This window comes from Eutrigla gurnardus (assembly GCF_963514095.1).
Source record: "Eutrigla gurnardus genome assembly, chromosome: 8".
Classification (NCBI taxonomy): domain Eukaryota; kingdom Metazoa; phylum Chordata; class Actinopteri; order Perciformes; family Triglidae; genus Eutrigla; species Eutrigla gurnardus.
The window spans coordinates 9891584-10010335 of record NC_139922.1 but is presented as its reverse complement, the minus strand read 5'-3'; the positions used below and the strand labels follow the sequence as shown (position 1 = coordinate 10010335).

At 41.6% G+C, this 118752-nt stretch overlaps 2 protein-coding genes across 3 annotated transcripts; both read left to right on the top strand.

Annotated features, from left to right (window-relative positions):
• Positions 1-2108: 2108 nt before the first annotated feature.
• On the top strand, positions 2109-7829 carry LOC311017420 (E3 ubiquitin/ISG15 ligase TRIM25). Its single transcript, XM_084015739.1, has 4 exons — positions 2109-2882; positions 3880-4019; positions 4820-4987; positions 5207-7829. Exons 1-4 carry the CDS (start codon positions 2265-2267, stop codon positions 5913-5915), a joined length of 1635 nt encoding a protein of 544 aa, XP_083871865.1. The 5' UTR covers positions 2109-2264; the 3' UTR covers positions 5916-7829.
• Positions 7830-8135: 306 nt separating this feature from the next.
• LOC311016839 (MICOS complex subunit mic25a-like) lies at positions 8136-84539 on the top strand. 2 transcript variants are annotated; one of them, XM_084014808.1, is made up of 9 exons: positions 8136-8328; positions 10476-10569; positions 13940-14054; positions 14519-14663; positions 34059-34082; positions 36131-36214; positions 50369-50439; positions 63838-63973; positions 83883-84539. In XM_084014808.1, the coding sequence occupies exons 1-9, from the start codon at positions 8245-8247 to the stop codon at positions 83904-83906; spliced, it is 777 nt and encodes a 258-aa protein (XP_083870934.1). In that variant the 5' UTR covers positions 8136-8244; the 3' UTR covers positions 83907-84539. The 2 variants fall into 2 exon arrangements, with proteins under 2 accessions (XP_083870934.1, XP_083870935.1); XM_084014809.1 differs by lacking the exon at positions 34059-34082.
• Positions 84540-118752: the final 34213 nt, after the last annotated feature.

Below are 118752 nucleotides of genomic sequence, written 5' to 3'. Positions count from 1 at the left end.
GAAAATAATCATGAATCAAGGTTCACTTACATGCTTTTTTCTGGAGCTGTCGCCCAGAACTACAGAAGCAAGCGCTTAATTACACCAATATGGATCCAACATGCTCAGAATCATGGGAAGCTGGAGAAAATTTTACAAACTCAACCTGCTGATGAGGTCAAAAACTCCACCAACAAGCAAGTGAGTGGACTTTGAGCTGGGATTGATCTCTTTCCACAGTCAAGACTGTCCGTCAAGCTCAATCAATAATTTAAATGTGTTTTTCTTCCATACTGTTCAACACTGGCTTCCTGTTCTGCAGGCCGCATCTAGATGGTCATCTCCAACGGGGAGATGCATCTCTGACTGACTTGAGGTTAACACTTTACTTTCATTGGTTAAGGTTAAGATAAGTCATCAACCCTTGATGGTTGAATGATTACGTTTTTGTTAAAAAACATCTGGACGTGACGTGAGCCTCTGTGCCCACCAGATGTCTTCCCTTTCGTTCTTGTGTCAAAGTCTCACACCAGTGTCACCGATGTGCTGGAAAGGTGAGACACATCCAAAATAACATTTTACAACTGTATGATAGCGGAAACATGGGATGTATAAAATCTATGCAAATGTGCATTTTAATGTACGTACATGTTTGACATTTGCTATTAAAAGGGGAGTTTTTGCATGTTTATTTCTGCCCAGTCAATGATTAAACCATGTCTCTGTGTTTGAGGTACCACATTCTATGCTTACGAGTTCCTATATGTTGTTTGTTAAACAAGGAGTTAGGACACAGTACCTGCAGTCGTCACTTATTTTGGAAACGGCCGAATACACCACTTTCAAACACCTGGGTGCCTAATTATAGAAAACACTCTTTACTCCCGTTGACATGCTTTAGATTTTTTTTTTTCTCCCTGCACTTGACTTTGTGTCGACAGGTGACCTTGACGCATGAACTGGGAGGTCTCCTCACGGCAACCGAAGACCGCGGTGCGGGTTTCCCCCTGCAGTGTTTACAGGCAACAGGAGACATCAGAGCATGTGATATTACTGTGTGTACGATACCGGGCTCCTCATCCAAACACATGCGGAAACACACACACTTACATGCACACAGTGGACCGAACGGTGCTGTCAGTCATGCGTTGCTCATGTTTTATAAACAGTCTGTATACCTTACATGTTGGCATGTGTTTTCGAGGTAAAGTCAAAGTGAAGTGTAAGGACACGAATGAAAAGCGACATAACCGTCTTCAGGCCTGGTTTTGATGAAGTGAGAGTTGCAGCTGACCTGCATTTTTCTGGGAGTTTGTTCCAAATATTGGGAGCATCAAAACTGAAAGCTTCATCTCTGTGTTTAGTTTTGGACTCCGGGGACAGAAAGTAAAACTGTCCCAGTGGAGCTGAGAGGTCATGATGGTTCATGATGCAGCAGAGATGTATTGTGACCCTAAACCATTCAGTGCTTTATAACCCAACAGTAGTATTTAGAAATACATTCTTGAGGTAAAGACCTCAGACCTGGACTGATGTGATCCACTTTCTTGGGCAGCAGCTGCATTCTAATCCTGCAGACACAAGTCCTTTAATCCTTCATTCTTAAAGTGATAGTAGTCTGACTTAGTCTTCTGTCTTAATGTGGCTGTGGAAGTTCAGTGACCATATCAAGATATCTGGCTTAGGCTGTAACTTTTAATCCTTCCTCCTTGGCTCCAAAACAAACAACCAAATACCTCAGTTGAAGTTCAAAGTGTTTCCTGTGTGCTTCTATTGGACTATACTCCCCTGGTGATGTAAATATGTCTGTGTTATGCATATAAATGATTGTCATTTATTTTGTTGTTTTCAATAAGAAATAAGAAAACAATCACAATTGTAAGATGCATAGATAGATAGATGTGTGCTCTGTGGTCCTGATGCATGACTTACTTTCTATTTTCCAAGATGTGCTCTGAGGGCACATGCAGCATATTTTTACCATCAACAGCCGCCCCTATGGTGGGAATTTCTAGCACACTGCCTCTCGGACAGGAATGCTGTCCTGAAAACATTTGTGGACACACGTCATAAAAGTCTGATCAACTGTCACGGGCTTATGACTTCCTTGTTTGCTCTATATACTGCCTGTATTACCTGTTGTCGTTGCACACTCTGTGGCCTCGCCGTGTGGGAAGAAGAGGCGAGAGTGGGTTGGAGGACAGAAGGTAAGACTGGTTGGAGGTTTTGACGGCACTAAAGACAAGCGAAGAGAAGCACTCATCAGAGGCGATCGACCTCCCGCCATGTCCTTGTCCAAGCAAGAGGAGCAGCTGGCCTACGAGCTGAGCTGCCCCATCTGCCTCCAGCTCTTCTCTGATCCGTTGGTTCTCCCCTGTGGCCACAACTACTGTCGAGCCTGCATCTGCAAGACCAATGACAACAGGGACAACACCCCTCCACGTTGCCCAGAGTGCCGCGAGGAGTATCAGGGTGTGGATTCCCTGCAGAAGAACTTCAAACTCTGCAGCATCATCGAGGGTTACCGAGCGGCCGCGCCGCAGCTGCAGAGGCAACCCGAGGCCGAGGCCGAGAGAGTGGAGGTTTTCTGCGACCACTGCATAGACGAGCAGTCGCTGGCGGTGAAGACCTGCCTGAAGTGCGAGGTGTCGCTGTGCTCCCGGCACCTTCAGAGGCACCAGGAGAAGGAGTCGTTCAAGGCACACACCGTGGTGGACCCCATGACTGAGCTGGGGGTGAAGGGCTGCGTCACCCACCGGCGCCCCCTCGAGTATTTTTGCTCCAATGACATGACCTTGATGTGCAGCACGTGCTTCATTGAAGGCCAACACCAGAACCACGATGTTCTCACCTTCAGCGTCGCCGAGGAGGAGATGAGGCGAGCGCTGCAGAGCCGCAGCAAGGTACTTCTGTTGGCTTTCTTTCACACTTCTTACAACGCTGATACTCGGCATCAGGTTTGCATCTACAATATGGGCAATTGGTGATAAAGGAAAACACAGGGACAGCCTTATTTCTGATTAATTTCCTGAAAATAACTTCTTATACAAAAAGATTGAAACAAATTGGTAATCCACAGATGTATTTAGTCAGTGCAGAGGCGGCTCAGGTGCATGCAAACCTGAAATTTAACGAAGGGTAAGGACACAATTTGACAGACATGATTTCTAGTAATACATGAATGATGAGTGTACAGTAGGCTACTGTTTACTTGGGCTTAAATCCAACTCTTTTCTAATGACATTTGTATTTCCCCTTTAACCGCCAGTAAATTAAACGGATGTTTCCCGGAAATGTATTGACATAAATCACACAATGCTGTCCATTGTTAACCAGCAATTAAAATTGGACATTCGGGTTTTGAACAAAGTGGCTGTGTGGCTCACTGCCACTGTGCTATAGAACTCGGTGAGTGATAAGAATGCAAAAATGGTCTTGACTTGAGCGAACAGCGTAATGACTTCTGACAAGGTAGAATGCGTCCTCAGTTCCTGATTGAATCAGTGACTGATTGCAGGTGACTGAGTGGAAGTAAGTCAAAAAGTGACAGGAAACTTTAAGAAAAATGAATATGCCGGAGGCCTCTTCTCTCCTTTCACTTGCAATATGAAATATGAAATATGAAATACGTGTCTTTACCTTGTTAGCAACCAGTTACAAGAAGAGTGCACATTTTAAATCATAGACTGTATGTAAGAACTATGATACTGACCTGACAGGGGAGATATAAGGTAGTTCACCCAGGGCGAGACTCAGGCGTTGCACTCTGGTTTTGCTGAACAAATTCCCCAAATGTGGGAATTTCTACTGCATCATTTCATGCAGGATTTTTTTGGGGGTGGCGGCTGTGGGAAGAGGAGGTTGTCCCCAATCTCTAATGTGTCACATCTGTGTTTTCAGGTGGTTTCTTCAAGGCTGCAGATAACCGAGACACTCCTTCAGAGGACAGCAGAGGAGCAAGGAGCCTCCGAAGCTATCAGGGACAAAGTGGTCAACAAGGCTTTCACAGTCATGGAGAGCATGGCTGCACTAGTGGACAGGTGATATAGTGCTCATGTGCTGGTATTGATGCTGCCTTTAAAAGTAACACGTGGTGCCCTAAAGAAGAGTCTTACTCTGAACAATGTCAGTTGTGAAAACACAATTTTCTGTTTATTTTGGTTCTTTCACATGAGATGTGTGTCCTGTTTTTTCCTATGCTGACTGGTTGCAAGTGGGCAGGGTTTAGCTAGACACATGTGATGTCACAGACTTCCATGCCCCAATTAGGATTTAATCAGAATCTCATGTTGTGCTGTAGTTTTGATTCAAGGCTGCTTTTAAACAATAAAATGGTGACAACACCACTAACTTCCACCCTTTCTGAGTAAGAATGCGCATCAGATAAGCAGAAGCAGTTCGTCATTCAGGCTTGAAGAGCCGGATCAGGCAGTGACCTATGGCAGATAAAAATGCATACCAGACATAACGTGCCATGGCGATGAATCCTGTTAATCAGCATTTTTAGACTGCCGTTAAACTTTTCAACCGAAGCAATAGTCTTCAAATGTCACGTAGTGTTCAAGAACAGCTCTGAAACTGGACTAGATGGTAGTTGATGTTATTATTCAGTGTTGTAAAGTTTGGTTTCCTTACAGGTGAAAGAGGGGAAGAAAACTGAAATTGTATCGACATACTGTTGAGAAAGGCCTCAGGGTTGGAGCAATATACAAGCAGTGCTCGTTATAATGATAGGAGTAAAGAAAAATTCCAACAACAGTACAGAACATTTCTCAGTGAAAAATCCTTTCTGCTGACCGGAGCTCCCAGTTTACCCTTGACGCACCGTTGTTGTGTTCAGGTATCGGGAGCGTCTGCATGTGCTGCTGGAGGAGGAGAGATTAATGCGCAGAAACAGCTGGCAGATGGGACGGGAAGCACTGGAGGAGCAGCAGCAGCAGTTAGCGGAGGCCCAGCAGAGCGCCACGCAGGTCCTCAGTGAGACAGACACATACATCTTCATACACAGGTATTTCTAGAATGCTTTCACCAACCAAATATATAACCCCAAATCTCAGTGAAAGAGTTAGTACCTCAACTCAACATACTGGAAAAGTATCTTCACTGATACGTTCATAGCAGTCCCAACTGGCATTGTCCCATATGGATTCATGAAAACAAAAATAAAGTGGACTATTAAATAAATGAGCTTTACAGGGACATGTGAGGAAATCCTTTTGCTCTCCAGGTTCATGCTGATTGAACAAAAGCTGAGAGAAGTCATCACGGGCAGCCTTCCCTCCGCAGTCCCCTCCAAGGCTCCACTCAACACCAAGCGTCTCCAGGCAGGCCTCAAAACCCAAGACTTCCGCTCCGAAATGAGCCGCCTCCTGGATACCCTCCACGTCCTCCTGAACCCCCTGGACCTCAACTTCAACCTCTGCACCGCCCACCCCAGCCTGGTCATCTCCAAAGATCTGCGCACAGTGAAGTACAGCCCCACCAAGCAGCCGTACGCAGAGCACCCCGAGCGCTTCACAAGCGCACCCCAAGTTCTCTGCAGCCAGGGCTTCTCGAGTGGGGAGCACATGTGGGTGGTGGAGGTGGGGCCCAACAGCATGTGGTCGCTGGGTGTGTGCTACAAGAGCGTCCCTCGCCGTGGAGACCACAGTCGTTTAGGTCACAACTCCGTGTCCTGGCGGCTGCAGTGGAAAAACGGCAAGCTGACAGTGTGCCAGTCCTCCTGCAACGTGGCTCTGGGGGAAGTGCCCAATCATCCGCTGAGGATCGAAGTAGCTCTGGACTACGAGGCGGGGACATTGATGTTCCACAGCACCAAGGGCCGCAGGGAGCACCTCCACACGTTCAGGGCTGTGTTTAAGGAGCCAGTTTATCCGGCGTTCAGCATCCATTCAAACACACCAGAGTCCTGGATCACACTGCAAAGTGACATATGATTCAGTCAGAGATTCAATTTTACTTCACGAAACCGCTTTAAGCACTTAAAAAACATTGATTTTCTATCCTATAAGATGATATGAAAACATATTCATGCTTTTATTTCAAATACATATTGCAGTGCTCTTTTTTCAGAAGACCGGTAAAAAGAGCACTGCAATATGTATTGCCTTCTGAAGCAGAAAATACAAATGTCATTGTATTCAGAACTGTGCTGCTACCAAAACAATTGAAATGGAGCATATTACCCAGGTTTTAGCTTCACTACTTCGCCTCCCAGTTACATTTACTACATACTGTCACTTGTTCTTTTTCAGCGGCTCTGGTTTGGGAACAGAGTCTTTGTCGTTCTGTAATCCTTCATGAGGTCTCAGATCTCCAACTGCTGGAGTTTTAAATATACACAATTATATGCACTTAAAAAGAAAACAACAGCTGTATTTGACTTCTAAATAATATAATTATTATTTTTACTAATTCTCTCTCATTTTATTTATTCTTAATGGTTTTTTTAATGTTCACTCATATATTTGATTAAATACTTATTTTTATTGTCTATTTTGTTATCAATCCAGGCTGACATCATGTGTTTAAGAGGCTACAATAGGCTCAGTCTTTATGCTAGAGTGATGAAACTAGAAAACATACTTAATGTACGTTTATGCTAGCTTGTCGGGAAGGGGGCTCACTAACACTCCATAGTTACACAAAAATTTGCAGAGGGAAAACTGACATTGCAATTTTCAAAGGGTTCTCTAGACCTCTCACCAAGATGTGAATGAAAATGGGTGATATGGATAGACAAAGTCTTTCACATAAAGTGTGCTCGTCTATAAAGGGGAGACACTCTTGGTTATCACAGAACCCATTTTCATCTTGCTATTGTATGAGTTGGGTCTGTCTGGAAAGCTGGGACTTGTGGATCCAATGAGCCTGAGATTCTTGTGTGATGATGTTAATCCCCATACACCATTTAAACTTTTCACATGAGACTATTTTAAGAAATAAATCTGCCATCACTGTATAAAATGACCTCTAGTGACCTCTATAAATCATCGCAGCCTCATGAAACGTTACAACCACAAACGAGAGGCTGAGGGCGTTGAGGAGATGGCAATTCTTGAAGAAATCTCTTCAAGAATTCTCTTTTATGAATGTTTTCCACTGTGGAAACATAGATTAATTAAGCATTAAATCTGTGTAATAAATGGTATCAACCGTAATAAATTGCTGCAACAACTGAGACACAAAGAATTGGGGTGGCCACCATATCAATCATAATGCTCTAGCCCTTTTACACTTTCACAATTTATAGGAATTAATTAATTTATCCATTTCTATTTCTGACTGTCTACTGTTCAATATTTTCCATTCAAAGAATGTATTTGTATTTTTCTTTGTACTTTTGTATTTGCTCCTTTTTTTCAAACTGCTGCACGGATATACATTTTTAAACGTGCAGATCAGTTAAGAGTTCTGCTAAAACAGATGAATTTATGTTTATGTATCGTGGGGAAATTAGTTCTGAACTAAGAAATTTGCTTTTTTTTTATGAATCTGTTAAACCCCTTCAGATCTTCACAGATAAATCACTTCAGTCACTGTGAAACAATGCTTAAAAATGCCTGCAATTTTATAAATAAATAAATACAAACAATAAAAAAAAACATGTGTAAACTGTAGCATTTTAATCACGAGATCATTTGTTTACAAAAACATTTTTATTTTTATTCATGATTACGGTGATTTTATAGTATATAGATCAATACAGGCGTTCCATATATATTTTTTTCAAAGGTAATTGATGTCTCGTGAATGTTGTTCTTTTCCTTTCATGTTCTTATTATGCAGTAAATATTGATGCGCGTGAATCCTGATATTTTGGCCGAATATGAGACATGCTTGTGTTTATGCTACAAATAAACACTGATGACAATGTTCAATGACAATTCGTGTGCGATTTATGATTGGCTGGCTCGAGCGTTCAGCGATTCAAAGGCGCTGTAGTTTATTACATTGGGGTTGCCAGGTTGGGCGCTAAACAGGTATTTAGCAGTGATTCAGACGTTTTTATTTGACGAAAATGCGCCTGTAAAACGCTTGCAGATACATTGACGTTAGCTATAAATAATAAAATGTACTTGCTCCATCTTATTACTACATTACTTGGAAAATCTCTGTGAGAGAGGGATGGTTTGCTACAAATCTGGCAACCCAGATCCCATCTGTCACAAATTCTGTCATTGGTAGGACACTAATGTCAATTCATGTTAGTAACTTTATTATACGCAAGGTCAGTAGCAAGACTTTAACTCATCACCAGACGGCATGGGCTCGGGAGAGAGTACGACAAGAAAAGTGTCTTTTGGGGTCGACGATGAGGACAGAGTCAGGATTCTTCGTGGAGTCAAGGTAATGCTAATCAAGCTAGCACTTGATAAGCCATGCTAACATTACTTTAGTGTTAGCGCTAACTAGCCGTTAGCGTGTTGCAGCATAGCAAGAGAAGTTAACGCTACCGGCGTATTCCGAGGCAACATAACGTTAGGTCGGCAACCCGTAAAGCGACTGCTGCTGAGGAGAGGGGATGTAAAGGGATGCAGGAGCTGGGGCAGGTTGATGTACGACCCTAAAGCATGACTATTTCGTTACGCCAGTCTTCAGTCGTAATACGATGCAGGTAGAAGTGTGCCTTGCCCATCTGTAAAAGAACACATCTGGCAGATGATCAACGTCATGTAGAAACCTTCAGGCTCTTCTGGTAAATTCGGCGTATAAATGATCCACTCAGCAGTCCTAAATTAATTAGAAATCCCACGTTTTTTACAATTCAGTAGCTCAGTCTAGTGTATACCATTAAAGATATTCCTATCAGATAAGAGGCGAACGAATCGTTAACACTCGCTGGTATTTTGTTGGAACATTTCAGTTGCACTGTGGACGCATTGCTAAATCAAGTAGAGGTTCAAATGTTGTTGTAGCCGTGAGTATGTGTTCATAACTATGGTAGCTTAAAATAGGTTAATTTCGCATGGAGTTTGGCGTGCCGTTCTCTGCCTCTTGTTACGTGCTGCCTTCAAGTTCTATTGTGGATGTCGGAATTTTTGTCTAGTACTTAGCAGGTGTACATGTGGCCAAAAATACTAAACTATTACTACTCAGTGCAGTTAATAGTGATGCAGGCTGCGCAATTAATCACATTTAAACAGATAATTTGATTAACATGCAATAACACAACATTGAGTTTGGTGCATTAGCAGAAAGGTTAATCTAGTCAATTTATTGTATAATATCAAGTGCTCCTAATCCTAAAATGTACTAATAAAAGAAAGGACTTCATGTAACCATATGGAGAGCTGTGCACAGACAGGGGGAGAAGAAATAAACAATATGAATGTGTGTTACACTGTGAAAGAAAGACTATTTTGACAGCAGCAGCTACCTTTGCAGAATGTTACTCACAATTATCTGCCCCGTCCTCATCTACACAACATGGATATGATAATGGAATGTAATTTCTAACGTTCCCAGACAGACTTTTTTTGATGGGGGCTTGATTAACATATAATGTGCAGCTTTATGCTTACAGAACATTTAATATACTTTCCTTTTTTGCTGACCTCTGGTGTTTGAGGTTCTCACCTGGCTGAAGTGATGTTCAATTTTACTCAGTGGCACCCTGTCCTTCACAGCCTGTTGGGTGTAGTTACAGGTACATGTGTAGTACTCAGCTGACCACACCCAACAGTAATGCTGGGTGTGGTCACAGGTAGAATAGATCAGAAACTTTCAAATAAAGGAAGTCAGCTCTAGTGTGTGCACACACAAAATGCACAGTAGTGTGACTGCAGGCAAAGCAAATTCTTATTTTCTACGATGTATGAACTTGTTGGCTGTTATAACCAAATTTCCCATAGGATATGAAGGCACCTTCAGTCCTAGCTAGACTCGAATGCAAGTTAATCTTTCATACAAGTTTTATACTTGTTTAAAAGATAAACCGATGACATTCAAGCAAGTTAAGAGTTAATGAGCTAGTTTTGGTATTTCCAAGCATCATGATGATTGTGTTTGTAAAATGTCTGTAAAGAAGGAAAACGATCCGTTTTACAGATGATCCTATTTTCCAGCCCCGCCTGCACATTCAAATCTTGTGAGTCATGGGAACAGTGAGTCAGTGGCTGCTGCTGCCTGCTGTGGTTTTTGGAGTCACTATTTTACCATTTCCCTGGACACACACACACACACACATACACACACACACACACACACACACACACACACACACACACACACACACACACACACACACACACACACACACACACACACACACACACACACAGTGTGTCCTTTCCAGAGCATTACAAAAAAGATAAAAGGCAGATTCTAATGTGTAACATGCATGCTGAACATTTATTAAGTTTGTAAAAACATGTAGAAAGTCTTCTTATAGTTTTAAAGAAAATAAAGCGAAGAACAAACCAAATATCAATGCTGTGTTGATTCTGTTCCTCCAACCTACCCATCTTTCTAAATGAGCTCTTTATCCTTCCTAGCTGTCGGAAGACGTTCTCCAGAGGATGAGAGGAGTAGCCAACATTGCTCCAGAGCGAACATCCTCATCACCCTCGAGCCCTCAGAAAGACACAGGTATCATCACCCAGTGTTTCCCTCAACACAACACCAAATGTTGCTTGCTGTCTAGCTAATGTGCTGTTTACATGTTGTCAAGAGCTCAGAGTTACTGTACATGTGCACGCAGTGTGTGTCCTGAAGGAAATAAAAAATGTTTTTAACTTGTAGCCTTATAATTCCACATTTAGACATGAAAGGGGAACTCTGCAGACATAAAGGATTATAAGCTGGGAATGGAGGTTGAAAGGTTCATTCCTACTGTAGGCAGGATGCGGAGGAAGATAAACATGGCATCGAGTTTCATTATGGAAATATGCAGAATAATTTTTTGGAACCTCAAAGTGATGGTTCAGAGTGAAATGCACCCTAGGTAATTTCCACCATGACATCCAGCCAAACACTCCCTCGGAAGCATTTTTAGCGATGGTCAGCATTGGTCAAGATCGGGTGATCAGCCGAATGGCTTAGTACTAGCGCTATGGTACAGAGGGTATATCTCGTAAATTACCCCACTAATAATGCATGGAATGTTACCAAACTTCTGCAGTAGTACACATAGGGTCTGTACTCACAAAACGAGGCATTTTAAAGTTTGTAAGTACATCAGGAGTTTATTTAAAAGAACACTTGCCTGATAGCTTCTACTGCTAAAGCTACTGCTGTTGCATAGACGGCACTTCCGTGTTCACCCAGCTTCTTCTTCTTCTTCGTTGGTGTTTAATGAAAAAGTTTCACTGATTTTTTATAAATGCTTGAATTATCATGTCAACACTTGTCGATCTGATAATAGAAGCATTTATAAAAAAAATTAAGCAAAACTTTTTCACCGACTGCCATTAAACACCAACGAAGAATAAGAAGAAGCTGGGTAAACACGGAAGTGCCGTCTACGCAACAGCGGTAGCTTTAGCAGATATTCTCAGATTAATCCTGAGATTCTGTCTGGATAAGATAGCCCTCCTCTCTGACGCCTTATTTTCTTGTAAAATCTGACATTTAGCTTGTCTGCACTGTCCTGCCAGGCTCTTGAAGCAGTCAGGTTAATTTTCTCTTGAAGGTTAACAGTTTTCAGACACAGGGCTCCTCAGTATGACCACAGATATAAAAGAGTAGATGTGTGATATGTTCTTCTGACTTTCCGTTCAGGGATGGGTCCGTATGTTGGTTGCTTGGGAGATTGTTCTGTGTTTTCAGGTTTCAGTTTGTGTCGATATAATTGCATGGCATTCACTTTTTATGTACTGTCTGCAACTAGGGATGGGATGATATAAGTTTTAAAGGTCCCATATTATGAAAAACAGGTTTTCTCTGGTCTCTACACCTATAAACTGGTCCTCCCTGAGGCTGTCAACTCCCAGAATGAGGAAAACAAGCGACTCCTGCATGGTCTCTGCAGCCCCCCCCCACTGGTACAATGATGCTCCTATGGGCTGTTCAGATTCAGCTCCCGTCGTTATGTAACGAAGGGAGTCATTTGCATAGGCTGACCTCCTCTGTGCGATGATAGGAGATATCAGAGAGGAGGCGTTCATCACGAGGTGAAGTTTGGTGTGTCCTGCGGTGAGACTGCAGTGAGATAGCAGTGTTTCACAATGTCGTCGCTCAGAGCTGGACACGCAAATTGCTCTGTTGTTGGTTGTACAAATCAACAGAAGTGCTTATATTCGGTCCCAGCTACAGAACAGAAGCTGGCTTTGCCACTGACCCTCGTAAAAAGGATCTGTCCCAACCATATGGGACCCAGCAACTTCACCTGAGCCACATAGGTGAGCCATAGCGATACATCCACCGTAAACATTGGCGCATGCTACCGCTAGCGTAAGCGGCATCATCTCCGTCTCTTTCCAAGTAGGCGATGACAGACGGAGCTCATTAGCATTTAAAGGTACAGGCACAGAAACAGCCTGTTCTCAGGAGAGCTCATTTGAGAAACTTTTAGACAGCTGAAATTCAGGACCATGGATGGGTTTTGGGCAATGCATGTTGAAAACAGTGTTGTTTAACTTCTGACAGCTGTGTGGAATTGATGAAAATCAGTTTAATAGGGGACCTTTAATGGCAGATTGTGATACAAAACACTAGTGAAGAAATTAATCGTGTTAAATTTTCATGATAGAGATAATTGTGAATATCGTCACGAGTGACTTGATAAATGGTAGAGAAGTGAAAAATAGTTTGATTTAAAAAAATACAGGAAGTATAATTTATTTAAAAAACAGACTTACACAATTTTACCATTAATTAAAGGAACTTAGGGCAGGATTTGTGAAAAAATAAACATTCACTTTAAGTCTTTTAATGCTAATGGGTGATGAAGCGTTCAAAACCAAAAAGAATGAGACCACACACATCTCCCCATTGCCTTGAACAGGCTGTGTGCTGCATGATGTACTGCAATTCGTGGTCCGAATTTCCCGCGCAGTCCGGCGGACGTGACGTCAAATGACGCTGAATGCGCGTACTCGACGGCTTGGAGACCGGAAGAAGACAAGCACGGTGGACTCAAGTACTGTATGTGTAGTAATGGACTCTGCTTCGGCCGGAAAACGACCCACCACCACACAAAGTCCACTAAAAAGTAATACCAAGAAGAAAACAAAGGTTTTATCAGCGGCAAGTCGTCATCCTAAAGTTACACTAAAATAAACACTTGTTTACTTACTTCGTCGCTTGACATGATGCTGTTCGCAGATGTATGCTACCAACGTAGTTCCGCGGAGGTCTTGTAGTAAACAGTCACGTGAACAGCGAGTAAATAAATAACCGTGTCACAGCATCAGCTGCACTGAAGAGTTCATGCGCGCTCCCGCGCCGGCTTGGCAGATGGCTGCAGTTACCCTAACGGCCGTCGTGTCACTGTTGAGTCTTATTTCTTGATCCTGCCCTAAGTTCCTTTAAATAAATAATAATAATAAAATGTTTATTTATGCAGTGATATTCATGATTACCTTCTGATTATTTGTTTTTCACTAAAAAGGATGTTAACTGAAAAATTGTAAAGTGATAGCAGTATGTTTTAGTGCACTAGGTCACTAACTTTTCATATTTTAGTTTACCCATGTGTAAAAACTGATGTATGGTTGGTGATTCCAGCCTCTCAGGTTTCTTGGGTGCGGATCAGCTGGAGATTGTAAACACGGTGGACGGTTATCCCGTCATCATGACGTTGTGTTGCATCTACTGTTTTCTGTCTGTGATTATGGTATTCTGTGACGTGTTGTTATTCTGCAGCTTCACAGATAATGTGATCCCCCATTTATACATACCATCAGAAGCTAACACTTTTAGCAGACTCTAACAGACGCACTATAAAAGTGAACGTGAATATGTAGGCCTGATTGCTTAGTCCTTGAATATCATTCATGTCTGATCTGCCTCTATCCAGGTGCCTCTCACAGTGCAAGCTCTCCACCCCAGCAGAGTCCACAGCCCCGGGCCCAACCCCGTACCCAGTCCAGCACCAGCGAACCGGCCTCCCCTGCTAAGGAAGAGCAGAGACGGTGGGTTTCAAATACCGATTCTGAGTGGTTGAAAAACAATGAAGCTGATTCATGTGGGGATAACAAAAGTAACCTTAAATGTCAATGTACAAAAATATAATTAGTCCATTCATAGTTTTAAATCTTTAAATGTGAAACTAATGTCTGTATCACTGCCGGACATAAAACTGAACGCTTACTGATTCAAGCCATCTGTAAATGACTTATTCCTCAGTCTCTCAGTATTCTTCACATTACAAGAGAGGGAATGTTGTCTCTTAAGTATGTATTATGTACAAACCAGTCATGTTTTTGACTGGTTTGTTGAAATTTGGTAAATGCTGCCCCCTTGTGACAATAATGTTTAAAGTAAGTCTGACGGTAATCAAAGGACTTGGAAAGCAGGAAGTGATGGTAGTATGAAATTAATGTGTGTGTGTGTGTGTGTGTGTGTGTGTGTGTCTTTGTGTCTTTGTGTTTTTCAGGTTTGAGCGCCAGCAGAAAATACTGAAGGAGGAAATGGCCAAAGTGGCACAAAGAGAGAGGGAGGCAGCAAAGGAGGAGATGACTAAAGCCATGAACCAGGAGAGACAACAGAAACGCCAGGAAGCCGAGAACACCAAACAAGTGGTACGCATGCACACACACATGCACACACACACACACACACACACACACACACACACACACACACACACACACACACACACACACACACACTCACGCATGCACAAACCCTTTTAACACCAACCCTCAGTGCTCCTGACTTCAGATATCTGAAAGATTAACCATCAATTTGAAAGGACAACTTTGTTGGTAAAACAAACAAAATGACTTTACTTCACAATGTGGGTTGACTTTGGTCAAACCAAGCTCTGTTTGATGTCATAATCTAATGTGAAATATATAAATAAGTAGAGCACTGTTTTGATAAATACCAGCAATGCTTTCCAAGGATAATCAACAAAGTAACTGTCCTCTTACATTACATAACAGTCACATAAACGTTTAGCAGCTGGTCAGCATAATTGAATGAAATAGTAGCCATGGTGATATTTAACTCGTCATTTGAATCGTTGTTGAACATCAAAACACTTGCTGTTAACTGTACACAAAAAAAGGATCCAAACCATTGGCAGGGTCCAAGCCCATATCGCTCTCTAGGAAAGGACTTGGGGAAAAAGGTTTAAAAATAAAACACACAAAGAAAACAGGACTCCTCAAACATCTGTTTGAACCTTTTTTATTTTTATAAAATAGGCCGTTTTTAATTGATTTCATCTTGTTTTCTTTTTCTTGAAGTATAGGCCTGAAGTTGTTATTATTCAATTTAATTGGATACCCCAGGTCTAAAACATGATCCCAACATAAACCCACATCGGTGCCAAGTTTTAAACCCAATGAGTGAAATGCGTCACTGGATAGTCACTGAAAATACACAGTGCTTTGTAATGTGACCAGATTGTAACGTTATGGTGATGGAGACGTTGTTCTGTTCATCACAGGTCACCAAAAAATGTTTTAACATTACATTACATAACCTAAAACCCATTAATATTAAAGTCCCAGCCGGCAAGTCCGGCGGATCGAGGCCACTCTGTCAGATTTTGAATGTTTACAACTCTCACGCTCCTCCCCCACTACCACCGAGCTCCTTCCCCTCGACTCCGTGCCCTTTGAAATCCCTTAGATCACGCCACCTTTGAAAGGTGGGTCCGATGTTGACTCTGGTTTTATCACGGGCCCCGTCGCAATATTTCTTTTTTTCTTTATTTTCCCCCGGTGTTTTCTTTTCCTTGGTTGTTTTGGACCTCCTCGTTTCGGTTTTTAATCGAGGAATTGGAAGATTGTTGTTACTTCCCTCCGCCTCCCCCCTGTGATAGTGGAACGACCCGAGGGAAGAGGGGTTCTATGTGCACGAACACAGCCCTGCGTGCTGATTGGACAGGATGACCCGGGCGCTGTTGATATTTTGCAAAACAAACAACAGGCTCTACGTGCATGTAGAGCCACGCTTTTTTTTCTAAAACCAGATGAGTTATGCTGTTCTATCGGAGCATAGTGTCAGCTTCCGAGAATATGATAAAAAAAATGTTGCCGACTGGGACTTTAACACCAACCAAGAAAAAAAAATGTGTGTAACAACACACTTCTAACACAATGACAGGCTCCTAGACCTCCACAGTGGGTCAGACAATATGCTAATAGAACAAAATCTCTGTCTAATGAATTATTAATTTGTGCAATCCATGGAGATTGGAACCGGATTACATGACTTTTTAAGGAGGACAGAGAGTCCTCACAGCTACAACAAGTAAACATGAACTGCAATACAAATGGCAGAAATATGGATCAAAACATTTAAAATGTATACATTTCTATGAACTAATATTAAACACACTTAAGGTTTGAGAACGCATAACAAAACACAACATGATACAGATTAGTCTGGTAGCTCCATCCACTTTCTATGTGCTTTGCTACCTTCTATGCCATGTTCATTGTGTCCTTTTAATTAAAATGGTGGATGATTTGAAATATCCCATATACCTGTTGGCGGAGCTGTTGTATTCTATCAGTAATGACGGCGTACTTTTCGGGGTTGGAGTCGGCACTCATTCCAGCGCTTTTGAATGAACAATTTGTGATTTGCATGCCGAGAGTTGGGTGATGAAGCTGTGTAAATGCAGATTAATTTGAGTGTCTCTCAGCAGCCGGAGATAAGTTTGTTTAGAGTCGAGTCATGATTCAGTCCGCTGAGCTTTTCTCTCCTTTAATCGCATGTTGGAGCCTTTCGACACAAATTGGGCCTTGGGATTGCATTTGTAATTTCCATGGCGATACGGCTTCAGCCTCCTCCTCCTTTTACCTATTACATCCTTGTTGTCTTTCTATCTCCCCTTTCTCTCTCCTCTCTCTGTCTGTCTTCTCTCCCACCCTCACCCTCTATCTCCCTCTGTCCCTCTCTCTTTTCTACCCCAGCCCATTACTCTCTCCTTCCTGCCCTGGAGACAGTATTATCAGTGCAGCGCGAGCGGTAAATTGCACCCTGAGAGTTTCCTGGAGCTGTAGATAGGAGTGCTGCGGCATTGGAGGCATAGTCGTAGGGAGGGGAGAGCTTGTTTTACACACCAACCGCCGCCTGATTCACGTGACTGTTCTCCCCCCACCTGCCCCCCCCCCCCCCCCCCCTTGCGTCGAGACATGCTGTAGTGCCTGTCTTATCTCCACTCCAACACACTCCCAGCGCTAATAGAAAGCCGCTGGAGGGACGTCGTCAACAGAATGACCGGTCGAGCAGGACCTCCTGATGCCGAGGGCTCTTTGTAATTACTGTTTCTTGTGCTATGAATACATATACACACATACACATGAAGTGTTGGCACATTTGCTCACATTCTTCACTCAAATTAGATATTTTTTTCCCTTCCCCCCCCCCATCATTCACACATTCACAGCTCTCTGCCCTGCAAGTAAAACAGCTGCTTTGTCTGTTGAGAATTTGATGTTTTACAACTCGGTGGCACTAACACAACCAGGGCCAGCGTGTGTAATACATTTCATCAAATTCTTGGAACGGAGACCCTCTTTGTAATTGAAGGCTCAGTCAAAGCCAGCCCTCGCTAAATAACCAACACCCTCTGGGCTCAAGAAAGAACTGGAGAGGCTTTTAGGTAACTCTTTCTTTGTCCTTCTGCCTTAACGGACTTAGTGTTCTAGTGTCGCTTCACGCAGTACCTTGCAGATAAATGTCCGTGAAAACCTTCTGACTGTTAACATTTACCGTTGATTTTAAAGCCATTTTTTAACTAATTTCACCCTCAAATTAAGTAGCAACACATATTTGTATTCTCTATCACAGGCACGACTACACTCTGTTTCTATGTGATGAATGTTTATTTTAAATAAGATAACCATAAAATGAAGGAGGAACAGGTGGTTTTGCATTTTGTAGCCGTGATTCATTGTTAATAGAGAGGCAAATTCCCTCCCCTGCTGGTGTCTGAGGGACATTATTTTGGAAAAAATATGTAGCGGAGTCAACTGCAAGAGACTAATATCTTTTCAACTGACAAACCTCATATGAGAAATTCATGGGACGATTCAAGGAGAATCCAAAAATTATTTGTCACTTGATGGGATATCTTGGGGGCAAAGGCTGCGTAATGTGTGTGTGTGTGGGGGGGGGGTCAGTGCCAATTTGTGCCTTTTGGTCCAATTTGGTGTTGCAGCAGTTATGATCCCATTGCGAAATGGTATCAAGATTTCATATTTACATATAATGTAGTTTATTATTTATAAAGTAAAATAGTCTTGCTTTAAAGCAGCACTCATCTTTTAGTTTTTGCTCACTTCCAATAGTCATTCTCCTTTTTTAGCCCAGTTTTGGTGGAGAAACGCAGCTTGGTTTAGCGGCGCTGACTTCACTTTATTCACCTGCCTTCAGCCTACTTTGTCCGTTCGGTGCTGAGCAGATAGCAAAGAGGATACACGGTTGGACGAAGGACACAAACGCTCCGTGGCGCTGATGAAGCATCAGGTTAAAGGCATGGAGCGCGTCATGACATTCATTACAAACGCATCTGTTGTTGCTTTAAAATGCCTATCATAAATAAGGCTAATTAACACTTAAAAGCGACTGTGAATTGGTACCCGGGTGTGTCATTATAAACCCTTACAACATCAGGCAGCAAAGTGAACGTCCCTGCCAGCACGGGCGGTACCTCCACAAAGTTAGTGTGCTGCCAGTGATGTCACATTTCCTGGGGGGAAAGGATTACTAAGACTGAACATATGAGAAGACGAGAACATTTACTCTGTAATTGGGAGTGAGAAGGATGTCAGGATGAAAAAGAAGTGGCTGAACATTTTGTGAAGAGGTTAGGACGAAGAATGAAAAGGAGCCGCGAATGAATGGGAACTAAAAAGAGACGATGACGCGGGTTTCCGGTAGAATTGAGCTAAAGAGGAGGGAACGAACCGGAGGGTGAGGAAGAAGTCACTGGGAGGATGAGGAGGAAGGAGTGACTATTACAAATGTCTCTTCTGTGCATTGAGGAGAGAAATACGCGTTTGAAAAGAAGGTCACTAGAAGACTAAACACTTTGCACAATTAAGAGAATTAGAAAAGGATGTGGGGGAAGAAGAGGGGTTGACAGAAAGTGAGGACACAAAAGACGGACTCAGAGGAAGAGAAAAGGAAATGATGGCGGAGGACCTAGCCTTCACCTGGAGGTGGGAACAAAAGGAGTGTGAGCAATAGATGGTGTTGGATAGATGAGTTAACTTTTCCTGTAGCATTAATGTTAGAAACAAACGGCAAAGAGAATGAACGTGTATTAGCCATGGGAGGAAATTATAACTTAATATAATGGCCAAAATAATTGCGATTCACAATATAATCCCGATAATCAAGAATATATGCTTAAGGCTCCTTAAAATGGCATGTGGACATACTGGTATCGCTTTAGATTTAGTTAAGAAACAAATCATTCTATTATGTCACAGATAAGACACACTTTTGTTTATTATCATCCTTTTTTAAAAATAATTTATTTAAATAAGAAGATCGTTCTCCCTGCATACATACAGGCTAAAATGTTTTTAACTTATTTACCACGATAGCGAGCTAGTCAGCCCATCCCATCCCTACATGCTCAAATTCAGATTTAAATATTTCATTTAGAATCGCTGCAGTGGAAAAGGCGGACGAGGATGAGAGAGAAAGATGCAACAGATGAAGTGATTAGCTGGAGGAGTAGTGGGAGGTGCAGCAGAGGAGGAGAGCTTCCAGTGTTGTTGCGTGGTAGAGAACGAGCAGCGGACTGAAACAAGTCACAGAATTTAGCCTTGAGTGTGGAACAAAGGTGTGAGGACGGAAGGTGCTACAGGTGACTAAGCGCTTCCTGCCCTGCGTGTGCGTGGGAGCAGCGCTGAGTCACAAGTCGGACAGAACAATGATGTGCGGCGTCTGCTGTTTTGCCGCGTCTTTGTTTTCGCCGCCCTTTCACCCCCTCAGTCATTTCCTCCTGTCTTTTGTCCTCTTCTCAGTGAAGTGCCTGATCCCGCCATTCCGCTCTCTTCTTTCTTCATCTTTCAGTCCTCACCCACTGTGCTGCGCTCTGTGAATAGTCTTTGTTAATAGCAAATCTTCCGCAGATTAATTTCAGAATGAGAGAGGGGAACGGGAGAAAGGAAGCAAGTCGAACTAAAGGGCTAAAAGGGATTTTCAGTCTGTCTCTCTCTTCCTCTCTTTTTTTTAATGCGTTAATGGCTTTTTGGTGCCTGTTGAAAGCGAAAAAAATGTCATAAGCCACATTAGCATATGGTAAATTTCTCTTTCTCAGCCGAACAATTAGGAAGCCTATTTTATGAGCTGCCTTTAACTTCTTCAGTTAATGCAGAAATGCCATCCACTCCTTTCTGATTCTTTGAAGATGCCTGTAAAACACTGGTGAATCAGTTGCATCGTATGTGATGTAATTGGACAGGGAGACATGTACGCTGGTTAAAGGTGCATTAAGTAATTTTTCACATTATTCTTAAAGTTTTTGTTTAGAGATTAATGAAACATTGTCCTGAACCAAACACCCAACTCCTGTCCAGTCAAAGTCTTTAGTCCCCACACATCAGAACTAAAGGGACAGTCCACCAATGTTGCAAATTATGTTTGTTTTTGTAATAGAAACAATTTGTTATAACAAATTGACACAACATAACCTTTTTAGGTTGATATGGCAACCAGGCTGCGATTTTGCGGGCCAAAATAATTGCAATGCTATCGTGAAATTGTCCATCTCAAATCTCTTAATATGGCACTAAAACATACTGGAATCACTTTACCTTATATCTTGTTATGAAGTAAATATTTATATTGCATCACAAATGTAGGTATTTTTTTTAGTAAAGAAACATCAAACAAATATCAAACAATATTAAATTAGATAATCATGAATCATACATTCCCTCTGCTAAATTAAAGCATAATACATTTTAAAATAGCAACATTGTGTGAGTCTGTTCTTACTTACGTGATAATTCATGTATTTTTAAATCGTGTTCTTTCTTCTTTCATCCATTTCTTGAGCAAATTTGTATAAAACAAGTATAATTTTAACCTTAAAATCGTCGAAAAATAGTAATGAGCTTCTCAATGATTTTCAATGATTTGATTAATTTGATTTAATACATTTTCTGTATTTGGATACAAAGCACATTTAAACGAATAAACATAAAACACATTAATTTAATAAAATGATTAATAAAGAGTATTTTCCTCTGAGTACAATTAGTCTTGGTTATTATGTGAAAGGCGACACAAGACGTGCTTTTATTCTGTGTTGTAATGAAGACAAAATAAGAGTTTTCTTGGACAAAAGTTTGTGTGTCCATTTTCGGTAGATGTTGAGAAAACTGGATTATGCAGTTCCTCCAAGTGACACTAGATGGCAACAGAAGCCTATTCTTCTCACTGATGAAACAGAAAGCTGGAAGCATTTCTCTCTTTATTTCTCTGTGTTGCTTTGTCTCTGCACCCATTATGCACTATATTCGATTTCAAGTGTGAAATGCTCGTATTGGAAAGCCAATCACAAGTGTTATTGCACAGGTTCCCTGTGTTAATCTAATCTATGCTCGTACAGCAACCTTTCATCTCTCTAATTATTTTTATTACTTCAGAATTGACTGCAGAGTGGCACAGTGATGGGAAACATTGTATTGTAATGTTAGAATTACTTTTGTCTTCGAGGAAGGCATCGCAGCCGCTGACATTCTTTGTCTCACCTGCTTTTATAGGGTTTGTAAGAATATCAATAAATCTATTCACTTGTTTTGTGTATATTTCTGGTGGCTGAATAACACGCCTTCTGTATATTTCTCTCGTTTTAATATTTCTAACAGAAGTGTTTAATTTATTTGGCTGGAGAGGCCGTAACGGCTGGAGAGCTGTCTCCCCCAAAGGCCGTAAATATGAAATGATTGAAACATGATCGTTCTCTTGTGTTGCTCCGCCCCGTCAAATGTGTTGGTCAAGATTGCAATTCCAACACGATTACACACACACAGTGAAAGATTGATGCTGTGGCTAAGCAGGAGGCATAACATGAGCAGCAGCAGAGCGGCGGCAGCAGCGGCTCAGCCAGTGTCCACGCAGGATGCGTTCAGGCACAGGTTTGAGTGGAGGTCACTTATGTTTTGGCAGCGCTTGGAGCCCGATGCACAATCACTGTAGTCGTGAGTGTAAAACAGAAGAAAATAGACATGAAGTGTAAGAATATGCTTCTTGTATTTCTGTCTGTTCATCAGTGAAATACAGTTACAGTTTTGTTGTTTTTTGCCAAATGGGTGCACAGAGGACACTCAAAAAACAAAAAAAGAACGATTAAATCAGCAGAGAATATATAAAGGTTGTAACTGGATGCAGAAACGCCACGCTATGTCAATCCTAACGCAAGTATTTGTGTAGCTGTTCACACCAGAAGGCATTTCTCCGTACCATTCAACTATCAATTCTGCTGTTTTCAGTAAAGATGATCTCTGTCTGACTGTTTGTCTGACTGTCTGCTGGTGTGGTGCTCCTTTTCTCTTTTTAGACACAACTGACAAGTACGTGGGATATGTACATCATTAAAAACCTGAATCACAAAGGCAGCAGTCACACGAGGCTCTATCAAAAATATGGTGGATGGATGGATGTGTGTGTGTGTGTGTGTGTGTGTGTGTGTGTGTGTGTGTGTGTGTGTGTGTGTGTGTGTGTGTGTGTGTGTGTGTGTGTGTGTGTGTGTGTGTGTGTGTGTGTGTGTGTGTGTGTGTGTGTGTGTGTGTGTGTGTGTGTGTGTGTGTGTGTGTGTGTGTGTGTGTGTGTGTGAGAGACCAGGTTTTTAGTCACGGTTCGGTACGTTTTCAGTACAATAGGGAAAATAAAGAACATAACTTTTTGTTAATTTATTTTGAAAATGGTTAACATTCAACAGTTGCTCATCGGCCAACATTGAATGGGAGCTGAATTGTATTGAATCGTTACGTAGTTATATAATTAGAATTGTATTGAAGTACGTCAAACGTGTAAAAGCACAGAATGCCCATCTGAAGAATACAACACCACAACTACTTCATAGCAGAGCCCACCGGTCCGAACGTTACGCTGAATTGCGAGCGTTTTCATTCCCAGATGGCGCTGTGAGGCGGCAGCACCACTCCAGAGCAACGTGGCGCTGGGATCCCTCTTGTCTGTCTTATCCGTCCCTGCTGGAATGAGCCAGATGTTGCCTCTGATTGGACAAACCTGCTTCACTTGTTTATACCTAAACCCGCGTAATCAGCGGAGATTCTCTGCTGATGGAGGGACAGTGTTGTCTCTCTTACACACTCAGGAAACTCATTCAGCCTTTGGTTACGGGTGTGAGAGAAACAGCTGTGTTCATGCGCACACTTGACGCAATACAGACACACACACACACACACACACACACACACACACACACACACACACACACACACACACACACGTACGGGAGAGAAGCAGCTGGGGACATGCTTCATTATAGCAGTACACGCTGGTGAATAGCCTGGTGTTTTATCATGTACTACTGACTGCTTATTTAGTCAGACATATGGTAACACGTTGCTATTATGCCATTTAGAGTGGAAAACAGGTTAAATGAATTGCTTAGCTTTGCACAGGTTTGTCTTTTTAAATTTCAGTGGATTTTCCATCCTTCAAGCAATTTAAAGTTTCTTACTCGGTGAAGACAAAACAATTTCCGCTTTAATTTGGTGTGGATGCATGTGTTTAAATGCAGTTAATCAGAAAGCTTCTCCCAGTGTTTAGAAAAGAAAACAACAAGGACTAAAGTGTAACAACAGTAAAGGCGTAGCGGGTAAGAGTGAAGAGAACAAGACCGTAATGAAATGGAGGGGTGGAAAGGAAAGGAAGGTCGGTGACAGTGAGAAGGAGGAGAATGTTCTGCAGGAGTGGCATTGAAGGAAATGGAGGGAAAGAGGTGAGGGAAGGATTTAGTGAGGTGCAGATAAGCCCATAGTTATATATCAGTAATTGTCATCTGCAGGAGCTGACATGGTTCTGCATGAAAAGCTATTTGGCTGACCGTGTTCTCAAAAGCCAGCTTCCCTCTCTACTCAGTCAGATAGTCAGGTATAGGCCCCCGGGGCAATTCTTCGACGTCATCGGTAACAGAAATACGATTTACAAAGGTGCATCGCAAGAACGGCTGCATGCGATCAAAGCATGCGTGCCCCAAGAGAACAAGCTGCAGCTAAAGAGAACTTTTCACTCCAAAGAGTGAAAGAGAGACCCAACGACGTCGTGCTCTGTAAACTCTGCAAATTGGAAACAGCTTATTGCAACTGTTTTGCACAAACGCTTCAGACTCCAGAAGCATCACGGAACAGAAAGATTTAGTCCCCCAGAAAAACACCATTTATTAGGATCCACACATGGAACATGTTTTGGTTAGTATTAGTCACTTTAAATAGGTTTTATAAATGTTTCTTCATCGTCCCCATCTTAAACTAAGACACTGCATTATATCATCACTGGCTCCAGTGATGATATAAATCTGTGTTATAACCATTTAAGGTTTTGGGTCAAGTACTTTAGTAAAATGACTGATTCTCCCATTCAGGGAAAGGGTTGCTATCACATACAGTGATTCAATTAGTCTATATGTCACATCAATCCCTTTGAATTTGAGGACCAGTATTTTTTTGAGGGATGAGTATCTTATGTTTCCAGAGAAGATAATTGCATAAAATACTGAAACATTAACAGGACAAAATTGTATCTTTTTTTAATAAATTATTTGCTATATTAAAAACACGGCGCAGCCTGTAAAAGAGTGGTCATCAGAGTTGATGGCTTTTATCGGCATTAAGAAGCAACGGGAAAAAAAGTCATATTTTCACATATGAGTTGAATGTTGCAGCTCAGTGAAGCGGTTAAATGCTTACTATAGTTTTTAAATTGTTATTGCGTAATACAGCTTGGTAAATAGAAAGGTGGCACTGGACTGGGAAGCTCATATTATTTTTCCAAAAACAATATTCTCAACTCTTCCTGACTAACTGGAAGGACCATGTCTAAATGTCATGATGGTGGCATCTTATTTTGGGAGTCAACATCCAGTCATCATGCATGGTGAAGTAAAAATATCAAATCCGGTTGAATGGTCAATTGCAGCTGACTAGAGCTTTTTACAGGGTCCTGGTATCATTTCTTCTGGTTCAGAGTCACTGTAATGACTCACTAGGAAACCTCTATTCTGCTGCTTACTTTGACAAGTCCAAATGTCTGCTGAGAAAAAGGCCTTTCATAATGCAGGCTGGATGCATTCAGGCTAGCAGGCCGTTGCACTAACATCACACATTAGGCTCGTTGGAGGTGAATTGCATATCATCATGCCGGCAATGTAGATGAGATCCGGTGACAGCAGCAGGAGGCGGAGAAAAGCTGCGTTCCAATTATACGGTTCCCAGCATACTTCAAAGAAATTTACAGGAAGTCACAGAAATGGTTACATCCTGTTAGATGCAAACTGTAGTCTGTCGAACACACTCAGATTAATTTATATTTGTTTGCAAATATCTTTGGAAATGTGTGCGTATCTGTCATTGTATTCTATCCTTTGTTCTTTTCATGTCACGTTGTAATAGCTCATTTTAATATGCTTTATAAATAACCTTTATTATTGTTAAAATCATTACTACTATCAACCTGGTATGCTTGTAAGCAAATTCATCCTTCTTTGCGCAACATGAGACTAATAGCCTACAATCTAATGCTAAATATAAGATTCACACTGAAAATGTACATTTTCAAAACTAATAGCCAACCAGCGCTTTGATCAGGCGACAGCCAAGCGTTTCCCATCATGCAGTGGGTCGTGCAGTCGGTGGAGAGCAACTGTGTTGCCTGGCTCTAAAAATTGCATAGTGTGCATGCTTTAAGCAGTACACGGGCATGCACATTTAATACACTCACCTCTTTATTTATGATCGACCCCACTGAACTATAGTAGACCACATCTCATAATTATGTAGAAACAAATTAAAGCATAAGGGAGGGAGTGTCACATAGAGGAAGCAAAGTAAGTAATAGATGGAGGAGGAGAGGAGGAGGAGAAGGGCCAGTGGCCCTTATTGTTCTACTCCTTCCTCTGCGTAGCTGCCTTGCTTTAATTATCAGTCAGATTATTATTGAGTGCTAATTTATTGCCTCACTGGGAGCTGTGTGTTAACTAAACGCAGCAGAGTAAATAGAGAGAGGGGGAGAAAGAGGGAGAACAGACTGCTGTTGCTGCTGCTGCTGCTATCAGATGGCAACACAGCACACACATTGCCCACAGGGGAAGAGCGAGCTGTGCATTTATACGTGTCTATCTCAGGCATACAAACACTGGTGTTCGATGCCCATGTGTTGTGTTGCTGGTCCATTGGGCTGTGCTGCCCTCGGATGCTCTCTTCACATGCTCCTCCTGTAGTAGATCAGGGTGTCGGCCCTCCGTAGCTGATATCACCGTGGCTTCTACCCGGCAGACACGCTGACTAACAGCTCAGCCAGCCGCCATCTGTTGTCCCCACAGCCCAACCTCCAAACCTGCCATGTACTGTAAAAGAAACAAAAAAAAACAAGATTTGATGACTGAGTTCTACGACGGCGTATTAGGGCCACTGTAGGAAAAAAAACGCAGCCAAGAGAGGTGGGCATTATCCGAGAAGAAAAGTCCCAAATTTGCTACTTTTAAAACTAGCAAATTTGCTACTTTATAAAGTCGCAGATTTGCTACTTTATTACAATGCTAACTACCGGCATTTATGCCAGCTAAAATCCCATGAATGTTGCATATATCTTTCTAATTGATACATAAAAACTAGCAAATGTGCTACTTTTTGATACAATAAAAAATCTTACCACCCTCTCTCACCTCCGTTTCCTTTTGGCATGTATTAACATGTACATATAGCTGATATAAACAAGCTTGGATCCGCTAACACCGGATGTTTGCCGTTGCTATGACACACTGCTAACATTTACCTCAATTGCCCGACCAATAAACACCCATAAGATGACAATTTGGTCCGTATAAAATTAACCAACAATAACCATCAACAGCCATCAACCTAAAGACGTTAGCAAGGTGTTGTCAGACTTTGTGATGTATTAATTAGAAAAAATATGCAACATTAATCAGATTTTAGCTAGCATAAATGCCGGTAGAGCATTGTAATAAAGTCGCAAGTTTGCTAGTTTCTCAGAATATTGCCCATCTCTCTTTGCTCTGTTTTTTTTCTGCCCCCTACAGTGGCCCTTATATGCCGTTGTAGAGTTCAGACATTAATTGATACAATTTGAGGACTTGTCATGCGTGTCTATGATACCTGAGTTTTTGTACCAATTTGAAAACATATAAATATTTCTCTGAGGAAAAAGACAAGCTTTTCTACAAACCCCATCTTTTTAACAAAAGAAACACAAACTCTCATCCTAACGCAACAGCCATATGACAAGCTTTGCCAGAATTTGTCTTAAATTGGCTAATTTACATTTTAAATAAGAACTATCTGACCAAAGAAGACAAAAACAAAATGATTTAACAGAGCAGATCATGTTTAGACCAGACTAATTGGACTTAACGGGTAATTCAGTCAGTGTAGCACATCAATGATCACCCCGTGTCTTCAGTACTACTGGGACATTTCATTCATCTGGCTCAACAGCAGGTTATGCTGCAGTTCCAAAAGAAGACTTTTCATTGAAACCTTACACTCTTCAGACGATGTCGAGAGCGACCTGCTGCTCTGTTAAATAAATACCTGCTGGCAGAGGATGGCAATACCCAAAGCGATTTTCAGTGATTTGGGAGCATTTTGTGATGTCGAAAATAATGAAATTCACCTTTTAATATGTGTTTTTTTTTTAATGGAGTCGGCGAAAGATTTTTGACAGTTGAGTTAGCTTCAGACATTACATTGGAGCTCCTTTTTACAATATGTGTTCCAGCGCTGAAAGTATGAGGAGTTTTTTGGCCACCAATTACGTCTATCTCAACAGGAGACCTCTTTTCTAAAAGCTGTGAAAATATTTAAAGGTCCCCTATTATACAGATTTTCATCAATTTCACACAGCTGTCAGAGGTCCAACAACACTTGATTCGATATGGATTGCCCAAAACCCATCCGTGGTCCTGAATTTCAGCTGTCTAAAAGTTGCTCAAATGAGCTCTGCTGAGAACAGGCTGGTTCTGTGTCTGCACCAGCTTCTTACTGACCCTCGTTACTGAAGCAGTCCGATGTGAAGTAGCTATCACACATATACAAGCTAACACGAACCATAGGCGGCACATTGTCATTAAAAATGAAACACAACCACTGTCTCTTCTGTTCTTCTGTAGCTGGGACAGAATATAAGCACTTATGTTGATTTGTACAACCAACAACAGAGCAATTTGCATGTCCAGCTCTGAGCGACGACATCGTGAAACACCGCTATCTCACTGCTGTCTCACCGCAGGACACACCGCACTTCACCTCGGTGATGAACGCCTCCTCTTGGATATGAAAAATCACGTCGGTTACTTTGCTGAGTAACTAATTACTTTAACAATGTGCTAACTGGGTTACTAACTCAATTACTTTTTAGGAGAAGTCATTTGTAACTGTAACTGTTACTTTTGAAAGTAAGATGACCAACACTGTTGGTCAACCGCTTAATATGTTTGTGAGAAATGTCACGCCCCTACCTGATACCAGGAGTTGTACTGCTGAGGAATAGTGATACAAATTCATTTGAAGCACTTGTTCTTCATCCCTTCTTCCTAAAGCTTACTAGCTTTGTTTGAGGGCATGTCCAACAAGCTGCTGGTCAGATATTCTTCAAATATGCTAAGTGACATTAACCCTTTACAGAAAAAAAGGCAAGATTTGAATGAGACGTCTGAAGCGGTTCATTGAGCAGAGATTCTGTGGGGGAGAGTAACTCCCTTTGAACATGGACTTCAGGCTTTGACACATTGGAGTGCTTTTACATGCACAAAAAAACGATATAACACATTAAAAGAAAGACAAAATGTAGAAAAGCATAATAGGTCCACTTTAAATGTGAATATTAAAGTTATCTTCATACATAGTTTGCTTAAGAAACTATATTTCTGGTGTTGGAGCTTTGATCATTTCATAAACAAATAACCTGACATTGTATTATTCAACTTCATGCAATGTCTTCTCTCAAGTCATATCAGCAACCGCATTACCTATCTTAATGTTATTCAGATTTCTGATTACTTTGACATGCATGTCCTGAATCCTCAACATCCCAGACACGTAGCTGAACCAATATTTATGTGAATTCTATTTTTGGTAAGTGTAAAACTTTTAGATATGCTTTACAGCGGCATTACAAATCCATAACCTGCATCACAGCTTTCCTGATGGGTCTTTTGTAAACGTGTCCTTTTTATATTGTCATAATTTCATAATGCGTTGAGGCCAGGAGGTTTGGACAGGAGTGGTAGCGTATGTTACATATCAGCCATCATGGAACTGCTATTAGAGCTTTTAGATTGGTATCCTATTGTCACTCATTGAAAAAAAAAACTGCCTAAACCTTTCTGCTAGATTTCAGTTTTGCTATGAAATGCATCTTGTGTTCTTACTTGCTCACTCAGTCTTCCTGTGTTTTAGTTTTGTCTCACTTTGTCATCTTTTGTTCTCATAGTTGTCTCTCCTCGGCTCATCTCAGCCCCCCCTCTTTTACTCTTGCACACTTGCTTTTTCTGTCCTTTTTCTGCACATGTTTTTCCTCCCTGTCTGTAGCTTCTAAATAGATGCTTCACACCTCTAGCTGTGTACTGAATTGATTCATATGCAGAAGGCGCCCGGAGCAGGAAGACGGTGTGATAATATGTTTGTAAGCTAATCTCCTGTATAGCTCGTGGCTAGCAGCTGCCTTATTCAATTATGCGCCTTCTTAATAACTGAAGATTTTTTTTCTGCACTTGTTTACATTTGTTACATGTTTGCTCTTCGTCTTGTCTCTCCCATTTTATGTCTTTCCTTCTCATTTCTTCTTCCCAGCCAGATCATTTATCTCTCTTTATTGTTTTCATTTTAGTCATTTAGGACATTTTTAAGAGCAATTTAAAACAGCTGGATGGATTTTAATATCCTGCATGACAAATGGAAAATGTTTAAGCATGAAAGAAAGTAAAGAACATTAGTATGGATGTGACATCTGAACAAGATACTATTCCAATTGTTTATTTATTATGATCATAAATGTGCCTTTAAAGCTACATTTATTTATTTACTTACCTTTTTATTCTTTGTATAAAACATCCATCTTTAATCAAGTTCAGCATACAATTAAACACCTTTTTGGTGGCAATAGTGCCTATATTTTATGTATGTCTGAAAGCACAGTGCTTAAAATATCACTAATTTTACACTCCTTTGTGATGAAGCATCCCATCAAATTGAATTTGTTTTGAATGCCGGCTCATTTGGCCAATAAGCTGATGGCAATAATGGGGAATCCTGAGAGGACTGGGGTGTTTTTTTTTTTTTTAAAGGCTTGTTCTGGAAGCAATGAACATTTTCTTGTTCTAACTAATGCTACTAATGCCATCCCATTAGCAGGTGGAAATACAAAAGTCTCATCAAGAGAGCTCTGCTTTTGAATTCAGGATCAGATTAAGCATTTAGCATCAGTACTTTTTCCTCACCACCCTGACGAGAATGTGATCGTCGTGTATCAAAAACCATCAAGGACCAAAAGTTGGAAATGAATGCTTGCAGGGATTGATAGTTTTTATTTACTTCTTGCTTTCTATCATAATCATTTTATTCTGAAATATTTGAGAGGATTGGCTTCTTTTATTATATGAAACAAGGATAAGAGTCTACAGCCTTGCTAGCAGCTCTGTGAAGCTCTGTGAGGCTCTGCTTTAGCTGGTGGTGCTTTGAAAAACGCTAACATCATTATGCTAACATGCTCACATGTGTGCACAGACAATTAAAAGGTTTATATAGAACTTGCTTACAAAGAATCCTGGCTTTGCTGAACAAGAGTGACGTCACACGCCCAGACGAGAGCGGCCCATGTGATGTATTACATGTCTGAAATCCAATTAGCTCGAGTGCATACAAACAACAATGAAAGGTGAGCTTTTGCTCATCTTGCATATTTACAATGGCGTCCTTGCCAGCAGTTACCGGCTTTTTATCTCCTTCGGATCTACGCTTTGAGCTCGTTAAATCCACTGTGGCGCGTCGCCCTGGTAACACGACTTCACCACGTCACGGCTTCTCGACCTCACTGGCTCGCCTCGTCTCGCCTATGATGTGGCTCTGCGACTACCACCGTTGCCGTGTCAGAGGCGTGACATTCTGTCACCCCTTTCCGTCTAGCGTTAACACTGACAACGGGGCAGGAAAAAGGCTCATGATAACGCAGAGTTGCTGATGCTAACCACATACCATGCTTGCTATCTTAGTTTAGCGCGTTAGCATTCTAACATTTGACAATTAGCACTCAACCCAAAGTACTGCAGAGCCTGAAGGTCTGATTTTTGGTCGTTACCAAAGTAAAGCAAGTTAAAACTTTAACTCGATGATGGGTGCGAGAGGAAAAGTTTCATTCATTCATTCTCTGGGGACCATTGATGTGATGACAGCAGAACCATGATCATCTTATTAAGGATTATTGGATTGTTTTTCACTAAAAAATATGCTCACTGTCTTATGTTATTTGTCTGTTTTCATGCTATTTCAAGAGATGTCAGCACATTTTGATGATTATCTGGATAGTATCTATTGACCAGGATGATCGTGACATTAAACTTTCATATCGTCCCAGGCCTAGTTGGAACCTTGGTCTATTCAGCATCTGGCAGCTAAAGCGAGCTGCAGTCAGTGAGCCGCAGCCTGTAAAGGCCCACGTTGCGAAGACAAGTCCATGAAGCCCTGAAGCTCCGCCCTCGCTGCTCCACAGAGCCCTGTTTGCTAATTTATTCAAAATGTATTAATATTGAATGTGGTGCGTGTCCAAATTGCACCAAATTTGATAAAGCGCTGCATCTGGTCCCCAGCAGAACCCCCACCAAGTGTGACGTAGACAGACAGAGAGACAGACTGACAGAAGGACAGACCGAGTGAGCTTGAGGACTGCATTTGTCTCACATTTTTCTTCTTGCAGTGCTAATGGAAAGCAGAATTACAGTTGGACTCACTGACATTACATCACACATTAGTACAGACAGAAAAGACTGACTACATGAATAACCAAAGTTTTCTGACAGAGACGGACCAAACACACATCGGAGTTTGGGCTTGTGAGCCTCTGCTGTGCGCTGCTTGTGTGTGGTGTGTAAAGCCACGCCTGGCTGCTTGTTATCTACCATGGACTCACTGGAGGGACACCAGACGAGTCATCTGATTCACTCGCCGTTTCATCTCTGACTGCAAATTAAAACGGGACTAACGCAGATAGGAAGGAGAGTTCTGTTTTTAAAATTAAAACCATTTTCGGTTCCTGCTTAATCCCTGCCGGACGGATTCTCGTCTAACGTACAACACGGACACATGATACATTTCGGCGGCTCTTCCTCACCTGCATTAACATGCACCAGCTGCAGCTTTCACCTGGCAGTGGGAGTATCTCTCACATCAGAAGCCATCTCGCTCTTTGTATCTCCTTAGTTAAGGTCTGTTTATGAAACACAGACGATCGGCTCTGATTTGATTTGGCGTTCTTATAATTATGATGAATCCCCCCCCCCTCTCTCTCTCTCTCTATCTCTCTGTGTGTGTGTAGTTTCTCTGTAATCTTCTGCTTTTCAGTGCCGCAATGCTAGTTAGTCGGGCACAAAAGTGCTTTAAAAACATTGACTGGCATTAATTTGCAGGATGCAGCAGATGTGTGAGATTTACTACATTAGGGTCGTTCACATAGTCTGACAGACTGTCAATCTCAGATATACTTTGCAGTTATTATTAAAACTTTCTACATGTTGACTTTCCCAACATGAAAAACGCACCCATCTGGTGTCAGTTGTGTCTGTAGTTACATGGATGCATTTTGATGCGCTGGCACAATTTAACGAGGTTCTGGTTTGAGGAAAGCACTCCTGATGTGCTACGATGCTGCTGTTTGTGCTGCCATAGTAACAAGAGGAGTTCTGTTTGTGCAGCCTAAATGCCATGCCATTCAGTTTTATAATGCAGAATGGCTGCACTTTCATGTTTTGCTTATTCCAATTAGCTGTTGACAGTCAATCAACAGCCATGTTTGACCAGAGAGGAGCGAGTCAGAACAGCTATTAACCTATGATCTTATTACATATCGACAGTGCAGAAGAAAAGTGCGAGTATGTTTGAAATGAAGCAAAGCAAAGCAATCATTGCAGTTGTTTATCTCATTGTATTGTGTTGGAAAAGGCTGAAGTTGAGTGCAAATGGTATGGAGACAAATGTCTCTGTTGCTTCCTGCCTCACAGTCACGATTTGACGTTCATAAAAATGTTAGTTTAATCATGCCCACCCAGCTCTAGCCCACTATGGTAGATGACTGAAAAGTAGAGCCCTATTTCTAACCCTTTATTTATGCAGGGAGATATGGTTTATCTTCTAATTTGTTTTTCACTAAAAAAAGATCTTCACTGAATAAAGATGTCTTATCCATGATGCAATAAAAATAATTATTTCTTGACTAAAGATAAAGTGATACCAGTGTTTTAAGCCTATTTTTTATCTCAGTAAGATACAATAATTTACTGTAATGCCACCTTTTACATGAAGAAAAGACAATACTTTTGCCACATTACAATATCCCATATCTAGGACAATATCTAGTTTTCTTTATCGATATATCTATAAAGCCCTAACCCAAACTGTGCCTGGTGTTTTCTTACTGTTTGTGCTTCTGTCTCCTTTCTCCTTGGTCTTTCTTTTTTTCTCCTTCTTTGTGTCTCTTCCTTTTCTTCCCTTTCTACTATTTCCCAACCTCGCTAGTCTTCAGATGAGATACCTGTGATGGTAAGCTTTGTCATAACCTTCAAACTTCCTGCTCTTTTGTCAATTAAATCCATCTATCCATCCTGCTGCTCTTTTCTTCACCACTCTCCGTTTGCTTATAGGTCACTTAATAGAAGTTGGAACACAATACAATACAATTATTATGAATTATTTAAAAAATTAAATCCCCAAATTCTTTCTTTCCACTCCTCTTCATCTTCATTCCTCCTGGTTTAATGCCCTTTTCTGCCCCGTCGTCATTCCATATCCCTGAATCACTCTTTCTTATTCTTTCCTCAATCGGTCTTCATCCTGCATGTGTATTTCCAGTGTTTCCGTTTTGGGTCGCCGCTGCAAAATGATTGCAGCTGCTGCTTCGGGATTTTATGAAATGTCATAAAGTCGCAATTACTGTACATGACTCTGTGAGGGCTTTTAATTTGACATGATAGTGAAGACACATCAGCAGAGGACAGGCAGGGAGAGAGACGAGTAAGGAAGAAGACGAGTGTTTACCTGCCCATGCTGCTGAAATAAAAATTTGAGGAAACACTGCGTTTCCCTACATTACTGTTCAACCTTATGTATTGAGCCAGTAGTTTTTAAATCACTGCAATGTTCAGCATTTTAAGTTGCACAAGCTTCCAAAAGAAATCAGAATACTGAAAGCTGTGGGGCAAGGAGGGGCTGAACAAATCAATTCACACATGCAGCTCTACTGCAAATCCCAATCTTACCGTTTTAATTGTTCTAGGCGAGGCAACTTTATTTGTATAGCACATTTCATACACAAGGCAGACTCAAAGTGCTTCACATCATAAAACAAAGTGAAAAAAAAATAGAAGAATTGAAAGAAAATAAAGGCAAAATTAAAAATGCATTACAGAGAGAAAGGGAGAATATATACATTCTAGAGGGTAGAGTGAGGAGAGATTGTCACTGAATAATCATATATGTATCTCTCTTACTACCAGACACCCCAAATGTACCTCAAGAAATGTAACAGCTACCTCATTAAGGCTGAAAACATAAACCAGCACAAAAATGAACATGACCAACATAAACCATGATGTTGTGATCAGACACACAAAAAATATTTTGCATTATTGAACATAAAATGTCACACTTTACACAACACTCAGTCTAGCACTGCATGGTAGCAAATGGTCCGTTGCCACATATATGCTGGCTACAGCGGTGCTATGTTTCAAGACGAGCACATCCAGTGAGCTCAGCTGGTTGAGTATCGATCTTTTGAGACTGCAGCCAAACACTAAGCTAAATTACACAGTAAAGACCCTCACATTGTATACATCAACATGCTGTATATGATGCAGATAAAACCTTTAATCGCAAAGCTCTTTTCTTCATTTAAAATGAAACAATAAGAGCTAGCAGGGATATGTTTTGCCAACCTGTTCAAACAAAAGACCACAAACTAGATTTGTTTATTTCACAAAGGTTCTTGAGTGGCACTCTTTTACTCGCCTAAATCAAACTGGCAATCCTCTTTGGATGGTTTTAGTATTTAGAGCCATCTACCAGGCCAACAGGAAAAAAAACAGGGATGAAGTTCAAACAACTAAAGCTGGTCATAACATACCGTTGTAGCGTAAACCGGTGCAATTATTGCATAATCGGTGAGCATCCAGTGTTTCTGTGAGGAGTCACATTGAAGTTATTGTTTAAAGAAAACCTTTCAATCTGAATATGGAATATGAAAACCACCTTTGGGATTAGCTGCCCCTCACACTTCGCAACCACGTTTTCATCCTCGGGCGACTTATGAACAGCCATGACCACTAATGGGGGCCTCGACCCCCAGATTGGGAATCACTTTCATATTGCAGAATTTTATAACAAATCCTGACGTGAATCTAATATTTGAAAAACAAACAACAAAAAGCTTTCAGCATTACTACTGTACACTTCATCAGACTACTTTACAGTAAGAAAAAGTAGTACAGTGTTTAATCCCTCTCTTTCTCGCTCTCTGTGTGTGTGTGTGTGTGTGTGTGTGTGTGTGTGTGTGTGTGTGTGTGTGTGTGTGTGTGCGCGCTCTCTTGCAGGCTCAGGAGCTACAGAAGAAAGATTTACAGCTGAAAGCACTGGATGCCTTCTACAAGGAGCAGCTGGCACAGCTGGAGAAGAGGGTACAACATTTACACACACACACACACACACACACACACACACACACACACACACACACATGCTTGCAAAGACTTCATTAGAAGCTTTCACAGATTACCAAAGTTGCACATACTACATACACAAAAATAGAGATGCATACACACATACACAATGTCTATAGACTGGGACAGACTTAACTTTGCGACACCCAAATATCTTAACAGCCTCAAACACACACACACACACACAGTAAACATGCAACACTCATCCACATGATTTGTGCATGTTCACTCAGCTGCAGCGCTATGACACAAAGTGGTCGGGCATAAATGGTCTGTGTTTTAACTGTCATCGGGAATTTTGCAACATGAATCGCAGCGGTCTTGAGTTTGGTCCAACACACCTGCTGGAAAACGCAGCTATTCACAAGAATCACTGTGTGACGGTGAAAATCACATTTAAAGGGATAGTTTGGATTTGGGAAGTGGGGTTGTATGAGGTACGTATCCGTAGTCAAGGTATTACCGACAGTAGATGCAGGTCTGTTTCTCCAAACCGGGGAAACAGACGGGGTACCAGCACAGCAATGTAATGCTGTGACCGGGGGAAACGGTAAATCATATTTACACACAAAAACTCAATATCAGTTTAAGTGTCTGCTATTTTAGAATATATTCATGGAATCCAGTAATCTTTGATTTTGGCCGTCGCCATCTGGGATTTTTGCTACAAGTGAATGGAAGTGACCATATTTGGATTGCCGAGGGTGAATCTGATGAACACAAGTGGCAGAGTGGCTTCTGTTTAACGTTAGCTTCCATAATTGGAGTAGTAAATGAACCAGGGTAGTGTTGCCGTAGCAGCGACGCCGTGGTAGCGAGAGCCACGGTAACGAAGCTGTGGTACTAGCGACACATGCCCTAAGCATTCCCTGCTTTATGGTCTATTTGACTCTAACTGGACCAACACTTACTAAATGAATATCATGCTGTATTTGAAGAAGACTTGAAACTAGAGATTGAGACCATAAACTCATGTTTACTTTGTTTACTGAGATAACAAATCAAGTGAGAAGTAGGGTCATTTTCTTATAGACTTCCATGCAATCAGACTTCTTTTTGCAACCAGAGGAGTCGCCCCCTGATGGCCAGCAGAGAGAATGAAAGTTTAAGGCACTTCAGCTCGGCTTCATGTTTCAGACCCGGAGGTTGCCGCTGCTCAGAACACGGGAGTTGCTGGTCTACTGCTGCCTTGCTCAGTTAACATGGGGGATGATTACCAGGCTTGTGTCCTCTTTTTGGTTTTCTTCATGCACTCTTTGTGTATAACAGAGTTACAGCTGCCACAGCTGTATGGATAGAAAGTACCCTGCACACAAACATCTGCCAGAAGAACAGTGTACAAGGTGTGTCTGTAAATGTGATTCAAAAGGGAACACAGGTTTTAGCCTGCCTGAGCATCTCCACAGAGCCCTTACAAGCCCTTTCATCCCCTTTCATCTGTCCATCTGTCTGACATTTACCAGGCAGAGAAGGTGTAGAAGCTGCTGGTCTCGAGTTAAGTCTCAGCCTCACCAGGGGCCACACAAGATGGGCCTTTACATGGGCTCCTTGGGGTAACGGTCCCCTCGTTCTCAGAAGGAGAAGACCTTTACGGCACATTATGTGTAAAATATCAGTTTTATGTTGTGTTTACCGTGGCTAATTGAAGTCTGTCCTGCAAAGGGATTGGTGGGAGCGGATGGAGTCACACAGAGTCCCGGTCGCCTCCTGTGGTTCATCCATTTGCGCTGAGGGAGACTTTATACTCAGGAGCTGACATTCTCAACTAGTTCCACAGCATGGTCGCTTCTCCGGTGTCGGTAAACCGAATGCAGCCAAGTGAGGAAGGGATGTCTCAACTCTCTCATCGCTCACTCAACCTTTAATCATTGGTTTATTCCTGATTGCTTTGAAAAACTGACAGAATAATTTGTGTGCATATGTGTGTGTTTGTGCATTCCAGTATGCATAGTGTCTGCCATAAGCTAACATAAGTGGATAGAGTTCTTGGTGGCCAGTGACTCAAGCAATAGTTTTTCCTCTTTGTGGTCAATTGTGAAGTTGGAGCTTTTTAAACTCAGCATGTGTGTGCTGCTAAAGAAAAGAACAGAAATTGGTCTGGATTTTTTTTCCTCTGTACTTCCTTTCTTTCGTCCTTCCTCCCGACATAATTATGTGGCTCTCTATATTAAATGACAGACAAACGCACACGGGCTTACATCACCATAACACAGAGTCTGTATTCTAATTATCACGCAGTCGGCATAAATAAGCATGCATTTCCTTGATGCGTAGTCTCCACACACATTTCACACACACACACACACACACACACACACACACACACACACACACACACACACACACACACACACACACACACACACACACACACACACACACACACACACACACAGGTCTTGGTGTCAGATGCCTTGCTATTTGTGTTAGTCTCATTAGTAACAGGTTGGGTTTGCAGAGGGAGTAGAAGACTGGCAGGCTGACATACGGGTGGCACAAGCTGTGTTTGCTGTTGGACTTAGGATGTTTGTAGACAGACCTCCATGTGCTGGGGTGTGTGTGTGTGTGTGTGTGTGTGTGTGTGTGTGTGTGTGTGTGTGTGTGTGTGTGTGTGTGTGTGTGTGTGTGTGTGTGTGTGTGTGTGTGAGACAGACAGAGAGATGTGCGTTTTGCATGTGAGTACTGTATATTCAGGTGCACGTATACTGTATATGTAAATGGGGGGGATTTATGTGTCTATCTGCAGGCTCAGTGTGTTTGCGGATGCCACACGATGCCTTGATTTTAGTCTGACTGCTCCAAGTGTTCCCGAAGCTTGAGGTTTAGCTTTCTCAAACTGCTCAGCTGAACTGAGCCAAAGTCAAACTGAGCCAGGCTTACTGCATTAACGTATGTGCTGGTTTGGGGCATAACAATAACTCATTACAAATTTGATTGCATTGGGGGAAAAAGAAAGGTTTATAATTTTAGGTGACGTCGAGGGCTGCATAATATATTGTTTCAGCATCGACATTGAGATGTGCAGTATCACATTGCAGGATGTGTCATGTCAAATAAAGAAAATTAACATGCACGTCATGTAGTTTTCACATTGATAACCGTGGTGTAGTGTGCATTCCCTCCATGGCGGCACGCAACACCTTTAAGGCAGGGTGATCATTGAATGTGATTACTTATTCTGTTTATATTTCAGTGGAATCGTAAAGTAATTAAATCCTATGGAGCCGAGCACAGCTGACATTGGGCGAATGGTTGTTTTACTTGTTGTGTGGAACAATGGAACATCTAAGTAGATAAATGGATAAATAGTACAAAACAAAGTTGTTTAAAAGGCAGCATGTGAGACATAACAACAATAAAACAGTGAAAAATTAGTTTGAGTGTGGATGGCTGTTGATTTGCCTGGGGAGTGATTTGAGGACCACATACAGTACAGTCCTGAGATCAGTCAGTCACTATTTCCAGTACTTACAAGATGTCAAAACAGGAGAAGCAATAGTAAAATTTATTTGATGTGGGCCTACTTTTCTTAATTTCATATGCACCTTTTTACTATCTCCCTAATTCTTCCTTTGTCTTTCCCTCGCAGACAGAGAGCGAGCAAGACAGACAGTCTCTCATAGTAAGGAATAGTTTTAAGTTGGTGGAAAAAGAGCGTATAGAAGGAGATAATAATACTCCTGCAAGTCTGACAGGTCGCTTGATACGCTGTCAGCAGGGGCCCATGTAGTGCACCAAAATATCTGCACACTAAACACACACACACACACACACACACACTGATGTTGCTTTACTCAAATAGCAGTAGCGTTTTTTTTTTTTTTCAGGCAGAGCACTTATTTAAGAGCATGCACGTACACACATTTACTATATACTCAAATGAGCAGGCATATACACATAAATTAACATGTACACACACAATGACCACAAACCGTAAGTGTATGTGTGTTCCTGACATGATTGAACCAGGTTGGCTGTCCGATCAGAACTCACTTTTTTTTTTAAATACCCCATTGAAAACTACTTTTCTGCTGTGTTGCACTTTCTTATGGAAATGGATGAATACACCCTGGGCCCTATGTAGACCGAGTGGAAGTTTAACGCTTTCATCCTGTGAAAAGCTATCTGCTCAATATGCTGCAGCAAGTTCTTCGAATCTGCTTATTAGTTTAGCTTGTTAGCAATATTTCCACTGAGGCTGCACCCATCTGGAGGAGAAGATATGAGTTTCATAATAACTTAACAGGACTAAACATTGCAGAGCTTTGGCCTCCATTCCAGGTGCTTCATTATTTTTGCCTTAGGAACAAAAAAGTGCTTGTTTACCTGCCTCAAGGCGGTAAACACTCATTGCGATCATTTAAATACACTTGATTGGACTTCTAAAGTTGTGGATGTGTTGTTGATATACTTTCAATTTGCCGTTAACACACATTACGTTTTGGCTGCATAATTTATTCTGCATTGTAGCTGTCTAACTTTTACGTGTTGAGAAGTTTCAGGTGGGTAGGCTTTACCACATATGGGCACATTCTGGGTGAAGGTGCTTAATACTAGATTGAGAGTATTTCTACTGCCTCTCAACATGGTGATGGCAGAGCTGGTGGTTCACAGCTAACAGTGCAAAAAGCACCTACAGTAAAAACTACAACAAAAGAACTGACAATGGAGAGTGAGTGCTATCCTTTCGCTCTGCACAGTTACAGTTGAAGCGAAAGGATAGCACTCACTCTCCATTCTGTCAGTTCTTTTGTTGTAGTTTTTACTGTTGGTGCTTTTGGCCAGACTAGCCATTATCCCTCATCAGTTCTTTGGACTAAGGTAAGCATCTCCTGGCTGTAGCTTTATGTTGAGCATAAAGATATGAGATCGGTATCCAATAACAATAATAAAAGCTCGCCAGTGCACGCTCACATGCAATAACTAGCATGCGTGGCCAGCCCGGCTATGTAAACAAAGACTAGATCTAGAGAAGCTCTGTTTATAACACACAGAGAGAGACATACTTCATTCTCTGCTCACGTAGAAATTACGCCAATAAATCTTTAAACAGCAAACCGTTGTTTGTTGCTACATTAACGCTCTAAATCTGCTTAATTGCACCTTTTTATTGGGCTGCCATGCACCAAACCTTTCAAATACTTCAACTAAACGTAAACTAAAATCAAACTCATGATGTGTCACTTAAACTTACATCTAAGGAAACAAATTGGATTTGTTAGCTGTGGTGTTGATGAATGAATAACACATAATTTAATCCAAAGAAATTTGCAGGGCCGTTTCATATGATGCCAGTGTCTTCACTCTAGCTTTAACACTGAGCCTGCTTCAGCATCTCAAAGATGTTAATACTAGCAGGAATTGCTGGCAATCCTGCAGATCTCAGATGGTTAAAGGGTCATGTAACCTCTGGTGGATGTGGTAACCTGTTCAACAAGCCATGGTACAACACAGAGGGAAGAAGGAGCTATTGTCTAGAAACCTTAATTTGCATTTCAAACAGTGTACGTAAATATGCCAGTAAACTAAGTGTCATTTGATAATCAGGTGTTAAGATATTTGGGTGCCGCAATACATAAGTCCTGCTTTTTCCAACACAGACATCTTACGAGGATCGGATCATTCCTTTCTTCTGCAGTCACCAATGCTTTTATCTCCTCCAGACTTTGTTCTGGTATCGGCAGGAGAAACGTTGAAGCCAGGTACAAAGAGAAGCAACCACATAACACCAATCATCGCTGCCCTTTACTGGTTAGCTATGAGTTTAAAAATGTAAGATCTTACTGCTTGTTTTATTATTGTTATTGGATACCGATCTCATATCTTTATGCTCAACATAAAGCTACAGCCAGGAGATGCTTACCTTAGTCCAAAGAACTGATGAGGGATAATGGCCAGTCTGGCCAAAAGCAAAAACTTCTGCAAATGTAAAACCTGGCTGTATAGTGTCTGAATTCACGTCATCACCTTGTAAAGAGATTCCAACAAAGATGCGACTACAAGTAGTCATTTATGCGTCCATGGGTGCTCTATGTCCCAGCTAATGTTAACAGAGTTCTAAGTCAGAATGATAAGCTGACTTAATGTTCCATTAGTGACTTCTGTGACCCCTCGGGGGATACAGTACATGGAAAACTATGCAGCGAGTAAGACACCAAAGAACAATGCTTAAATAAATGGAAATATGTACATTTAAGCACATAGGACTCTGACATATAGACCAGTCTCTCAATGCTCACACACTTAATAGTGTGACACCATCGGAAATTCTCTAGCATTGTCAAGTGAATGCTGCTGCCACTTTCAGGTCAGACCAAAAGGTTAGATGAGGTGGGAGTGTGAGTGGGTTTAAAATACTGCTCTGTATACAGTTGGATCACAGAGTGCCCCTGTCTGTCTGCCTGCCTGCCTGTCTTTCTCTATATCCTGATTTGTAGCTGGCAAGTTGTGTTTCCAGTTCAGCATTAGCTTTAACGCAATTACATTGCTGTAATGAGCCAACAGCAATAGAAATAAACGGGCAAAAATAAATCTCCCTAATTACTTCCGAGCTTGCCATCAACTCCAAGCAACAGATTTAAGAAATGTAATCCCATAGTTGCAGGGTAGTTGTTAACATGTGTAGACAGCTGGGGAGAATGACTGCAATCATCATCAGCACGGGGGAGCAGGAATCTCTTCGGCTGTTGATGGCTGATGACTGTGAAGTGCAGCTGCGTCTACCTTTTCACAGCCATGCAGGCTTGTTGCAGTTCTGTTCATATGTAGTCCATGTCCATGTTTAGAAATAATGAGCAGTGGTTTCTATATCATAGAGATTTGCATCATTGCTTTTACCTTTCCCCTATACCTTGGGTATGAGTTTTTCTGCTCTTAGGCATCCAGAGAGTGAGACAAGTCTACAGGATGGAGAGTGAGTGAACATAATGGGCAGTAGGAGGCAGTAGGAAATAGGGAAGTGGCATTTAAAGAGACTGCAGGTGGCCTAATATTTGGAGTCAAAGCCTCTACAAGTAGAAGTAGTAGTAGTATTTGTTGATTTGGATGTCCACATTCGAAATCCTGACCTGCAGCATCTACTGGAAAAAAATTCCAGTTCCCTTTTTTGGGGGGTTTTTGTCAAATTTAAGAACAGAAAAAATATTATTAAAACAAATGTCTTCAGTAATTCCCCCTGTGAGGTGTGGGTCTTAAAATAAATGTGGATAAAACTAAGGAAACGAGAGTTAAGACATCAGATCAGTTCCGTTACCTTGGGAGTATAGTTTCAAGTCTGGAGGAACAGAAGAAGATGTGATGGCCCGGAAGAGAAATGCACAACAAATGGTTTCCAGCCTAAACAAAGTCTGGAGCTCTAGAACCATTTCCTTGAAGACAAAGCTAAGGATTTTTAACTCCAGCATCAAAACTGTCCTTCTCTACGGATATGAAACGTGGAAAATAAACAAGGGTGTCCTGACCAAACTTCAACCGTTCATCAAGAATTGGAAAATTACCAACGAGGAGCTGTGGAGAAGAACAGAGCAGGAAGGACTGGAAACAACCATCAAAAGAAGAAAATGGAAGTGGATTGGACATAAACTGAGAATGTCGGTGTCAAACAGCACAAGACATGCACTTGACTGGAACCCCCAAGGTGCGAGACGCAGAGGAAGGCCCACAGACTCATGGTGAAGAACCACCCATGACGAACTTCAGAAAATCAACACCACCTGGAGAGAAGCCAAGATGAAAAGCCAATATCGTGTTGTCTGGAGAAATTCCCCCTGTGCTTTCAGCTGAAAGAATTGTGTCCCTTCAGGGAAGATTAGTGTTTTTTGTTTCAGATTAATTCCAAAATATCTTTTTCTGCATTATATGGAGATAAAAAAAAAGATTCCACTAATCTCAGTTCTTGAATAATTGTGTTCCTCAAGCCTTTAAAAATCAATATTTCTGTATGTCTTCTAGATCAAATTGCTTTCCTTAGTGATGAATCTCAAATTGTTGTCCACACGTTTTCATTAAATCAGCCTTGATTACTTTCATTTTTTCTCTGAATCCTTACAGTAAATCTTTCCCTTACAGTCAATTCTAAAAATACATTCTTTCAAATCAAAGCTTTCAAATAAAACGGTTTATCGTCCAGCCGCCCCTGTAACTGCCAGCCAACCAGAATAAAGAACTCCCCATTGTGTGAGTGCAGCTATGGGATATATGGACAGGTAGGAATGTGGACAATCCTGTGCTAAGAAGCAAAACGTATATGAACCTATTCATCCATAAAATCATAGCATTTACAGGATGTTCTCGGCAAGCAACATTTCCCTTCCTCGTTCACTGTCACTCATTTTCCATTTTTTATCTCTTCATGGCTTTTTTTTTGGCAGGATGTTCACAAATACACCAGGGGATGGATGTTTTACAGCACATAAACGGTTATTTAAGAAGACAGGACGTGTGATCAGTGAAATGCTTGTCAAAAGCAGAAAAAAATACTTGTCATTTTGATAAATTACTTTCATTGCAATCCATTTTTTATTCACATCGGCGTTATCGTTTTTTTTTTTCAGAGCGCGTGTTAAATGGGTATTTGATCTGTTTCGACGCGAGCACTATAAACTAAATCATTGATTACCTTTCTCGCATGTAATGATGGTGAATAAGGTATCACCGGCGCAGGTAGACACGCTGAATTAATGATGACACAGACATTGTAACGCCACAGCGTAGCCGCAGATGCGTGTAAGGGTTACTCTTAATGACAGCTTCTCCGGCATTATAGTAGAACCTTGATGATGCAAAACATCAACAGGGAGGGGGGGGCGACAACTTTCTGCCGTACTCTTCACCGGTAGTTCTGACATGTCTAATAAGCGGTAGAGCAAGTAGATGTGTTGATATGCAAATGTGTGATTACGGGCACATCTATGTTCATTTATCAAAAGCACTAATGAGGGTCGACTTGGGCACCGTCTCAAAAGTCTTCCCGCCTTCCTTCCTTCAGGCCTAGGAATGGTGGTGATATAATAGTGCCATATTTTTTCCAACAACCAGCACAAGCAGTGCTGCGATTGTTGTTTCTTTCCCGACCTTGGCCTCGGCTTTGTGGTAGTTTAAATAGTAGTGGAGTTTCTTTCAAACGCCCTGAGAATAGAGTCTGCTTCTTGAGTACGGTTAGTCTGTTGCCACCTCGCCAACCTTCGAGTGCACATGCGGAGAAATAACACAATCATGTTTACAATGTAAATGAGCTGTTCTGATTATGTTAATTTGAATTAAAGACCTTCCAACCAGGAGATACGTTTCAGCCAGAGGAATGAAAAAATGCTGTTGGGTTTAAACTTGGAACATTGGTAAATCGGTCTGCATTTGTCTGTTATCCTCAGATCGAAGCTGCGTCTACTGTATGAAAAGCTTCTCTATCAGTTCATTTCATCTCTCCAGCCATCTGAAGGCAGCAGCACCGATACGTCCAATGAATCTGCAGATAGAATGGAACAATTTGCAAGATGAAATACAGCAGTATTATGACCGAAATAGCATCACCAATTTATTGGGAACCGACACCATCTGCCCTCCTAGCTACGGATGTATGGTGCTGTGTGTTAACATTGGGCCACCCTGCACCATCAAGGCAACCATGATTTCCCGGAGGAGCCGATTCTTCATCTGTTGAGCTGTTATCATCATGCATCACTTTGATTGGCAGTTATTTCACAATGATGAGACCAGTTATAGCGTATTTGTTAATTACTACAGCCTCGGATCTATATTCACCTGACCCTTTGGCTGCTGCACCTATGTGAACTAAAATGGCAGGTGCTATTGAAGATGCCCACGCTCAAGACCTGTCATTACGTGCACTCTTTTTAAATGCTCACTGATTTATTTGTTCTCCTTTAGTGATATTCTCATTGAAGCCTTTTCTTTTACAAACTTCCAGGATTAAGACTGAATGCGTCATCTGTCATAATTCATCTACATTGGTTGTCAACCCATTTTTATCATTAACGACATAGTTACAAACCATACTGTGGTTCAAAGTTGACACAGTGTTAATGTGTGTGTGCAACATATTCTCATGAATTTTCGTATGGAAACGTACGGAAAGTTACGTACAATTTTTTTTTCTTGTTTTATCCTATGCGCGATTCCCTGCAGTGAAAAATGGCTTCCATTCCTTTCATTCATAATGGAAAATGCAGCATAATGCAGCATTTTAAAGCTGTTTCGGCATTAAAGTATGTTTTGATGACATTCCTAGCGAAAAATATGCATTTTGTTCTCATATTAATCCTTCAGTGAATGTATACGATCTTTCGTTTGTTGGTTAGGGTTAGGGTAAAAGCTAAGGTTAGGGCTAGAATTGGAGGAGCCTGGTATCGAACCGGCAATCTTGCGGTCGCCGGCTAAGCCCCTCTACCTCCTGGGCTAAACCCCCCGAAGGTTATGGTCAGGTTTAGGTCTGATGGTCTCTAACTCCCAGCATAAAGCGCATCGTTTACGTGACTACGGCTCTGTGTAATACGTAGGAAATCATACGAAATTATCGTGCTTTACTTTTCATACTTTTTACTACGAAAGCTGAGTGAGAGCAGCCTGGTGTGTGTGTGTGTGTGTGTGTGTGTGTGTGTGTGTGTATATATATATATATATTTTTTTTTTTACATAATTCTCTAACACAGAGCCAATCCTACATAGTACTCAAACCTCTCTGTTCTGCCTCTTACCTTCATGTCTTCTGCTGCTTCTCTTTCTATTCTTCTCTTACCTCCCTTCTAGCCTTTTCTTTCTTCCCTCCCCAGCTGGTACAGTCTGCTGGTTAAATATTTGGGATGCGGGGGGACTTGGGTACTGGGTGCTGGAAGGCCTAATCTAGGAGGATCAGCAGAGGAAAGGCTGCAGTTGTTGTGGATTAGCTGCTTGTTTTGTCATAATACCACTGCCTGCTTGCTTGGTGTTTGGGGCTCACCAGGCAAGCTGCAAAGTCGGAAATCACAATTTCTTGAAAAAATTATGAGTAATGCTACTCATTACTGTTGAGCCTCCGTCTCTCTAGAAGAAGCTGGTATCGTAAAGCTTCACTATGAATGAAAATAGCTCCAGAACTTTTCCTTCATGCTGCAAGTTTTTGGTGTTAAAAGATTGTTAATGACTTTTGCCCAAGGTCTTCTGTGTGGTAAGCAAGTAAGTAATGTTGTTTTAAAAGGAATTACAGGTGGGATTCGGAGTGCAGCTTATAACTCACAAATAGGTTTATCCTTTTAGGTCTAGAAGGCACAAAATGGAAAGTGGAAAGACGAGGGAGAAAAGGAAGCTGCTACAGAGGAAGGAATGCGAAAGATGAAGAAATTAGTACAGGAAAAAAATATTTGTGGACATTTTGAAGAGTAAACTGAAGGAATATAATATTAGGAAAGAAGGGGTTGAGACAGAGCATTACTTTAAAACTGTGATTTATATATATATTTATTTATTTATTTATTTATTTGTTTATTTCGGGCATGTCCGTTAAAACATCATCACACATCTTTGTTCTCACAGTAAAAAAGAAAATACACATGGCCGAAAGGGAAAGCGGGAGAAGCCGAGGCTTATCTAGTCCCGCCCCCATTACCCACAGGGGGGAAAAAGAAAAAGAAAATAATAAAAATAAAAAATCAAGATCATAGTCATTTCTTGTCTTTTGCATTTTTCGCTTGACATAACATTTTCTTTTACTTGTGACATTTGACATAACATGTTACAGCAGTAGGTGGTACAGAGAGCTGAAGTCCAGTGCATACAGATTACGTGTCTGTCCGATTGGTCACTATTTCCTCCCGGTTAGTGGCCACTACAACTGACATCATATCATACAAGCTTCTCAGGTCCAGCTTATTGTTTGGGTACAGAATGTTCATTTGTTATGCTCCCATCCCGTCACAACACCATGTCTGCTGATTCGTGCCTCAGACCCTTATCAACTCTCATGCAATAATCTGTACTGGTCAAGTGTTGAATATACATACTTCTTCTTAAAGCCACTTAGTGTTGCTGTTTTTTTTACTTCTTCTTCTAACACATTCCATTGTCTAACGCCTGTGACCGATAAGGAAAAGGATTTTAACGTAGTTCGTACCTTCCTTTGCCTGAAAATCAAGTCCCCTCTAAGATTGTGTCTCTCTCTGTGTATGAATAATTTTTGCAGGTTCTGGGGGAGAGTTCTGTTTGATGCTTGGTACATCATTTGTGCTGTGCGATAGTTTATTAAATCATATAGTTTGAGTATTCTCGATTTGATAAATAAGTGATTGGTGTGTGCCCTGTAGTTGGCGTAGTGTAAGATTCTCAAGGCTCTTTTTTGGAGAATTAACAAGGGCTGTGTGGAGCCTTTATATGTGTGTCCCCACACCTCTGCACAGTTTTGCAGGTGCGGAGAGACTAGTGCGCAATATAACAGATGAAGTGCTTTTTGGTTTAGTATTTTTTGTACTTTCCAAAGTATGGACACACTCCTGGCCAACTTCCTTTTTAATTGTCTTATGTGTGGCTTCCAACTTAACATGTCATCGATAATAACTCCCAGTACTTTATTCTCACGGACTCTGTCAATATTAACTCTGTTTACTTGAATGTTGGGACTGTTGTTGCAGCCTCTTTTACCATATAGCATGTATTTCGTTTTTCCAAGATTTAATGAAAATTAATTTATGTTAAACCACACTTGAAGTTTGGCCATTTCCTGATTTACTGTTTCCACAAGTTGGTTCAAGTCACTCCCCAAGCAGAAAGTATTTGTGTCATCCGCGAATACTATTAATTTCAGAGTATCTGACACTTTACATATATAATTTATGTATAATATAAACAGCTTTGGACCCAGAACTGACCCTTGTGGGACCCCACAGACTATGTCCAAGCTAGTCGATTTTAACATATTGGGATCTCTTGTGTAGATAGCTCTTGATCCACTGCAGTGCTACACCTCTAAGGCCATATCTCTCCAGTTTAGCTATTAAAATATCATAATTAACAGTGTCAAATGTTTTTTTCATGTCTATGAAAATTCCTATGGAATATTGTTTTTGGTCAATAGCGTCGGTAATGATTTCCACAGCCTCTGCTAAAGCTCGAGCAGTTGAATGGTGCCTTCTGAAGCCGTATCGGCTGTCATATAACAATTTATGTTTGTTGATGAAGTTGTCGAGCCTATTGTTGAATAGCTTCTATATGTTCATAGTGCAAGATAAAGTCCTAAAATTCCAATCGTACATCTGAATCTACTGCCAGCAGCCACTTAGCTTCGCTTATCTTAGCGTAAAGACTAGAAACGGGTGGAAACCGTTAACCTGGCTCTCTCTTTTTCTTTTCTTTTTTTCAACCCATACAGTTTGACAGAAATTCCTCACAAGTGACTCTGAATTCCAGCACTTGGCCTCATATTTGTTACCAATGTTATTTAAAATGTATCTTTGCCTGATAACTCCTAAATATTACCTTCTTCAATATTAATAATTTCAGCAGTGATTATAACTTTTTTTTTTATCTATCTCTTTAAGAGACGCACTTATTACAATTTTCTTGGCTTCGAAGAACTCTAATTGACAGCAAATACAAAAATCTTGACAATTAAATAACTTAAATTTTCTCGTTCTCACTTGAGCAAATCTCAACATCCAAATATTTGATGAGGGTTTTTCCTCCACTTTTTATTTTGGACTTGCAAGTGTTAGAAATTGTGAGCTTTATGTCTTCTTCTGCCACATTGAAGAACTTCCATATTGACAACGTATGTGCGGCTGTTACATTACTGCTGTGTCACTGTCGGTGCAACATAATCATGCAGCTTTTTCATAAATTTCACCCCCAAAAGAACGGATATATGAGAATGATAGGCCGGTCATCTGTCACAGACGATCGACTGATTGTATTTGTTCTGTTTTCTCAACCAAAATATATCATTTGTGGTTGGTGTAAGAAGCTGCTACCCAATATCTGGTTGTGTCTGTGCTGTGAATATACAAAACTGTGAGGAAAATAAATGTATCAGTTTAGTTTCATATAATAAAAAAAAGAAAAGAGAAAGTCCAAAATAATTTTCAGCCCATTCTTTCTGTTTATGCCCTCGTCCTGTGTGTTTTCCTTCAGAATTTGGAACGATACGAACAAAGCAAGGACGAATTCCACCAAGCTGCCTCCAAGACAGAAGCAAGTGTGAGGTGAGAGAGAGACACACACACACACACACACACACACACACACAAACTAATTTGCAGTTTCAAAAGTAAGGAGATATTGTTCCCTGGAGCCTCTGACACACACCCACCAACTCACACGCACATGCATGAACATGCCCACAGCAGCCTAATAAGCAACGATAGATAGTAATCAGCTTTTTTCACCTCCATTTTTAACCAGTTGTGCATAAATTCTCTGAAGCACACCTGACTAATGTGATAAGTGTTTTAATTGGCTGCTTTAATTAAGCCGAATTTAACAATACCCTATTTCCCCATCCTCGCTTCTCACTGTGGACTTGTAATGAGCCGAAGCCGGGGAAAAGGCAGGTAATTATTGCCAGTGCAGTCTGTAAAACAGCCAGGTCTCACAATGCTGTTAAAGTTTGTCACACCGGTAACAGGGCTTTCCAATAACAGGAGACACGTGAGTATTAATGAACAAGGGCAGAATAACATAAACATTTGTTTAAATATGTCTCTCGTTGTGTCCTCATCCCTGGCATCAGGTTTTCCTTTGTGACCATGCGTCCTCTATCAGTTCTCTATGTTGGCACAAACACATTTTTAAATATCACATGATTCATTCATTTAAAACTCTTGTTTTACTGCAACTTGAATAAAAAAAAAATAAAAAAAAACATCAGACAAAAACGTAGAAGATGTAGAAAATCATCCGTGTTTAAATCAAACCCCCAAGTGATCCAATGTAATTTGGAAGCGACAATGAATTTGAATGGTAAAATGATGAAACTGTAAAGTTGACAAGCCGACTTCTTGGTGACGCTTTGCATCAGGATCTCTTCTCACTGTCCAAAGCTTTCAGGTTAGGCTTGGAGCTTAGATCCACCAGTAAACCCAGAGCCAGTATGTTAGATGTCCAGGTTACTGCTTACCCCCCTTATTTACCCTCATTCATGAAGAAAACCACAAAATACTTGAACTCCTTCATTCTTCTCACCAAATGGATCAGATTATCTGCTTAAACTATTGGCTTGTGAACAACCCGTTTAATCATCTGACAGTTTGTGTTTCTTGGCTTGTCCGACTTGTTTGTAGCGTTTTGTCATGCTCCCAGATCTCAGCAAATACTGTGGTGAGTACAGTTTGTGTTTTAAATGAATGCCAAAACTTCAAAACCCAACATGTCAAAAACCAGAACTATTCTTAAATAATTTAGTCTCATGTGTTTGGGTTAAGACAATGAATAATCCTTGTACCTTCTCCAGCCTGTAATACTCTCATGAGTGAATCCTACCCGCTCCTTTTAAGAAGTCCTGGAGCTACATGTAGAGAACTTGTCTGGGAGTGTACTGGGCTGCTCCCAGTAGCTGACAGCAACCTGCAGGTGAATTGGAAGCAATAGGAAGAAGACTTGGGAGTTTGAAACACAGTGGTTAGTCAATTTGACCTATATGACTCTAAAATCGACTGAAAAACCTATCCTCAGCAGAATAGAGGATCACACCAAAGCCCTGCACTTCAGTTTTAAGCCTGACAATACCAATACGTTTTTGGGCCTGCCTTCCACTCTCACACATACATACACAACTCATTGTATGCCAGTCCTGTCGTTAAAACACACTTCCCATTGTAACTCGACCTGACTGACTGAATGCAGTCATCATCAGTTTAGGAAAATGAGACTCCCATTACTCTCTGATTTAAAGCAACACCAACGCAGTTTGGATCTGTGCTGATGCTGAAGACCAGGTGATCCTACCTATGGGGAATACTCTACAGTAATACCGCTAATCCTCATCTCCTTGGGAGGTAGAGCATGTGTTCGAGTGTGTGTGGAGGGAGATGGGGGGTATTCTAAACCCGCAAGTGTTTTATCAAAGAAGATAAAACGATCCGAGCCTCCTGCATGTTATTACCTTTATGGACAATTATATCCTGCTTTAACAGGGTTTTTAGCATGGATTAGGCTTTCATTCCTTCTGTAATCTAGTCTAACCCGAACCTCCGGGGAATTCAGTAGGGTTACTTTAATGAGTGGTGTGAGGATAAGAGCATGTCTGTGTGTATGCTGTTAGATTATACAAAATAATCTACACAGTGGACCTGTATACGTGGCTACAACACGGTTCGCTTCTTAGAGCCGTATTTATTGTTACACCAAAATGTCTGCTGAGAAAAAGGCTGGTACCATTGAACATGAGCTATATATGATCTACCTCTCTAAGAGGACCTATTCTGCTCCTTTTATGGTGCATACTTGTATTTCAGATTACTACTAGAAATTGTTTTGTGCTTTAATGTTCACAAAAATGCTTAACTTTCCCATCCTGGCTGTGCTGCTGCAGCCCGTCTCACTCGCTTTATGAAACGTTTGGTTTGAGCTCCTGCCCCTCCCTCCCAAAAAGCCCAGTGTCTATGAATATATGAACAGATTGTCTGGAAAATAACTATTAAGAAGCCTTTTAATGGGAGTTTATGTAGCACTACCCAAAGTGTAATTATCTTCATTTGCTGTAGTGTCCAGTTTATACTTCCTGTCAGTCGCATAGGTTATGATTAAAATGAACACAGTGCCTGTCAGTGACATCATGTCCTCAGATTGTTGGACTGACTGCTTTACTGTCTCTTTTCACCTCAGCTGTGTAAACCCTTATTGCTAGCTCTGACTCTATTCATTTTATTGGCAGTTAATAGCCTTAAGCCATCCGTCTTCATCTGCCCAAAGCCATAGGAGAAAAGTCCATAAAAAGTTTTTATGCAGTACAGGGTTTCTCCTAGGAAACATTAGCCACCTCGAGGCATCTCGTCTCGTGATTGATCAATTTATTTAGTAGAGAATGGCTTAAACATTGCTTTCTATTATAATATATGATGTTGAGAGATGGTCCCTGTTTTAGGTGAAGTTGTCAGCCACTGCTACAGGACCCTGGGTGTGAGCCTCGAACCTTATTAACTTTGGTCCCGGCACTCCGACCAATCCTTCAAAATACTTCTAGTCAGTGAATCAGACTAGATGAGTTGAAGCAGGTATCTTTATTTAAATCTGACATCTAAAGTGCCTTAAAACGAGAGGAAACTCATACAAATTGGGTTAGCTTCTGTGGCATGGCTCTTTGATCAGTGTGATTCATCTTGAATTAATTACATTTTAGTATGCAGACAGCCTGCAGTAGTGTTAGTAATAGAGAGAAACAGACTGGACATTGAAAATCACTTTGAATCATTCCTCGATATTATTATTATCATGTTGAGGAATCCCAAAATCACAGGACGAAAAGGAATATAGTGATATTAATAAATGTATAGAAATATTATTTTTAACTCTTTATATATATATAAAATTGAAACATGGGTCAATATCATATTTCCGGTCCACTCCAGTACACTGACACTGATACAATATGTTGCCTTGCAATGTTTACAGCTTGTGCAGGAGGGAAGTAAGAAAACAAAAGTGTTGTACATACAAAACATACCTGCAAGTAAAAGAAGTACAAATAGAATAGTGATAGACTGGTAACCTGTCTGTCTCTACATGTCAGCCCTGTGTTAGACTGGTTACCTGTCTGTCTCTACATGTCAGCCCTGTGATATACTGGTTACCTGTCTGTCTCTACATGTCAGCCCTGTGATATACTGGTTACCTGTCTGTCTCTACATGTTGGCCCTGTGATAGACTGGTTACCTGTCTGTCTCTACATGTCGGCCCTGTGATAGACTGGTTACCTGTCTGTCTCTACATGTCAGCCCTGTGATAGACTGGTTACCTGTCTGTCTCTACATGTCAGCCCTGTGATAGACTGGTTACCTGTCTGTCTCTTCATGTCAGCCCTGTGATAGACTGTTTACCTGTCTGTCTCTACATGTCAGCCCTGTGATATACTGGTTACCTGTCTGTCTCTACATGTTGGCCCTGTGATAGACTGGTTACCTGTCTGTCTCTACATGTCAGCCCTGTGATAGACTGGTTACCTGTCTGTCTCTACATGTCGGCCCTGTGATAGACTGGTTACCTGTCTGTCTCTACATGTCAGCCCTGTGATAGACTGGTTACCTGTCTGTCTCTACATGTCAGCCCTGTGATAGACTGGTTACCTGTCTGTCTCTACATGTCAGCCCTGTGATAGACTGGTTACCTGTCTGTCTCTACATGTCAGCCCTGTGATAGACTGGTTACCTGTCTGTCTCTACATGTCGGCCCTGCGATAGACTGGTTACCTGTCTGTCTCTACATGTCAGCCCTGTGATAGACTGGTTACCTGTCTGTCTCTACATGTCGGCCCTGTGATAGACTGGTTACCTGTCTGTCTCTACATGTCAGCCCTGTGATAGACTGGTTACCTGTCTGTCTCTACATGTCAGCCCTGTGATAGACTGGTTACCTGTCTGTCTCTACATGTCAGCCCTGTGATAGACTGGTTACCTGTCTGTCTCTACATGTCAGCCCTGTGATAGACTGGTTACCTGTCTGTCTCTACATGTCGGCCCTGCGATAGACTGGTTACCTGTCTGTCTCTACATGTCGGCCCTGCGATAGACTGGTTACCTGTCTGTCTCTACATGTCAGCCCTGTGATAGACTGGTTACCTGTCTGTCTCTACATGTCAGCCCTGTGATAGACTGGTTACCTGTCTGTCTCTACATGTCGGCCCATGCGATAGACTGGTTACCTGTCTGTCTCTACATGTCGGCCCTGTGATAGACTGGTTACCTGTCTGTCTCTACATGTCAGCCCTGTGATAGACTGGTTACCTGTCTGTCTCTACATGTCAGCCCTGTGATAGACTGGTTACCTGTCTGTCTCTACATGTCAGCCCTGTGATAAACTGGCGACCTGTCCAGGGTGAACTCTGCCTTCGCCCAAACTAATTCGCTTTTGATTCCTTTTAGCTATTTGGTCACTGGGTCCTCATTTAATTCCCCCAAATTCTAAACAAGGTCAGAGAAGGGAGGCCACAGCAGATTGATGCGCATCACGGCACTCTTGGTGCACGTTCGCCCATTTTAAACAATAGGTGTACTTTAAACATCAGATGCGTCAGACACGTCAGATGCTTTCAGTGTGTTTGAGACTTTTATCACCCTCTCATCTGACAGGTATCCTTTAGGGACCAGAGGGATTGCCAGGTTAGTGATTGATTGGAAATGTGACTTCAGTCAGACTCGGGAGGATTGCATCCGTGAAACTCGATTGAGCATACTGCTGCAATCTTCATCACGGAACCTGAGATGACTCCAAGTCTACATCAGTAGATTGTTACTGTTACACCCTAAAGCTCCAGTAGTGGCTGATGATTATTTGCTGTACCTGGGTGGACAGGGACTACAAGTCAAGCTGAGATGAAATCTTGTCGTGAGAATCAGTCAGTAATTCTGGATCAAACTAAAACGAGATTTCTGCAATAGTCATTGAGATGTCATTTTGCTGCAAATAACTAACCGACATTTTGCATTTGCTAAATTGACAGGCTTTACCTAACTGTGGCATTACATACAGAATGAAAGAGACATGAGGATGGAAACATTTGACTTCCTTGTCTAGATGCTTTTTATGTGTGAGAGGGCGAGGGAGACAGCTTCCTCTTCAGAGTGGAAAGGAACAGAAACCCACGCCAGACCACTCAGGCCGGTTTCAGCAAGAGCAGCTGTCTGTTACAGTAGTAGTCGAGCTAGCCTTAATAGCCGGCCTTTGTCAGATCCCAAACGCCTTTGTCAGATGATACCAGCCTTCGGTGGTCACTCAGTGATAAGCCTGGAAACAAAAGTTAAAAGGCAGACTGTATGGCCATTGTTGTTGTGCTGCACGAGAAGAGCCAACCAGCCAACCAAACGTGCGTGTTTGTGTGTGTGTGTGTGTGTGTGTGTATGGCTCACTGAAGTGAGAACCAGGTACATTTCAAATAGGGATGGGTAAAAATATCGATTCAGCAATGCATTGCGATTCTTTTCCCCGCAATTCAATATCGATTCAGCCATCTTCTGAATCGATTCAAGCCCCTGGCCAGTGGGGGCGCTGTGACCGACACCTTCGTGTGATTCGCGCTGTACGGACGGGGGCCGCACTAGACCAAACCATTACAATATGGCGACCGGAGTGAGTACAGCGTTCACACCGGCCGCGGAAGCGCCGCGAATAGGCACGTAGCGGAGCCCGCTTCCTTTCGGCGCCCTTGTTAAGCGATAGTGTCGTTCACACCAGACACGGAGCGCCGCGAATAAGCGCGGCCGTCCCGCGCCATGAAGCGATGGTTTCGGTGTCTACTCTATTTTTTGCGCGTGCCGCGAGCGAACGCATCAATTCTGGCAGGAAATCACACAAAGAGACACGAGACAATCCGGTCAATTTTCAAAATAAAAACAATTTTCAAAATAAAATACCGCGATTGACAAATGCGATCATATTTGTGTATCTCAACTCGCACTGGGAAACGGGAAGAGACAATACATTTAATAAATGTGAAGAGTAGATAAACAAATATGTGCATTTCAACGGTGTATCTGCACTACTACTGTCTACTACCATAGCTTCCGTGGCCGGTGTGAACCCGTTACATGCACTGTAGTTCAGTGTTTAAGCAGTGTCCTGTTTTATCATGCTATGAGTTATACCACGGCTGTTCATAAGGCATGAATCTAAATACATTATTTGAAAAAATGATCTGGTACTCTTACTTGTGTATTTCTACTTGATACTGAATCGATATCGAAGCATTTCAATCAATATCGAATCGAATCGATATTGAATCGAATCGTGACCCAACGAATCGAAATCGAATCGAATCGTGAGATTCTAAACAATACCCAGCCCTAATTTCAAATGTGTTTATTTCATGTTGTTGAATTTTTAACTGTGTGTTTGAGAAGAGCAGTTATAAAGCAGCCTGATTTGGATGGAAGGGGAAAGGGAGAGTGTTGAAGCTTCACTAGGTATACCATGAAGTTATCCAATGCGCTCAAATGGTGAATGGAATTATGACAAGGCATTCATCATGTAAACACAGATCATTTAGGACATGCTATCACTATTTAAATCATTTCTTAAATCAAACATGCTCAACTTCTACAAGCTTCTGTCACTGAATAAATACACTCAGCATCAATGAAAACTTAACACTGGTATTTTTTTATGTGTGGTCGGATCCTTTTGATGTAGGTACTTGAACTTTTATATTCGGTTAGTATGGATATTTTACTGATGAGTTTTGAAAGAAAGCAACAAAAAGTACACTATTTCATAATTTTATTGACATTTAACAATGACATGCCCAATTTCCAAATTCCTGAAATTTCAATATCTCGTGTTACCGCCATTAGCATCAAGACAGGCCACACAACGTCTACGCATTGACCGTATAAGACATCCAACATTGTCCTGGAGTATGTTTGCCCATTCCTGGTGCAACGCAGCCACCAGTTCCTGGCGATTCCTGGGTGGAGGCACACGTCGAGAGACACGTCGTCCCAGCTGGTCCCAGAGGTGCTCAATGGGTGAGAGATCCGGCGAGTATGGTGGCCAGTCCAGCACATCGATGTTCTGTTGCTCAAGATACGCTGTGGTGACACGTGCAGCATGCGGGCGGGCGTTATCCTGCTGCAGAATGCTGATCTCAGGATGATTCCTGATGAACGGCACACACGTTGTCTCCAGCACCTCGTCAATGTAAAGTCTGGCAGTGAGGTTGCCATTAATGATGACCAGTGGGGTTTTATGGTTGGCAGAGATGCCAGCCCACACCATAACACCCACACCACCCCATCGATCGCGCTGACGCACGCAGCACTGTGCATACCTCTCCCCAGGGCGGCGCCACACCCGCTGACGTCCGTCGCTCCTGTACTGACAGAATCTGGACTCATCAGAGAAGAGGACTCCACGCCAGTGTGCCTGAGTCCAGGGTAGGTGGCGCCGAGCCCATTCCACACGATTCTGGCGACGTTCATTGGTCAAGACAGGTCCAATATTGGGTCTTCTGGCCGCTAAGTTGGCAGAATGCAGGCGCCGACGTACAGTACTGGTACTGATGCGTGGTTGGTGCCTGCCTGGAGTCTCTGCAGCCGTCTGGGCAGCTGTCTGGAACCTGTCCTGCAGGTGCTGCATCACAATGTAACGGTCGTCGGCCTCAGTCGTCACTCTTTCGCGTCCAGGACGTGCTCTATCCCTCAGACTGGGTTTCGTTGAACCGGCGTCTCAAGTTCATTATTGTGGGTGGAGAACAACCCATTCTATGGGCCACCTGTTGAATCGACAGTCCACCCTCCAACAGACCCAAAGCTCGATGTCGGTCGTTCTCTGATAGGCGAGGCATAATGGCATCCAGGACAATGAAAAGTCATTTTTTCAACATGGCTTTTTATAGAGAACAAGAACCAATCCCAAAAACTCACAGGATTGGCAGCAAACACAACGAGCACAACGACATTGCTCTAATTACAAAGCAAGTGCAGTCAGGTGTGACCGTAGGTCAATGGCAAAACAACCACCCAGATTTCACTTGTTTGGCTCATTACTACTCAAGTATGAGTAGTAAATACAAATACTAAACTCTGAGCTAAAACTAGAGTGGTATTGTAAGTGTTAAGTTTTCATTGATGCTGAGTGTACATTTTACATGAGCCCGATAGGATGGAAACCCAGGGTTACTTTATAGTATTTGTTCCACAGTGTGTCAGACTGTATTTGAAAGCAGGCTGTTTAGCCTTTTACAACATTTCCGAGCAGCAAAACAACAAAGACAAACTCTTAACAAAACCCTTTTTCATGTAATGGATATGTTTCTTCTTGTAGGAGCTGTGCATATTCATTACAGTTACATAAACCATAAGAAGCATTCAGTTGCAAAAGTGAGAGACATTGGGAGAAATGAAGTACTCTACCTCCACCTCAGTGTTTTCCAGGGACACGGTGAAGTCGGAGTACCAGCATATAGAGTACCCTCTGGTTGTGATAGGAATGGAGAGATAGGGAGAGGATGAGTGAAGGAGTGTGGAGATACAAGATAGAGGAGAACAGGATGTGTGCCTTCAGTCAATTGAAAAGCTGTCTGGGTGCAGGTACATACAAGCTACAAGCAAGTGATAAGAGGCAACGCTGTCTCTCTAGCTGTTTTCCTCTTCACCTCTCTAGCCCTCTTTCTCCCTGCTTATCATCTCTCTTTTTCTCTTCACTTCACCAACGCACCAATATTAATCAAGACTGTAATGGTAAAGCGGTTTGTTCAGGGATTCTGACCCTCTGACATGTCAAATGTCATTTCTTGCCTCAGTGGACAAGGATGGACCTGTTTACCTCAGAGTCTCTCGTTCTCCCTTCAGAGCATCAAGGTTCTTTAGGGGCGATGGGAATCCTTCACCGCGTCTTTCTCTCGACACCAGGGATTAAACATTTTTTTCATCATATGGGACCTATCCAAGCTAATTTGTCGTCCGCAGTGGACCGTCAGGCCACGGCTCATTGAATGCAGCTCACTTTTGATGCTGCATATACCATGTTGATACCAAACTCTTCTTCACTTCCCTGGAGTGAATCAACGGTTTCGGGAGCAGAGCTATCAGCCTTACTTCAGCATACTTACTTCCAGACAGCCACACCCTGTATGGACACAGCAGTAAAGTGTAATGTTTGTTATTATATTTGTCATGATAATTTTGCGAAAATGTTAAATTGGCCCAATAAGGATATTTGTTTTTTGCATAGCGCACCAATGAGGATATGTTTTCATTGGATTGGATCATCAGATTTCATGTGTCATAAGACAAAACAAACCATGAGAGTTAAAATCAATAACCTTTTGGACTGCCCTCTCTCCCAGGCTGCAAACTCTGACTCTGAAAAGTGAAGCCAAAGCTGAAATGCTTTTAACTTGCATTCACTCTATTGGCCACCAGGGGGCAACTCATCTGGTTGCAAAAACAATGCACAGAAGTCGATGAGAAAATGACCGTCTCACTTGATTTATTGTCTCTGTAAACATGAGTATATGTTTTCGGTCTCTAGCCTTCTCCAATACAGCATGATGTTCATTGTTTGTGATTGACAGGTCCCTACCACGGCGGTGGCGTCTCTACTGTGGCATCGGAATGCAATTACATTCGGAGATGACTTTAATACTTAGCTACCATAATTCAAGGAAAATGTTACAGCTATCCTTAACAAGGGGCCAGATGCAGCAAGGTTGCAGCTCTGCCATTCGTCTTCGTCAGATCTACCTGTCGTTCCTCCAGCTCTCCTCCACTGGTTGCAAAACCCCGAGGTGGTGACGACCAAATGCCCAACTCTTAAAAACCGTAGTCCACAAACAAATGGGTGACATCGCGATGACTACGTCCACTTCTTTTATACAGTCTATGCTCCATCCCCACAGAATGTGACTTAACTACTGTATAGAAAGATGTCACAATGATGTCGGTAATCGGCTATTTGTCTGCCACTTTGGGAAGCGCGTGTATTGCAATACGTTTTGTGTGACAATTTGTTTTTTTCAATCCTTAATCTTTAAATAAATATTGAAAGACGCAGTTGTTTTAGTTGTTGACATTGGAATACACAGTCGGAGCCAAGCACGATAAAAAAAATAGTATCAAGGACACACTACATTCATAACATGTCAAAACTAATACAGAATATGCACGGTGTGTTGGCACATGAGCAAGATGTGCACTGAACTTGTTTTGTAGCCCTCAAGTCAGTCAAAATATTGTTTTATTTTTCTTCCTTGGGCGCTTCTCCCTGTGAGATGTTAACACAATATACTAATTGGTTGCCTGAAACACAGTGCAGATACCAATACTTTGTAGTTGACAGGATAGAAATAAAATGGCATGTTGGACAAACAATGCTTCACATGTGTAGCCAAAGCTATTAAGAAAAACACAAAAAAACATCACTCCAACTCTGAGAGATGCATGGTTTAGAAGCGATAAATGCATCTTCCTTATCAGACTCGTAGCTTTGCCAGAGGCTTTTGTAGTCGGTAGTGTGTTTTTGTGTATTTTCCATTTTCCAATTTCTCCCCTTTCATGTCCCTCCCTCTCTTTGTCTCGGTAAGCCGGTCTGCGTGGTCCAGAAGTCTGAGGCCTCTGTTCTGTCCGCCTCCGCTGCCGGAGATTAAAAATAATGGGCAGCGCCATTAATTAAGCAACTAATCTTACTGTTTGTGTTTTGTCATATTTACCGCTCACAGATGCGTGGAGAACTCTCCCAAAAAATGACTGCCCCCACACACATTAAATGCTTTCACAGCGCATGCACACATTAACGACGGCGACAAACCGTACATGGCTGGACAAGCTGTCGCTGCTTTACTGCTTGTTCCAGCCCCCCCCCCAAAAAAGAAAAAGCTGCCCCGCTCTTTCTCTATTTATTTTTCTAAGCGGCTCAGTTAATATTGTTGATTTAAGACCTCACCTTCAATTTGGTGTAGCATGTGGACAGAGCTTTAGCTTTTGCTGCGGCTGAGCCAATTTTCTGCTTCAAGCATCTTTAATAAACCACGCAGCGCTATCAGGAGGCTTTGGCTTCCCTGATGAAGGCCATTTATTTCAAATTAAAGGAGAGTTCCTTATCTTTGGCAGCCTGAAATGGCGAGAGAGATAAAGATGGCACGCTTTGGTGTCGTCCTCTCTATGTTCTTAATGCGATGAGAGAAATAGAGGGGGGAGGGGGAGGGACGACGACACAAAAAAGTGGAAAAAGACAGATTAAACAGACGAGATATAAATCATTGGAGGTGGTGTTGGGACGGGGGGTAATCTGATAGGTCAGAGAACACAGAATGCTTCATTCCTTCACTCTCTATCATTGTATCTGACTTCCTTCATTCTCTATGTTTTTCTATCAGTCTCATTTTCCTCTTTAACCTCTGTCACCCACGCTGAGATAAACTCACTCATTTCATCCATGATACTATAGCTGATGATAAAGTGCGTGTGTGCCTGTGTGGATACCGATATGCTGTAATTGAAACATGGTGTGGGGGGGGGGGGGTCAGCTCTCCTTCATGAATCAAAGCCAAAAAATACCCCTTTAATTTGGCTTTCAATTAAATCTGTTATTAAATGCTCCTCACAGTGAAAGTGTGTATAGGGGCCAAGCGTAGAGGAGATCGAGGTGTAGGGAGGTGTGTGTGTGTGTGTTTGTCTGTGTGTGTGTGTGTGTGTGTGTGTGTGTGTGTGTGTGTTGTGCATGTCCCTTTCTTTACCTGCGTGGGAGTACATAATGCGCTTGTCTCTGCTTCAATCAGTCAGAATCCATTACAGCGCGGCACCCAGCCAGCAAGCCTGTCATAGTTAACAATCGCACAGATAGACAGGCAAAGACCAATTATAATACAGCCCACATATCAAATTAAGCACGACTGATTCCGTCTCTCAAAGCACACTTTTTCTGCTGTACTTGATCAGAATGATCCTACCCACTCAATTAAATGTGATTGAGCACTAATTGCATGATTTGCAATGAGGCACGTACTATACACACCATAGGTTGTTAAACAGGTTGCAGTGAAAGAGGTTGTTAATTGTTTTTCATTTTTCTCTTGCCTCATTTAATCAGACCTGTTTTGTTGTTTTTTTTTCTTCTTTCTTCTTCTTAGTTTTGTCTTCTAGTTTTTTTTATTTAGTTCTGCTGTGGCAAAGACGTGCATGCAGTTGGAGTTAGCTGTGACCTGTAGCAGTACAGATCTATCAAAGTCATATAATAATGCACATCACAGTGACCATTTAAGTTCTGTAAGGACTGAGCGAAACAAGACTGTTTTAGTGGATTTGGATTGGTGGATTGGGTAGAGCGGCAACCGTACTGCATCTGCTCCATCTTGCTTCTGGTGCTACCCCGTTAGCAAAGTTAGCTTCCACCTGGCAGAAACCAGATACATACATGCTAACTTTTCCTGACAGTGTATAAACAGTCAATAAACAACAGTCAATGAACAATCAAATCACTGAAACTCCTTGTAATCAAACATACTACAGTTTTTATGATTGACACTTTAAATTAGCTAAGCTTGTGTTTTAATTTTTATAATTTATTCCGTTAAATTTTTTTTTTAGCCACTTGAGTGCAGTTGAAACGAGCTGTCAACACAACACTGACATCATCACCTTTAAGTTTATATGCAGACTTGTTTGCAAACAGTTGCTCATCTACACAGCCAACAGTTACGGACGACATTATCATCCGTTTCATTTCAGTTTTTTCTGCTGCAACCTGATGAATTTACATTTTCGCCTCCACCAACTGCTGAGGGCAAAACGTGTCTCTCTAGCTTCTAAATGCTCCAGTGTGTTCACCGGCTGAAAATGCTGTCTGAGTTTTATATGTACATGATGTGATGATTGATTTTGTTGGTTGTATTTTTAGAACGACCAATAAAAATCCATAATTCCATCTTTTTGTATCTCTGTGTTTGTCTTTTGCAGATCTCGCAATACAGACGCGGTGTGTCTCGGCCTGCAGGCTCAGATTTTATCTTGCTACAGGGACAACAAAGACCAGACCCTAAGTTGTTCAGACCTGGCCAAACAATACATGCGGTGCATTAATGCTGCAAAGAAGGTGAGAGATATTTTCTGATGGATTGGAATATTAATATTAGGGATGATCCAAAAGGTTAATATAACGAATGTTTGTATTGTGTCAATCCTAGATCAGACGATTGTTTTTCTTAACCCATGTCAATAGCAATGTTTAAAAGGAAAAAGTATATTATTATTATTATTATTATTGGGACATAACAATCCTGTCTGGGTTGTGCCTTTTTTTAAAGTTTGCCATGGAGAGAGAGATGATATTTTTAGGGCTCAGTCTGATGTAAAAGAAAGAAATTCATTTTTTTCCCTCGTGTTCTCGAGATTATTCTGGGGGAGTTAAGGATCCAAAAGGAATCAGATTGAAGTGATTTTGAATGCCGTCACTTTAGGCTTGTACGCAGAGAAAAGTCTTGTCATTAGAAGCAGAACGAATGTCTGATGTAAAAGTATGAAATCCAAGTTGTTCAGTGCTACCGAACTTGTTTTCCGACCAGCGCTCAAAAATGACACAATTTCAGAGGCAAACACAGATTGACTTGCTATGACATAAGTCACAGCCGCAGTTCAGCTTGTCAACCTTGTGGTTCTAATTTGAGGTGCTTTCCAGACTCACAATTATGACAAGTAAGTGAGAAAGAACAGCAGCTTGCCACGCGAAAACAAGCAGTAAAAACCATACATTTTCCCAGACAGCATGAATTAGATTTTTTTTTCATTTTTAGAGTATGACTGAACATTGTCAGGATTGAACAAAATAAGAATTCTTGCGAGCGGTTCACTTGATGTCAAGCTAACCCGACAGGGTCATCCAGTCAGATGCAGCAATACATTAAGTCACATCATTAGTATTCCAGCAGAGTATCGGAGCCCCAATCTTCCACTGAAGCCTGTAAATATGATGATACAATCTCAAGGCTTCTTTTCCGGGGGGTTTTTGCGTTTGATTTTTGAAATCTCTCCCTTTGACCCATGTCCCTCATCAAAGCAAAGACGTGCTCTATATGAAGCTGATCATATCAGCCATATTTTTCTTTATTGCATCTCTGGTGTCGTTTTAAATGTGAGGTTTCAATTCAAGGCTCCATAGAAATAATAAACAGAAAAAAAACAGCAATCATTAATCAGTGATGTGAAACTGAACATTTCAAGGCGGACCTAATTATAAATTACTCTGTTTCCTTACATTAAGCTTTGAGTTGGTAGAGCCTGATGAATATAAACAGATGCTGTCAAACACGGAGCCTCACAAAAGGTAGTAAGAGAGTATGTTGAAGATATAACTGCATGAATCAAGAAATAATATAGTTAAATCATTTAAAAGTATTGTGGAAAGAAACGCTTTTCATTTAACCTCCAGTAAGTTTGGAAGAATTCTTTTTTTGTACTCTGTGTTCATCTTCCAGCTCATTTTGCTTTCCATCTTTTTAGTTTTCCTGTCTTGCATTTGTCGCAGCACACATTAAATGTGAAAAAAAAGGTTAAATGAAATCGTAAAAAATAAATAAATGAACCATCTTTTTAACAAACCTCTAGATTTTGTTTTTCCAATCCATTTTCCAATTATTCTGTTCTGTTATTCTATATTATTTACTTTTTCGGATTGTCTGATCATATTTTACTGCATGGTGTCACCATAAATGAGGCCGAAAACTGCGTGATATTTTATTGAGGTGATCGAGGTTTCATGCCGTTTTCTGACGTAATGTTAATTTAGTTTATGTTTGTGTCTTATCTTTCCATTAGAGCTTTCTTTGAGAGGTCAAGTTGTAAACGATGTATTTATTGAGTCAAGAAGTCATGCTTCTCTCTATTTCACCTTTTGTTTTTCTTTTCTGCGTTAAAACACGGTGAAGAACTGCTGCTCATGTATGCGCTCAGTAAAATCTCGCCTTTGTACTTTGGCTTTCAGCGTTCCACATTCCTCAGTTGGATTCGCTGCTGTATTATTCAAAAGCAAAGACAAGTTCCTCTCCTTAAGTATATGCATCACTGCAGCAGTTTTAAGTTACACATGCACAGAAAGTTAGGGGGAAATGTTCGTCGGAGGAGGGGGAGGGGGAGGGGAAGTTGCAGTACAGAATACTGGAAGCTTGCCCTTCCAAAGTTTGTACAGTAGAGGCATTTGAAGGTGTAGCTGCTCATCATGCACCCGGACAACGTATTGCTGTGCCTCATGGTGCTCTCCGCTCACATCTCCGCGTTGCTCAGGGACACCGAGGCTTCCCTGGCATACAGTAATACAGCATGTGATAATCAGCTCGCTGAAGCTTGATTCCTCTGCTCCCGTGCCGATGCAGTGCACCTGTGCATGCGTGTGTGTGAGAGAGAGTGTGTGTGTGTGTGTGTGTGTGTGCGTGGCTGCCTGCCTGTACGTGCATCTCCTTTCAATCACATCTGTAGCTTTGTCTTGAATGAAACCCATGCAGACACCAACATGCCTTTATTTACACACAGCTTTAAAGCTATGTTTGTGTTTGTGTATTTCAACATGTATGAGAGGCAATTGTCCAGATCTTAATGCTGTGTGTGTGTGCATGCTTGTGTATATGTGTGCGTGTGTGTGTGTGTGTGTGTGTGTGTGTGTGTGTGTGAGAACTTCTTCATCATATTAGCTGGTGTGAGATAATGAGGAGTGAAGTGAAGACTCTTTGAAGGCTGTCTTTAAAAGAGCACAGCGGATCATACGCTGTGTGTGTCTGTGTGTGTGTGTGTGTGTGTGTGTGTGTGTGTGTGTGTGTGTGTGTGTGTGTGTGGTGTGAATAGCTTGCTACATTGCAGTCTGCTTTAACCTACACATCAAGGTCTTTCCTCCTGATTAGCCCCGAGGCATCTCGCTGACTTTCAGCCAATTTGAAAGTTTATAAAGTTCTTCCTTCGTTGTGTGTCTTTAGAAGCTGTCACAATCCGGTTATCAGTGATCACTTGTTTTTTCTTGTGCGGTAGTAGACTGTGAGCTAACCAACTATACAATAGTCTGACACACTGGGAGGGAAAATACATTCTACTCATTAGGTTTGAATAGAAAATAACCTTTTTACTCAGAGCTAGTGTGAAGTGATCAATGCTATTTACTACTATAGTACTGTTGTGTGTGTTCTATGGGCCCACTCAAACAGCAGCCTTAATTTAAATGTAATTGCTACAATCAGAGGATTGTTGGCCTCGAAATCAATTTAAGTGTATTTTTTTTAAATGATTCAGGACATAATTGTTAATAGTTACATTTTTCAATCTTTTTTTATTTAGCTTACTACCTTTTTGAGTGTAATTGAGTGTAAATGCAGCATCATTTTTCAAGCTTTACTTTCCATTTGCTTTCTGCTTTATAACAGAGAAATGCAGGAAAATGCATTTGATTCCTTTGATCAAATAAAAATTATAAATGTTTTGTTCGCACAAGGGAAATGGGAAATTGTTTTACTTCTCTTCTTCATGATGCATATTAAATAAGTGCATCTCAAAGAAAGTCTGTGAACCGTGAGCCTGAGGAAAAATGTGTTTTTGATTTCTGTTTTCATCTCATTTCTAAGCACAGTTGTGGTGTCTTCTGTATTGGGAATATAAAATGAATCCTTTCCAATAATCTGGCCTGGACTAAACCAGAGAATCTACTGCTTATTAATGAAAATTAAGAATGAAATGATACGAGAACGCCTGTGGTAGAAGAAAAGGGATGGATGATTTTCATTCCCGAGCTTTTAAATGAGTGAGAAACGTTGGCGTGGTCCTGTGTTCTTGTTTTGTCTTTCCAGACTCACAGAAGCCACTGTGATGTGTTTTGATCAGTGTCACAGTGGGTCAGTGCGTAGGCCTGCATATCACAGGAGTCCTCCTGCTGGGTGACACTACCATCTTTATGTGTGCTTGTGTACATGCGTGCGTGTTTGATGGCAAATGAGGGGAGGATCCAGCCGACACTGAGCAGACGACGTCTCGTCATTATCCTCTGGGAGGCTGAGCCCTACATGGGCCCTGCTCCATGTGGCCTCGCACATACGCACCATCCAGACACTCGGTGGGATTCTCCAGTCATTTAGCTCCCTCTCTCTCACACACACACACACACACACACACACGCTGTCTATATGCCTGGTGGGATTCTGCAGTTATTTCGTGCCAATCTTGGAGTGAGCCTGGCTCTGCTGCTGATCAATGGAGAGATGGAGGAAGACAGAGAGACTGTGACAGAGAGGTACAGACGCTTTAGTAAAGTGGAGAAAATACCTGAACGGGGAGGGAAAAGAGAGTCGAATCAGCAAAAGAGATTTGGAAAACGAGAGAGAGATGAGTGTTGCAGCAGCACGACCGATCACAGATGTATGTGGGGCCACAGCGAGGTCGGATCTGGCCGGCTTCAAGTTGAAACCTCAGATACTTAAAATGCGAGTATTTTCCCCTTCAGCAAGGCCAACTACTGACACACACACACACTAACTCACACATATATAGTCGGAGCCCTGCTGTGGAGTACAGACATACCAGGCTTTGGGTCCAATACCCAGGGAGCTACTGCTAAAGTTAAAAGCTGCCTGTCAGACCGAGAGTGAGAGAGAGGTAGAATCAGAGAGTAAGAAGAAGTTTATACATGTGTTTTCAAAGTACTGCTCCTCATATTGACCTTGTCGCTACTGGCCATGAAGCAGCTACACTGTAAGAAATGAGGGACGTCCACAGTCTTTGTTCCATGGACTGCGATTCCGTGCTGCTGATAGAGGAATACCTCTTTGCTGTCACGTTTGAGTTCAATGCATACTTTACAAGTGATGATTTGAGTAAATGGGTTGACTCCCTCCGTCGGTCAAATCAAAGCAATTTATTTTCTTCTGCAACTATATGCTATAAACCCTTGCAAAGTATTTTCTCTAAATCACCTCGCTGCAAAGGTAACCATTATGGCACCGCAGGGCAGAATTACTTTTGTCTGTTAGCTGCTGAATGCTTGCAAAGTGGGCTAAACCAGACATTCATCCGCTGTCATCCGGTGTGAAAAATACTTACTAGCCCACGGAGCTTTCAGGCAGGAGAGTCCCTCCGCGGTGTGTCAGGGTTTCATTACTTGACAATGACGAGGGTGAACACTTTATTTTTTTGAAAATTTGTGGAAATCTGATGTCGAAGATCGGAAAATGTGAGTCTTAAGTGTAAAATGTGAGATTATGCATGCAGCCTGCCGGTTTAGTGCAGGGTGGCTGCTCTGCATGTGCTCTGGACTGTAGTCTAGCTGGGAAGTGGCTGTGAAAAATATATTTTTATAGTCATAGGTGAAGTATATAAAAGGGAATACTATGATAATGTTGACTATTAATAAATAGGGTTGTACTAGGTGATACTTATACTGGCTAAATGCCACGATTTTTGATACCAAATTCGATACCATGATGGAAATCAAAACAATATATCCAATGTTCTTCAACATACACTCCTTTTACTACTGTTTGCAAAATGTTTTTGTGATTTTATAAATGAGCTCTGATGATCCACATCATGTTTCTTGCCGAACATACATTGAATATTGTAATAAGGTCTGAACCTATTCATTTTGCATATTTGGTATGTCTGGTCATGATTCCTGGAAAGAGATGTTGCTGTTTTTTAAATGTAAGCTTTTGCGCCCTTTAAGACGAGCGCCATGTAGTTTCATAATATTGGAGACAAGATAGACATCTTTACGGCCGATATCTCCAAGTCTGCATTGATAAAAAAGCACTACAGCTGAAAGGAAACGAGTAGGAGGACTGGCTGATGAGATTTGTCAGCTAACATACTGTATGACCCAGTGCATAGAGACTGACTGTCCTTCACCTGTGTGAAAGGCATTCATTTACACCTTAAACTCCCCTTTCTTCAGCTTAGCTTATCATTTAGGTTGTTGGGGTGCTCAGTGATAACTCTTGACAATCACAGCCATCCAGGGCTGTAGTTGAAATAGCGGAGGAGGTTTGACTGATGACGTGTTTCCTGCCCACCGGAGGCCCCTTAACCAATGTCCACGTTCAGATGTTTCTTTGGTAGAAAGTGGTAGAATCTGCACATGAATGACATTTCAGTTTAAATCAAACTGCTTGTTATTTTGTATAGTAGTTATGTCATGGGTGTATTTTACATTATTTTTTATACACCACCACGTGTATATATATATATGTCATTGTAAAGGTGACACTTCTTGGGAACACTGAGGCAACTGTCATCATTTGTAGTTGCTGTTTGGGAAGCGAGTGCACTTCTGTTTTGGGATGTGACAGAAGAAGTAGCACAAGTATTGATTATCTTTGACAAATCTCTGGGACGTTATCTGCCGTAGTGACTTACTGACTCAACTCTTTACACCAGAGATGGTGGTAACGATCAACTGCATTGCGATGTACTGAGAAGTGTTCACAATATTCTGCCCCCCTCGTTTCTCTGGATGGAGAGGTGGGCAGGGAATTTAAGCAAGGCAGTTTTGTGTATTGATGCAGGGGAGCTTTCCTACACACTCACAGAGGGATGGTATAGATTTTTTAGGAAGACTGATTTGAAATGGCCCGGCCTGTTGTGCAGCATCCTATGTGCTGTTTTTGAGGCATGCTCAATGTGCAAGTATGAATTCCTGTGGACAGCAGACCAGAAGATAAGGGGTAAGAGAAAATAGTTTCATCAAGTTTTGATAAGTCCATCCTCAGAGGAGAATCCTATCGACACTACTGATAATAAATCTGTATCTGTTGGCAATCTGTATGCAAACTGACTTTCACAAAACCAGTGAATCACAGCGGTATAAAACCTAATATTGATTTTTTTTTTCTTCTTTTACCTTCAGTTTTATTGTTGATTGAATGGGAGTCATGCCGGTACAAAGATCACAGCAGCTCAGCTAGTCTGCTGATAACAATGTAGACAAAAACTCTGAAGGAATATACCGAGAGAAGGCTTTGAAGAACAAAAAGCACATGCTCTAGATATACAGAGATCTAGAAACTGTTAGATAAGGGTGGTAGATGTGAAAGAAGGGGAAAGGCCACGAGAAAGACTCGATGCAGAAAGTGAAAAATAGAAAGGAGGAAGAGGAGGGAAGCGGTAAAGCATGACGAGAGCACGGCGAGAGAAGAAACGATTAGGTCTAAAGTGAAAGCTGAGATTAAATGTTGACAGGCAGGAGCTGGCGATCAGTTTAAGTGAAACAAACAATGGGGCAGACTTCTTCTACAGGCGGCATGAAAGAGGAAAAAAATGAGAAAGAGTTAAGAAAAAGGAGAGATGAACCTTGTGATGAACATTGATAGGGTAAAGCTGGAGAGACATTCCAAAAAAATGAATGAGAGGAAGAAACAGGAGAAAAATAGGACTAGCCAGGGGAAGAAAAAGAGTTTTGCTTTGAAAACGTGGTGGAGAGCAACGAGTAATTGGAGAAAATGGTGCAGATGCACAGATGTGAGGAGAAAATGATGAAGAGGAGGAGGTGGCCGGTTGAAGTGCAGAGGTGGAGGCGGATGAGGGATGATGGGAGATGGGGTCGGTGAGAGAGAAAAGTGGGGGAGAAAGAGTCAGACAGGTGCTAGAGAGGAGAGACAGGGGGGCTGGTGGAGGCATGAGGCTCATGTCAGAGGGGAGAGGATTGTGGGAGAAAAGAGTGAGTATCTAGAGGTGAAAAGCGAGAAAGGAAAGACGGGTAGATACCATGAAGAGAGGGTAAATGGTTGGCGATGGACGGATGGAGGTTGGAAAGATGCAGAGAGAGGAAGAGATGGCAGGCCCCTCAGCAGTCAACACTAATGAAGAAGAATGAGCGGTTTCAGCTGCTTGCTGGACCTGCTACTGACCACAAACACACACACATACAGTTTCACACACACTTTGACGTATGCGCTAACTTTTATGAAGCAGTAGTCAAACTCCACATTCACCTCATTGCTTTGTGTCAATACATATCACAGTGTGTCTAGCCTTCTTTAAAGTAGGCCTAATTAAGGAAGAGTTTCTCTCAATTTTTATATTTGCTCTGAGAGAACCCGTCTCAGATTAAAGAGTCAGGCAGCGAGGTTTCACGCCAAGCTTCTAAATGAGTTTGGGTTGCTTTAATTGGGGCTAAAGTCTTGCACTGTTTTCATATCTTCTTTCAAAGTGCTGAACTTTTGCCACGGAGCAGATAGGACTTTTCATCCTTTGACGTTCTATTTGTTACTCTATTTGCAGCTTGCTCCCCAACGGAGGAAACTGAAATGAAAGGTACAACAAAAACAAAAAAACAATCTTGAGTCTTAACAAATTGTTCAGTAGTAGCTTTCCACCGTTTTTTGCAAAGGTGATGAATCATTTAAAAAAAGGGAGCGTTCATTTGGAGCACATTTTTGTCAGATTCTTGTTTCTCTGCTGCTCTCGGCTGAAGGTCTGTTTATGCCTCATTAGCTGTGACTGCCTACAGACAAGAAAAGAAAAAAGCTTGAAGGATTTTCTGTTTTTCTTTTCTTTTTCTTTTTTCCGCCCTTGCTCACAATGTTGAACAAAAGTTGACTAAGACTTGCTGGAACGCAGCGGTGCAATACATGATGCGGTAATGAAGGTGTATTGACCAAAAGTTTTTGGATAACTGCCGTGGAAGTGTATGAAGGTGTTTATCATTCATTCTCCTGCTTGTGTTTACAACAGCTTGTGTTGGTTGATAAAATTAATAGCTGTAATGAACTACAGAAAGTCCTTAACATTGTGTTGATAGCAGTCTGAACACAAATTGAACCAAGTCCAAGTGCACCATACAAGCATTTCATCCTGAATCTAACTGCAGCTAACTACAGGTCTGAATACGGCCTAAGATCGATAGGCCGTATTCATCGTGGATTCATCGTGAGTGCGTTTCAACGTGGAACCATGTTGGCTTTAGCTTGGAGCCGTTAGCCATGGAGGCTCCTCAGGTTGCAGTAGTGTGTGGGTGTTCAGGGTCGGTCATATTTTGCTTTCCAAGCACGGCGGATTCTTCCAAGCTGAATTTAAGGTGTTGACGCAAAACATGATGCACGTTGTATGCCGTTTGTACAAAACGATCTGCAGATGTGAAGGATATTCAGCTTTTTATGGAATACCATGAATTTCTCTGTCATAGTTTGTCACTTTTTTCTTTCATGCTGTACATTTCATTCACGACTCCAGCTGCCACAAATTCATAGAAGCATATTGAATGCTTGTCACTTCGAGCCGTTGTGTTTGTGCCTCAGACATTGCATGGGAATGACTTTCATTTTATAGAATAATGTATTCTGTATAAAAAGCGTCTGATTAAGTTAGTTCCAAAGGTTTTTAAGGTTGTTCCTGCAGTCACAGCGGTTACAAACGTGTGCAAATGTGACTAAAAATTTGATATAAAATGGGGCCGGTTTTAATCGGCTGCCGATCGATTGGTGCGTCTCTTTTCAGTTCTCTTATATCAGCTCTAGGGTTTTGTAGAAAAGTTTTTGGCCATCAGTTTATCTGATTTTTCGTCAGTTTGTTTTCGCTGTAGTCTCTTTTTTATCTATCTTTAATGAATCTTCCTTCATCTGTCAATTTTGTTTTTCTCCCTGTGCTTTCTTTAAACCAACACCTTTCATCTAGCTTCTACGTCTCTGTGTTGACTCCGCTCTCTTTGTCTCTCTTGTTTTCTTCTGTCTTCTCTTATCTGTTTCTCTTCTCTAAACTCCCCTCATCTTTTTCTCTTGCCGCTTCCTTCATTTCTCTCTTCCTGCTCTGCGGTTGACTTATCGATTTCATTTTCATACTGTTGACAGTTGCTCATTCTGTCATAAAGCATCAACGTTGCCTCCTTTCAAGCGGGCATTGATTATTATACAGCCGATCGCAACCAATCACCAGCAAGCATCATTATCTGTTGTCGCTCCTTCTCTTTTGTTGTTCGTCTGTCTTGTATTGTGTACTCTGTGGGTTATATTTGTTTCATCCAGCAACTCAGCACACCGGTGAAACAACAACCCGGTACATTTCGGTTTTAAGGTAGTGAGTAAGGTGTCTGTTTTTCCTTTTTTTCCCCCGCGGACTCGTAATTTTTGTGGGGAAAAAAACGTCTCGCTCACATTGAAAGCTGTGAGGGCTGCAAAAGAGAAATGATCACGACCTCACTCTTGTTGTTGCAAAGACATGAAACTTTTACTGTCAATGCACGGGTGTCTTTGACAATCAACGTGCGTACCTCCACCACTTTCCACAATCAGCCGCTGTTGTGTTGGACATGGAACTTTCTGTGTTTCTCTGAAAGACATCACGCCTGCCGAGGCTTTCTGTCGCCATCCTTCCTTTCTTTCCCTCCCACTCCTGTTTTCCTCTCCCGGTCTTTTGTTGCACTGCAGTGTTTCGATCGAACGCCGTATCAAGCCAAATCTAGAGCCTCTGTTTCTTCTTTTATCTGCCTGGTGGCCCTTAGACGTCTCAAAGCTTTCAAAGAGGGGAGGGTCGAGGGTGTGGAGACATGGGGAGAGGGGGGGGGGGGGGTTGAGGGTACTCACAATTGCCTCCTGAGGGAAGCATTCTCACCAGCTTTTGTCCATCTCGCTGACCTTTCCGAGCGCCACCACGCCTGTCGGCTCGCGCCCACAAGACCCCCTGCTCCATCCCTCTTTCTGCGTTCTCTGATGGGGCTCCAATAGTTAGTCAACTGTACTGTGTCATTGAAAGCCACCTCGGCTGCATAAGCAATTGACACACGTTTTGTTCTTTGGGGGGGATTTCACACAAATATTTTGCTAAGCAATTTAAGGCCCCGTCTCTATCACACTTAGCAAGAGTTTTTTTGGAACGAAGACCACCAGCTGGGATAAGAGAGGAAAGCAGCAGGGCTTTCAGTTGCCTTTTTCACCGACTATTTTCTTTCCCTCAAAGCAGCCTCAACTTTATCGGTCCACTTTATACCAGCATCTCTTTTGTGTCCTGTTGTCACTAAATGTGCCTGTCTCTCCACCTCCTCTTTTTCTTTATGAGTTGAGGCCTGCCTCTCCTTTGTGATTGCTCTCAAATTCACAGCCTGTACTCTCAAAGAGATCAATTTTTTTTTGTCCTCTGGCCTTTTTGTAAATGAATAAATTCCATTGTGTCTTTGTTTCCTCCTGGAGCCGTGTTGACAAGTTCACTGTCATGGGAAACTTTGAAATAGCATTTACACTGGTACTGCAGGTTTTTCCAATTCTTTGTCTAGCAAATGTACTAAAGGCAGATGTGTATCTGCATTTTATGAAAACAATGACACATCCATGTCATTTTGTCCAATAATCTCACTAGATCTTCATCTGTGCTTCCAATTGACATAATTCAAACTTGTGCCCCACGGTAGTCACAGGGGAGTATATTTAAAATATATCTACCTGAAAGTAAATGGCAGCAATGTGATGGCAGTGAATCCGCTTAGCAGCATCTATATTCAATGCTCCTCCTGGTGGATGGATTCGGCCTTGCAACCGGCGTTTCCTATATCATCCAGGGGGGGTTACACACATGTTGCCCCTTTTACAGCCCAGCTGGTAATTTTAGATGGTGACACTTTGCCATTGTGTTTCCCTTTTGTATGCAGTCACATATGGAGCCTATTTGTAGGCCAACCTGAAAGTTAGGTAGAGGTAGAGCAAGTCGTTCGATCCCCGGCTCCTCCAGTCCACATGTTGAAGTGTCCTCGGGCAAGATTGAACCCCACATTGCCCTCGAAGGCTGTGGCATCAGTGTGTGAATGTTGTCTTGAATGGGTCATGGATTAGATCCTGATGCAGGAGGCTCCTTGCATGGCACTCTCTGCCATCAGTGTATGTATACATGTGTGTGTGTGAATGTAGTGTTAAGACTTTGAGTGATCTGATCCATTTACTATTTACCCAATGCTGCTTTCTTGTGTTTTATATCATTGTAAATTGAATATCTTTGGGTGTTGGACTCATTGATTCTTTGAAAAAAGAATCAACATATTAATTTAAAATGAAAGTATCTGTATTTTTGATAGAGAGACGTAGAGGGAGCTGAATTTTCTTGGTAGCCTGTAGTGAACTTCATTAGTGGAGACAAACCTTGTTGTACGTGTTCTCCTCCACATTCGCCTGAATCCCTCCATCCCTCAGCAGTGGAGTGGTCAGGCCTATCAACCACACAGCCTCAGCCAATCACCTGGGAGTCCCAATTGCCTGCCAGTCATCAGATCAAATGGATTTCCAATTGAGTCAAGGCTCCCAGGCTGGGTGAGGTAGAATGGAGAACGGGGGGACTTCTACTGCTCTTCTACCTCTCCCGACTTTCTGTTTGTTGTTGGGTTGTTTTTTTCTATCTCCTACTGTGTTCGGCCCCTGTCCCTCTTCTTCTCTCTCCTCTCCTCTCACTATGTCTCTGATCTGCTGGCTGGGGCCACGTGAAATGAAAATAGGCTTGTTGTCAAAGCCCAGAAACCAATGCGCTATCTTGGAGGCAGGGTGGTGTAACCCCAGCAAGTGGTCTTAGTCTGTGACTACTTTAACTCAGGATGGATCTTCAATTAGAGCAACAGGTGAGAAATCCATTAGTTTGTTAGCTGAGTTGTGGTGTTACATTTTTTTTTTTTAATACAGCAGCAGTGCACAGAGACCATTTTCAGAACCTGTCGGAGTTCTAATTACTTCTGCTGCTCATGCTGTGGTCCCTAGTACACCATTAAACAGTTAAAGTCATACAGTAAACTTCCTAAACATTACACTGAAAGAGAACACACAGAACAAGCATAAAAAGTGTACTGTGATAAGCAGAGGTTATTCTATACATTATACTTGCTAATTGTTCAAAGTTGAGCTGAAATGATAAATACACAAAAGAAGAAACAAAAATCTATTTCTTTGTATTTTTACGTCATATCTTTTCTTCGTGGAAAACAACATATGACGCGTGCTTCCACCAGTTAGTACCGATACATTTCAACCAATTTTATCATGACATCCAACCATCAATCAATCTGCTCCGTCCACGGTGTGCCTTCGACCCATATCCAACCTCACGACGCTGAATAGGATAAGCAGTTAAAGATTAATGGAAGTGTAGGCTACAGTATATGTATTATTCATTTGTTTATAGGCCTACATCTGATTTAATGTAATGTAGTTTTGTTTTTATGAGCATCACTATAATTTATTTGGTATGATTATTGCATTTTTAAATAACAGGAAAATCCCAAGTCCAACTTTTGAAAAAAAAAAACATAATTTTGAGGACGGTCTGACAGCTTGTGTTGTGATAGTCTCCCCTCTCCCACCACCAATTTAATGTACAGGCTCAAACCCAATGGCCACAATGGAACAACGCAACCAGCCACAAGAGCTAGCAGCTGTGTATGTATTATATGAGAGGCGAAGCTCATTTAAATGTATTTTAACAATGATAAAAACAGAGAAAGATAAGTAGGAAACACACTACTACTTGTAAGTGGGGAAGTGTGGAATAGAGCAGAAAGGAAAGAGGATGAGGGAGGGAGGGATAGAGGAGCAGCTGAGAGGACAAGAGAACAGATACGAGAGTGAAGCAGGACGGGAAGGAGAGGAGAGGAAATCAGAGGGATGAGATGAGCTGACTGCAGGGGGGATATCGATCACCCTGCTCTGTGAGTCTCTCTGTGGTTTTAATGGTTTGAGTTTCACAGCTGGAGCGAACTCCGCGGTACTTAGAACATATATCATGACCTCTCTACACATGCATGCACATACATACATGCAATCTGCCTTTCTACCAGCTGTCTTCAGGTACATGCACCTCCAGCCTCCAGTCAGTTTGGCTCATTGCTTCGTACCACATGGGAAACTGTAAGTAGTAGTCGTCTGAAACAACCCTCCTGCTGCTGCTTTCCAGCCTCCAAAGCCAAGCAGGGCTGAGCCGTATCAATTTCTGACTGGGACATCAAAGAACATTTCTATGAGATGTTGTAAGATAACAAACCATGGATTAATAATAGATGCTACTTTTGATTATAGTATGAATTACTTGAATGGTTGATTTGTTTTATTCCTTATCAAAGAAAGCATACCACTAAAATAGATTCCTCACATACAGGCATGTGTTGTGTTTTTTCACCATGTAAATCTTAATTGTTTCATAATAATACATACAAAAAATATCCTATTTTCTCAGGAGATAAAATTGTGGGAAATCAAGACTAATAACAAACTTTACACAGCACCTTTCAAATCAAAGTTACAAATGATTTACATGGTTGAACCAGTATTAAATAAGAAAAACATTTTAGGCCTGCAATGATATCAAGTCAGAGTCTCTTTGATATATGGGGCATATTATATATATATACTAATCAGTAAAATCTTAAAAGATCTTATTTAAAACTCATTCAGGAGAGGGAGGTTAAGACAGGGCTGATACGAGTTTGTATTTTAATAACTAGCTGAAGGGCTGCAATGTTTTTTGTTTTTGGCTTAACCAGAATACAATGAATTACAATAATCTAACAGAGAATTAAGTTAAAGTGATGGTTCGGAGTAAAATCCACCTTCAACACATTTTTATAAATGCTTGTAATAGCAGGTCAACACTTGTCAACCTGATAATACAAGCATTCATAAAAATTCAGCAAAACTTTTTCATACTCTCGCGTGAAACTCGCGTGACGGCAACAGCTGGGTAAACATGGAAGTGGCGTCGATGCAGCGCTAGCGTTAGCAGCAGAGGATAGAAGCCATCAGGCAAGTGTTCTTTTAAATAAACTCCTGGTGTACTTACAAACTTTCAAATGCCTCGTTTTGTGAGTACAGACCCTATGTGTACTACTGCAGAAGTTTGGTAACATTCCATGCATTATTAGTGGGGTAATTTACGAGATATACACACTGTACCATTCGCGCCAGTACTAAGCCATTCGGCTGATAGCCCTATCTTGACCAATGCTGACCATCGCTAAAAATGCTTCTGAGCGGGTATTTGGCTGGATGTCATGGTGGAAATTACGTAGGGTGAATTTTACTCCGAACCATCACTTTAAAGCATGGCTGACCTTCTGGAGTTCAGGACTAAAACTGATTTGTGAGATGCTCCCCAGTTGATAAAAACATGACTGAACAATCTATGAACCTGCTCAAATGAAACAGTCAAATATAACACCCAGGTTTCTGGCTCCAGGTTTAATATTTATAGACATAGAGCCACTATGTTTATATAAATTAGACATCTACTATGGATGATTATTTACAATTTGTCCAGCACTAAGAGTCTACAGCCATGCTCGGGGCTCTGTGGGGCTGTACATAGGCTAAGAGCTAAATGCTAACATTAGCATGCTAACATGTTTAGCAGGTTAGGTTTACCCTCTTGACAAGCATATTAGCAAGCCTACATTTGCAATATGGCGATAAACAGAAAGTAGAGCCGAGGCCGATGGGAATGTCATTAGTTATGCAGGTATTTGATCATTCACCAAAAAAGTATAAAAGTGTAAACAAATATAAACAAAAAGGATAGACAATATGTAAACTTTATGATGAAGAAGTCACCAACGTTATTACAACGTTATGTTCTGAGGAGGGCATGAATCCCAAATGTCATGGCCAACCTTCCAATAGTTGTTGGGACAATTCATTCAAAACTGAAAATGTCAAACTCATAATGGCGCTAGAGGAAAAGTCAGGGGATCATCAAAGGCAGGACAATGTGTCGTCTGGGGACCATTCATGTCTGCACAGTCTTCCATGGCAATTCATTCAATAGTATGCATGAATATACATATAATATGTTGAGATATTTCGGTCCATACCAAAGTGTTGGACCACCGGGCCAAGGTTTCTAAAATCACAGAGTTCAAAATTGACCCAGTTAATATATCACCACCTCCATGCTTTAACCAGGACCCATTTTGTAATGTTAAGTGTCTGTTGGGTGAGTAGATAAAAAAACCTGCAGTTGTTTGGTGGTTTTCTACTCGAGGAGATAAAATGGACCCATTATTGCATCAGGGCTTTAATGACCCATGAGGGCCAATTTCTAGCCAAGTGATTTTTAGTGGGTCGTGGTTTAGGGACAGTCGTGGCACTTTGTGACAGTCGTGACATCATGCTCATCAAGCTCTGTGAGGAAATAATACAGTGATGGTGATTCCTAAACATAACTTCTGCTCCATTTGAGAAAAACGTACTGATAAAGTGATCAAATTATGGTCTTATGGTTTAGTACAATATAAGACAAACACACTGTATGTGAAATGAAAAAGAGATGGAGTGACATTGCAAGACACAAAATACACCCAGGTCACTGCAACTTGTAAAGAGAGAGCCTTTGGAATGGTGAATGCAGTCGCTGTTAATATCTTATCAAAAGAAAGTCATGCAGCCTGAAGTGATTACACAGTTAAATTGTTAAATTCAAATTTGAGTTTATGAACCGCAAAACTCCCCCGGTCTTATTTTGACAAAATTCACATAATCTCATTCTAGTAATGTATGAACCAATATTTTCACTACTATCATCTCAATCCTGAACAACATGAAGTTGGAATGTTTGCTTTTTAGTGGAAAGTATTGACATCTGTTCGACTGATTGCCATAAATTCTGCTCCGGATATCTCCGACACCCAGAGGAGGAATCTTTCATGATGTGCCACTAGCAAGTCACATTTTAAACTTCACATAATCCTGTGAATTATCTCAACAACTACTTTATTGGCACTAACTTTTGTATAGAACTTTTGTATAGAAATACTATACTACTATAACTCCAGACTTTGAGACTCTTGTCAGGAGCAACAACCCCACTTCTCCCATGAATTCCTCCAAACTCGGATCTATGATGTCAGTGTTACACCTATGGTTGAGTGCTGCTTAATTTCCTTCAAAGCACAATGTTTTGCAGTATTACCTACTGATAAGGTAATCATAAGGAAACTTAATGTTGTAAACTTTAACCTTTTTGAATTGCACTTTTTGTTTAATTTATTTTGAGTTTGTGGATAAAAACTGCTATTAAAGAAATACCATTTGAGTCTTTTTTGTAAATACTTCTCAGTAGTTGCACTTTTTTATTTCATGTATTTTGCATGACAACACCAACTGAGATTGTTACAAATGGCTGTTTCTGAGATGTTCTGATTGTTATGTCAGCCTTATGATTAATCCTTGAATAAGTGACTGAATAGTACAGTGTTTATTATATATTAGTAGTTGGACTTCTTTTTTTCATGTATTTTGCATGAAATCACTGTTGAGTCTGTTTTTGTGTTTGCATTCTGTGATATTTTGTATTATCTCAGGTTCAAACTGCACCATCTTCACATTACATCACATTTGAGAAGTTGAAAACGTTCCCAGATTTTGGTCACAACTTGCCATTAAGAGGTGATGGTGGGTCCCGAAGCCAGACCAGTTGAGAACCACTGGTGTAATTCCTGTATGATAGAAAATGCAGGTGTTGATTGATATTGTCCTGAAGGTTGTGATAATGGTCTGTAGCCTGTAGTGTAAATCCTGTATGAATATGTAGACCTACAGGTGTTGATATTGTCTTGAAAGTTATGATTAGTCTGTAGCCTGACATTGTAAATCCTGTGTCTACGGGTGCTGCTAACAAATAGAAGTTAGTGTATTGTGCGTGGGGGGTGTTGTCTTTTTACGTGACCCCACCACTTTTCAAAACACAGTGACGGCTTGTAACAAAACAGCCAGTGGAAAAGTCCTTCATGTACTTCTACTTGAGTATAGAATGTCTGTACTTTAACACGTCCGCTGCAGACTAAAGGTGAACGCAGGTTTCTGTTTCCATCACAACCATTCTTGAAGCTCGTCCTGTTCGTGCCATGTTTAAAGCTGCTTCTCACACAAATTGTCACAAATTGTGGGTCCTTCATAAATCCAGTGTAATAATATTCACACTCGCAGGTTTCCACATATTTGCATGATCCCTTCTTAGAGGGATATGCTGTAATGAGTACACTCTCAACACTAAATGACACAAACAGTGACTCCGGTCTCGTGCAGCTGTCTGCTAAATCCACTGCATGCGTCTGGAGATGACTGCGTCCACATCTGCAACAAACAAAGTCGTTTTAATCAGATTATGTAATTATAGCTCGGAGCCATCTTTTTTCACAGTGTCTCTCATGGAAAACATAAGCAATACGGCTTCAAGTTTAAGTTTCTCATCGCCTGCTATTAAACACCCACGAGCATCCCCTTCAAACTCCATATGTTGTGTTGAGACCGTCTCACTAACAAGGCGCTGTATATCACCTCATGTTCATCGATCATCTTGATAGGTTGCATCCCAAGGTTATAGGAACATTTCTGCGTGGTGTCAAAGCTCCGCTCAAATCACCTTGGCTTGATTGGCCGTGCGTCTCTCAGGAACATCTTGCCAGGATTTCAAGGTGTTAATTGAATATAGAGTGAAGCCTTCCTCCAGTGTTTAAGATGAGGATGTCCACTGTGATGAGACGTTCGGGTTTCAAGGACCCCATTGATCTTTGGTTGAAAGGTCGAGGTTGCGCTGCTTGGATCAATTGCATGTAGCTGATTTTAAGTAGCTAAGCTAAAGCTCTCTTGGAGGTCAATGCATATCTCACGCAAACAGAATGCTCAGGTGTAGAGCGAGCAGAAACCAGAAGCTACCTAAATCTGTTTCAAATTGGTTTCCGGGAGATCTCTGCATAATACCTAGGGATGCACCGATGCCACTTTTCTTTCCAGACGTCGTACAAGTGCTTTGGGTACTTGCTGAGTACCAATATTAGTGTTTAACAATACTATTAGTCCTCACAATGACTTTCAAACATGTTTTCACCAGATGTTCCTCACTTTCTGACTTCTGATCAAATATAGAACATTCACCTTTGTGTTTTCTTGCATAGAGAGCTAGTTTGCAGTGGCAGTGTTAATAATTTGCACTGCTATTAGTGAAGCAGTTAAGAAGAAGAAAAAACACAGCAACACTGAGTGACTTGCCACTTAAAGGAGAGTAGCTGGTCCACCTTAAAGGTCAGCCCACCTTTCAGACACGCCTCAGCCAGTTGAGTTGCTATGAACTTTGAGGCTAACCTCCTTCACTTCAATCATCAGCTATTGTAGCTGTCATATGTGTCGTCAAAGGCTTCATTAAACAAAATTGGCATTTTTTGAGGTTATGTAGTGTGACTCAGACCTGGAGGTGAAGTTACACTCTAATAATAATGCCGTTACTCTCATTTTACTTTTCATTTATGGAGCCGTGCAAGTCACTGCATTGTCCTTCAAATATTTCAGAATAAAAGGCTTGTGTTAACAAATGTAGATATTCTGCCCATAGAAACACACTAGAACACTTTTATTTTCAGAGTTAAAGATGTTTACTTTTTTCATTTCTTTGACTTATAGACATTGAAACTGTTGTAATGTTGCTAGCACGGTGTCGATATATTGTTAAAAGATCACTTTTGCTGTGAATCACAAGCAGAAAAAGTAGGTGAGAGGTTCCTAAAATAAGGCTTGCTGTGGGGGTAAGCAAATAGCATTCATTTTGCCATTACATGTATTTTTCTAAATAATCCTGTATCAGGCTAGCTTTTTCTCCAAATCGATCTACAGCAGCGTGGAGAAATACTGTTATTTCAGGGCTTTCACAATCTTTAGAAATATACATTTCAATAACAAGGGTCATCATTTATTGAGACATATTCTGCCAAAGGATTTAGTATATCAAGGGGAACAGTCTTCTAAGAGAGACAACAGTTATGTTGGGGGAAAGAGGCAAATTCTCAGTTTCAATTTGTTGCAACAGGAAAACACCTCTGGAGAGCAAGAGAACGTCGGTCAACAGGTTCACTTATCTCCATTACTGAGATAACCACTACTATTAGCAGCTCTGACCTTAAGGTTGTGTTCAATTAAAGCTGGAAAAGTACAGACAAAACAAGAAAGTCCTCACACCTAAGAGCATCTCAAAGGCCGGAGGGTGTGGGGGGAGTGCAGATGGACTAATTCCCAATTCGTTTTCCTTCTTCTTTCTCTTAGAACCTGCTGGTCAATCACGGATGAAGAGAGGGAGGAAAAGGGTAAAGCAGTTATTTGACATAGGCTTTTACTTTGGCACTAAGGGCGGCACATGGCGCTTTCCTGTTTTGAATTATAAGAGAGTTGATTTGCTGTTAGCATGCCTTTATTTTAACATGTTCTTATTATGCTATTTATCCTGGTATCATCCAGCTCATGTTGCTCTATTATTCTGCACTGCTACATTCAACAGGGAAGATTTTGAGAAAGAGTGTGTGTATTAGATTTGTGGTCTGAGTCAGAACATTTTCAATTCAGTCATTTACAAGTTCAGCAGAAGGTATTTCTACAATTTGTACACTTGTAAACCTCCATTCAGGCTCATTCTGCCATCATCTGTATGTGAAACTCAGTTTACGTCCTCTCGCTTTGTTGGAATGAAAAGAAGAGCAAAATCATTTCAGGTTAAGGTGAATCGAGCGTATAGGGACTGTCCACGTTTTGGTCTCTGGCTGAAAAACAGAACAGATTTGAGTTTTATATTTTTGAAGTTTCATGGTTTTGTATTTATTTTAACAATGCAAGAATTAGCTCAGGTAACCCTGGCCATGACCTAGACCCAGACGACCTGTGATTATGATTGATATTGTATGATTTTATTAAACTGTTCATATCCTGTGTCAGTCTCGTTTGTTTCTCATGTGTTTATTTAATTCTCTCTTTTTTCAATTTTGCAGCTAAATACATTTTACTGTTATTGATTCCTCAAGACAAATCCGTTATTTCTTGTCAAATCAACTTTCAGACTGAAACGATAATGCTTTGGACATTTGTGACAATTTGTCATTATTAGCACTTGAATTCTTGAGTAATGGCCAAAAAGGTTTCTAACAAAGTGCTGCTCCAGGAGAGTTTGCTGCCATAGCAACACCACACCAACCTTAAAAGTAACAATCGTGGAGAAAAACAAATATTTTTAAATGTTTGAATGAAATCTTCTGTGAGGGATAACAGACAGACAGATCCTGGTTTATGAATAGGCACATGTGGAAGATGAGCTCAATTTTCGGCTAAGGCTGGAGTTGACACTCATGCATGATGTATGAAGTACTATTTTAAAGTCAAAACTGTGGGAGGCATAATTTGTATGAATATTTAAAAAAATATCTACAGTATATTAAAAGCAGCAGTTTCACTCGCTAATAATCAAAAAGGGCATCAAATTAGGCCATTTGGAACAGAGCATAAGCATAAGGTTTAGTAGGGCAGTGTGCAACGATACGATGCAAGGGATGGATCGAGAGGGAGGAATTTTGAAGTGGTGAATTTGTATTGAAATACACATTTAAATCAAAGATTTTTACAGCTGGACGTCCTCAACCTTTTAGATGTGGGAACTACAATAGCAATAATAATAACAGAGACGAAGGCTGTGGCAGGAATTAAAGAGGAACTATTCTGCTCCTCTTCTGGTGTCATACTTTAATGCTGAAAAAACACTATATATTATTGGCTTTGAGTTCATGCCCCTCCCTCCCAAAAAGCCCAGTCTGCTCTGATTGGTCGACTGCTTCGTGTATTTGTACGGAATGTTACACCACTTATTCTTCCTTTAGAAGTTCACACAAAAGAAGTTTCTGTTTGCACAGCAGAAAACGGCATCTTCTCAACTTGGAAACTCTGTGCTCAGCTCAACTCTTACTAGCTTTCTTTGAGGTAGCGACAAACTAGCTGCAGGTATTATGCAAATGTGTTACATGGTGACATCACTACTTTACAGAAGAATTGAATCGAGGCGTATGAAGCAGTTCAGGAGCAGAGTAACTCCCTTTGGACATGGACACTCTGGAGACCTTTTCCATGCACAAAAAAACCATATAACACACTAAAGGAAAGATGCACACCATAATAAGTCTTCTTAAATCATAAATGGAGGTAATGGTTAGATTGAAAGCAGCAAATTATTGTTTGAACATATTGTAATCCTTTGACAAGAAGAAATGAGAGTACAGATTTTTTTTTTTTTTTTTTTAAAGCTGTACTGACTTGTTCATTGCAGTGGTGCGACTCCGACAGCAGAGATATCCCCTTTAGAGCATCGCTGAGGTGTACCCAGGTGTGCAATAATGTACTTGATTGACTTAATGTAACAAGTTTGACTCAAGTGGCTCCGTCTTCTCTGCTCGGAGTAATTCTTCCTGAGTTGTAGCTTTCAATTCGGCAGCGAGGCTTCGGTAATTGGCTCGGAGTGAGGCTGGCAACGCTCTGCTGCTATGCGCCTCACTGTCGAGCTGTTGCACACGCGCGCACACAAAACACACACACACACACACACATTTGGGCTCTAGCGGCCAATCTTAATAAAAGAAATGACACAGGGTGGAGGATGCGGTCACGCAGATGTTGCTACGGTAACAGTGGTGAGCGAGGGCTGGGAGCTGGGAGGCAGCAGGTTAGGGAAGAGAAGTGAGGAAGACGACATTCGGCGCATTCAAATGCGTCCTCGCTCTCTCTCCCTGTTGATCCTGTGTCATACCCAATTACCACTGCAGCGAGGGGAAGGGGGGGGCGTAGAGCGAGGGGGGTGGGGGATGGGGTGGTGGTTGTACGGAGAATACAGAAGGAGAAAGAGGAGCATTCTGGTGTCTGCTCGAACCTTTCGTGAGCAGAGGAAAACACCCACGCCTGTCATTACGCTCACAAGGGGAAGGTTGTGGCAAAAAATCTCTCTCATCTGCAGCTTGAAAGAACGCGTCGAACGCGACAGGTGAAGATTTCAGTGCGACAACTTCTCTGTGAAATGAAAAAAGTATGTGGGTAGAGATTGAGCTCTGCACACACAGCTGCCCCTGCTGCACGGTATAGTGTTGAGACACGATTCTTTTCTGTGCTTAGAACATTTAATGGATCGGAAGGGGTGACGCATGTCTTTGTCTTCACGAAATCCCACCAACACTTGGATACAGTGACTATTATTTCTGGTTTATTATAGTCCAACATATTTCCATCATTTTAAACATTATACTCGCCCAAATAAGGACTAAGATCCGGAGACATGGAGACATCATTACAACAGGTTCAATAAGCCAAACTCTGCTGTAATTGGAGGGAAATCAGACAGTGACCAACACAACAATTTTAATGTCTTTCTTGCTTTTTGCGTGTCATATGTAATACATATCTGTGACTATGATATGCACGTTTTCACAGTAAGGATGTGACAGTGAGTGACAATCAAAAAGACGCTTCTCAGCATAAACCCTGTGACGTAGAAATGACACGTGGAAAATCTTAAATACCTAATAATGACGTGGAAATTTCATAGACATCATGATATTCATATTACGCCTCGCGTACCCTATATGGTAATAATCCTCATTGCACAGGAAAACACAACTTGATGTTCAGAATTAATAAAAAGAATAATGGGAATAAATAATAATGCTTTTATAATGGCTTTATTGTTCGCCTTCATTTTTTTCTTCCACATAAATGTGGCTAACCATTGGATTGCTTTTTAGTGACGTCACCATGTTCCCAGATCTGGTCAAAACCAGATCATGCATAAATATAATATATAGGAAAATAATAGGTTAGACTGCATTTTCAACCCAGCGCCACTCTAAAAGGACTCACAAAAGGCAGTGACCTAGGTTACCGTAAGATGATCAACAATATGAGATTGTTTGTTGTGGGATTGTACTCACATGTTCTGGGAGATACTATTTTCAGTAGTTGACGCCCTGAGATAGAGAACAGGCGTCATCCCTCCATCACACACACATGTTGTCGTTCCAATTATAATACATGAAATGTAAAAAACTAAAATTGAAGCACTATAAGTTCAAATGCTATAACATCATTTTTTAAATTTAAATGTTCAAATGTCTTGTTTTTTATTTTGATATGATTTTATTTTGTAATAATTGCTTATTTTTTCTACAAGGCAATACGACCTGCTGCGCATTTGAAATGAGACACAAAAATAACAATAGCAACACATTCTTCACACACACCAGCCACAAGGGAAATCAGTAATTCTCTGTTATCTCTTCCCTCCATCAGATTATCAGAAACACTGACATCTATTAGCCCGACTCTCCGTGTGTGTGTGTGTGTGTGTGTGTGTGGGTCGAGGCCTTTCTCACTGCATTGCTCCTCCGATTAAAGACTTCCACCTCTGTAATGCCATTAGGGGAGGGAAGGAGGTTGAGGGGATGAGAGAAAAGAAGGGAAACAGGACAGGGAGAGAACAGTCTGCTTAACCTCCGCCGCCTGACGGAGCCGGCGAACGCGCAGCGAGAGAACGATTTAATCCCTCTGTAGTAGCCCGGATTAGTTCTGCGATTTATCACTGCCTCGCTCTTTTCTCTGGGCCTCGCTGTCATTTTCTCTCCCCTCTCATCCCTTTCTTCATTCCCTCTTTCTCTCTTGGTAATGCGTCGGGTACTGAGTGGCTTAATGCTGTTTAATGTGGTGACTTCCCTTTATCTGCCTATTGTCATTACTCTCTCTTAGGGACAAAGGGCTCCTGTAGTGAAGCTTCCATTGAGCTAAAATGGTCCTGTCTAAATATATCACGGTCCAAGAGCAGTGAGCACTGAAATAATCAGAATAAAACTATACAGAAATTGCCACTTTAAAGGAATACTTCAGCATTTTAGGAAATACACTTATTGGCTGTTTTTCCAATGAGAAAGTACACATCAATCTCACGTGGTTAGCTTAGCTTAGCATAAAGACTGGAAGCAAAAGGCAAACTGTAAGCCTGCGTCTGTCAGGTTCAAAAACACACCTAAAACTAACCCTTATGGTTAGAGGTGTAACGATTCATTCGATGCATCGATTAAACAATTGTCAGTCCTATGGATTCAACTAAATCTGCTAAAATAAATAAATAGAATGAATCGTTTTGGCTTCACCGATAATCGCTATAAATGCGTTTAATTGTATGAATCGTGATTCTTAATTATGATTAATGTTTTAATACGTTTAAGACACTCTCTCCCCTGCCAGCATGTAGCCTATTGAAAAATGTAAAAAAAATAACTGAGGATTACATTTTTGTACTCAGCATAAAATATTATGCAGGACTACTTTTTATAGAATAAATATGTTAAATAAGTAATTCTGTGATCTGTTTTTCACCTTTCAGAAGAATACCGTCTCACTCACATTATTGCATGTTTATTACATGATTATAGAATTTCGGTTACAAGTTATTGAATCGAATCATGGTTTACAGAATCGAAATCTAATCGTTACAACAAAAAAATGAATTGAATGGCCAACTACTGTATCGTTAATGGAATCGCTGTGAAGCCAAAGATTCACACCCCTACATGGTGCTTTTCAGTATGCTAACATGTCTCCTGGAATCATTTCCTCGCCTCCTCTTCTCGTGTCTTAGTCCCGCCCACGAGAGATACGAGCTGAGGAGGCGAGGAGGAGACGCGAGGGGAGAGAGAGTCCAGGCTTAGACCTCCTAGCCTCGGAGCCGTCATTTAAATATGAGGTGAGGTCAGCTGTTCTGTTATAGCGCTGCATTATATGTCTGTCAAATGAGCATAACAGTGTTCCCTTCAACTTACATATTTACTGTTAAATACATTCACAGCGTGGCATAATGTCACACAAGCTGTAATCATTAGAGAGGCTTCTTTCCCTGGTGCGGTAATGTCACTTTAGCAAACACTGTGGGACATTTAAGCAGCTGAACTGAACTTTTAGCCTCTGAAATAATCCATGAAGTTTTGTTGCTGTTCCTGGTGTATAAATATGCACAGTGTCTCTCAGCAGACGCAGACTGCAGCTCTGACATGTTCACATTTTAGAGAACAAAATCATATTTTCCTCAACAACGATGTACGACCGATCCGCTGTTAATCACCATGTTATTTTCTTTACCAGACCCACGACTGTGGAGGAACTCTAATATACTGTATATGTCAACATGAGATGCAACAAATTAGCATTTGAGTAGTTGTTTGCTCCTATAAATGTCACTTCAGGATTATAGCGGATGAACTGGATGGAGCCTACATTCGATATAGAAACATAAGTAACATCATGGGGAAATGTTATGAAAGGTGAAAGGTCATCATGGATGACAATGCAGCTGTGTTCACAGGAAAGGAACAATTACCACTCGTTACATGAAGACAGTCTCTTTTCAAAATAAACTGCCAAGTAGGTTTAAATGTTTTTAGGTTTAGTCAACCTCCCAACAAGGATGTTCTCAGTCTTCATGTCAGTTGCTCTGATGCCTTATAACGATGCGGATGGGCTTATATGGGAGTTAGTTGAAAGGGAGGATGTGACCTGTTAACACATACAAATAAATACAGAATAGAAAAGAAATATAAAGAATATATATTTTGTTGAATATTGAACTACTCCTTTCAGAAAGAATATAGAGAAGAAAAATACCGGTACATAACTCACTTGCTGATCAGTGTACTTTCTGGAAACCAGTGACATGCATCGTTCCCTGAAGGGGATCGGAATTTCCGAGAAGATGTGTAAGAGACAGACGGATGAACGGAGTCCCGCACTCAGCCCACCGTCCTTGTTAAATTTGAACAAACTGACTCCCACTCACTTGCTGTCAGAAGGTTTTGCTCTCACAGTCACTGTCAGGTGGCTCACATTAAATGACACCCACGTTGTTCGACCAAAGGAATCCTGACTTTGTGGCCTCCTTTAAAAATGTAATTTAGAAAAGCAAAGGGGGAAATGACAAATACTGTCCAGCAGCCATGTTAAAGCTGGACAAATCTGGTCTCCCACCGGGACCACATGTAGCACAACAGGACTGCTTGTATAATAGTCATTATTTACTCATTGTTAGGTGGAGTTTGAAGCGGATGCGTTGTGGGACAGGGAGCCAGTGGAGGTTCTGGAGGTCAGGGGTTTTGTGGTCATGGGAGCGAGAGCGGGGGAGCAGGCAAGTAGCAGAGTTCTGAAAGGACTGTCACTGGAGTTGATTGAGGAGTTTGGATGATGAGCCGTACAAAATGCTGTTGCAGTCGTCCAGCATGGAGGTGAGGCAAGCGTGGATCAGTGTTGTAGGGACAGAGAGTGACGGACGGATGCAGGACATAATCTCCAGGTGGAAAAAGGCCGTTTTGGTGATTTGATCTATTTCTTGTTGGAGGAAAGGTTGCTGTCAAAAGTGACTCTGAGGTTGTGGATGAGAGACGGAGTAGAACTGTGGATGGCAAGGATGAAGTTGTGGGTGTTTTTTTTCAGGGTTTTGATGATCATGTCAGTTTTGTCGCAGTTAAGTATTGGATGGCTTGCCATGACATTGAATTCAGACATCCAGAGTCTCCAGAGGACATTTACATTTAGGGCATTTAGCAGATGCTAGAAACATGGTTAGGTCCTCGTCTGAGTAAAGTAGTAGCTGTTCAGCAAGTATACCTTAAGAACAACAGTGCTATAGGTAAGAACATAGAAGTGCTTTTTAGTTTGTTTTTAGTTTTTTTTTTTTGGGGGGGGGGGGGGGGGGGGGTGTTGTTAGTGGGTCATGCTATGCAGAGTCGAGGTGAAGTCTGAATAGATGAAGAGGAGGAATCCTAAAGACTTTCGTGAAATTCTGACTTATCCCTCAGCAGGTCAATGATTCTACTTCTCCAATAGAACAGCTCAACATCTACCAGAGAGATCACCAACACTTATTGCAGACATTCATGGTTCCCAGATGATGAAACAAATGATGAATTCGCTGCATATAATCCCATTCCATTCATGCTCAGTACATTGTTGTTTTTCATGTGTTTACACCGAAAGGATTTTTATGAACGTCTTACTGAAACTATGAGGATTCTTTGATGTGCGAGTGTGTGCAGGTGTGTAAATGTGAACATGCCTCTTTACGTCCACAAGCAGGATCAGATAGTATGGGGATAATCCTGAAAGAGCAGTGATAATGACTGTGGGAACCGAACTGAGTTCATGTCTGCTATTATGACCCGTGCACCGTCTTTGTAGAGCAAGTTCTTACTTTGACTTGCATCATGTCGAACTGTCGATCGGTGTGAACGAGAGATTCAACACACCTTGTTGAAGAAAAGAAAGAAGAATATGTCATTTTGTATTTAAATCCATTCTACATGATCATTAACAGTGTAAGTCTCATAGTTCATTGAAGACTGAACCAGGTGATTGACTGTAAGTGGGGTGGATTTAGAGAATCTACAATTATATACATTATAACACCCACACCGAGTACACATCCTCAATACTAAGGAATATGTGTGATTACAGGCATGAACATGGCGATACTGTACCCAGCTAAGCCAAACCCTTTGGTCAGAATCGTCTTTTGAACATTTTTTTTCAAACCTTGACTCCTCCGTCACAGCTATAAGAAAGCTCAATCTTTAATCCACCATGGTTTACACACACACAGATATTGCCTGATTATATCTTATGCTGTAATGTCGGTGTTGTCATGGTTACAAGAGGCAGATCGCATTGTCAATGATATGTCAATGGCAATGATTTAGTTTTCTCTTGTTTTGAGATCAATCAATCAATACTTTATTCAGGACACAGAAATGGTTCACAGCAAATTGCAAACATAGTAAAAGACATAGGCTACAACTACCATAAATAAATACAACAATTAGCTTGTAAACAGGCTTCTTGTGAAACGATCCAATCGTATGCGTTGTCTATAAACTCTAGTGGAGGATCTCAAGTTGCAAGTCAGACTCTAAAAAACCAGCTACAAGGAAAAGGAAGCCCGGATTAACTGGCTACACTGGAAGCACAGAAACGATTTGCCGTCAGACCCACAGAAGATATGTACCAAGACTGAGCTAAAATGTAACATTTGTTCCTGCTAAACGGCCTCAGTGAAAGCTAAAACAAGGACATGGACCACAATATTGAGAGTAAAAAAGAAAAAAAAGAAGCTGTTCTTTGTAAGCGTGTTTGTTGACTATGGAGTTGATATATTGTCAGACAACAGCTGCAGACGGTTCTGTTTAATTGCAATCAGCGGAGCCTGGCTGAGCGGGGACGGCAGGTAAAACACTGTTGTGCCCATTGCAAATTGAGTGTACTCCCATTCTCTGAATTTAGGAGTCATGTCGCAGTCAAAGACACAGTTCAAACTTTGGACCGTGTGCACACACTGAGCGTGATTGAGATCTCCCTCACTTTTCTGCTGCACCTGTTAAAGCGGGACAACTTGGCGTCGGATGTGGTGACCTCATATGATTCCCAGCGTGACTCCACTCTGCCTCCCTCTGAGCGACGCTCTCATCAGACTAAATCACAGCACCTGTGTGGGCGTGCAGCAGAACAGGTATGGAAATGTGTCATTAAAACCAAAAATGTGTGGAAGAATGAATTATTAAAACTTGATCAAACACGTCAAATTCATTATTAAAAGTTGGTGTTTAAGTATGTGGCGTAATATGTCATGTTGTTAACTGCTTGGCGGCTGAAAGCTCCCTTCTCAACAGGACAACTAAGAAGCAGCACAGGGAGGCTGAGATGAGAGAAAATGAAAGAAATCTCACTATATGAGTAAGAGGTGTGCAAATGCATCCGAGCACTCGTGGAGACGCTGTCTGTCTGGCCGAGGGAGGAACTTGGGCTAATAATCGAAAGGTTCAGCACACCTTTACTCATGCACTGTGGATTGCTGTCAGATCAATAGAAGACGGGTCTCGTCTCCACGTAAATGCAGATATACACACACTTGCATTCTCCTGATAGAGGCCTTATCAGGTTTGACCAAAGGTGTTGCTGCTGTTTTTCTGCCATGTATGCCTCAGGAACTCCTCTTATTAGTTCTGATGCTGGATGATGCTCGTGGCAGATATCCATACAAAACAATCTATATGTCTGGTCCCCCTTATGGAGGCTAGCATCTATACTCAATGTCAAAAACATTTTTTTTTTTTATCATTGCATGTCTCGCCCCACCAGGCAGCAAAGTCCTTGACTTGTGCAATGTTTCTGTCAGACTGTGAATCTGTGACCCTGCGTCCACTGGGGACAGATGTTGGCGACTGCATGCACTTTATCCCTGTGAGTTGCTCTCTCCTAAAGATGCTCTGACATCGTCTGATGATTCTGCTCTGGCTCTCGGGGCTGTTTGCACCGTCCGAACCGAAACGTGTTGGAAAGGAAATAAAAAAACAAAAACACCCTGCAGCGATATTGATGACCTCGGAGATGGTTTTGTCAGCTCACTTCATACGGATGCGTCTCCCGCTAACAACCCTGAACGACTTTTCCAAATGGCTCTAGATCGCTGGATCTTCTCTTGAGTGAGAAAAGGGGGGCCTTCGAGAACGGTAACCTCGCTGACAAAGAACAGGAGGTGAAGAAGTGTACAGGGAGTGTAGCATGAAAATACGGAGAATGAACATGAGTTTGAAAGATTAGAGCTGTAGAAATATCTAATATAACTAATATGATGACAGATACAACTCTCACGATGAAAAAAAGGATGTGAGGATTAACTCCCACAGATTTAATGATGTTACTTTTGACCATAAAACACGTCTTTACATCCTCCTGGGCTTCCTTTGAATGAGAGCGCTGTTAAATGTGTAAATTTGACCCAAAGCCAAGTCAGATTAAATGTAGCATGTTGCCTATTGCCCTTAGAGCCATCAGGGACTAACACATTCCCTGATACTTCTAAGCCGGCAGACAGTACTATGGCAGGCTGATGTCATACCTGTTGCCTAGTTACCTAATAGCAACCGCATAGAAGTATCTGTGTGGACCAGAAGCCTTGACATCTCCAGTTATGAATTATTATGAAAGAGTGATGTTGAATGCTGCAGGTGGGAGAAGATGAACAGGTTTTAATAGTTGGAAGAGACATGAAGTATATCTCACCCACGCAACATATTTGACTTTTCTCTTTCATATCATATGTAGACATATTGGATCCTTTTAATGGAACGTGCTTGAATGTCATTACATTGATTTATTTTGGAGATTCGTGATTTGTGTCTTTGGTGTGAACTGTTGTTACATGGCACGATGTATTATATATGCTTATAGAGATTCAAACCAAAGGAATGAGTGATATGACCTCAATGCAAAACGCCATGAGGTCAAGGAAAGATGAGAGCTAGCTACGTCATTATAATGCGACAGATGATGATTGACAGCTCATGATTGACAGCTTGTGATTGACGTGGGTCTGCGGTGGAGAAACTACAATGATGGACTACAAAAAGCAACTCCTCCTTCCTGCTGCTGTTACAATCAACTCTGCTCTGTAAACCAACAGACCAACACTGTTCATTCACACATGGAATATCAATTACACTCTTCAATTAATATTCCCTATGTGCAATAATAAGAACTTAACCCAATTATATTTTATTAAGTTTACCTGTTAATTATGTATTATCGGCCTATAATCCTTTTGTAACTTATGCTTCCTGTTATTGAACTAACTCACTGGGCGCGTTTCGGATCGCATGCATTTGCGCCGATGCATGAACGAGACTTGAGAGGATCCGCCGGAACTCGTCATAAACACGCCAAGTTCCCACTACGTCAAGTCGGACACAGGTGCACTTCACGGACCTTTTTTTTTTTTAAATTTAAACTTTATTAATAATTGTATACATAACAAAAACTATCGCTCCAGGGGAAACTTCACGGACTTTGCACAAAGAATATGGCCTGCCCAGTGGCGCTGGCTTTCTTCGTCGCTGACGAACTCGAGCCGAGGCATTTGAACTCCCCTTGTTGACGGAGGCTGAGGAATTTTCTCACGTGGGAAATACCACGTGATAATTCTAACCAACTAGGGCAACGTTGAGGGGAGTGTCTTATGTCCGCACTTATTTCAGACCATCTGCAGAGAAAAGCATGCGAAGGGAGGTACCCTGGAGATACCGCGAGTTTTTAAAGTCATGTGACATGTCGCAAAGGGAAGTTATCACCAGCATTTGTGACGTTTTTTTCCCAGAATGCCTTGTTTTGCGAGGCAAATGCATGCGCATGCTTGATTCGAAACAAGCCTACTGTCACGCCGGTGAGGTCACTTGCCCTTCCTCGTGTGTTTCCTGGTCTGATGTCATCCCTGATTCCTGATTGTCTCCACCTGTCACCCATTACCCTCATGTGTATTTAAGTCTGCGTCTCCCCTTGTCTTGTGCCAGTTCGTTACGTCTCTCGTCTTGTCATGAGTTTACGTCGATTCACAGCCATCAGGAAATCCAAGTTAAGTTGTTTTTTTGCAGTTTATGTTTGTAGTCATGTTTTCCTCCCTGTGGAGTGATCTTTTGTTTGTAGTTTAAGGGTGCAGTCGAATAGTCAAAAAATAAGGTCCTAACTCCTATTCCTTGACCTCTGGGGAAAACGTCACAGGGTTAAGGAAAGGCGATAGGAGAACTCAAAAGGACTTAGGAAAAGTCGACCGCGGTGCTCAGAGAATCCGACTGGACTTTCACTAAGCTACGTCATTATAACGCGGCCGCTGATGATTGACAGCTGATGATCGGCACCGGCGATTGACGTGCGTCTGCGCTGGATAAACTACAATAATGGACTACAAAAAGCGCATCGTCCACTTCTCCACATGTTGGTTTTATCAACAGCTGGTTCACTGACCGGCTTCAGGTCCAGCAGCTCCTGTTTGACCGTTTGCTTTATTTACGTTTCTTTTGTGGTTTTAGTTTCGTTTTTGTCAAACATTTGTAACATGATTGAAATAATAAAAAAAATACCATTCAATTATCACTGTCCACTCACATTTATCATCACTATTCCAATTACTACATGTCTGCTTGAAAGTAATTGTTAAATATGCAAATACACATATCGTTTGTTTTCATTAACGGCCGAGGTGTGCGGCACTTTAAATGTTGCTCTCGCAAAGAATTGTGGGTCGGCGTAATCTCCTTTCCTATGGCATAGGAAGGTCCGTTGCATCCTATGCTAAAGGAGCTCTGAAAGGAAGTATTGGAGCTCCTTTGCTTTGCATTTAGAGAATTCGAACGGCTCTTATCATGGCGGCCGCTTGTTTACTTCCGGGTCACTTCTTCAGTTAGGATCCTTCCTAAGCAAAAAAGACTATTCGACTGCACCCTAAGTTTTTGGAGTTAGTCTATTTTTTCCTGGATCTTTTGTTTTGTACATTTGCCACCTTTTTGAGTTTTTTGGAATAAAGACCATTTACACTGCCTCTGCATCTGAGTCCTCCCTCCTTGCCCACAACCCTGATACTCCCATTATGCTGGAACACTGTACAAATAAAGGATTAGCTTATCTTAAATGTCGACATCCAGGTCACTAATATTATTTCATTTCTAAGGTTGGAATTGACATTAAAAAGTAATCAAGGCTTCCATTCACAAGAGTTTACATTATAAATAAAGCTATTAATTGTTTGAGATATGAAGAAGGGTTGGATCTATTTCACTCCTTTTTGGAGATTTAATACTTATATATGTTGGTTATGAATGTTGTTTATTAGAATTCGATTTTGAAAGTTTGTTTACATTTCATTGTATTTGTCATTTTAGTTGTTTTTTAATATTTGTAAGATGTTTGAAATAAATAAATACAAATTTAATTAAATGGTTTTCACTGTCATTCACATTTATCAACACAATCCCAATAAGTATATGTCTGCTTGAAAGTTGTTTATACTATACATAAATTATATATACAAAGTGTCAAATACTCTGAAATTAATATTATTCGCGGATGACACAAATATTTTCTGCTCGGGGAGTGACTTGAACCAACTTGTGGAAACAGTAAATCAGGAAATGGCTAAACTTCAAGTGTGGTTTAATATAAATAAATTATCACTAAATCTTGGGAAAACGAAATACATGGTATATGGTAAAAGAGGCTGCAACAACAGTCCCAACATTCAAGAATACTCAAACTATATGACTTAATAAACTATCGCACAGCACAAATGATGTACAAGGCTGCTAGCAAAAGCCTCCCTCACAACCTGCAAATACTCTTCATAGAAAGAGAGGAGAGACACAATCTTAGAGGGAACATGATTTTCAGGCAAAGGAAGGTACGAACTACGTTAAAATCCTTTTCCTTATCGGTCACAGGCGTTAGACAATGGAATGTGTTAGAAGAAGAAGTCAAAAAATCAGCAACACTAAGTGGCTTTAAGAAGAAGTATGTAAATTCAACTGTTGACCGGTACAGATTAATACATGAGGGTTGAAAAAGGTCTGAGGCACGAATCAGCAGACATGGTGTTGTGTCGGGATGGGAGCATAACAAATGAACATTCTGTACCCAAACAATAAGTTGAACCTGAGAAGCTCGTATGGTACGATGTCAGTTGTACGTAGCAGGGAGTACAGCTCTCTGTACCACCTACTGCTGTAACATGTTATGTCAAATGTCACAAGTAAAAGAAAATGTTATGTCAAATGGAAAACGCTAAATATAAGATAATATTATGATGACGATTTTATCCTGTGGGTAATGGGGGCGGGACTAGACAAGCCTTGGCTTCTCCCGCTTTCCCTTTCGGCCATGTGTATTGTATTATTTGAACAAAGTGTGATGATGATGATTTAACTGACATGCCCGAAATAAATCAATAAAAAAAAAATAAAAATAAAAAAGTAATTCATGTCAAATATGCAAGATTGGCATATTGTCGGTTTTCATAAACAGCCGAGTTGTGCGTCACCATAAATGTAAATGTTGCTGTCGCGAGGAACTGTGGGGCGACGTAATCTCCTTTCCTTGCGTAAAGGAAGGCCCAGTGTTTCCTTTTGCTAAAGGAGATATAAAAGGAAGCATTGGAGCTCCGTTCCTGAGCATTGACAGAATTTGACCAGCTCTTATCATCGCTGCCACTTAGATACTTCCAGATCATTTATTCCGTTTGGAACCTTCCATAATGAAAAATACTTTTCGACCGCAGCCCTGGTACAGTAGTGTGCTGTGTGCTTTCTCTCATTGTTCCTTCAGTGTTTTGGAATTGACTCACGCCTTGGCCATGTTCTGCGTTCCACACCTGTTTCCTACTAACCTGTGTTTTCCCGTGCTCTTCCCTGTGTGTCTCGTTGCTTTATCTGAGTTTTTCCATGTGCTTAACCCTCGGGTCATCGGGAATCCATGGTTATGCCAGCCAGCTTCCTGCCTTCACTGCTTGCTCTTTTTGTTTAATAAAATATATGTATATATACATAAATAACATTTCTGTCGTTAAGAAGCTGTACCTTCCTCCCCTGCCTCCATGTTGGCGCTCATCTTTTGACACTGCACCCGAAGTTTAAAAGCTGCAGCTGGCTGAAATAATTAACTTTTTGGCCATTTGGGGGAAACAAATACTGGAACTTGGACATGCTGCAGCGCCATGTTGCTGCGGTAGCCCAGAAGTGACAAAGCAAACACTGGATCTATAGGGAGCCTTTCCTAACTTAAAGGGCCCATATTATGAAAAACAGGTTTTCTCTGGTCTCTACACCTATAAACTGGTCCTCCCTGAGCCTGTCAACTCCCAGGATGAGGAAAACAAGCGACTTCTGCATGGTCTCTGCAGCCCCCCCACTGGTACAACGGTGCTCCTACAGGCTGTTCAGATTCAGCTCCTGTTGTTACGTTACAAAAGGAGTCATTTGCATAGGCCGACCTCCCCTGCTAGATGAAAGGAGATTTCTGAGAGGAGGCGTTTCGCAACACAGCACGGAGAGCGCAGACCGACAGCGCAGACGGAGAGCGCGGACAAAGAGCGCAGACCGACAGCACACACAGAGAGTGCAGACCGACAGCGCAGACGGAGAGCGCGGACAAAGAGCGCAGACCGACAGCACACACGGAGAGCGCAGACCAACAGCACGCACGGAGAGCGCAGACCGACAGCGCTCCAGAGAGCGCGGAGAGCATGGCTCGACTTACCGGTTGTGGCACTGGGTGATCCGGCTGGTGCTCCATGGTGCGGGTGAAGCTGGAGACAATCCTCCCTCTGTCTCATGCGCTCCGGTGCGTCTTCATTGCTGCCTCCGGTCGGGAACCCGGGGCACGTGTCCGACAGAGCGGCGTGCGCGTTTCATTTTTACGGCTACGGTCCGTGTTAGCTTCTATGTGTGTGCTAACCACTTCACATCAGGCTGCTTCAGTAACGAGGGCAGGGTTACCAACTCTCACGCTCCTGGTGTGACTCACGCTTTCACTATGAATCTCACGCTGTCACGTACACAAACGACATGGGAGTGTCATGCCAGGAGCTTGAGAGTTACCCTGAACGAGGGCCAGTACAAAGCTGGCTTTGCCTCGACACTGACCCTCATAAAAGGATCTGTCCCAACCATACGGGACCCAGCAACTTCACCTGAGCCACATAGGCGAGCCATAGCGATACATCCACCGTAAACATTGGCACATGCTACCGCTAGCGTAAGCGGCATCCTCTCTCTCCAAGGAGGTGATGACAGACGGAGCTCATTAGCATTTAAAGGTGCAGACACAGAATACAGCCTGTTCTCTTTTAGACAGTTGAAATTCAGGACCATGTATGGGTTTGGGGATATGCATGTTGAAAACAGTGTTGTTGGATCTCTGACAGCTGTGTGGAATTGAGGAAAAACAGTATAATATAGGACCTTTAACACATTTGGGAACAGGGGTGAGCGGAGGTCAGTTGGTTACAATGTCACCACTTGATGCCACAAAATTTTGTAAACTGGTCCTTTAACACAAATAGTGAAGAATCCAGCCTGGGAAGAGAAACTTTCTTAAAGGCACTTTGGGTAATTCCCTCCATATGTAAAACACTATAATTGATCAATATAACTGCTTACACGGGCCTTTAACCTTGTTTAACTTGAACTGTTTTTCTATCTGCGGTTGCATTTCTAGTAGCAGTAGCTACTGCTGCAGTCGATGCCAGTTTTAATGATTTGAGAATATGGACCATAAACCCCGGGAACACAAGGGACTACGGCTCTCTATTAAGTTGTCATGGTGAATGTTTTAGCAAACGGTTGCATATTCAGACACACAGCAGACACGGAGCAACATGATCATTTATTTGGACTTTGTGTTTCTCACTGCCTGATACATGTTAGTCAATAGTCTCCTTTTAGCTGAACACAATATCATCCGTTCAGCTCGGAGGAGGGCTCATTTTTGTTTTGGTCCTTGTAGCTCGTAGTCTGATATTACGGTGGGACGGAGGCATCATTTGTGTTTGAAAAACTTTTCACTTCTGATTTATTGATCCCGGAAAATCGAATCTGTGAATATCTTTCCAACTTTACCGAAGTTTCTTTGAAATAGTCCGCCAGCAACAATCCACCTCAACATCGTCACCGTCAATATCCGTTACCGTTCACTTCCGTGTTTTAGGTCACTTCCGTGTTGTAGGTCACTTCCGTTGTGGCTTTTGTATTTGGCCTGACACCTCTTGGCCACCGTAAACTTCCCGTCGTTCTACACCGAAGAACCGAGAAGTTACCAAAAATGCTAAATTTAAAATTGTCATTGTAACGGACTTCCTACTGCACTCATGCAGTCAGAGGAAAAATATGTTTGCTCATCAATCTGCTCGCATCACCGAGGACAAAATGCTTACGAAGTTACCAAACTCGTTTGGGCTAGCTTGATAGGTTTGCATTTGTGTGTGTTGGATCAAAGTTCCTTTCAACTCTTATCAAAATATTTAGTTCAAAATTATTTGTAGAGATAAATGTTTACAGTTAATGTTTCATTTGGTTTGACCTATGATTCTGTGTGAGAACGATAAGCAGTGTGTTAGAAGGAGCCAAGTTTGACCATCAGGGCGAGATTGTGTGTGATCAGCATGTTTTATACAATTAGGGAATCACAATACAAGTAGTTCTATTGGAGGCCCTCCTGGGCCGGCCCCTCCTCAGGATCGGGTTCAACTAGAATCACGGCCCCTGCGTGTAGCATAAAGACAGAGCGTTTCCAATGGCTTGTTGAGTAGAGTAGGAGATGGGGGTTGAGGTCAAAGCTGACGCTTGGCTGGCTTCCCCTCCCCTTTGCTTCATTTTGTTTTCTTTCCTTTTTCTTTTCGCTGTTAATTCTTCTTTTTGTATTTTTCGGGTATTGTTACTATCAGTAACATTTTTACTCTTAACAACTTAGAGTTCCTACGAAGATCACTAAGTATTCCGAGTAAGCTATATAATTAGTTAGCCAAGAATCAACGTCACGCCACCGGTCGCTTCCCAGCAGCAGCAACCCGAGGCAGAGACGGCCTCCAGACCAGACGACCTAGGAAACCACCGCAGAGCGGCGCCCACGGTCCTGAACCATCCCTCGGCAGACGGCCTGCAAACGGCAGTGCCCTAATTCACCGACGGGAAGAGTGACTGCTTGGGGTTCCGAGGAAAAGCTGAGACCACGCTGCATAACGTAAGACCGACACAGTCTACACTCAGTGGGTGACCAGAGTTGAAGCAAATGGTGAAACTAATTAATAGCGTTCTCTAATATTTTATATCTGTTGAGGCATTATGTTTTATTATGAGGAAAGTCCAAATTCTTAGGAGAAACACACACTCGTCCTTATTGCCAAACTCCCTATCTTCATGGTTAATCAGTTATACTTCTTGTATGTTTATGTGTGTTTAGTTTAATTCCACTTATACTATTTTATCCCCTTTGTTTAATCCTTAATTAATCAATAAATTCCCCTAAATCATAAAGTCGTTGTCCGTTGATATTTCTCCTGAGCAGAATACAAAGATCCCTATTTCAAGAGCTTATGATCTGAGGAAATGATACTGATTTGTTTAATTATATTGATTAATTGTTCATTTATAAATTAGTGGTCATTAGAGTAATTTAAGTGAACCCTATAAAGTTCTGTCTGACCAACAGATAGTGCCCCTTTTTACGAGAGCAGGTATTAAAATAGTATATTAATACACATTGATATACATATTTTAATATCATCCTTAGTTACATTACATACATTCCTACAGTATTTATATGAATTTAGTTGTATTAGACTGCTGCTTGCTGCCTAACTAACTTGGGAAATGATGATTGTGTGTCATGAGAACAATCCTTCGTATAATTCTATATGATAAAATTGAGCAGTCGGGTCAAATTTAACAAGAGGTTAGTGGAATATAGTCCATGTTTACCTGCACTCTCACAAATCCATTATTAACAAGCCACCAGCAGCTGAAAACATCAACTTATTTGCTACCAGCCAGTCTCATGCTCCCTCCAACTGCCCCCTGGACATGTCATTATTTACCCAATTATAACAAGACAGCATTTGTATAATGCTATATCCACAGCTTTCCAACCAAGCCCTATTTAATGATGTATGACAGAGTGTCTGCTTTGCCTCCCCTTACGGTCTCCTGATTGGCAGACAAGCACTTGACACAACACCAAGAGCAAAAAACACTCCTGCTTTTGCAAGGTTTTTATTTTTTTTACCATACATATCCTCATAACCAAAACACCTTCATGGGTGTGATACATCACGTGTGATTGAGGAAGGTTTACATGTGATCACATGACAGCAGATGTGGGAGCATGAGCATGTTGAAGCTTTATGTGAAAGGTTTATATAACACACACACACACACACACACACACACACAGACGCACACGATGCTCAGGGCCTGGATAAATATTTCCGATTTTTGCCTTGATCTAGTCAAACAGTTAATCGTGTAAGGCTTTACTTTGTTAAAGTCCTATTTCAGACAAATATGCTAAATTAGATTTCTGGAATAAAAAGCCCTGTGGGAGGAATGGCTCTGTGAGTTCCACTCTGGCCTTCTAAATTTGTGTGGGTTGCTTTAATTGGGGCTAAGTCTTATCAAAACCTTGTAGTATTTTTCTAGCCTAACTGGAGGTTGCCATGGCAACATGCCAGTAGGTAACAGAGGTCTTAAACACAATCGGAGAAACAAGAAAACATCTTACAAGCTGGAGACACCAGACCGACTTCTAAAAAACAGCTAATGAGCATCCGAGTTTGTCACATTATATAAAACAATGACTCACAGGGTCTGTATGATGAATGTCACCGCTTTGTAAACGCATTTGTGTTTATCGTTGGATCTCATCTCTAATGAGACAAAACTATGTCAACCAATCAAAAGTAAAGCAACAGTCCCACTTAATCCCTGATATGCATCATATACAGAAACACCTCGGTCGCAAAAGAGCGTGTGGACTTCCTGTTTAAACACAGACCACCATCAGTAATGGTTGGTGATAATAGGAAAATGTATGTCAAAGGAATAATTGCCTCTACACTGGTAGTTTCATTATAAAACACACATTCTTGCATTACGAGGCTGCAACTTCTCACAACTAAGCCCATCACATAATCCAGCAAAGTTGAAGCAAAACTAACCACATCATGTTTGTAGCTTCAACACACGTTGGAGGAACTTTCTCTTGGAGAACTGTATTGAGTCGGAAGTAAAGAAATATATTGGATTTTGACTCAGACTTGCCAAACATCATATTGCACTTTGTGGTTAGGTCTTGCAGCACATATCGGATCTTTAGGTAAACAACGTCACTGCAGAGCTCGAAAGAAACCTGAGCAATAACAGAGCAGCCTTTCGCTCTGTGTATTCGTGTACAGTGCATTGGCCCATAGCCAAAATGCTGCTTTTATTGATTACGTGTGAAAGTCCTTTTGTCCAGTCCACTGGCAAATTATTGAACATGTCATTAGGTATGCAGCATATTCTAGTGTCGTCAGTTTAGGAGGTGCATCCGTTGAAATCCCTGATCATTATTGCTTTAGCTCCACTGCTGTCATGGAGGGAAGAAGACAGCTCAGAGAGGGATTTGTAAATTGTGGAAATCAATATTAAAGCTATAATTTATACTCGATCATTTAAAAGTCACAAAACATAATTAAAACACTTACAGCAGGAGATTCTTAAAAAAAAACAACAAAAAAAACAGCAGCTGTCAAGTTTTATTGTCAATCTTTCAGAATCGAAGAGTAAAGGCACTATTGGAGTCACACTTTTGTCATTTCTCATTCAGCAATCCTTAAGGGAGTGTAAGTAATAGCTGCAATAGACCAGAATGCAATACAGCCAAAAGAGATTTTGTTTGAGGAAGTGGCGCGACTACAAGCTCCAGTTTTCTGTCTGTAGTACTTCAGTCATCACCGGGTTCACATGCCTGTAGTGTACTGTGCTGCAAAACTGAACGGCCACACGTCGCTAACAGTCAAGCTGTTTCTGACTGAAGAGAGGTGACATCTTCATCACAAAGCAGGTGACTGCACTGAAGGATCTGATGAGAAATGCTGTTTCTGTGGATGCATGCACACATGGTGAGATCATGTGGCAACAATAGATGGCAGTCTTGCCTTCAGTTTACACAATGCACAGACATCCTGCCGTGTCTTCTAATCCTCACTTATGTGTCTTCCACGGAGCTGAGAGCGATTTGTTTTTTCACCTCACACCTGAAACACTCAGGCTTAAAATGTCAAAATAAACAGTTGAAACCTGGACAAAGCCAGATAAGAGACTATTTGCAAAGGAATTAAAATGAATTAACCTCAAGGAAGAAACGAGGATTCGTCCAAAGCTGATTAACGGAAGTTATTATCCGTCCCAAACGACTAAGACATGCACACAGCAGCAACTGAGAGGCAAACCTGGAGGCAACAGGCAGATGATTAATCACACAAGGCTAACTTCCATGAAGGCTAGGAATGAAACCTTGACTTGACTAAATCCATCACGTTTGAATTTTATTTTTCACACAAGCATGGAATGTTTTTTTTCTCTCACATCTCTGATCACATCCTTTATTACTAACTGCACATTATTCATATTAACCTAACAGGTGTTGAAATGGTGCATTGGGCAGCAAGGATGGAGCTGAGGCTTTGTCGTGATGGAGGAGATAGAGAAAGCTGCAGGAAAAGAGAGGAGAGGAGGGAAAGGTGGAGACGTGAGAGGAGGAGAGGTGGAAGGGGGGAGGGGGCAGAGAGGAAGGAAAGCAAAAGTGGTAACAGGTAAATGAAGGTGATGATGAGCAGAATAGAGGAAACACAAAAGGTGATAAGTAGAAAATCGAGTTAGGGGACAGGTGCAGAAGAAAAGGGAAGTGCAGAAGGAAGGAGGTGCAAGAGAACAGAGAGAAGGTGAGGAAGAGAAAGAAGAAAGTATAACAGGAAAATGGGGCGAAAAAAGGAGAGAAAAAACAAAAGGAAAGGAATGGAGTTGCCAAATTTGTGTTGGGGAAAGGAAAGGTAAGGGTCCAAGACCAACAAAAGGAGGTTCAGGGGGGGCAACAATCAGAAAGGAGATGCAGGTCTGCCATAAAGACAGAAGGGGGAGGTGTAAAAGGAGGTGCAAGAGAAAAGGTAGGAGATAGAGAAGAGGAGGAAGGGTGTGCAAATGGAGAAAAGAGGAGGTGCGGAGGAGAGTGGACCAGATGCCAGCTATACAGCAGCGCTCCACTAATCTGTGTCTGTCATGCTCCGCATATGAAACACCAAGTGATGACCGCTGTGATTCACTACTGCTGGCTACGGACCAGCCACTGGCCACTGGCCACGCGTGTGTGTGTGTGTGTGTGTGTGTGTGTGTGTGTGTGTGTGTGTGTGTGTGTGTGTGTGTGTGTATGTGTATGTGTGTGCGTGTGACTCCGTTCAGTGAGTAGGTTCCTTTTAATCGCAGATTTGCTTTGACATGATTCGTGACGACCTGCCTCGAGGGGGGTTACAAAGGACTCACACACACACACCCACACACACACACACACACACACCCACCCACACACACACACACACTTTAAATGCTTGTGAGCCCTCAAAATAAGATTCCAATTTTACATAAAATTGAAATCCTGCAGAATCCAGCGTTGCTCGGGGTAACATTACACGCACTCACGCACATGTAATTAGAAATTAGAGAACAGTCTCGTTTTCCTCATGTGAATCAAACATAATCGCACTTTCACAGGTGTGTGTTGCTTTGTTTCTGTGGTTTAATTCACCACACAACTACACACAAACACACACACACGGAAGTTAAATGTGTATATCGTGGAGGAAACAGTGCTGTCATCTCACATCTACATCTACAGCAGCGGACCCTGAACCACCCAGCCAAGTAGCCACTAATGGAGGCTTGATTGACAGGTATGGACTCACCCTGTGACTCACTCTGCCACAGCTGTGTGTGTTTGTGTTTGTGTGTGTACAACCCTTTGTCTAATGGAGGCAGTGGTCGCAGGTAGAGAAAAAAAAGATGCATCAGTGCATTAGTGGAGGGACGAAAAGGGTTTTGTACGTTTATGTACATTCACACTTTGATGTAAATGTACACACCGTTTTTATATAATTAATTCAACAATTATTTAAAGAGACAGTGTGTAGGTATAACTCCCATCTAGTGGTGATTGTATTGTATTTTGCATTCAAACGAATACTGAACTCTAGCTCATCGCTTTGTTGCAACTACGGTAGCCGTTATGTACCAAGAAGCTATGACAGCATGTCATCCAATACCTCTTCACCAGTTTTCCAGGTGATGGGGTTGATATTTCAAACAAACATGTGTGATAAGTAATTACTCCTCGAGCAAGATTGTGATTTATGCTGCCATGCTTTTATTGGTTTATTTTTGGTAGCCTACCATCACTATGTCGTAGCCTATAGCATCAGCTAACAACCAGACACACAACAAACACAAACGACTAAACCACGAAAGTGCTTATTTTGCTCTGCAACACTGACTGTAAAAGGCAAGAGGTCAGACGTCCACCACGGGCGGATGACGAAGCTCCATAAAAGTCGCTCTCCGGGAGGGACAGCGAGACATGGCCGCACCGTTGTCCGGGAATGGATGCATCACGGGCGGATGAAAAAGTCACTGTCCACCTAAATGATGATTTCACTCTTCTATTTGTTTAAAGCAAATTCATTTCTGTGCTTCATCAGAGCTATGTAAATGGCCTTGGTGATGAGTCTACCTCATTCTCAGTGGCAGGGAAGAATAAGAATAGAAATTTTAAAACCCATTTTCCTTCTAAATAAGAAAGCCAGATCAGCGTGTAAATAGCTTTTGTACACACAAAAGCTCAAGGCTTCACCGTACTGGCCTGACATTTTTCTATAACCAACGACTGAGGCACAAAGTAGACAAATGAAAGCGAACAACAATTACAATGACATAGGAGCAGCAAGGAGGATTTTTAATGCCAAAGAGTCAGTGAAAACTTTTAAGTCTCTTTTTCTATTTGTAACAGAAAATCGACCAAAGAGAAACTCAAAATTGCACTCAGTGGAGTGCAAATCAGGTGTGTCTAACAACCACTGCTGTAAGATCTGATTGGATGAACACAAAACACAATTGTCTGACCTTGGCTTGCAAAATCTGGACAGGAACCGTTTCTAATCCCGGAAGCAGTTGTCGACCATTAGAAGCCAGTAGAGACAATGGCCATATGAAAGATGTATGTAGTTAAAATTGATTTTTCAAAAATGATTAATGACCAAGATCAGGCTGATGGGTCCAGTAGTCTGCAACATTAGCTGTGGACAACACATGGCGGAGACAAAGCCTAAAGAATTACAAAACATTTATTTCCTTATTTATTTATTTTTTTTATCAAAATCAAATACATTTTTCTCCCAGGAAAACAAAAAATGATGTGTCCCTACATCAGCTAGTACCAATGCATGAGGGAGAAACTGTTGCATGAATCCAAGCAGAATACTGGAGAGTCAGCTGTCACATTAATGAAAGCTCCAAAGTGACGTGGGTGGGATTCGATGGAGAGGCTGAGTGCATGAATAAACAGCAGCAGATGATGTCACCAAGCAATGAGTGTAAACAAGTTATGTGTTGTAATAATCTCAGCAGACATTTTGACTTGAAGGAAAAGCACAGGTGTTACTAATAACATTAGTTCTCCTCAAGTGTCCCAGGAAGTCATGACGGTGTGACAGTGAGCCAACATGTTGTGAGAATATCTAAATAAAATCAAATGTCTAATAGAATCAGTTGAGCTAAATGATTTAAAACACTGTTGTTTGTATCAGTTCACTTGTTGAGAAACTGCAACAAATACATAACACAGGAAAATGAATTTATTCTATTTATATGGTGTGATTATAATGCAAGCAGTGGTTAAACATCTTGGAGTAATGCTAAGATACAGCCAGTATTTCACTCTGTCGTGAGCAGTAAATGGAGACGTGGGACACTTTGCATTGTCGGGCGTAGTGTTGCATGACTTTTACATTACTGTAAAAACATATAAAATGTGTGGCATTGCATTGTCAGATTCTTGGCAGAATGTTGCCATGGACACTTCTTTTTTTTTTTTTGTTCCACTGTGTGATTTTTATAGGTCACTATCCAGACCATAAACTTCCCACTCAGAATTCCGACGCTCAAATAAAACGGCAGACAGTAAAGATGGTGCACTATACGGTAAATAGGAAGCGATTTTGCACCGTCGCTGTTTGTTGGCATCTTGCACTTCTGGTCCACGCCCTAATTAGTGATGCCACAGGTGTTTCCAATCAGCCACAAAGCCAAAAACACTAGCCGTGATAGTGAAAGCTGCTCACTCTACCAGGATGAAGCTCCAGTGCTCATAATGCCGTGAATTGGGACATTGCTGAGGGCATTAAGGAGCAAAAGTTCGATTAGGAGTAAAAAAATCAAGTAATTTCTTCCGTGCTGCCTTCCATCGGCAGTGGGATCACAGCCGCCATCGTTTATTTACCACACAAGAGCTCTGATGGTGGGTTTGAACCAAAGAGGAGTGAAGATCTTCAGACGGTAAGAGTCCACAAAAACAACATGAAGGTGATAGGGTCGCTGTTTGTTTGTATCATTTGTCAGTCCGCTTGTATACAATCAGCTGTCATATATAAATGTAAGGCATTTCTTATTGGTCCATATTAGGTGTTTAGAATTTAGCAAAATCAATAGTCTGAAATGCCCTTAAAGGGAAGGCGATGGCAGAAATAAAGGAATTCTCAGTGTCTGTCTGTTCTGGCACATTTCTGTCCTCGCTAATAAGAACCTCACTGGCAGGTTTGACATTGCTGTGTGTGCGCGGTTGCCTGTGTGTGTGCGGTTGCCTGGTGTGATCTGACCAAGTGCAGCTCGTGGTTACAGCTTTGAAGAGCAGTCTAATAATGCGTCCTCTTGTTTGGGCCTCGCAGCTGCTGTTGTGTTTGTCTTGGCAGTCATCAGAGGTTGAGGACGGACGCAGAGCCGCTAGGTTCCCAGTGTCCCAATGTCACACAGTGTGTGCTTTCTGCATGTGTGTGAGTTTTAAACCTCTGACTCCAATTTCTGGAAGGTTGGTGATGGGGTTGGCAGAAGGGTATGGCAGTGATGGTAAGGCTTTGAATTTGAGCTTTTGGGAAAAAGTTTAAAGGAAAAGTTGAAACATTGAAAAGTTGTTGGAGTTTTTTTTTTCTTTTCTTTTTTTGGCATTTTCTCAGACTTCCCAAATCCCCTGGCCTCTGTTAAAAAATCATTCTCTGAGCTGAACTTGCTACAGTCTGCCTCCATGTCTTTCCCTCCCCTCAACCTTTTCCCTGCACTAATTTTAGGGTCACTCTGGTGTAAATGAGTGCATTGTTCCAGAAGGGGAAGGCTGGCTTTGCAGAGAGGATTATCTGTTGGTGTTGAGCTGTGGGATTCAGTTCCTTCTGGATTATGAGCCGGTCAGCGAGCTGCATCACTAAGCTTGTTATTATTGTTTTGGGAGAAGGAGACTGTAGAGGAAATCGGAGGAAAGAAGGAAATGAGGATATAAAGTGGAAAGGGCAGAGAGGGAGGGAAAATAGAAAATGGAGGGCGATTGTGTTTAAAGACGGTGTACAAGCCCAGGCCAAATCTTTAATGATTTACTGCATTTGGAAGGAAGGACAAAGATGAGAAACAGCAGAAGGATAGAAAATCGCTGCATCTGCAGAAAGCATCGTCAGACACAGGTTTTAATGGGAAGGAACAAAATATGCTTAGATTTGCTTTTTTTTCTCCCTTTTTTCAACTCGGCAAGGAAACCTGAGGTAAAAAACCCTCCTTGAGTAGCAGACAGCCTTCAGTCTGACAGACAAGAACATGACTCATGAAGGATGAAGACATACTGGACTGCAATCTGTCTGTTGAGAAACAACAATCTTATGTGGCTTTTCAAAAAATATTTTGAAGGACCAGACAATTTCTCCAACCTACACTATATTGAAAAAATATGGCAGGTACTTATGGGTTATTTAAAGTGCACAGGGCATAGAGAGAAGAGACGGACTGGGTGACTTTCCAGGAAATAATCTACATACCATTAAAATGATCAACGAAGATCGATCCATTTGAACAGCCCCACAGAATGTTGCACTGATTTGCTGCATTTTAATCTCAGAACATTAATAAAGCACCAAACAACCATTTGCAATGTCAAGATATAGTGGAGTAACGTCGGCCTGAGCATGTTTATGTAGCCGGGACGACCTAGCATGCATTAGAGTGTAAGTGAGTTTCTCTCTTCTGCTTATGTGTTTTCCAAAGTGGAGAGAAAGTCAGTCTGTAGCCGTGGAGGTGTCCCAGGTGTCATGAATGGGCTTTAAATAATAAAGGTTTATTTTAAAGGATATCAGCCACTGTAGGCCTACCATAATTATACTGTAAATAGTTATATGGTATACATACCTGCTTGCTCAGCACTCACCTTGCCCCCGCCCCCTCTTCTATGTCCAAATTTTATGATGGAATCTTATGAGATAGGGAGCCTACTATAGCCTGTTAGTCCAAGATCTTATTTAACATTAAGAGTGCAGAAATTATTTAGAAACACACAACGCATGACATGTCACATCATGTCTTGTCTTAAATGTCTTGTCTGTCAACCACATCCATGCATGACGGCTGTAAATAATTACAATTGTGTTTTACACTATATGGCAATAAATTGAACCTTGAAACTTGAACACAACAGCAGCTTTATATATAAAATCCCAAAATACAAAAACCATCGCTTTGGCGCCCCCCCTGGTGTGGCGCCCCTAATACTAACCTTGGCAACAATTAAAGGTTGAGTATTTCCTTCTATTCAGAAACACTTTCTGTTATATTACTTGAAATCCTCTAACATAACGATAGCCATCAATACATCAAATGCTCTGACATAATAAAAAATCTGTGGCCGTGGCAGGGCTATAAAAACTCCGTCCAATCAAAAAAGTCGGGCTGGAGAAAATAAGTGGATGGCCTACCTGTCTGTCAATTCTTACCTCTTGAGAGTGCACACCGATCCCCAAATTTTCAGTTCGGCGATGTGTTCAAAGTCAAAGTCTCTTTGGTTTTTCCAAATGACCTACTCAACCTTTAAGTGGTATAAAATAAGTGGCTCTGTCGTTGGAAGCCATGTGTAGTCAATCAATCAATCATAGATGTGTTTTTTTAATGCTATGGGACATTAAAAAATATATAGTCAAATATATAATATTAAACAAAAACGATGGCATAACGATTAAAGTTCCTTAGCATCAATCTGAGGCCAGATGAATGAACACATGAACCATTGACTACAGTTGTATTCAACAACCACGAGCATGTGTTGCAAGCCCCATATTATTAAAAGGGTATCACACACTGCCAGAAAATCTGGTTCCAAAAAGTTGCTTTAGCTCTTTGACCTGTTGCAATAAAAAGCAGCATCCGTTAAGGGATGTCTCTGCCAATAATGTGAGCTGATGTTAAAGCTTCTTTGACAGAAAACAACAGATTTATACACAAAAAATGCAAACCACAAAAACATGCAACACGCTGGATGATCTCATGGTAACAAATATCATCAAGAGCTGTGGATTTAACTCCTAGTAGGCTGCTTAAAAGCTGTCAGTGGGAATTAGTTCAGGATTCAAGTTCACAGTCGAGCATAAATCTTCCCCTAGATGTTCACAAAGGAATATTAGCCTACTGTGCTAATATTGTCGCTGCATTTCAGTGAACTCGGCTTGTGAGTGATTAGGCGGCTCTGCAGTGGAGAGGACAGGTAGCTGCAATAATGCATAAAAGCAGTAATTACCAGAGTTTGGCAATCAGAAGAAGAAATAAACATTGAAAAACTGCCATAGCAAAGATTTTTACGATGTAATTTAATGTTTGCTGGCTGACTGGACTGCTGGTAAATTCCTCTTCCCATCTTCCATCTCTTCAGCCTGTCAGTGTTTTGACTGGGGCTGCTTCAGGTACTGTACTCTGCTGACACTGATGGTTGCACCGTGCACATCCTATGCACTCAGGCTGAAAACTCATCCTGGCATTTTCCTGGAGCTGGACTGGAGACAGGGGAGAAGGAGCACTCTCGCACTGACAGGCAGGTCCAGGGCCTTACTTATGACACAGTCATATCAAGGAAACCAGTGGCCGTAAAAATCCTGAGGATCTAATGCTGCTTCAAACCATTACAGCGAACTGTATTCTGTGTCTTCCCTCTAAACCACCGCAGTCTATGATTTCTCCATGGGAGGATATGCTGATTTTCATTCACACTAAAGAGAATACCTCCCTTTCTGGTTGAAGGTGTGTGAAATTATCTAGATTGATGACTGGAATGAAAGCTTGAAAGCAGTCTGATGGCACGGGATTGGTCATGAGGAAACATTCTCACAGATAACCAAAAGTATTTGGCTTGATTTACGACTCCCTCGGTAACTAAAGAGTGACTAAACTAGGGAAGATGGCACTTGGACAGCAGGAAAGTCCAAACTACTTTTGACAACTGAGTTGTCTCTGCTTTAGAAATCCTCCCCTACCTTCTGCAGAAACCATTGCTCAGGTTTGTAAAATAATGTTACTGTGTATTGTTTTGTTTTGAGTGGGCATATCTGCTGGATTGACAATCTGCGGTGTTCACAGGAATGGAACAGCTACCACTCGTTACATCAGTCTCTTTTCAAAATAAACGCCTCAGTAAATTTACTTAGTTTTAAGGTTTACTTATGCAATAGAATTACTTGAATAGATTAAGACCACACAATTGGAAAAGATTGTGGTTCAGTTAAAATCATCAACAAAAAGAAGTGGACGTCGTCATGGTGACGTCACCCATTTGTTTTGAAGCCTCGGCAGAGTTCAGCAGTTTGGCTGTAGCCATCTTGGATTTTGGTGGTAGCCATCTTGGAATTTTGGCAGCCAGTGAACGGAAGTGACCATTTTTGCGGGGGGATATGACAGCAGCAATCAATTCGAAGCGCGTTCAGAGTGTACGTTGACGGACCGGTGCCAGACGAGGGAAGGCATGTCTGGCGCATGGGGTAGATGCCTTTGTGGATGCAGCCAGCAGCCATTGAAATCGCTTAGCTAGCCGGCTAATTCAGGCAACTTCCGGCTTCCTTATTATTATAGTTCAAAATGGATCCCATTATAGCCAGAAGAGCGCTGCTACATGTTTAAGTAATTCAGTCCCTGTATACATACACAGGAACTGATCGTAAAGAACCGTCCTGTTCCCAACCGCAATGATTAACCTTTCCTTGATGTTTTGTTTACATCGGCTCTTGACATGTGCTTTCCCCGGTCGTACCAAAACAGGGATTTGATTGGCAAGCATCAGAGTAGTTTATTTGCATATATTTACATGACGCAATCTGATTGGATGATCGATCCTTTTTTCTTCGCGCGAGTGATGCAAACAATGCAGCGGAGAGAACCCACAATTCATTGTGACTTAAGCCAATGCAAAGTAAATGAGGTCCGTCAACGGAAAGGTACAGTCTGAACGTGTCCTTAATCCCAACGTAGCCACGGCCCAAAGCATACCCATCATGCTGTATTGAAGAAGACTCCAAACTAGCGATTGAGAGCATAAACTCATGTTTACTTTGTTTATTGAGATAATAAATCAAGTGGGAAGTAGGGTCATACAGAGTTGTATGGTGTTCATTAAAACGTCTGACATACAGTGTATATAAAGCTCTTTATTTTTGTTGTATTTTGTTTCCCGCTGAAAGGCATTGTAGCCTATAGGGAGAGAAGAAAGGACGTTGAGATGGGAAGAGGAGGGATGACAGCATAAGAAATGAGTTTCATGGTGGGAAGAAAGGCTCATATGAGTCAAAGGAAGGAGGATATGTGTAATAAAAAGGATGGTCGAGGTAGATTAAGGTAGAAAATGACAGTTTAAGGGTTTTCAGCCAAAAGAACAGCTCAGTTTTCTCTAACGGGACAAGTGTGGGCTCACAGCCATCAAGCCCTCTCACTGAACCCTTAGCTTGTTTGTAAGGAATTATCTAGGCTGTGGATTGATATATCATCAAAAGAAAAAAAAGATGACAAACAGCCATGATATGAATAACTTCCTTCTTTGGTTAGGTTAATGAGTGGATGTGTGTAAGACTGAATCCTATTCAAGAAAGGATGCTGATGTCTATATAGATTTCTTGTTTACTTATGTAGGGCATATAGAGGTATTACATTCAAGAGTAGTGAACAGTTCCTCACAGTAAGTTTAAACATAAAAAAAATGTGTGTCTTCAAATCCTTATACACACGTCCCGCAATTCTAGATAAAATGGCAAAGTCGACCACATTTCTACAGCGCTTTTCTACCTTAATGGACAAAGTGCTTTCCAGTTTCGCCTCTCGTCCACCCATTTGGACATGTGAATGTGAACAGGAGGAGCCATGAATTGAACTGCCAACCCTATGATTAATGGATGACCCGCTCTACCTCAGGAGCTACAGCTGCCTCGATATTAGTTTATTTTCCTGAACCCACAGCTGGGTGATTGCCTTCTGCTTAAATGTGTGAGTGGAGAGGAAGTGTAGCTAGCATCTTGTTACCACCGTCGGTAGCCGTGGTGGTGTCTCACGGAGAAATACTGGTGGCATATAAGTGATGTAAAATAAGTGGCTCTGTCATACTTTTTTTTTCTTTTTCGTAGATCTTTTGCTGGCTGGCAGCTGCATATTAGATTATACTTCCCCTAAAATGTAAAAAGGTGTGGACAAAGACTGCTTTCTTCTTGGGGGTCCCGTCATCAGCTCCGTCATGTATCTCCCCCGTGATTTATTGTTAACCTGTTTTGCAGCTTGCTTAAAAAATGGTGACATCTGATAGAATTCTATGCATAGTAATAGAATCGGCCAATCATATTTTGTCAGCTATAAAACTGGCACAAAAAAAAAACACAAACAAAATGCAGTTTTCAAATATCAGAAATAGCAAGTAGTAAGGAGCAAAAAATATAAATATAATATTTTTTACCTGTTCATTTTTGATTGGTGTTAAAAGAATTTTCTCGTAAACGAATAAATTCACCCAAGGAGGAGATCGGAGACAAAAGTAAAGTCGAAGTCTGACTTTTAATCTTGGCCAAGAAGAGCAGTTACAGTGCAACAACGTATGAGGATGCTACAGAGAAAGTGCTCAAATCACTGTTTTGACTTGAGTCTTTTAAAGGCACAGGAGAACGCGTCACTGAAAACATGTAATACAAGACATCATGTGCACAGGGCCCCTGATAACGGTTAGCTGTTCTGCAGGATAGCTTTAGGCCCTGTGCAGGTCGTTAGTGGAAATACTAAAGTCATTAACAGTTCAGCGTATATGTACCAAAGTCATGGACAGTTCAATATATGCTTTAAGGCATGGGACCTCCTAAGACATGGGACCTCAGAGGTCACCGTGGATGCTAAAGTCGTAAAAATACTGAGACCCCTAAAGCTCTAACACAAACAGAAGACACTAAAATCATGTGGTTATACAAAATTCTTATAACAACAGCTGAATAAACTAAGCTGCAGTTGGCTACATAGATACAAACAACATGGGCATTGGATTTCTGTTCTAAAACTTAGTGATGGTGTTTGATGCCAGGTATGGTGCATGTACTATATCCATATTTGATGTGATGTTGGCTATGATGTTTTGTGATCCCAAAAAGAGACAGAAACAGTGATGGAGACAAAAAGAGGGAGACAAGGGCAGTCTGCTCCCTTGGGTCAGGACTGTTATATAAAGATGGCATGTCTCCTCTAAGTTGATTTGGACGGACAAGTGTCAGTCAAAGTTGTTTCAGCTGTTCAGGGTGTTTAGAATTATGCTTCATCATGCCTCAGCATTACCTTCACACTTGCAGTCGCTACTCATACTGCCCTGTCTAACTATTAGATGTTTAGTTTATCACAGTTTACTGTTTAGTTATTGTTTTTCTGATTCTTATGGAGACTTGGCTCTTAAAGAAATTACTGCAACATTTTGTGCGCTTATTCACTCTCCTGCAGAGGCTTCGATGACGAGATCTGGATCACTATCACCATATGGTAAATATGTGAGATGTGTGAAACAAATAATATGAAAGGTGTCAAGCTAGCTGTTTCCTCCTGTGCTAAGCTAAACTAAATGCAGAAGCTTCTTATTCACTCTTCAGACACGAGAGATCATAAAAATAGGTTAAACTCATTTTCCAAAATAAAACAACTCCTTTTGCACAGGGGTTGCAACCACTGTACATTTTGGGCGAACAACTAAAGCATATGTCCCAGGTTCAAACGGAGAGTTAAAGACAGTAAACTATGGTATATTAGGGTTCTGCTGATGCTGCAGTCTGTGCTGCATTGTTGCAGGCTGGAGCTTAAGAGCCTTGCTCGCTGCACAGCCTGTCTGCAGCCCCAGCTGGCCAGAACTGAGCCTGAACCTCATCAGATACACAGGATGAATAATGAATGCACAGACAGCCAACTAGCCATCCACAGAGACAGCCATCCAACCTTTACACCCGTCAAGCACCCTGTCAGCCAGTCAGCCCGCCTTGCAGCTGGCTGCCGAATCAACAAGGAAGAGTGTTGGTCAGGAATCCAGTCAGTCAGCAATGTGGCCTGCAAGCCTTGCATCGAGCCAGCCAATGGCGGAGGCTTCCACCTAATCAGCGAGCCAACCAGCCACACAGGCAGCCCTGCAGTCATGCCCCCACTTGTTTTCCTGAGTCCCCCTGTGACCTCCATCGTCGTCTCTTCACTTCCTCTCCTCCCTGTCCTCCCTCACTCGTTTGCATCGTTCCCCGATGACCCCCCCCCTCCATCTAGCGCTCCAGTCTCCCTTCCCTTCTTCGTCTTCTTCATGTGCAAAAAGGGCAGGCCTGTCAGAATAGTTTAGCTACAATGCGTTGTTTTCTCTGAGGCGTAGACGGGGTCAACTGACCCAGACTCTGTATTTACTGTCGGGAAGGAGAAAGGGGAGATTCATAGCAGAAAGATCTAACAGTGTCTGAGTGTTTGACAATTCTGGTTTCCTTTTTGTGATTTCAGGCCTCAAAACCCAACCATTCGATTTGTAATGTAGGAACGAATTTACACGGACAGGATCAAACAGAAGTCACAGAAAATTAAATGAAATTTAAATAAAAATGAATTTGAGTGGAAAATGTAAACATTGATGTACCAACCCCAAAAAATACCGTCTAAAAAATATTTAACGTTGTGTAACAAGACAGTGCACATCATAACTGTTTCACGTAAGGGCTTCCTGTCTCTAGCATATAAAAGTCTATTTTTTTAAACAGTCCAGCACAGTGCTAAAACATAAAATGCACCCGGGCCACATTACAAGTCTGTAAACTGGACTGACTGACTGACTGACTGACTGACTGACTGACTGACTGACTGTGTGTGTGTGTGTGTGTGTGTGTGTGTGTGTGTGTGTGTGTGTGTGTGTGTGTGTGTGTGTGTGTGTGTGTGTGTGTGTGTGTGTGTGTGTGTGTGTGTGTGTGTGTGTGTGTGTGTGTGTGTGTGTGTGTGTGTGTGTGTGTGTGTGTGTGTGTGTGTGTGTGTGTGTGTGTGTGTGTGTGTGTGTGTGTTAAAAGGCCTCGCTGGGTTGCAGCCGTGCTCGCAGCTCTGTGAGGCAACATTAAGGCACAGCAGCACTTTGAGCTAAATGGCATGGCAACCTACTC

Coding starts and splice junctions, on each gene's coding strand:
- LOC311017420 (XM_084015739.1), top strand. CDS start 2,265: ATGTCCTTGTCCAAGCAAGAGGAGCAGCTGGCCTACGAGCTGAGCTGC. Junction 2,883..3,879: donor CGCTGCAGAGCCGCAGCAAG/GTACTTCTGTTG, acceptor CTGTGTTTTCAG/GTGGTTTCTTCAAGGCTGCA. Junction 4,988..5,206: donor ACATACATCTTCATACACAG/GTATTTCTAGAA, acceptor TTTGCTCTCCAG/GTTCATGCTGATTGAACAAA.
- LOC311016839 (XM_084014808.1), top strand. CDS start 8,245: ATGGGCTCGGGAGAGAGTACGACAAGAAAAGTGTCTTTTGGGGTCGAC. Junction 8,329..10,475: donor GGATTCTTCGTGGAGTCAAG/GTAATGCTAATC, acceptor TATCCTTCCTAG/CTGTCGGAAGACGTTCTCCA. Junction 14,055..14,518: donor GCTAAGGAAGAGCAGAGACG/GTGGGTTTCAAA, acceptor TGTGTTTTTCAG/GTTTGAGCGCCAGCAGAAAA.